This window comes from Aotus nancymaae, unplaced genomic scaffold (assembly GCF_030222135.1).
Source record: "Aotus nancymaae isolate 86718 unplaced genomic scaffold, 86718_ANA_hifiasm-v0.15.2.pri h1tg000064l_1, whole genome shotgun sequence".
Classification (NCBI taxonomy): Eukaryota; Metazoa; Chordata; class Mammalia; order Primates; family Aotidae; genus Aotus; species Aotus nancymaae.
Window position 1 is genome coordinate 9,023,496 of NW_026988479.1, and position 144,179 is coordinate 9,167,674.

The 144,179-nt window shown below is 46.1% G+C and overlaps 2 protein-coding genes and 1 pseudogene across 3 annotated transcripts; 1 reads left to right on the top strand and 2 right to left on the bottom strand.

Moving 5' to 3' along the window:
* The first annotated feature begins 22,846 nt into the window (after positions 1-22,846).
* On the top strand, positions 22,847-22,938 carry LOC135270688 (small nucleolar RNA U3; annotated as a pseudogene).
* Positions 22,939-35,997: 13,059 nt separating this feature from the next.
* CUNH5orf15 (chromosome unknown C5orf15 homolog) lies at positions 35,998-55,460 on the bottom strand. The gene is made up of 3 exons (XM_012441810.3): positions 55,282-55,460; positions 40,425-40,948; positions 35,998-37,474 (listed from the first exon to the last, which is right to left on the bottom strand). The coding sequence occupies exons 1-3, from the start codon at positions 55,418-55,420 to the stop codon at positions 37,343-37,345; spliced, it is 795 nt and encodes a 264-aa protein (XP_012297233.2). The 5' UTR covers positions 55,421-55,460; the 3' UTR covers positions 35,998-37,342.
* Positions 55,461-59,018: 3,558 nt separating this feature from the next.
* VDAC1 (voltage dependent anion channel 1) lies at positions 59,019-90,945 on the bottom strand. 2 transcript variants are annotated; one of them, XM_012441686.2, is made up of 9 exons: positions 90,870-90,945; positions 78,962-79,034; positions 78,326-78,375; positions 77,357-77,509; positions 77,210-77,262; positions 67,433-67,660; positions 62,937-63,087; positions 60,875-60,932; positions 59,019-59,965 (listed from the first exon to the last, which is right to left on the bottom strand). In XM_012441686.2, the coding sequence occupies exons 2-9, from the start codon at positions 79,026-79,028 to the stop codon at positions 59,874-59,876; spliced, it is 852 nt and encodes a 283-aa protein (XP_012297109.1). In that variant the 5' UTR covers positions 79,029-79,034; positions 90,870-90,945; the 3' UTR covers positions 59,019-59,873. The 2 variants fall into 2 exon arrangements, with proteins under 2 accessions (XP_012297109.1, XP_021520648.1); XM_021664973.2 differs by lacking the exon at positions 90,870-90,945 and adding an exon at positions 90,630-90,743.
* Between the last annotated feature and the right edge of the window lie 53,234 nt (positions 90,946-144,179).

Here is a 144,179-nt window from a genome sequence, read left to right on the forward strand (position 1 = left end):
GGTGCCCCTCCCCAGCCTGGCCTTCCTTGGAATTCCCTGACCCTGACCCACTGGTACTGAGCAAGGGGTTTGGAATTTGGAACTGCAGGACCAGACTGTGTGACCTGGAGCTGCTGAACCTCTTCCTCCTGCAAGCTGAAGCCTCCCATTGTCTTGGCCAGCTCGGGCTGCTATAAAAAGAAAAAAAAGACACCACAACCTGTGGGGCTTAAAAAACAGACACGTGTTTCTCCCAGCTGTGGAGGCTGGGACTCCGAGGAGGCCACCAACATGGCCAGGTTCTGAGGAGGCCCTCTTTCTGGTTTGCGGGCTGCTGCCTTCTTGCTGGGTCCTCATGTCGGGGAGAGAGGAAGCTCTGGTGTCTCTTTCTCTTCCTCTTCTTGCAAGGACACTAATCCCGTCGGGGAGCCCACTTACACACCCTCCCCTCAACCCTCATCACATTTCACTCCCAATGCCTTAGCAATGGCGGTTAGCCTCTGACAGATGAATCTGGTGAGGACCCAGGCATTCACTCGGTAACTCCCCTCCTGAAGGAAAACTCCAAAAGGAAGTGAAAGTGCTTTGTAAAAGCTGAGTCCATGCTCACATGGGGTGTATCTGAATGGAAAAAGAGGTGCAATCGTGCCTAACCCCTCTCTTGCTGTGCCACACGTGGCTCCTCTGCGCCTCTGTTACACTCCGTGGCCCAGGCCTCCCCACCGCTGATGCTGGCACAGTAGGGCCCCATCCTCTGGCCAAGCACTCCACAATGCAGCCTGCAGCCTGCAGCCCACAGGCCACGGACCAGCGAGGGCCAGCCCCACTCTGGACATATGCTTAGAGACAGAGCGACGTTGTTGCAATGTTGAAGCAGATGCTCCTGTGGCCCAGGGAGGCTCACCTGGGCCATAAATCCCAGCTCAATGGCATGCTCCACTCTCAGAGGCTGGAGAACTCCTGCCCCAAGAGCCTCGGAGCCACGTGGGTGGGTGCCTGCCGGGCAGATTGTCCCCAAGTGCTTGCTCACAGGCAGCCTGAGCAGATGAGCCCTTCCAAACACGGATTCCATTTCCATACAAATGTCTGTGCTTGTAGCAAATACACGATGGGGAGACAGCAATGTGACATAAAAGCCAAGTCAGTTCTGCAGAAGATGCTTCCTGGTGTTTGGGGGGCTTCAGAGAGCTGTGTTAGCCACCTGTCAGGAACAGTGAGGGAACCAGATGGAGCTCTTTGGAGAGGCATCAAACAAGTTTGAGATGAATCTGCGTGGAAGGGGTAATGTAATCAGGCCCAGGGAGCTGTGGGTCGGGGTAGGCAGCGCTGTTCAGGAGAAGCAAATAATTAACCACAGACTGCTCCACTCGGTTTCAGGAGGGCTGCTGCCAGCTATGGGAGTTGGCTCCTTCCCCCAGAACCCTCATCCTGCTAGCAACAGCCCAGGCCCCGCCCCCTCTAGAGCCCCACCATCCTTCCCAAGAGGACCAGCCAGCACAAGAGCCTAGGAGGGTTTTGTTGCCAGGCCTGAGGCTTTAGCAGTGAGGTTTCAGCCCTAGGCCCTTCTCCCCTCCATGCCACTATCTGAAAATGGTGAATGAGGGCTTTCCTTGTAAGGAAGATACCAAGGAATTGGATGGATCCAAATTCCCCACTGCAGGATGTTTACTACTAGAAAGGAAGGGAGGAGGGAGAAAGGGAGGGAAGGGGCGGGCTCCTAAAGTTCAAAATCAGAGGAAAACACAGGTCTCCATGAAGTTAAATGGGCCCCTTCCTGTAGGACTTAGAGATTCGGATGGATGTGTGTGTGATACATTCCCCTACATCCTCTGTGGGAGGAATGAAAGTTTGCAGATTTTTCACAAAGCATCTTGAGGGCTTAGAGGTCTTAGGATACATTTTGGAAAATGCTGGATCAGGTGGTTTTCTTTTTCAATGCCATGATTCGAGTCTAAATTAATAAATATGACTTTTACAGTCCACACTGGTCCAGGACATGGGGCATGGACTCCAGGCAGGAGAGCGGGGTTCCTGGCCCAGTCCTGGCCCTAACCCTGTGTCACCAGGAGCGAGCTATTTCACTCCACGCAGGCTCAGTTTCCCATCAGTGACACAGTGATCATAATGCCGACTCCAGCATCTTATAGCTGTGAAGGTACTCTGGAGAAATTACAGGCACTGTGAATATGTGGTTTGGATTCTTCTTCGCTTTCAAGGAAAAAAGTGTGTGCCCTCTCCATCTCCTTCCACCTGGATTTGAGAACATAGTCAGCACGTGTCTCCGCAAAGCAATAATCTTTTTCGGATTAATTAACTCGATAAATATTTTCTGAGCAGCCACTATGGACCAAGCACATTTTAGGCACTGAGGATCCAGCAGTGAACAAAGGAACAAAATCCCTGTCCTCCTGGGGCTGAGCAGACATAATAAACAACCATATGCATGAAAAATGGACATTGGGGGCCAGGTGCAGTGGCTCATACCTGTTATCCCAGCACTTTGAGAGACCGAGGTGGATGGATCACCTGAGGTCAGGAGTTCAAGACCAGCCTATCTAAGATGGTAAAACCTCACTCTACTAAAAATACAAAAAATTAGCTGGGCATGGTGGCACACACCTGTAATCCCAGCTACTCAGGAGGCTGAGGTGGGAGAATAGCTTGAACGAGGCAGAGGTTGCAGTGAGCTGAGATTGTGCCACTGCACTCCAGCCTGGGCAACAGAGTGAGATCCCATCTCAAAGAAGGTGGGGAGGGGCATCAATAGCAATAAGTTCTGAACCCTGACGGGGACTGAAGGATTTCTGAATTATGACAAATAAAAGAAGGGGAGGATTAAGGCTTTCATTCTGAGCCGGCTCACTCAGGGTGCTGCCTGGCTTTGGGGAAGGGGAAGTTCAGCTCCCCCGAAATAAGCTTTCACCCTCGCTGAGGCTTTGATGGTGGCGGCTGCAGGTCCAGCCAGGTTTCTTCTCCATCAGTGCAGACGCTGAGGCACTCCTCCCTCAGCCAGCTGCTCCCTATCTCCAAATTCACTTTGAAAGTGAGAGAAAAAGGAAAGAAAGAATGTGAGAATCAGGTACTGTCCCCATTCAACTCTGACTTTCTGATTAACTATTTTTACCTTCCAGTTAAAATAGAGAAATAGGGGGTGGTAGAGAGTGATATGGAGTCCCTTGTGCTGATAAACAGACTTAAAATTCTAGTCAGAAACTTTTTAAGATGATTTAAAGGAAATCACTTTCTGCTTTCTGGTTTGGACATACAAAGTCCAGTCTCAGTATTGATCCCAGAACACACAGAAACTTCTCAGCCAGACCAGTCCTCAGTGCACAGAGGATATGCACTGTCAGGCCCACATAGGTCCCAGAGCCTGACCATTGAGATGGCCAAGAACACAGACTTCGGGGCCGAGCTTCGAATGTTTCCTTCTACTTGGACTTTTGGGTTGAAAATCCTGCCGTAACCCTTCCTCCTTCTCTGGAGGACATCATTCCAGTCTCTAGGAATGGAGTCTAGTGCCTCAGGGTGGGCCAAGCCCTCCAATTCACTCCCTATGTTAGTGTCCATAACCCGGGTGGCTTTAAACAAAAGAAATGTATTCTCTCAGTTCCGGGGGCCAAGTCCAAACTCAGTGTCTGTGGAACCATGTCCTCTCTGAAGGCTCCGGGGGAATCCATTTCATGATCACTGTCTGTGGAACCATGTCCTCTCTGAAGGCTCCAGGGGAATCCAGTCCATGCCTCTCCTTGCTTCTGGATCTCGCCAATCTCTGCCTCCATTGTCACACAGCCTTCTTATAAGGACACCAGCCATTGATTTAGGGCCCACCCTAATCCAGTGTTACCTTATTTTAACAAATCTCATCTATACGACCCTATTTTCTTTTTTTGAGACATAGTCTCGCTCTGTAGCCCAGGCTGGAGTGCAGTGACGCAATCTCAACTCACTGCAACCTCTGCCTCCCAGGTTCAAGTGATTCTCCTGCCTCAGCCTCCCAAGTAGCTGGGACTACAGGCACACGCCACCACGCTCAGCTAATTTTTGTATTTTTATTAGAGACAGGGCTTCACCATCTTGGCCAGGCTGGTCTCAAACTCCTAACCTCGTGATCCGCCCACCTCAGCCTCCCAAAGTGCTGGGATTACAGGCGTGAGCCACCGCACACCGCCAAGACCCTATTTTCAAAAAGTCACCTTCTGAAATACTGGGGCTAGGACGCTGACATGTCTTTTGGGTGGCACAGGTAACCCAAGTCAGCCCCCACACGCACACTCTCCAGCGCCATCCAGTCTTACTCTGCTTTTTCCTCATCAGTACCTCAGACTTTGGCTGGAAGAATATTCTGAAAGACAGGCCCAGGAGCTTTGCAGGCTCCTGGAATTGGGAAGAGTCCAGCGTGTGTGGCAACTGGGCACTTGCATGTGGCACCCACAGTCTGCGCCTCTCTCCTCAGCACATCTGTGGGTCCCTGCTCCCCTGGGAGACCGTGGGGGGCCTTCTGGAAGCACTACATGGTGCCTCCTCTGCGGGTAGCTCTGTCAGGGCCTTGGACTTGTAAAGCTCCACTGGCCGCGATGGCTCTGAGCCCAACAGTGAGTCACAGCAGGGCCCCCCGCCGGCAAGCATGCTGCTCCAGCTCCAATGACATTTTGAAGCTTCCTTCTCAAAGTTTCAGATGTGGTAGATGGAGGTGGACGGGAGCTTTGAGCTAAACGAATGCAGAGGAAGTGTCAGGCTCAACAGTCCTGAATTGGAAGTGTTCAGACACCCACCCGGAAGATGGGTGTGTAAAACCCAAGCAGCAGAGAAAGTGAAAATGAGAACGAGCATGTGGGAGTCAGCTAGTGACGATGTGATCTACGTTTGTGTCAGAGCCACCGTCCTGCACTGCAGTGGGTGGTTTGCTTTAAGTTCCAGCATTGCCACTGACTCTGGGATCTTGGGCAAGTCATCAGCCTCTGTCTGTGCCTCAGTTCCCTTGACTGTCAACCAGGGGCAGAAATACTGTCACCTTAAAGGGCTGTGAGGAAGACTTGGACACTTCAGGCAGGTAAAGAGAGGGTGAGCTCTAACCTGGTGCACACTACACCCTCACTAAATGACAAGAGCTTTGGAAATGGGTGTTTGCAACTGGCTTTGGACCTCTGGGTCAAGACACCTCCTTATACTCAAGCTGGGTCTTTGCGCAGTGACACTTGACAAATCACGTTATCAGAGACATACATAAAGACTAATGTGCAAGGATGTTTTCAGCAGCATTATTAATAATGGCCAAAAAAAAAAAAAACAACTGGAAACAACCCAAATAACCCAAAAAAAGGGGAAATGGCTGTGTGATAGCAGATCCACACGGAAGAATATTGTGCAGCTGTTAAACAAAAGGCAGCAAACAGAGCTCTCTCTGCAGTGGAACTCTCATCTTATAAACTGCATATATTCATCACTAACCAGGCACAAATCATGACTGGACAGAGACCTGAATGGCAACAGTGCTTCCTCCTGGGTGGTGGGGTTCTGGGTGAGTCTGTTCATCTTCACATTCGTCCATATTTTCTAAATTTTCTAAGATGAATTGCTTTTATAGTTAGGGGGGAAATGAGTGTGCAGTGCTTGATGAGCAACTTTCCAAGGCTGATGAGAAAGCCAACATTGGTCAGGTTTTAGTGAGGCCTCTTTCCCGCCCTAGGGTCATGCATTATTCTTGGGGGTCCTGTACACAGCAGAACATTCAGAGAAGAGTCTCACATCACCCCGATGTGGCAGCAAGGGTGGGCCTCTGCCAGATACCCCCCTGAGGTCCTACTAGGTCTTAGCAAGTGCCTAGGCCAGGTGTACCATTCTCTATAGCTTGTGAAACCTGCACACTGAACCACCAACCCCTTCCCAGCTTTAGGAAAAGTTTCCCAGATCTTGCAGTCAGAGCAAAACAGATTCATATCCAAATACACTGTCCCCTCACTGGGGTCAGAAAAGTGTGACAGGGACAATGGACCACTTTTCCACGGGAGGAAGAAACTCCAGCACCTATGGAATCAGAAAGGGCCATGCAAAGGCAGAGGGAACCACGGCATGAGGACCAGAAAAACAAGGGTGGGGTCTATGTAGCCCCTGAGTCTGGCACTGGGCTCAGAGGAGCAGCGAAGCCCAAGTGGGAGAAGGGTACAGAGGCCGCTGGGGTCAAGGGCACACTGGAGGACTCGACCTGTCAGTCTGAAAAGAGGGAGACAACGACTCCAAAGGAAAATGAGATCTGGAATGCGCGGCCCTGGGCCACGTCACCATTTTTTTTTTTTTTTTTTTTTTTTTGAGGCAGAGTCTTACTCTGTCACCCAGGCTGGAGTGCAGTGGTGCAACCTCAGTTCACTGCAACCTCCGCCTCCTGGGTTCAAGTAATTCTCATGCCTCATCCTCCCGAGTAGCTGGGAGTACAGGCACCACCACCATGCCTGGCTAATTTTTGTATTTTAGTAGAGACGGGGTTTCACCATGTTGACCAGGCTGGTCTCAAACTCCTGACCTCAGGTGATCCGCCTGCCTCAGTCCCCCTAAGTGCTGGGATTACAGGCGTGAGCCATCACTCCCGGCCTATCTCCATCTTTCTGATGGCTCCTCAAGGCCATCTTGTGAGTCCATTTCAAGGGGAGAAGGGGGATGGAAGATACTCTGGGGCTTCCCACATCCCAGGACCCTGAGCCTGCACCTGTCAAGGTCAGTTTGCCCTCTTAGTGGCTGGGCCTTGAGACCACTGGCCTGAAGACATTCAATGTATCTTCATTCAATTCAATATATTTCTCCTCCATTGGGTCAGAAACATGGAACGGTCCTCTACCAGGAATAAGTTTGATTTGGTTTAAGCATAGCAGGGGAAAGAATGTGCCAGAGAGATTTGATGTGTCTTCCTGGGTGACCTCCTGGGGCCCTCACAGTCCCCCGCAGCCTCTCCCGAGCCCTCACTGAGCTGTTACCCATGCTGCCCTCTGCTCCGGCCCCAGCCTTCCTCCTCACCCTGCACGTGAAGCAGGAGCTCTAAGCCCATTAGTTCCTTTGTGCTATAAGGCCTGAAATCAAGGCCTACTATGCGGCACCTGGTAAAACCAGGAGGGCCTCAGAGGGTCTAACCACAAGTTCCCCTCCACCTCTGTTCCTGTGGATAAGGTCCCCTGGCCAGACAACCTCCTATCCGGGAGACCAGATGCAGCTCCTGCTTCTCTCTGAGTAGTGGGTTTGGGTTCCCTGCCAACCCTCAGAACTATTCAGCCAAGTCAACCACGTCCTCTCGTGGGAAGCAGGGGCCCCTCGCCCTCTTGGTGCTACAAAGCCTGCTTCCACAGCCCCAAGTGGTTCAAGTTGTTCCTGAGTGTGACCCCCACCCCATGCCTGGTGTGGAGTGCTGAGTCCTCCCCGGGGCTGTGAGCATGTGACTGATAAACTGCTCTCAGTCTATCTGTCCAGTGCTGGGTGTCAAGTGTTCACACATCCCATAACCATAGGGTGAGATCCTCACTCACTAATGCGGTAAAAAAGAAGTGATTAAAACACCTTAAGTTCTCCCAGTGCTGGGGAGGCCTGGTGGCTGGGCAGGGCTGGCAGAGCCAGTGAGGTGAGACATCAGGACTGTGTACAAATGGGAACTGGGGCTCTATCCCCGAGAAAGGCTCTCTCAGTGGGGCTGCCCAAGGCCTGGAGATCTGGACCACATCTACTTTATACGGCCTTTTATAGATTAAAAACCAAAGACATACCAAGATGTGGATATAAATCCTGTGGCAGGTTTTAAATGCTTACATTTAACAAATTACTCCTTCTAACATTAAAACCTCACTTGGAATCATTCCCAACATCTAAATATAAAGAGGCAATTGTGAATGTGAGGCTTAGGCCAAGAGGCTCCCTGCCCCCAACCACCAGGCTGAGCCCCGGATCTCAAGGGGCAGCATGTGGGTGGCACTGCCTGCACCAGGCCTGCCCGACGACCACGCAGCCAGGGCTCCCTCCCTCCCCGCTTCCTTTATTCCTCCTTCTTTCCCTGATCCTCCTTCCTCTTTCTCCATCCCCTTCCCTTCCTCCTCCTCATCCCCACTTTCTCCTCCCATCCATCCTTCTCTCTCCCTGTACCCTCCTTCACTGTCCCTTCCCTCCACCCCTACCCCCACTCACACATCTGAGCCCTGAAAGACTGTGGGGACCTTGTGGCCTCGGGTGGGCCCAACTGCTCGCTGCTGCCTAACCCTGTTCCTCCCACCTGGGACCTACTGGGCTGTGGCTTGTCCCAGGGACGCCAACCCTCCAGATCTGCATGAACATGTCTTCGCTTGAACGCTGCTGGTGTGGTCAGCAAAGCCTGGAATCATCAGGAAAGGCTTCATTATGGGGGAACTATGGCAAGTCCCACCTTCCCTGTGGCCTCGTCTCTGTGTCTCCCGACATTCTGGCACAGCCTGGAAGCTTTGCATCGCCACTGACACTCCCGACACCCTAAGAGACCACACTGCCCAGTTACCCTTGCCCAAAGAAGGCCTCACCCCTCCACTACCTGCCTTGTAGGGTGTAGGGTGGCCTCTCTGTCCCCTGCGGCCCACTCTGGGTGGCTGACACGATGGCATCGTGCGAGTGCAGGCACCACCTCTGCTGCCATCTCACTCCTGCCTGGCTAAAGATCACAGCCCTCGCTGGGTGCAGTGGCTCACATCTGTAATCCCAGCACTTTGGGAGGCTGAGGCGTGTGGATCATGAGGTCAGGAGTCTGAGACTAGCCTGACCAACATGGTGAAACCCCGTCTCTACTAAAAATAAAAATAAAAAATTAGTCGGGCGTGGTGGCGCGCACCTGTAATCCCAGCTACTCAGGAGGCTGAGGCAGGAGAATCGCTTGAACTCAGGAAGCAGAGGTTGTGGTGAGCCAAAATTGCACCACTGCACTCCAGCCTGGGCAAAAGAGCAAAACTCCATCTAAAAAAAATATATATATATATATCTCAGCCCAGTGTTCCCAGTATGCAGTTCATCCTGGTCCAAGGCTGACTGGCCCTTCCACTTCCTACAGCTGGACTGAGTTTTGGAGGTTGCCAGATGTTTCCAGGGAGTTGAAGGGAGGTTTCAGCTGTTGGGGTATGGGCGCTTCTGGTTTTAGAGAGGTATGGACTCTGCTAAAGATTCTGTCCTTCATTCAGTCACACTCCCTGCATACCCACTGTGCACCAGGCCCCATGCTAGGTGCTAGGGATACAGAGAGCAACAGCCAGACTGCCCTATCCTCAGAGCCTGCAATGATGGCAGGCTTTCAGCCAACAATGACAATGATACTTAATAATGAGTATTTAATAATAACTATTAGAATTCGAGGGACACAGGAGTATACCCCAGCGGCCCCGGAATTTCAGCTGGAATTTGAAGGGCAGGTAGAAGAAGCTGGTCAAAAGAGTAAGAAGAGGAGGGTGTTCCTGGCAGGCGAGGGACCCCACAGGGAGCCTGGGTTTCATGCATATGAGGCCATGGAAGAAGGCTCCTGTGGCCACAATGTGGTGAGAGGGGGCTGCCAGCAGGCCGAAGTCGGAGCCCCCAGGCCTGGGATACAATCCACTGCTTGGGGCTGAATTGCTTCAGGTGGAATCCTGCATGCAGAGTCCCAGGCCTGACCCCAGAGGCTGGCTCCTCCCCCGACTGCCCCAGACATATGCTCTGTTCTTTCACTGTCTCCAAGAAGAAGCTGCTCAGGACAGAGGACCCTCAGGAAGGGCTCTCTGATCAGACAGCTCCTATCCCACCCCTGCATGCCAGGCCTGGTCATACTCGGGACATGGAGTGGGGGCAGACGGTCATGCTCTGCCCCTCCCTGCATCTGCCAGCCCCACTAGTCACACCCCAAATGGCCTTTACATACTTAGCTCCCAGGGGTGCTATATTTAAGGTTTTTCAACAGGCTATTTATAAAATGCCTCTCAGGCGTGGATAGGAAGCTCAGAGGGAGTAGGGGATGGGCACAGTGCTCCTCCAGAATTCTAGAGCTGCCAGAGAACCAGCTGCGACTGCAGAGGCAAGAGGAATGTGTGTGGTCATCAAGGTGGCTATGGCCTGAGAACAGGTGCCCACCATCCTGGCTGCAGGGTGGCAGGTGTGTGTGCTAAGTTTGGGCTGCACTCAGGCTGTTCTTTGCACTGGCCACCTCAGGCCCCTTCTCCCTCCCCATCTTCAATTGTTCAGATCCCGTCATTCTTCAACATTCAGCTAGGAGGACTCCTCCTCCTCAAACCCCCTCTGGTTCTGTGGCTCCTTTTCCAGTTCTGTGGCTCCTCCTCTGGTTCTGTGGCTCCTTCTCCAGTTCTGTGGCTATTCCTCTGGTTCTGTGGCTCCTCCTCTGGTTCTGTGGCTCCTCCTCCAGTTCTGTGGCTCCTCCTCTGGTTCTGTGGCTCCTCCAGTTCTGTGGCTATTCCTCTGGTTCTGTGGCTCCTCCTCTGGTTCTGTGGCTCCTCCTCTAGTTCTGTGGCTCCTCCTCTGGTTCTGTAGCTCCTCCCTTAGTTCCGTCTGTGGCTCCTCCCCTGGTTCTGTGGCTCCTCTTCTGGTTCTGTGGCTTGTCCTCCAGTTCTGTGGCTCCTTCTGTGTTCTGTCTGTCTCCTCCTCCGATCCTGTGTTTCCTCCTCTGTTTCTGTCTATGGCTCCTCCTCCAGTTCTGTGGCTCCTCCCCTGGTTCTATGGCTCCTCTTCCAGTTCTGTGGCTCTTCCTCTGGTTCTGTGGCTCCTCCTCCAGTTCTGTGGCTCCTCCTCTGGTTCTGTGCCTCCTCCTCCAGTTCCATGGCTCCTCCCCCGGTTCTGTGGCTCCTCCCCTGGTTCTGTGGCTCTTCTGGTTCTGTGGCTCCTCCTCCAGTTCTGTAGCTACTCCTCCAGTTCTGTGGCTCCTCCTCTAGTTCTATGGCTCCTCATCTGATTCTGTCTGTGGCTCCTTCTCTTGTTCTGTGGCTCCTTCATTTCTGTCCATGGCTACTCCTCTGGTTCTGTGGCTCCTCCCTGGTTCTGTCTGTGGCTTCTCCTCTGGTTCTATAGCTCCTCCTCCAGTTCTGTGGCTCCTCCCCTGGTTCTATGGCTCCTCCCCTGGTTCTGTGGCTCCTCCCTGGTTCTGTCTGTGGCTCCTCCTCTGGTTCTATAGCTCCTCCTCCAGTTCTGTGGCTCCTCCCCTGGCTCTATGGCTCCTCCCCTGGTTCTGTGGCTCCTCCTCTGGTTCTGTGGCTCCTCCTCTGGCTTTTTGGCTCTTCCCCCAGTTTGTGGCTCTACCTCTGGTTCTGTACCTCTTTGTGACCCTGATGTTACATCTCTACAGGTGGCTCCTGCCATGGTTTAGAGAAAGTTCTCAGCTCCACAGGGCAAACAGGCAAGAGCTTTTTGTTTGTTTTTTCCTCTCTCCCTGAAAATCCCATAATTTGGAGTCACTTTTGGCTCTTAGGAATGATGTCATCTTCAGGTATTAAAGAGTCTTTTCTAGTCTAGCTAAAATCAAAACTGTATACAACACTGTGAATATATTATCCTACTAAGCTGTACACTTAAAAAATGGTCAAGAGAGGCCAGGCGCAGTGGCTCACATCTGTAATCCCAGCACTTTGGGAGGCCAAGGCAGGTGGACCACCTGAGGTCGGGAGTTCCAGACCAGCCTGACCAACATGGAGAAACCTTGTTTCTACTAAATATACAACAATTAGTCGAGCATGGTAGTGCATGCCTATAATCCCAGCTACTCAGGAGGCTGAGGGAGGAGAATCACTTGAACTTGGGAGGCAGAGGTTGCAGTGAGCCAAGATTGCACCATTGCACTCCAGCCTGGGCAACAAGAGCAAAACTCCATCTTAAAAAAAAATGATCAAGAGGGTAAATGTTTATCTGTATTTTACCACAACTAAAATTTTTAAAAATCTAAAAACACTTTAATCTCACAAGCTATCTTAGCCTTTTGTCTCTCCCAGCTCAAGTGTGCAGCTCAGTTCAGAGACTGGCAAGGGGCCATTGGGGGTACATTGTTTAACAACATGAGATGAGTGGTTGTACTAGTCAGTTCTCCAGAGAAGCAGAACCCATAGCAGCCATATATACACATAAAGCATTTGTCAACATGGCCACTGAGTGACAGAGGGTGAGAAAGAAATTTATAAGGAATTGGCTCACATGATTATGGGGTCTGGCAAGTCCAAAATCTGCAAAGCCAATGTCCTAGTTTAAGCCCAAAGGCCAGAAGTTGCTGTGGAATCAAGAAAAGCCTATGTTCCACCTGTCCACAGGCCATCAGACAGAAGAATTCTTAATTGGGGGAGGGTCAGCATTTTTGTTCTATTCAGGCCTTCAACTGATTGGATGGGGCCCAACCACATTAGAAAAGAAAACCTGCTTTATTCTGTCTACTGATTTCAATGTTAGTCTCAGCCAGGTGTTGTGGCACATGCCTGTAATCCCAGCATTTTGGGAGGCTGAGGCAGGTGAATCTCTTGAGCCCAGGAGTTCAAGACCAGCCTGGGCAACACAGTGAAACTTATGTCTCTACAAAAAATACAAAAATTAGCCAGGCATGGTGGTGTGCACCTGTAGTCCCAGCTATCAGAGGCTGAGGTGGAAGGATTGCTTGAGCCTGGGAGGCAGAGGCTGCAGTCAGCTTAGATCGCACCACTGCACTCCAGCCTGGAGGCTGGGCAATGAAGTGAGACCCTGTCTCAAAAAAAAAAAGACCAGCCTGGGTAACATAGCAAGACCTCATCTCTACAAAAATAAAAATAGAAACTTAGTTGGATGTGGTGGTGCATATCTGTAGTCCTAGCTACTTGGGAGGCTGAGGCAAGAGGATCACCTGAGCCCAGGAATTCGAGGCTGCAGTGAGCTGTGATCACACCACTGCACTCCAGCCTGTGTGACAAAGCCAGATTCTGACTCTCAAAAAAGAAATAATAATAAAAAATTAAAAAAAGTTATTCTCATCCAAAAACACCCTCACAGAAGCACTCAGAATAATGTCTAACCAAACATCTGCGTGGCATGTGGCCCAGTTAAGTCAACACATAAAATTAACCAACACAGAGGTAGAGAGTAGAGACAGTGGATTCAAATCAGGAAGGCTGAGCCCTGCTCTGTCCAGCAGCCCTCACTACTGGCTGGTGTCCCTGGGCCTCAACTTCCACATCCCCCCCAGTAAGATTAAAGTCTGTGAACCCCTCTGTAAGCTGCAAAGTGCTCTACACATGTGGGCTGTTGGAGTTGCAGTTGTTGTTTGAGTCATTTTATGATTATTTGAGCCACTCTTAGTAAATACCCTGAAAGTTGCTGAGGAACTTGGCAGGGTTCCCACAGGCAGCTGGGGTGGGGGTGGGGTGGGGTTGAAATAATTGCCAAATATCTTTCTGGAATGTTGATTTCCAGAGGGAATTTATGGGCCCTGATAGTCATTATTTCAGGACGACTTTTCAAAAAAACTGCCCACAGCCTCATCATAAGCACTTATTCCACAGGAAAGTTGTTTGCAAAACACAACAAACATCAATAATAATGTTCATAGAGCTGTAAATTTTCTAAGCCTGCCTTCCCTTCCTGTGGACTAAGACACTTGATTTGGTTCTCCAGTAGCTCAGAAGTTTCCAAATAGATAACAGAATCCCAAAGTCCATTAAGCAAGGTAATTTACAATAGTGGCAGGCCAAATTCAGGGAAATACATTACAGCGTTTTCCCATTTGGCTTGTAGAAAAGACATTATTCTAAGCACACACACAATGAATGCTATTAGGTGACAATGAGGAAATCGGTTCACTCTCTTAACAAGTTTATTCATCCCCCTCACCATGCAGCACATTAATTTTGAGTGAAACTTGCACCACCAGATAAGATTCTCAAAGCTCTGACATAAACACCTGAGACCTCATTTCTGACCCAATAAGTAGGCATTACTGGGCATCGTAACAAAGAGAAGGGGGTTGCAAAGGCGACTTCCTTTAGAGCTCTGACTTTTACCTCAAGCTATCCCTTAAGTTGTGAAACAAAGAAGCAATTTCAAATTGCGTACAGCAGAAACTTTCAGAGGCCCTGAGAGTGTTTGGAGAGAGGAATAAAATGTAAACTGATATTAAACATGAAGTGAAATTGCTAAATATTTTTTTCATGTTTTAAAAACCAACCAGAGGACCTGACCAAGAAGGCCGAGAGGAGGCAACACCAGAATACAGCTCCCAGTGAATGAGACACAGAGGGCTAGAGGACTTCATGATTCCAAGCGAGGTGCCGGGTTCATTTCGGTAGGACTGGTAGGACTCTGAAAATAGCCCAGGGAAGGAGCCGAAGCAGGGTGAGAGCCACCTAGGGAGGGTGAACCGAAACAGGGCGGGAGGCGTCCCCACCTGGAATATGCAGCCAGCTCGGATGGTCAGGGACTTCACCCCCTTGGTGCTCAGATTCAGATCCTGTGCTTAGCTCATCCCTCCTGCAACCCACGGTCCACAAGAGCCTTGCCAGACTGAGGAGCACTGTGGGTTGTCGATGCAAATCTGAGTGACAGCTCCCACCTGGTGCTGCAAGTTGTCAGCATGGACCTGAGCGAAAGGTTGGACTAACACCAGTGGAAGGGAACAACCCGTCCCACAGAAAGAGGCAGAGTTGAAAGCAGGGAAAAGGGAAACAGGCCATAAGGCCTGGCAGACCCCACTCCCACAAAACTCAAACTAAAGCCCATGCACCAGAGAGCTTGGCAGCAAATACACCAGTTTGACTCCAACTGGGAAGATCGAGCTCAGGGAAGGAGAGACGCCATTGGGAAGGCGGGGCTAATCTCACCTGCAAACAAACTCCAGGGGAAGACCACCCACCCAGCAGCCTGACTGAATCTGAGGCAGCCCAGCAGCGCCTCTACAGGCCAAAAAAGATATAGCTCCAACTGCAACAGAAAGGACGTCCACTCAGAGATTCCTCCCAAAATCACCAACTTCAAAGATCAAAGGGACATAAATCCATGAAGACGGGAAGAAACCAGTGCAAAAAGGATAAAACCATCAAAGACCAGAACACCTCTTCCCTTCCCAGGGATCCTGACTCCTCACCATCAAGAGAATCAAGAGAACAAAACAAGACAGAAAATGAGTTTGACAAATTGACAGAAGCAGGCTTCAGAAGGTGGGTAATAACAAATTTCTCTGAGTTAAAAGACCATGTTCTAACCCAATGCAAAGAAACTAAGAACCTTGAAAAAGTTTAGACGAAATGCTAACTAGAATAACCAGCATACAGAAGAACATAAATGATTTGATGGAGCTGAAAAACACAGCACAAGAACTTCACAAGGCATACACAAGTTTCAATAGCTGAATCAATCAAGCAGAAGAAAGGATATCAGAGATTGAAGATCAAATCAATGAAATAAAATGAGAACGCAAGAAAAGAGAAAAGAGAGTGAAAAGAAATGGACAAAGCCTCCAAGAACTATGGGATTAGGTGTAAAAACCTAATCTATACTTGATCAGCGTACCTGAATGTGACAGGGAGAATGAATCCAAGCTGGAAAACACTCTTCAGGGTATTATCCAAGAGAATTTCCCCAACCTAACAAGGCAGGACAACATTCAAATCCAGGAAGTACAGAGAACACTGCAAAGATATTCCTCAAGAAGAGCAACCCCAAGGCACATAATTGTGAGATTCACTAGGGTTGAAATGAAGGAAAAGATCCTAAGGGCAACCAGAGAGAAAGGCTGAGTCACCCGCAAAGGAAAGGCTGTCAGACTCACAGTGGATCTCTCAGCAGAAACCCTACAAGCTAGAAGGGAGTGGGGGCCAATATTCAACACCCTTAAAGAAAAGAACTTTCAACCTAGAATTTCATATCCGGCCAAACTAAGCTTCATAAGTGAAGGAGAAATAAAATCCTTTATGGACCAGCAATTGCTAAGAGATTTCACTGCTACAAGACCTGCCTTACAAGTGCTCCTGAAGGAAGTACTAAACATGGAAAGGAACAACCAGTACCAGCCACTGCAAAAATGTACCAAATGGTAAAGAACAACAATGCCATGAAGAAACCACATCAACTAACGGGCAAAACAACCAGCAAATAACAAAATGGCAGGATCAAAATCAAACATAACAATATTAACATCAAATGTAAATGGCCTAAATGCCCCAATCAAAACACACAGAATGGCAAGCTGGATAAAAAGTCAAGACCCATTGCTGTGCTGTATTCAGGAGACCCATCTCACATGCAAAGACACACATAGACTCAAAATAAAGGTATGAAAGAAGATTTAAGCAAATGAAGAGCAAAAAAAAGCAGGGGTATCAATCCTAGTCTCTGATAAAACAGACCTTAAATCAACAAAGATCAAAAGAGACAAAGAAGGGCATTACATAATGGCAAAAGGATCAATACAACAAGAAGAGTCAACTATCCTAAATATATACGCACCCAATACAGGAGCACCCAGATACATAAGGCAAGTTCTTAATGACCTATAAAGAGACTTAAACTGCCACATAATAATAGTAGGAGACTTTAACATTCCACTAACAATATTGGACAGATCAACGAGACAAAAAGTTAACAAGGATATCCAGGACTTGAACACAGATCTGGACCAAGCAGACCTAATAGACATTTATAGAACTCTCCATCCCAAATCCACACAATACACATTCTTCTCAGCACCACATAGCACTTACTCTAAAATTGACCACATGATTGGAAGTAAATCACTCCTCAGCAAATGCAAAATAATGGAAATCATAACAAACAGTCTCTCAAACCACAGTGCCATCAAATTAGAACTCAAGATTAAGAAAAGCACACAAAACTGCATAATCACATGGAAACTGAACAACTTGCTCCTGAATGATGAATGGATAAACAATGAAATGAAGGCAGAAATAAAGATGTTCTTCGAAACCAACGAGAACAAAGACACAATGTACCAGAATCTCTGGGACACATTTAAAGCAGTGTCTAGAGGGAAATGTATAGCAATAAATGCCCACATGAGAAACAAGGAAAGATCTAAAATGAACACCCTATCATCAAAATTGAAAGAGCTAGAGGAACAAGATCAAAAAAACTCAAAAGCAAGCAGAAGACAAGAAATAACTAAGATCAGAGCAGAACTGAAGGAGATAGAGACACAAAAAACCCTTCAAAAAAATCAATAAATCCAGGAGCTGGTTTTTTGGAAAGATCAACAAAATAGACAGACCGCTAGCCAGACTAATAAAAAAGAAAAGAGAGAAGAATCAAATAGATGCAATAAAAAACGATAAAGGGGATATCGCCACCAATTCCATAGAAATACAAATTATCATTAGAGATTGCTACAAACAATTCTATGCACATAAATCAGTAAATCTGGAAGATATGAATAAATTCCTAGACACTTGCACCCTCCCAAGTCTAAACCAGGAAGAAGTTGAAACCCTGAATAGACCAATAACAAGGTCTGAAGTTGAGGCAGCAATCAATAGCCTACCAACCAAAAAAAGTCCAGGTCCAGATGAGTTCACAGTCAAATTCTACCAAAGGTACAAAGAGGAGTTGGTACCACTCCTTCTGAAACTATTCCAAACAATACAAAAAGAGGGAATCCTTCCCAAATCATTTTATGAGACCAACATCATCCTGATACCAAAACCCGGCAGAGACTCAACAAGAAAGAAAACTACAGGCCAATATCCATGATGAACATAGATGCAAAAATCTTCAATAAAATACTGGCAAACCAAATGCAACAGCACATCAAAAAGCTTATCCATCATGATCAAATAGGCTTCATCCCAGGGATGCAAGGCTGGTTCAACATACGCAAGTCTATAAACGTAATCCACCACATAAACAGAACCAAAGACAAAAACCACATGTGTATCTCAATAGATACAGAGAAGGCCTTCGACAAAATTCAACAGCCCTTTACGCTAAAAACCCTCAGTAAACTAGATACTGATGGACCATATCACAAAATAATAAAAGCCATTTATAACAAACCCACAGCCAATATCATACTGAATGGGCAAAAACTGGAAGCATTCCCTCTGAAATCTTGCACCACACAAGGATGCCCTCTCTCACCACTCCTATTCAATATGGTATTGGAAGTTCTAGCCAGAGCAATCAGGTGAGAAAAAGAAATAAAGGGTATTCAATTAGGAAAGGAGGAAGTCAAATTGTCTCCATTTGCAGACAACATGATCATATATTTAGAAGATCCCATCCTCTCAGCCCAAAATCTCCTGAGACTGATAAGCGACTTCAGCAGTCTCAGGATACAAAATTAATGTGCAGAAATCACAAGCATTCCTATACACCAATAACAGACAAACAGAAAACCAAATCAAGAGCAAACTCCCATTCACAATTGCTATAAAGAGAATAAAATACCTAGGAATACAACTAACAAAGGATGTAAAGGACCTCTTCAAGGAGAACTACAAACCACTGCTCAAGGAAATAAGAGAGGACACAAACAGATGGAAAAACATTCCATGCTCATGGTTAGGAAGAATCAATACCATGAAAATGGCCATACTGCCCAAAGTAATTTATAGATTCAACACTATCCCCATCAAGCTACCAATGACCTTCTTCACAGAACTGGAAAAAAAACACTTTAAACTTCATATGGAACCAAAAGAGAGCCCGCATAGCCAAGACAATCCTAAGCAAAAAGAACAAAGCTGGAGGCATCATGCTACCTGACTTCAAACTATACTACAAGGCTACAGTAATCAAAACAGCATGGTACTGGTACCAAGCAGAGATATAGACCAATGGAACACAACAGAGGCCTCAGAAGCAACATTACACATCTACAATCATCTTATCTTTGACAAACCTCATAAAAACAAGCAATGGGGAAAGAATTCCCTGTTTAATAAATGGTGTTGAGAAAACTGGCTAGCCATGTGCAGAAAGCAGAAACTGGACCCCTTCCTGACACCTTACACTAAAATTAATTCCAGATGGATTAAAGATTTAAACATAACACCGAACACCATAAAAACCCTAGAAGAAAACCTAGGCAAAACCATTTGGGAGATAGGCATAGGCAAGGACTTCATGACTAAAACACCAAAAGCATTGGCAACAAAAGCTAAAATAGACAAATGGGATCTAATTAAATTCCAGAGCTTCTGCACAGCAAAAGAAACAATCATTAGAGTGAACCAGCAACCAACAGAATGGAAAAATTTTTTGCAATCTACCCATCTGACAAAGGGCTAATATCCAGACTCTACAAAGAACTAAAACAGATTTACAAGGAAAAAAACAAACAAACCCATTCAAAAGTGGGTGAAGGACATGAACTGACACCTTTCAAAAGAAGACATACATGAGGCCAACAAACATACGAAAAAATGCTCATCATCACTGGTCATTAGAGAAATGCAAATGAAAACCACATTGAGATGCCATCTCATGCCAGTTAGAATGGCGATCATTAAAAAATCTGGAGACAACAGATGCTGGAGAGGATGTGGAGAAATAGGAACACTTTTACAGTGTTGGTAGGAGTGTAAATTAGTTCAACCATTGTGGAAGACAGTGTGGCGATTCCTCAAAGATCTAGAAATAGAAATTCCATTTGACCCAGCAATCCCATTACTGGGTACATATCCAAAGGATTATAAATCATTCTACTATAAAGACACATGCACACATATGTTCATTGCGGCACTGTTTACAATACCAAAGACCTGGAACCAACCCAAATGCCCATCGATGATAGACTGGACAAAGAAAATGTGGCACATATACACCATGGAATACTATGCAGCCAGAAAAAACGATGGGCATGTCCTTTGTAGGGACATGGATGAATCTGGAAACCATCATTCTCAGCAAACTGACACAAGAATAGAAAATCAAACACCGCATGTTCTCACTCATAGGCCGGTACTGAACAATGAGAACACATGGACACAGGGAGGGGAGCATCACACACTGGGGGTCTGTTGGAGGGGCTAGGGAAGGGACAGAATGGGGTGGGGAGGTTGGGGAGGGATAAAATGGGGAGAAATGCCAGATATAGGTGACGGGGAGATGGAGGCAGCAAACCACCTTGCCACGTATGCACCTATGCAACAACCCTGCATGATCTGCACATGTACCCCAGAACCTAAAGTGCAATTTAAAAAAAATAAATAAAATAAAATCTAGTGTCTAGTAGCCCCTAAAAGGACTACATATTTCCTCAGTCCTCAGATCCAGTGTCTGCAAATCCCTATGGTCAAGGCTTAGGAGTAGTCTTGCAGTATATATATGGATGTATTTGTGGCACTTGGCAGATTTCTTCCTCAAAATGGTCAAGAACCCCTTTGATCATGGTTCCATGATGTGAACTGGCTTAGGTCTGGGAAACTGCATGGGGGACCATGACTGCATTGTGGGGACGGAAGTTCACTTCTGACCACCAGATTGTGTTTGTCCTGTGACACTGACTAAGAGACGGTTCAGTGTGTTGTCCATCCACTTCAATCCTAGAGGCCAGAGAAAGCAGCTACCACCAAAGAGCCTGTCCATCAAGCATTCTGATTCCCACACTGCATACGTGTGGAGTGGGGAGAAGGAGAAGGGCAAAAATGGTATGATTCTTACCAGTGTCACCTGGCATTGCCTTTTTTTGCTCACAACTCACATTTAAGAAGGGTTTTCTTTGGCCTGAGGCTTCCCCTCAAGGGTGCTTTGTGGATTCTTTGGGTACCCCAAATGGAACACTTGGCGGCATGTTTCTCTGTGTGGCTGCTTGATTTCCTCCCTCAATCTCCAGGAATTTGGGGGTCCATCTGTCTTCAGGGTCACCTTTCTTTTCTGGGCAGTTTTATGAGGCCAGCCTTTTGCCCATGTGGCCCATATCTGTAAGAAATACTTACTTATGCCTCAGTGGTCTACCTACTGGTAGAGGCATAGTTGGCTCCAAATGTGACTCACACCTCTCTCCCTCTCTCCCTCTCTCTCTCTCTCTTTCAATTTCTCTCTGTCTCTTTCTCTGTACCCCCTCTACCCTGTTTCCTCCCCTCCCCGCCGTTCTCTTCCCTTCCCCCCACACTGGGTCTCATGTTTAGACTCTTCAGGTGAATCTCAGAAAACAGGCCCTGTAACCTTAGCACTTTGGGAGGCTGAAGTGGGCAGATCACTTCAGCTCAGGAGTCCAAGCCCAGCCTGGGCAACATAGCAAAACCTTATCTCTACTAAAACAGGCTAAGGCAGGAGGATCACTTGAGCCCAGGAGCTCAAGGCTACAGTAAGCAATGATCACACCACTGCACTCCAGCCTGGGCAACAGAATGAGACATTATCTCAAAAAAAAGAAAGTAAAGTGACCAGGCATGGTGGCTCACAATAATCCCAGCACTTTGGGAGGTTAAGGTGGGTGGATCACCTGAGGTCAGGAGTTTGAGACCAACCTGGCCAACATGGTTAATCCCTGTCTTTACTAAAATATAAAAATTGGCCAGGCATGGTTGTACATGCCTGTAATCCCAGCTATTTGGGAGGCTGAGGCAGGAGAATCACTCGAATTTGGGAGGCAGAGGTTTCAGTGAGCTGAGATCACACCACTGCACTCCAGCCTGGGTGACAGAATAAGACTCTGTCTCAAAAAAAAAAAGAAAGAAAAGAAAATGAAAGTAAAAAAACAGCCCTCCCCCAACTCCAGAGGCTGCATCAAAGCTATTTAATTGGCCTTCCTAAGCCCCTCTTGCTAGACTAGCAGCTTTTGGGACTCCAGATGAAACTTAGGTAGAAGGTCGCATTTTAACAATGTGTCATATATGCACATATAATGATATATGCATGAATTGTCTCTGCAAGGATACATAAGAAACAAGTAGCAGTGATTTCATCACAGAGAGGAACAGGGGACAGGAGTGAAATGGAGATTTAGCTGTCACCATTTATCATTTTGTACTGCTTGAATTAATTTGTTATGCATATGCTTTTTATTCAAAAAATCAAAATTTATCACATTTTAAATCAGGTATTTCTTAAGAGTCTTCCTTGCTTCTGACCTTACTGGACTGTTTTCTTAGGCAGAAACATTCAGAGTCCCGACTCAAGGGCTATGTGGTCTTGGAGAAAGGGCCAGCGAGCAGTTAACTTCACTACTGACAAATTGTGGCACCTTGAACGAGCCCTATTGTTCATTTTTCTGGCCTCAGTTTTTTTCATCTGCTAACTATCTGCCTTGCCACCCTCCCTGCATTCCAGTGAGTCAATCCTATCCGTCAGACCAAAGCCTGGCAGAACAGCTTTCTCAAACCTGAACGGCAAAGCGACTTCTGTTCCTAAGATTTGCTGGGGCAGGGGAGAGAGACAGTGTGGGGTGCATAGTGTCCTATATCCTCCAAATCAGGTGGGTGCCAGCAGCTGGAGGAGAGGCAGCTGAAATGTGTCTTTGCTCATCACCCAGCCTCCCCTGAGCCCTGGCCCCAGGTTGCTGGCTCTAGGACTCACTCCCTTAGAGACATTTGATTTAACCGCTCCACACCTCAGGTTCCAACTTATAAAATGGGGGTGATAAATGTAGATATTTTAATATGGTATATTATTTGGGCCAGGCATGATGGCTCACACCTGTAATCCCAGCACTTTGGGAGGCCAGGGCGAGTGGATCACCTGAGGTCGGGAGTTTGAGACCAGCCTCACCAATGTGGTGAAACCCCGTCTCTACTAAAAATACAAAATTAGCCAGGCATGTCTGTAATTTCAGCTACTTGGGAGGCTAAGGCAGGAGAACCGCTTGAGCCTAAGAGGTAGAGGTGGGAGTGAGCCAAGATCGCACCATCGTACTCCAATCTGAGCAACAAGAGCAAAACTCCATCTCAAAAAAAAAAAGTTACATTATTTTATTTATATATATATAATATTCTATGTAAAGACTATACTTTCAGGGATCATTTTTATAGTGTGTTACTAGAGAAGTTTCTCTGAATGTGTAGAGCATCAGTCAATTCTAAGCAAAAAGAACAAAGCAGGAGGCATCACACTACTGGACATCAAACTATACTACAAGGCTACAGTAATCAAAACAGCATGGTACTGGTACCAAAACAGAGATATAGACCAATGGAACAGAACAGAGGCCTCAGAGGTAACACAACATATCTACAACCATCTGATCTTTGACAAACCTGACAAAAACAAGCAATGGGGAAAGGATTCCCTGTTTAATAAGTGGTGTTGGGAAAACTGGCTAGCCATATGCAGAAAGCAGAAACTGGACCCCTTCCTGACACCTTACACTAAAATTAACTCCAGATGGATTAAAGACTTAAATATAAGACCTAACACCATAAAAACCATAGAAGAAAATCTAGGCAATACCATTCAGGACATAGGTATAGGCAAGGACTTCATGACCAAAACACCAAAAGCATTGGCAACAAAAGCCAAAATAGACAAATGGGACCTAATCAAACTCCATAGCTTCTGCACGGCAAAAGAAACAGTCATTAGAGTGAATCGGCAACCAAAAGAATGGGAAAAAATTTTTGCAGCTTACCCATCTGACAAAGGACTGATATCCAGAATTTACAAAGAACTAAAACAGATTTACAAGAAAAAAACAAACAAGCCCATTCAAAAGTGGGCGAAGGATATGAACAGATACTTTACAAAAGAAGACATACAGGAGGCCAACAAACATATGAAAAAATGCTCATCATCACTGGTCATTAGAGAAAAGCAAATCAAAACTACATTGAGATACCATCTCACGCCAGTTAGAATGGCGATCATTAAAAAATCTGGAGACAACAGATGCTGGAGAGGATGTGGAGAAATAGGAACACTTTTACACTGTTGGTGGGAGTGTAAATTAGTTCAACCATTGTGGAAGACAGTGTGGCGATTCCTCAAGGACCTAGAAATAGAAATTCCATTTGACCCAGCAATCCCATCACTGGGTATATATCCAAAGGATTATAAATCGTTCTACTATAAGGACACATGCACACGAATGTTCATTGCAGCACTGTTTACAATAGCAAAGACCTGGAACCAACCCAAATGCCCATCGATGATAGACCGGACAGGGAAAATGTGGCACATATACACCATGGAATATTATGCAGCCATCAAAAATGATGAGTTCGTGTCCTTTGTAGGGACATGGATGAACCTGGAAACCATCATTCTCAGCAAACTGACACAAGAACACAAAATCAAAACCACATGTTCTCACTCATAGGCGGGTGTTGAACAATGAGAACATATGGACACAGGGAGGGGAGCACTACACACTGGGGTCTGTTGGGGGGAAATAGGGGAGGGACAGCAGGGGGTGGGGAGTTGGGGAGAGATAGCATGGGGAGAAATGCCACATATACATGATGGGGAGGAAGGCAGCAGATCACACTTCCACGTGTGTACGTATGCAACAATCTTGTGTGTTCTTCACATGTACCCCAAAACCTAAAATGCAATAAAAAATATATATATATTCTATATAGCATCTACATCATGGGGCTCTTGTGAGAATTAAATTGAACAACCCCGGTAAAGAACGTAGTTAAAGTGTTCAAGAAATGCAGGTAGTATTAGCATTCCTGTTAATATTATAAACTAGAGCACACAGTGACCCCAGCTGATCTACCAGGTCAGGAATCAGGGAACATTTCCTCCTCAGCTGCTTCTCAGGCAGTGAAAGGCAAATCTCTCCAAAGGAGAGGCCCACAGATGCACCCACGAGTGCCACCACCATCACGTGCGCGCCAGCACACACACACACACGCAACTTTTTAAGCTTTAGAACTTTAAGAGAGACTAGATTTGGGATGAGGCGGGGCTGGGGAGAAAAGGCCTGGAGTGCAGGCATTGCCCTCCAGCGTGCAGACATTTTTCAGCTGGCAACATTTCCAGCCTAGCAGCGGGAGGGTGGTCGGGGCTGGAGGAGTTGGCAGTCTGAGACAGATTAACACTTTCCTTTCTCAGGGCCTAGATAGTAGTGGAGGAATTTGGAGGCGCTGCAGAGGTAACTCAGGGCTGCTTTGAACATTTGAACCAAGGGCACTTCTGAAGCTGAGGGATTGGGCGGCAGCGTTGATTTTTAAGTTCAACACAGCTACGGCCTCAGATGTGGGCTGTGCTGAGGGACCTGGGATCTGAACTCCTCACGGAGGCTGGTAGAAGAACTCTCCCAGCCTGTCTTTGCTGGGGACCATAGCCAAAACTCTCTCCCCAAGATTAAGAAAAAAAAAATGCAGCCTTCAGAGTCCTGAGCAGGCCCTGGGGCTGTCACAAATTTCTGTGCAGTCCTTTCTGGGAAGTTCTTGTCTGTTCCCCAAGCCATGAAACCACTCCCAGAGCGGGGTCAGCAGAAGTTGTCCAGAGCAGAGAGCCAGCCACCACCTTGCCTTCTCAGGAGGCTCTGCAGAGGGCCAGGGCAGTCGGAGCTTGACACAACCAGGTCCCACCACCAGCATTGCTCCCTTCTCCTTCAGGATTATACCTGGGTACGACTGGCTTCCAGCCTATGGGAAAGATGGAACTTTTTCGCAGGTTTCTGGCTGAGAAGCTGCAGACATCTGAGGGATGTGTCTTCTGAGCCAGCTGCTCCAAATGGCCAAGCAGTCTCTCAACAGCAGTGCCCATCAACTAATGCATATAACATATCTGGGGATGGGTGCACCCCATCTCTACTTCCCACCAAGTGGCTCTCAGGTTGAGATACCATCTGTGTATCTCTAAGGAGGCATGTTGCCAAAGACTCTACAGTGGTACCAGCATTGTCCATTGAGGCCGAAGCCATTTCTCTAAGTTCATGCCTGCCCTTTGCCCTTGGTGGAATCAGTGGAGCCAGGGACTGAACACAGAAGGACTTTAGGCTGGGACTAATGGACCCGCAGGTGCCCCGAGGTTGGGGGAGGGATGATAATTGTACTCTTTTGCCCTCACTGTCTATTGGAGATTTGCACTCACTGTCGAAGCCAGAAGCATCCTTCCAGCATTCAGCAGAAACCCGAAGTTGCTTCTTCCTGAGAACACAGGTAAAGAAGGAGGTCCCCCTTATGGTGTAGTCACACTACCCCCTGCTGGACAGAAGGCAGCATGACGATGAGGACCTGCCATGCCCAGCGTTTGTGGATATTTGCCAAGTGTCATGGGCAAGACATTAGACACACAGCAAGCCCTCAATAACGGTGACTTACTGTTATCGTTCAGTTGCTGTTTTTTTGTTTTTGTTTTTGTTTTTGTTTTTGTTTTTGTTTTTGTTTTATAAGACGGGGTTTCACCATGTTGGTCAGGCTGCTTTTGAACTCCTGACCTCAGGTGATCCACCCACCTTGGCCTCCAAAGTGCTTGGATTACAGGCGTGAGCCACCAAGCCCAGCCCTTCAGTTGCTGTTGCTGTCATAGAGTGAGGACCACCACAGGAGGTCAGAGAACGAAGTCACTGTGGGCTGGGAGGGGTCAGAAATAAGGGGTCTGGAACTGGCCTTAGGAGATAAGTGGGATTTTAAAAGGCAGGGGAGGTCTAGGAACTGGCTGGGAGCCAGGGCACATTGGGAGAGGCAGAGGGACACTATCTTCTTCCTGGCTCTGCCTCAGGCTGTCCATCCCAGGGGAGATGTAAGCAGAGCTCTCGAGGGGAAGAAGCTGCTCACCAGCATCATCTCTACAAGGGCACCTCCCACTTCCACAGATGAGCTCTGACCAGCTGAGCCCCAAATGCCCTTGAACCAGCCTCTGTGTTGCCAAGTTCTTTCTGCCCCTGTTCCCTGAACAGACTCTCTGCAACCTCAACTGGTCCCCGCACTGCAAACATTTGCTCATCTGATTCAGCTCAATTTAAGCTGTAGCAGACCAAAACCTCAAGTGAGCTAACATGACCTTGCTGCTTTCATTTTCATCAAGATAAGAAAATGCCAAGATAAGTAATTGTCAGAGTTAATAATCTAACAATGCAATAGACCTTGTAATTAAAAATACGCTGAAGGAGGCCACGAAGTGATTGTAATAATGTCTCAAGGGCCAGTTACACAAAACCCTGCTCTGGCTGTGCCAGGAGGGCCAGAAGGAAAGAATCAAACTCTTGGGGGCTCAGAGCAGTTTATACATCAGGAAAATCTTTTTCTTGAAAACTGGTCCATCAGAAAGCTTCAGATGCATTTATCCAATACTGGTCACACCTTCATGTATTTTTCCTACTTATTCATTTGTATCTTTCTATCAGAAGTAATTATGGACTCCCTTTCTTCCCGGCCTAACTGGAATCTGTGGACCCTGTGGCATGCTCTGCTTTCTGGTTGGAATGGGATTACTGAGTCAGGAAACTGTACCCTTCTGGTACATTCCCAAAGAATCTAACACATCACTTTAAAGCCTTGGTCCCCTCCCTCTCTGGTGAGCCTTGGCACATTATCAAATGGTTTCCTTATTTCAGTAGAAGGGCAGACGAGGAAAACACCGTGCCCTTCATTGATTGGCATTCATACTTCCTCTACTGAGAGAGCAAAGAGGCCTTATACCATCACCCAGGAAGGTTGCAGCTCCCATTTCTGATGGCCCCTCATGGTGGCAGATCGGGCTTCCCTTTGCCTTCTTAGCTTCCAGGGCAGGATGCCACTTCCCAACTCAGTAATCCCATTCCAACTGGAAAACATAGAATGCCACAGTGTTCACAGATTTCCACTTAGATAACCTCCTCTACAGTGTATTTTCCAGGCCCAGTCACTTTATTTTTAAATTCACAAACTTTCATTGTAACTAATTCTGACCATCATATCATAGACTTTTTGGTAATGGAAGGAACATCATTATCCTGCCAGTGATGGTGGATACAGTGTAGAAAAGGACTCTGCAGTCTGGTGGGAGAGCAGAGAGAGGGGACGGGGGATCCAGGACAAGATATGATCAAGGGTGTGTCCAGGCACACCATCCTGCCTGGACTTGAGTTATTATCCACCAATGTGGCCAAGTGAACCCTAAAAACCAGACCCAGCAAGCAAGGTCGCTCTGCCTGCTTCCCTTGTTCATGACCTGAGGCCCCAAAGCCAGAGGGATCACAAGAACATGACCAAAGGAATGTTCTTTGGAATGACCAAAGGAAGTCAGAGATATATTTATAAAACTAACAAAAGGAAGCCCAGAAATCTTCTTTGGAAACCTAAGAAGTCTCTGGGATCTTAGAACCTGCAGAGACCTCCCCTTCAACAGATACTGAACTTTCAGAGAAAACATCAAGACTTTTATTTGAAGGAGGTAGATTCACTTATCTGAAGAACATACAGAATGCAGTCTCCCTGCTCAGGACACCAAAAAAAGAACTACCACATTTCTACCAATCACAAACCCAACCACAGACTAAGGGTGCCAGAAAAGCAAGAAAGGAGGGTCCAGTCCCTAGAGTAACCCAGCGATGGATCCCCAAGGGCCACACCTGATCCTGCAATGTGAAATTGGTGTCCTCAAGCTCAGACATCTGTTTCTGGGAGAGCAGAGGAAGAGGAGGAGGGAATCAGAAAGAATCCTCAGGCTTCCAAAAAGGATAGAAGCTTGTTCATATCTTCCACTATGGAAATACACCTGGGTCTGGCTTCTTGAGAGCCTGTTGGGTTGGGCAAGGACGGGGTCCCCTCAAGCAGTGCTTCCAAGCTCCAAAATGAAACTGCTGGGTTCCTTTACAAAGTATGAACTTGATTTGTATGTTTTTTCTTCAAATATGGAAAAGATGAGCTCACTGCAATTTTTTTTCTCCATTTTCTTTGGAACCAAGATTTGACCCCATGAGCCAATCCAAGCATCATGTCTTTGGTGAACCTTTCCCTCACCCTGTATCCCCAGAACTCAGCATAGGACCTGGCTCAGTACAGGCAATCACTACATGTCTATTGAATAAATGAGTTGCTTGTGGGCTCCTTGAGCAGAGTGAGATGCCAAGCTTCACATTCCCTTATAGGCGTAGCATGTCTCAGGGTAACTTCCCTGTTCTGGTGTTTGATTTGGCTGTGTGTCCTTCCTAATGGGCTGAAAGACAACCCCTGTGTGTGTCCCTCTGCTGGAACACTGTTTACTACATGGCTCTCTGCCTACAGGCCCAAGGCCAAGAATCTAGCCCATGAGTTAATGACTTTCAGCAGCAAAGAAGCCCAGTAGACCTTTGAAAGGGTCTACGACTCTCAACCAGGCAGCAGAGCAACCTTCACTGTAAAAGGGCAGACTAATATAGGCAGAACTGGATTTGTAATAAGAAATGAACACATTCTGTATGTGTGGAAACAGTAAGGTGAATCATTTCCAGGATCTGAGAAAATCTTACACCAGTGTTTATGTAGTAGAAGCCCCTTCGTTTGGAGTATGCTAAAGCCAGGGGGTTGCAAGCCACTACAACTATGCACTTGCGGAGTCTAACAAGTAGTTGCCATACTGCTCATAGAGACCCGACAAAGACAAAGCGTCAGAGAGAGTGGCTAGCTCTGCCTGGCATCTGTCTCAATGCCTTTGCCAACACATGCTTCACTTCAACAAGAAAGAAAGAGGGAAACTTCTGCCTCCAACTATGATGGAGTAGTTGGTACCAGTCTAGCCCTTCCACCACGTGTTAGTCAGTTTGCATTGCTATAAAGGAATACCTGAGGCTGGGTAATTTATAAAGAAAGGGGTTTATTTGGCTCACAGTTCTGCAGGCTGAACATGAAGCATGGTGCCAACATCTGCTTCTGGTAAGGGCCTCAGGATGCTTATAATCATGGCAGAAAGCAAGTGGAGAGTGGGTGCATCACACGGCAAGAGTGGGGGAAGGGTAGGAGGAGGTTCCAGGCTCCTTTAAACAACCAGCTCTTGCATGAACTAACAGAGCAAGAATGCATTCACTACCATGGGGAGGGCATCAAGCCAGTCATGAGGGATCTGCCTCCAGGACCCAAACATCTCCCACCGGGCCCCATCTCCAACACTGGGGATCACATTTCAACATTAGATTTGGAGATTCAAACTATATCAGGCCAGGCACAGTAGCTCATGCCAGTAATCCCAGCACTTTGGAAGGCCAAGGCAGGCAGACCACTTGAAGTCAGGAGTTCGAGATCAGCCTAGGCAACATGGCGAAATGCCATCTCTACTAAAACTACAAAATTAGCTGGGCGATAGTGGTCTGCACCTGTATTCCCAGCTACTCTGGAGGCTAAGGCAGGAGAATCACTTGAGCCTAGGAGGCGGAGGTTGCAGTCAGCCGAGATCATGCCACTGCACTCCAGTCTGGGTGATGCAGGGAGCCTCCATCTCAAAAAAAAAAAAAAAAGTTATCATTGATGGAACCTAGGTAAAGTGTACATAGAACCCCTGTATTATTTCTTACAACTGCATGTGAATCTACAGTTTATCTCAAAGCAAAAAGGTTAATTATATATACTCATAATATTTTATATGTTAATTATTGAATATTAAAATACATGATTATATATTAAAATGTTTGGGCATATTAAATTCATATATAGCTAGATCAATATCTGGAAATAACACCAACATCTACCAATAGGAGAATGGATAAACAAATTGTGGTTTATTAACTCAATGAGTACTACTCAGTGTTAGTAATGAACCTCACCAATAAAAAGGAATGACTATTGATAATTCAACAATATAGATGAATCGAAAAATAAAAAGCAAAAACATTATATTGACCAAAAGAAGCTAGACACAAAAGAACATATACTTTTTATTCCATCTATCTGAAATTCTAGAACAGGCAGAGCTAATCTATTGTGATAGAAATCAGAAAGTAGTTATCACTGGAAGATCAGTGAAGAATTGCCTAGAAAATGGCACTAGGGAATTTTCTGGAGTGATGAAAATATTTTTATGTTGTTTGAGGTGGCAATTACAAAGATATATACAATTGTCAAAACTGATTAAACATTTAAAATCTATGATGTATGTAAAATATACTTCAATAAAACGGAGCTGCAATTTCCTCAAAAAAAAAAAATCTTCACGAAAAGATACCATTCTGAAAGTGACAAGGCAAGTCACAGCATATGACTATTTATCGCATGTATAACCAATGAAGGGCTTATATCCAGAACAGAGAACGCACACAAATAAGAAAAAGACAGACACCCCGATGGAAAACTTATCAAGGGACTTGAACAAGCACATCACAGAAGAAGATACACAAATGTCCAATCAACATATGACAAATTATCAATACGATTAATCATCAGGGAAAGGAAAAGCACAAGGAGCTACCACTGCGTATCCACCAGAATCGCTGAAATTGAGAGCACTAACAATGCCAAGTGTTAGCAAAGATATAGAAAGTGACAGGAACTTGAACAGGCTGGAAGAAATATAAATTTACTTTATAATAATTTGTTAAGCTGTACATTTGTTTGATGTATTTTTCTACAGTGTGCTATGTCATAACATAATAAAAGAAAGTTGAAAAGGAATAAAAAGGGAGGAGAATACACACAAATGCTGAGGGCCTAAGGGTAGAGAACCTTTGGATAATTTCTTTTTTGCACCTTCTGTAGCTGTTTCATTTTCTATAGTAATGGAGAATTAGTAATCAAGAACAGGGAGTATGGAAACAGACTGTGCCTTACCTCAAATCCCAGCTGTCTCTCATGGGCTGCATGACCTTGGGCAACTTGCTTCAACTTTCTATGCTCCTAGCTTCTTATCTGTAAAATGAGGATAATAATGGTAACTGCCTTATTGGGTTGGTTGCACACACAGAAACAGCAAATACTCAATCCGTAGTAAGCCCTGTGTTAGCTGATATCAGAATGTCTAAATTACCTTTATAAGGGAAAAAAAAAAAGTAAAATGCAGTTGTCAGCCTATAGCATTCATCACACTTCACTATGATTCTTTTTCTTCTCTACTTGACAGTGGGCACAAGGGCAGAGACAGCATCTACCTTGAACCTCTCCGTCATCCCAGCATGCAGCACAGGGCCTGAGTAAAAGGAGTCCAGGTGTTTTGCTTTTAATGCAGTGCCATGGTAATGGTAGAATGTGGACCCCTGAGAGTGACCCTCCACGGCCCAAGCCCTGCCTCCATCCTTTCTCCCGGAGGAGAGGCTCAGGCATACATACCCCCTAGCATAAAAGTAGCCACTTCTCTGGAGGCCTCAGTCACCTTGCCTCTCTCCTCTCTATTCTTGGGAACAGCCCAGGGAATGATGGGAAGGACCCCTCGGCCTCATTACAGGGAAAGGATGAGGATGGAAAACAGGAAATGGGGTTGAGAGGCTCCAAAGGAGCCCCACCTGTTCCCTAACAGGACCACACATGCCTGGATGGTTCAGGAGAAACCCAGCTCTGACCAGTTGTGTGCCTCAAGGTAGTCCCAAGGGGACTAGGGAAGGCAGCTCCAGGACTGTGGGCCACTCCTGAGCAGAAGCTGTGGATTGTCCCTCCTTGGTGGGCTCTTTTTTTTTTTTTTTTTTTTTTTTGGAGACGGAGTTTCGCTCTTGTTACCCAGGCTGGAGTGCAATGGCGCGATCTCGGCTCACTGCAACCTCCGCCTCCTGGGTTCAGGCAATTCTCCTGCCTCAGCCTCCCGAGTAGCTGGGATTACAGGCACGTGCCACCAGGCCCAGCTAATTTTTTGTATTAGTAGAGACGGGGTTTCACCATGTTGACCAAGATGGTCTCGATCTCTTGACCTTGTGATCCACCCACCTTGGCCTCCCAAAGTGCTGGGATTACAGGCCTTGGTGGGCTTTTAAGGCTCAAGCTGGCTCTTATGTGGTCAGTGACACAGTGAAAACTCCTCCCTGTACTCAAAGTCCTTCCACAAACATCAATCCATTTACTCTTCTAACAAACCAGCAAGCTAATCGATCACTCATTTTTCAAGGTAGAAGGCTGCAACAGGCACAGTGAGCTGAGACTAAGGTCATCCAGCACTGACCTCAATCCATACCCCTCCTTTCCCTCCATTTCTCCCTAGGTCTGTCTTCCTGGAAGACCAGGTAGGGGCAACATGGGCCAGGACGACCTTAGTCCCAGCAAGGTGCAGGACATTCGAGTTAGCCCTCAAGACCCCTGACCCTTCCTCAGTTCCAAGGAACAGTCAGGTAAAATGGCCTGTGGGGGGACACTGAGCCTAAGGGTCAGGCCCAGAGGGGGATTCCAACCCAGACTTCTGTGATTTCATGGCCCATCTTAGTTCTTGCAGGGCCCACTGCAAGGCACAGCCTCCTCAGGTGGGAGTGCTATCCAATCCACAAGCCAAGGCAAGAGAAGCACAGAGGGGAAGAAAGGCATCCAGGAAGTCCAGGATCCCCAGAATGTGGTATCTCTGGGTTTCCCAGCAGAGAAATGAGGCAATTTTGAGGTTGTGAGAGAAAGAGGCTAGGGTTTCAGAGCAGACCTATTAGGATGACAGGTGGAGAAAGGCTTCCTAAGGAGTAGGGGTTTTTAATCTAGAGGCTCACTAAATTAAAAAAACCCTCATGGGGTAGGCACTACCTTAAAAGCAAAACACCTGGATTCCTTTTACTCAGGCCCTGTGCTGCCTGCTAGGATGACAGAGCAGTTTAAAGCAGGTGCTGTCTCTGCCCTTGTGGTGCCCACTGGTTCCAGCTGGTACAGACAGGTCTGGGACTCTAGGATGGAGCTAGAAGAGAGGTGGGCTTAGAGCTCATGGGGTAGAAGCTGCTGCTTACTGGTCCAAAATCAGGCTCCCTTGAGCCACTTAAAAGCCTCATCAGCAGGCCATCACCACAGACGGCTACTGAGATGTGACTCAGAAACAGCCCCAGCTCTGAGCTCCAGTGGGGCAATTGGTTAGCGCACGGTACTTACACAGAAATAGCCCCGCTCCATTTCCGGAATCTGTCCCAGCAACTTCCCCTCCTGACGTCAAAATGAAAACAGAATCCAGCGAATTGAAGAGAACCACCCCATATATCCTGGCTCAGGCTGTGCTGGGTCAGGCCAGATTGACAACCTCAGGACAGCCTTCTTTTCTGTTCCCTTGGAAGACAGTTGGTCCTCAAAAGACTTTCAGTCTTTTGAACTTCTGCTGGGAAGGATGAACTGCTTCACGCTGAACTCAGAAGGGAGGCAAGCTGTTGCACCAGCAAACCAGGCTGAAAGAAGGCAGGCAGAAGGGCTAAGCCAGCCCTGCTCACCCCACCCAACGTACATGACGGGGGAGAACTGGAACATAGGCAGCAGTGCCGGCAGTGACCTCCTTCACCTTCAACAGGCAGCACCTGCTCTGATCAGAACCTGGGATTTGGAGGGAGGGGTGATATCTCACACAACTAGCGTGGGCTTTAGCTTCCCATAGAACTGTGGATGTGCAGATAAGGACTGACACGCTACACTTAGCTCTGATCCCGTACATGCAGCTGTGTATCCAGAACATTAGTAGTATTGGATTATATGTCAACTATGTGATCTTCTGCAGAGCCTGAGTTGTCTTGGTTTTCTCCTCATCTAATTTCTCAAATACTTTATAGAATAACAATTCAAAGGGGCCTAGCCGGTGCCAGACAGAGTAATGAGTTTAGGGCAGGAGAGGAATAAGAGCCAGTTCCTGTTCTCAAGCAGCTCACTCGGTGGGGCAATCCACACACATTCCACAAGAGCTTGCACTCACCCTCAGGAGTTCACATTTAAAATAAAGCAAGCAGTCAGGGCATGTGGTATGGTTTAGACCTGTATCAAACCTCACCTCAAACTGTAGTCCCCAGTGTTGGAAGTGGGGTCCGGTGGGAAATGACTGGATCATGGGGGTGGTTTTCTCATGAATGGTTTAACACCAACTGCCTTGGTGCTGTTCTTGTGAGATCTGGTGATTTAAAAGTGTCTGTTAAGTCCATGCACAGTGGCTCACACCTGTAATCCAAACACTCTGGGAGGCCGAGGCAGGTGGATCACTTGAGGTCAGGAGTTCAAGACCAGACTGGCCAACATGTTAAAACCCCATCTCTACTAAAAAAAAAAAAAAAAAAAATTAGCCAGGAATAGTGGCAAGCGCCTGTAGTGCCAGCTACTCGGGAAGTTGAGTCAGGAGAATCACTAGAACTCAGGAGGTGGAGGTTGAAATGAGCCAAGATTACACCACTGCACTCCAGCCTGGGTGACAGAGCAAGACTGTCTAAAAAACAAACAAAAGAAACTGTGTAGTACATTCCCCCTTGCTCTTTCTGTGCCTGCTCCTGTCATGTGAGACACCTGTTCTCCTTCGTCTTTCACAATGATGGTAAGCTTCCTGAAGCCTCCCCAGAAGCTGAGCAGATGCCAGCATCATGCTCCTTGCACAGCCTGCAAAACTGTGAGCCAATTAAACTTTTCCTTATGAATCATCCGGTTCTCAGGGATTTCTATAGAAATCTAAGAACAGACTAATACAACATGCCTACCTGCCTGCCCAAATTCTAAATGTCTGTTTCTGTCTGCCTCACAAGTTCCAACACATTCCTTTTCAGCTAAGACACAGAAACAGGAGCCAAAGGGTAACCCATTATACCATTAATACCAAAATCGGGTGCAGAGCTTCTGGTCTGTCCAGAAAGTGAATCTTGCAGAAGGGGGCAGACAACCCCACACAGGTGTAGCGGCATGAGTGTTGTGAGGCTCAACTGTGGGCCCTGGGTGCCTAGTCCTGCAGTTCAAGTGCCCCTTGAGACTCCAGTGGCATTTGTAATCAATGTATGATCTGATGCTCTAACACTCTGAGGCTACTTAATTGCAGCACTGTGACCTAGGTGGCTGGACCACCAGGAAGTACCCAAGAATCCACAATCCACTAGGGGGAAAAGCCTCCACGCTTGGGGAGTCCATCCCAAATAGGGACCCGAGGATGCTAGAAAGAGCACTGATTTAGCCACTTTGCTTTCTTTACCATCCTACTTTGCTAGTTTTCAATAAACTTCAGTACCTAGCAGTAAGTTAGACCTAGAAAAGAATTTAGAAATGTAAACGGAATTCACAGAGGCAGAGTTGCACTGCTGAGAGAGATACCTGTAAGTGAGTCAAGTTAGATTGCTCCCAGACATAAGCTACTCTACTCCCTGTTACTACCTAAATGTCATCACTGAAATGAAACACACTCGTGAAATCATAGATTTATATCTTTGCCATTTATTTTTTAAAATCTTATTCAAAATATTAAATAATACAGTTCAGATATGAAAAAAATTACTGTAATAAAACAGTTCAGGGGTATTTCCACTGTGCTTCCCTTCCTTATTAGGAAAGTACACTCTCCACCCAAGAGACAGGATGGATGGCCTTCTTCCAGCTCTACACAAAGCGCAAGCCCACTGGCTCACCCAGGCCCTCCTTAACATATACTAGGGTTTAGGTTTTCTAAAAAGTTGTTGTGATACTTGTAAGTCAACCATGGTTCAAATCACATATTTACATATTGATCAATTCTTTATGATAGGAAGACAGACATAAATGAAACACAGCAAATAATTTCCAGTTGTCATAAAAAACAAAAACAAAGAAAAGAAAACAAGTGTGGGGGAAAAAGGTCATTGTACACAAATATCCTTATGTATACAAACAACTTCACTCAGGTATAATTTTAATTTGAAAGACCTAGATACAGTGATAATGGCCCCTAAGATTTATTCAAACTTACTATAAAATAACAAATGAAGTAAATGAATCTGATATAATTTTAAACTCTGCCCATTTCTTGAAACCTGGGAAGAACTTGTGCTATAACCAATTGCTAACTAAAAGCAGTTGTACATGTACTTAATATTTTACCATAGTTTCCACTTATATTTAATATAGTAATTCAAACCAAGAAAATAGTATCTCTGTAACATTTTATCTATGTCCACTGCAAGCTGCAGTCTCTGTTGCCAAGATTTCTCGACACATTTAATGTTTTACCTAAAATTGTGGTCAGATTGAGCAATATCATTATCCTAAATTATGTTTAAATTATCTAAAAATATCCAAAGCAGTTTTCTTGGAAGGAAAAAAATATTACTCAAATGCAAAGCATTATCACACATATCCTTGTACATTACAGTTTGGGACCACAAAAAAATGTGTGGTTAAAAAATAGTATTTGAATGGCAGAGAATGAATGTGAGTCAGTAGTAACAGATATGTTAGAATTTAGTTACAAGTTTGGGATCTTTTAAAAGTAGCATCACTAATACTTCCAGAAGAAGCATAATAAATCTAAAATAATAAAAACTACAGTGTAAATATAAGGTAATGCTTAACTCACATTTTGGACATCTGATCAAACGCAGCTCTAAAAGTACAGATAAAAAATTATATACTCCTTGTTTGTGACATTTAATTTCCAAAGCACCAAGGCAAAAGAGAGATCCACCTCTCATTTAAGTAACAATTGCCTATGGCAAACATCTGCACAATATCATATAAAAAGTCAAGCAAATAAAATTACATAATAAGCAAACTCAAATCACAGTGCTTTAAAAAATATAATCATTGGTGATCTTCAAAGAAGGCATTGCCTCATTAACATTCTGATCTAGGCGATGGTATTCCACTGTTTTCGAACAAAGGCCATCACGCCATTTCCTGCTTTGAACCAGAAGAAAAATCTGGAAAACAAAATTAATTAAATATGCAAAAGAGAAAACAGAGAATATGGTAAACATTTTTATAACAAGTGAAATATCTCTCTTCTAGGTTCCTAAATACAAAACATAAAATATCAACAACAACAAAAACGCTATTGTAGGCTGAGGCAGGCAGATCACTTGAGCCCAGGAATTCGAGACCAGCCTGAGCAACATCGTGAAATCCCATCTCTACAAAAAATACAAAATCAGCCAGGCATGGAGGCGCTTGCCCTAGTCCCAGCTACTCAGGAGGCTAAGATGGGAGGACCACTTGAGCCCGGGAGGCAGAGATCACAGTAAGTCAGGATAGTGCCACTGCACTCCAGCCTGGGTGACAAAGCAAGACCCTGTCTCTCAAAAAAAAAAAAAAAAAGCTATTTTGCTTTCCATCTTGTAGAGAAGGCTAAACAGTACTTCTCAAATTTCAATATATGTAGGAATGTTTGTTAAAGACTCAAGATTCCTAGGCTCTGTCTTCAGAGACTGAGTTAGTATTTAAGGTGGAGCCCAGGAAACTATTTGTTTAACAAGTCCCTTAGACGTCCATAATACAGATGGCCAAACAGTAAACAGAGGGATATAATATCAGCAGCATTCAATGTTCCGTCTACTCATAAACACTTACAAAGCTAGCAATATATCACTAACTACAAATAACCAAAACAGTTGGCTGGTTTGCTTTTTTTTTTTTGAACTATTACTAGATTCACTGATTCTCAAAGCTGGAAGGCATTTTGAAATTATCAGGTCCAGTTTCGCTATTTGTCAGGTAAGGAAATCAAGGTCCCGAAGGGGAAGGTGGCTTTCAGGGTTACAAAGCAAGTTACAATAAAGTCAAGAACTAAGACTTATTGACCAGTAAGTATTAAAAAGGAATTGTGTGTTTCATCTTCCTTTAAGTATTCTGAAAGGCTTAACTACTCAGCTTTGGGCCTATACAATGCCAACATGTGCCATCACACTAAATGATCTATCCTGTCCTATATATGCCTCTTATGCCTCATGTAATCCAGCAAACTGGTAACAGCACAGAAATGTTCATCACAACATATTTCTGAACCAAAAATTATAAACCATGAACCCATTATGTTTCCAGCCAGGCACAGTGGCTCATGCCTGTAATCCCAACTACTTGGTAGGCTGAGGTGAGAGGATTACTTGAGGCCAGGAATTCACCAATGTGGATGATATAGCAAGATCCTGTCTCAAAAAAAAAAAAAATGTTTTTAAAGAATATTAAGGCCGGGCGCGGTGGCTCACGCCTATAATCCCAGCACTTTGGGAGGCCGAGGCGGGTGGATCACGACGTCAAGAGATCGAGACCATCCTGGTCAACATGGTGAAACCCCGTCTCTATTAAAAATACAAAAATTAGCTGGGCATGGTGGTGCGCGCCTGTAGTCCCAGCTACTCGGGAGGCTGAGGCAGGAGAATTGCTTGAACCCAGGAGGCGGAGGTTGCGGTGAGCTGAGATCACGCCATTGCACTCCAGCCCGGGTAACAAGAGTGAAACTCCGTCTCAAAAAAAAAAAAAGAATATTAAGGATATGGAAAATGCTCACGATTTGTCAGGTAAAAAGCAAGACATAAAACTCTATGATATAGGCTGGGCACAGTGGCTCACACCTGTAATCCCAGCACTTTGGGAGGCCAAACTGGGTAGATCACTTGAGGGCAGCAGTTTGAGACCATCCTGGCCAATATAGCAAAACCCGTCTCTACTAAAAATACAAAAATTAGCCGGGCATGGATGCCCCAGTTGCTGAAGAGGCTGAGGCAGGAGAATTGCTTGAACCCAGGAGGCAGAGGTTGCAGTGAGCCAAGATCGCACCACTACACTCCAGCCTGGGAGACAAAGTGAAAATCCCTCTCTAATAATGCTGAATATTTAAATTTTCTTTTCTAAACTCCTGTGTTTTCTAAATTCCCTAAAATAAACGTGTAACAGTTTATAATTAGAAAGAAATTTAAAAGATCATTAAGTTCAATGTTAATAAAAGACAAATGTTAAATTAACACTTTCTCCACAAGTATTCCTACTGATGATGCCAAAATAAGATAGAAACCCTTAAAAAAAATCACGGCCGGACAAAGTGGCTCACAGCTGTAATCCCAGCACTTTGGGATGCCAAAGCGGGCAGATCATGAGATCAGGAGTTTGAAACCAGCCTGACCAACATATGAAACCTCATCTCTACTAAAAATACAAAAATTAGACAGGCATGGTGGTAGGCATCAGTAGTCCCAACTACTCAGGAGGCTGAGGCAGGAGAATCACTTGAACCCAGGAGGTAGATGTTGCAGTGAGCCAGGATCACGCCACTGCACTCTAGCCGGGGCAAAGAGTGAGACTCCATCTCAAAACAACAATAACAACAACAGAAATCACTGGGCTTTGGTATTCCTCATTAAGAAATAGGACTATTTTTGTTAGAAGTACATATATTCAAGCATTCTGTCTGTAGTGTTAAAACATACAACAGATTTATATGCGGATTAGACATCTCAATATTTTACTATGAATTTAAACTTGAATGAAAAAAAGGAAAGAGAGCTGGGCATGGTGGCTCATGCCTGTAATCCCAACACTTTGGGAGGCTGAGGTGGGAGGACTGCTTGCTTGAGCCTGGGAGTTCAAGACCAACCTGGGCAACATAGCGAGACCTCATCTCTACAAATAATGATAATTTTTAAAAATTAGCTGGGTGTGGTAGTGTGCATCTGTAGTACCACCTACTCAAGAGGCTGACGCAGGAGAATCACTTAAGCCTAGGAGGTCAAGGCTCCAGTGAGCTGTGATTGTGCCAATGCACTCCAGCCTGGGTGAACAGTGAGACTCAATCACAAAAAAAAAGAAAAAAAAAGAACCATGAATCATCAAAAGCATTATGACTGAAATAATAAAGGGCTAAAAAAATCCCAAACTTACCTTCCTTTTGTTGTGATACGTAACGTAAACAACAACAATGCAAAAAGCAAAAATAATAAGATGAAAAAAGAAATGGCTATCTTCCTCTTCTATATTTGAGGATGGCATCTTAAAAGATTTCACTGACTGTTCAATTTCCATGTAACCCCTGTTTTCTTCCAAGGTGTCATCAGACTCGTCGTCTTCCCTGGGGCCCGTGGTCCAGTCATAGTCTGGTTCCCCATAATCACCATTGTCCAGAGTGTCTTTGGCTGTGGATGGAGAACTGTTCAGCATGAGAAGATCCTCCTCCTCTATGCTAGGATCTTCATTATCAGCTTCCTCTTGAGACAGAGCAGTAGGAGAGGGATGAGGGGCCAAAGATGCTCCTCCACTTTTCTCGGTACTCGTTGTGGGAGGGAGGGTGGTACTGATTTGGGAAATAGAAGGTTTGGTTTGGTTTTCACGTGTTAAAGCATTCACATTTGGGGTAGAAATATCTGAGTTGTGCACAGTTTGGCTCGGTGAATCAGTCAGTGATACAACTGAAACAAACAAAGAATATTAAACTGAAATCTCCAACTTTATTTCCACCAAGCTAAAAGCATATTTACCTAAATTTTACACTAAGCATTTCTCCCTAAATTCCTATAACATTCTCAAAAACTAGTTATTAAGTCTCAATAGACAGCAATCAGTTATATTTCTTCTTAGTCATTCTTCAGATAATAACTGCTTCGCTAGATACTAACAACTTAAGCAGCATAAAAGACCTACTGCATTATAGAGCCTGCCACCAAAAAAAAAATAAAGAAAGAAAGAAAAAGGTCAGACTTTGGGTCACAATGGCAAAGTCCACATATAGCCCTGACCCATCCCCTATGTTTTCATTTCATAAAGAGTGTGGACTTCAGTTATTTCATCCAGACTCTATCTGATCCCTAGAACAAAATAAGTGGCTGATTCTCACTCAACTGGGTCCCAAAAAAGACAGGGAGTTTGGACCAAAATACTTTCAACACAAGATAACAAATCCAGGGGACGCTATAAGCAAGCTGTAGACAGTAATTCTAAGTCATACTTGAACTAGAGGACTCTCTCTCCTAAATTAAAAACAAACAAACAAAGAAGGATCCTTACAAATTAAAAAGTTCTAAAGGAGAAGCATCAGAAACTGGAACCTGAGAGCTAAGTGACAAGCAGATTATTTTAAAGAGGGAGGAAGGCATCTAGGTATGGGAAATGACACCAAATACACACATTCTTACTTCTCTGTGCTGCTACCTACTCAGCATAGTTTACTAAATGTAAAATTCTTTACATAAGTAACTCTCCCAAGAAGATTCAATAGAGGGGAGATTCAACAGAAAAATCCCTTCTGAAATTTAACCATTTCTAATTTTTAATCTAACATAGTATCTGTTGAAGAACCTCAAGTATCTCTACTACATCTAAAAAAAAAAAAACCTGTCATGTGAGATCTAAACATATTCAGACAATATTTTAAAGTCTATCATATTAAAGTAAAATATTTTATAGGGTTAAGATTAAACCAAGTCATTCTAGGGCTTTCACAAACATGCATTCACACAAGTTAACAATCTAACAGATAACCCTTTCTACATGTGAATATACTCTGGTTTGTGTATCACAGTTGACATCTACTTTGTGTAGAAAAAAAGAAATAGCTGTTCTCAATTGGAATAGAAGAGCTCAGAAAAATAATGTAGTAAGTTAGTAAAAAAAAAAAACAAAAACAGTAAATTAGTAAAATTCTTTTTTTCCCTTTTTTTTTTTTTTTCGACAGGGTCTCACTCTGTTGCTCAGCCTGAAATGTAGTAGCACAATCATAGTTCACTGTAGCCTCGACCTCCTTGGTTCAAGCCTCCCACATAGCTGAGACCACAGGCATATGCCACCCTGCCCAGCTTTATTTTTCTTTTTTTTTCATAGATTTGTCCAATGCCTCATGCAATTTTTTTTTTTTTTTTTTTTTTTTTTTTTTTTGAGACAGCATCTCGCCATGTTGCCCAGGCTGGTCTCAAACTCCAGGGCTCAAGCAATCCTTCCACCTTGACTTCCCAAAGTCCTAGAATTAAAGTAAAACTCTTAAAACATTTTCGATAATTGAGTTCCTTAAAATATTTTACTGGAAGAAAAGAGAAATAAATAGGACCTACAACTGAGTACATTACTCAGAAAACTACTAATAGGAATTTCTGAAAATAATTTTTACATTTATCACATCAATTTAGTTATAATTCAGGAATTTATAAATTATTTTCTGATACATTTAATTTCCTTGCCAAAGTACAGAAAAACATATTTTAAAATAAAATTTAGGGAGGGATCCAAGATGGCCAATTAGGAGCAGCTAAGGATTGCAGCTCCCAGCGAAGGCACGGAGGGTGAGTGGACACCACATTTCGAGACGGATTTTTATTGCCCACAGACCAGGAGATTCCCAGGCGGAGGAGCCCCACAGGACACGAGCGCGGCTGGTCTGGCCCCCACGGCTGTTTTGGCTGGCGCGGCTGTTTGGGCCGGCACCCCGGTGCGGCAGTTCTCCCTACAAAATACACGGGTCCAGGCGCCGTTTTAGCTGGCGATTGGAGCTCCGGGATGGCAGAGTCGCCCATTCATCTGATTAAAAAATCAGAAACAGGGAGCCAGGCCAGGAGATTCCTGAGCAAAAAAGCACCACGAATCTCAGCGCCACTCTTTCAGCCGGTGCAGTGAGTCGCTGCATGGGAAATCACACAGATTCTGGCGCCTCTTCAACAAGCGACTGGAACACCTGGGAGAGAGTCGACCGTTCAACTAAAAAAAGAAAAAAAAAGGGGTCTCTGAGGCAGGGAGCCAGATGATCAGGTTTGGCTGGTCCCACCCCCACAAAAAAACAGCAATCAAAAACGCTCTGGATTGAGAGTTTCACAGCAAGCACAGCTGAAACCGGGAGGGTCCAGCTCTGTGGGGGAGAGGCATCCACCATTACCAAGGCAGTCCACCACTATGGAGGTAGTTTGCCTTTGCTGACGCAGTCCGCCATTACAGAGAGAGTCTGCCATTACAGAGGTGGGCCACCATTGCCAAGGCAGTTCTAACTACACCCGTATAAACAGGACTGCAGGGAAGTTCACAGCAGCTGGGCGGAGCCCACAGCACCTCAGCAAAGCCTCTGCAGGCACACAGTGACTAGGCTGCCTCCTGGCTGGGCAGGACAGCCTGGAAAAAAGCCAGCAGCACAACAAAAACTCATATTTATGAGCCCTAACTTCCTGGGACAGAGCTCCTGGGAAAAAAAAAACAAAAAACAGGGGGTTTATGAGTTCTGCTGCAGCAGACTTAAATATACCTGCCGAGCAGCTCTGAATGAACATCGGAGCTCACAGCTCAGCACGTGAGCTCCTATAAAGGACAGACTGTCTACTCAAGCAGCTCCCTGACCCCCATATATCCAAAGAGTCACCTCATAAAGGAGAGCTCAGACTGACATCTGGCGCATATCCTTCTGGGACAAAGATAGCAGCAGAAGAAACTGGCAGCAACCCTTACTGTTCTGCAGCTGCTGCAGGTGATCCCCAGGCAAGCAGGGCCTGGAGTGGACCTCAGCAGTCCTACAGCAGAGGGGCCAGAGTGTTAGAAGGAAAACTAAGAAACAGAAAGAAATAACTTCATCATCAACAAATGGGACGTCCACTCAGAGACCCAATCTGAAAGTCAACAACTACTAAGATGAAAGGTGGATAAATCCACAAAGACGGGAAGAAACCAGTGCAAAAAGGATGAAAACACCCGAAACCACAACGCTTCTCCTTCTATAAGGGATCACAACTCCTCACCAGCAAGGGAACAAGGCTGGATGGAGAATGAGTGTGATGAATTGACAGAAACAGGCTTCAGAAGGTGGGTAATAAGAAACTTCTGTGAACTAAAAGAACATGTTCTAACCCAATGCAAAGAAACTAAGAACCTCGAAAAAAGATTTGACGAAATGCTAACAAGAATAAACAACTTAGGAATATAAGTGAATTGATGGAGCTGAAAACACAACACGTGAAGCTGAGAACTTCACGAAGCATACACAAGTTTCAGCAGTCAAACTGACCAAGCAGAAGAAAGGATACCAGAGGTCGAAGATCAACTCAATGAAATAAAACAAGAAGGCAAGATTAGAGAAAAAAGGGTAAAAAGGAATGAACAAAGTCTCCAAGAAATATGGGACTATTTGAAAAGACCTAATCTCTGTTTGATAGGTGTACTTGAATGTGACGGACAGAATGAATCCAAGCTGGAAAATATTCTTCAGGATATTATTCAGGAAAACTTCCCCAACCTAGCAAAGCAGGCCAATATTTAAGTGCAGGAAATACAGAGAACACCACAAAGATTTTCCTCAAGAAGAGCAACCCCAAGGCACATAATCATCAGATTCACCGGGGTTGAAATGAAGGAGAAAATACTAAGGGCAGCCAGAGAGAAAGGTCGGGTTACCCACAAATGAAAGCCCATCAGACTCACAGCAGATCTCTCAGCAGAAACCCTACAAGCCAGAAGAGAGTGGGGGCCAATATTCAACATCCTTAAAGAAAAGAACTTTCAACCCGGAATTTCATATCCAGCCAAATTTCATAAATGAAGGAAAAATAAAATCCTTTGCGAACAAGCAAGGACTCAGAGATTTCATTACCACCAGGCCTGCTTTACAAGAGCTCCTGAAAGAGGCACTAAACATAGAAACAACCAGTACCAGCCACTCCAAAAACATACCAAATGGTAAAGAGCATCAACACAGTGAAGAAACTGCATCAACTAACGGGAAAAACAGCCAGCTAGCATCAAAATGGCAGGATCAAATTCACACATAACAATATTAACCCTAAATGTAAATGGGCTAAATGCCCCAATCAAAACACACAGACCGACAAATGGGATAAAAAGCCAAAACCCATCAGTGTGCTGTATCCAGGAAACCCATCTCACATGCAAGGATACACAAAGGCTCAAAACAAAGGGATGGAGGAAGATTTACCAAGCAAATAGACAGCAAAAAAAAGCAGGAGTTGCAATTCTCATCTCTGATAAAATAGACTTTAAACCAACAAAGATCAAAAGAGACAAAGAAGGACATTATGTAATGGTAAAAGGATCAATGCAACAAGAAGAGCTAATGATCCTAAATATATATGCACCCGATACAGGAGCACCCAGATACACAAAGCAAGTTCTTAATGACTTACAAAGAGACTTAGACTCCCACACAATAATAGTGGGAGACTTTAACACCCCATTGTCAATATTAGACAGATAAATGAGACAGAAAATTAACAAGGATATCCAGGACTTAAACTCAGACCTGGATCGAGCAACCCTAATGGACATTTACAGAACTCTCCACCCCAAATCCACAGAATATACATTCTTCTCAGCACCACATCACACCTACTCTAAAATTGACCACATAATTGGAAGTAAATCACTCCTCAGCAAATGCAAAAGAATGGAAATCATAACAAACAGTCTCTCAGACCACAGTGCAATCAAGTTAGAACTCAGAATTCAGAAACTAACTCAGAACCGCACAGCTTCACGGAAACTGAACAACTGGCTCTTGAATGTTGACTGGATAAACAATGAAATGAAGGCAGAAATAAAACGAGAATGAAGACACAACATACCAGAATCTCTGGGACACATTTAAAGCAGTCTCTAGAGGAAAATTTATAGCAATAAATGCCCACATGAGAAGCAAGGACAGATCTAAAATCGACAGTCTATCATCAAAATTGAAAGAGCTAGAGGAGCAAGAACAAAAAAACTCAAAACCTAGCAGAAGACAAGAAATAACTAAGATCAGAGCAGAACTGAAGGAGATAGAGACACAAAAAAACCCTTCAAAAAAATCAATAAATCCAGGAGCTGGTTTTTCGAAAAGATCAACAAAATAGACCACTAGCCAGATTAATAAAAAAGAAAAGAGAGAATAATCAAATAGATGCAATAAAAAATGATAAAGGGAATATCACCACAGATTCCACAGAAATACAAACCATCATCAGAGATTATTACAAACAACTCTATGCACATAAACTAGTAAACCTGGAAGAAATGGATAAATTCCTGGACACTTGCATCCTCCCAAGCCTAAACCAGGAAGAAGTTGAAACCCTGAATAGACCAATAACAAAGTCTGAAGGTGAGGCAGCAATTAAGAGCATACTACCCAAAAAAAGTCCAGGTCCAGATAGGTTCACAGCCAAATTCTATCAGACATACAAAGAGGAGCTGGTACCATTCCTTCTGAAACTATTCCAAACAATACAAAAAGAGAGAATCCTTCCCAAATCATTTTATGAGACCAACATCATCCTGATACCAAAACCCGGCAGAGACTCAACAAGAAAAGAAAACTTCAGACCAATATCCATGATGAACATAGATGCAAAAATCTTCAATAAAATACTGGCAAACCGATTGCAACAGCATATCAAAAAGCTTCTCCACCATGATCAAATAGGATTCATCCCAGGGATGCAAGGCTGGTTCAACATATGCAAGTCTATAAACATAATTCACTACATAAACAGAACCAAAGACAAAAACCACATCATCTCAATTGACGCAGAGAAGGCCTTTGACAAAATTCAACAGCCCTTTATGCTAAAAACCCTCAATAAACTAGGTATTGATGGAACATATCTCAAAATAATAAAAGCTATTTATGACAAACCCACAGCCAATATCATACTGAATGGGCAAAAACTGGAAGCATTCCCTTTGAAATCTGGCACTGGACAAGGATGCCCACTCTCACCACTCCTATTCAATATAGTATTGGAAGTTCTAGCCAGAGCAATCAGGCAAGAAAAAGAAATAAAGTGTATTCAAATAGGAAAGGAGGAAGTCAAATTGTGTCTATTTGCAGACGACATGATTGTATATCTAGAAGACCCCATCATCTCAGCCCAAAATCTCCTGAAACTGTTAAGCAACTTCAGCGAAGACGCAGGATACAAAATCAATGTGCAAAAATCACAAGCATTCCTATACACCAATAACAGACTTAAAGAGAGTCAAATCAAGAACGAACTGCCATTCATAATTGCTACCAAGAGAATAAAATACCTAAGAATAGAACTAACAAGGAACATAAAGGACCTCTTCAAGGAGAACTACAAATCACTGCTCAACGAAATAAGAGAAGACACAAACAGATGGAGAAACATTCCATGTTCATGGTAAGTAAGAATCAATATCGTGAAAATGGCCATACTGCCCAAAGTAATTTACAGATTCAACGCCATCCCCATCAAGCTACCAATGACCTTCTTCACAGAACTGGAAAAAATCACCTTAAACTTCATATGGAACCAAAAGAGAGCCCGCATAGCCAAGTCAATTCTAAGCAAAAAGAACAAAGTGAGAGGTATCACACTACTGGACTTCAAACTATATTACAAGGCTACAGTAATCAAAACAGCATGGTACTGGTACCAAAACAGAGATATAGACCAATGGAATACAACAGAGGCCTCAGAGGCAACACAACACATCTACAATCATCCGATCTTTGACAAACCTGACAAAAACAAGCAATGGGGAAAGGATTCCCTGTTTAATAAATGGTGTTGGGAAAACTGGCTAGCCATGTGCAGAAAGCAGAAACTGGACCCCTTCCTGACACCTTACACTAAAATTAACTCCAGATGGATTAAAGACTTAAACATAAGACCTAAAACCATAAAAACCAAAGAAAATCTAGGCAAAACCATTCAGGACAGAGGCATAGGCAAGGACTTCATGACCAAATCACCAAAAGCTTTGACAACAAAAGCCAAAATAGACAAATGGGACCTAATCAAACTCCACAGCTTCTGCACAGCAAAAGAAATAATCATTAAAGTGAATCAGCAACCAACAGAATGGGAAAAAATTTTTGCAGTCTACCCATCTGACAAAGGGCTGATATCCAGAATCTACAAAGAACTAAAACAGATTTACAAGAAAAAAACAAACAAGCCCATTCAAAAGTGGGCGAAGGATATGAACAGATACTTTACAAAAGAAGACATACAGGAGGCCAACAAACATACGAAAAAATGCTCATCATCACTGGTCATTAGAGAAATGCAAATCAAAACTACATTGAGATACCATCTCATGCCAGTTAGAATGGCGATCATTAAAAAATCTGGAGACAACAGATGCTGGAGAGGATGTGGAGAAATAGGAACACTTTTACACTGTTGGTGGGAGTGTAAATTAGTTCAAGCATTGTGGAAGACAGTGTGGCGACTCCTCAAGGACCTAGAAATAGAAATTCCATTTGACCCAGCAATCCCATTACTGGGTATATATCCAAAGGATTATAAATCATTCTACCATAAGGACACATACACACGAATGTTCATTGCAGCACTGTTTACAATAGCAAAGACCTGGAACCAACCCAAATGCCCATCGATGATAGACCGGACAGGGAAAATGTGGCACATATACACCATGGAATATTATGCAGCCATCAAAAATGATGAGTTCGTGTCCTTTGTAGGGACATGGATGAACCTGGAAAACATCATTCTCAGCAAACTGACACAAGAACAGAAAATCAAACACCACATGTTCTCACTCATAGGAGGGTGTTGAACAATGAGAACACATGGACACAGGGAGGGAAGCATCACACACTGGGGTCTGTCAGGGGGAAATAGGGGAGGGACAGCGGGGGGTAGGGAGCTGGGGAGAGACAGCATGGGGAGAATGCCAGATATAGGTGATGGGGGGAAAGGCAGCAAATCACACTGCCATGTGTGTACCTATGCAACAATCTTGCATGTTCTTCACATGTACCCCAAAACCTAAAATGCAATTTTAAAAAAAGGAAAAAAGAAAATAAAATAGAATTTAAAATTAAAATAACTGGGAGCCAACTAACTAAACTTGACTTTTAAAAGAACAAGGGTGAGTACCTTTAAAGGACATAAGCTGATAGGGTAGGAATGATAATAAAGAAACTTCCACCACGAAGTATAGAATTCAGTCATCAGCAAATCCCTTCTTTCACCCTTCACTTTCTTGTTATTACTGAAACCTGACTCTCCCTTAAGGACATACTTTCCCTTCAGCCCGTTTAAGTAATAGCTGTTTTTTCTCCCACATCCTTGCACCATTGAGTCTCAAGAAGGCACAGCTCTCCTCCTCATTGCTCTTTTCAGACCATTCTCCCATTCTTCTCCCTAAATGCCTCTAGCTTTGATTCTCTTATCTTAAGCTATCATCCACTAACTTAATTTCATCCACCAACTCCAAGCTCATACCCCCTAATTCTTATTGAGCTTCTGACTCTAGAGTTCACTCTAAAACAAGTACTCCTGCCTTAATTTCAAAATCTTTGACCTCCTCTCTTCTCATGAGCTAGCCCTCCTCTTTACCTCAGCCACTCACTCCCATGGTCATTATCTATTATCACAACTCTTCCATAATCTCAATTTCATGCATTCTATTTGCTGACATGACCTCCTATCCTTCCATTTCATTTCCTGGTATTCTCAATCCATCAACAGCTACAAACCTCTAATCCTTTTCATTCCCTGACCACCACCACCAAACCTTGCCCAATACACTCTCTTCTCTCTTTACCCAGATTCAATTCTATGTCAGCTATTATAACTGCTTTATAATCACTCTCTTACATCCATCTTCAATTCCCTTCCCCCTTGTCTACTTTGAACCATTCACATGGTGAGACACTCATCTCTAGTTATTAATAAATCAAGCTCTCTGAGTACTCACATCTGCACCCAGCAGTTGAACATGGCTGGAAAATATACAACCATGCCACTGTTTTCATTTCATTTTAAATTCAGTGCCAAAGATTCAGGTGTATGTTTAAAGCTGTTGGCAATTAAAATTGCTGGCAATTATATTTTCCTAGTCCATTTACCCTTCTACTCTCGTAGACCAATCACATTTTCCTCTGTCCACAAATTTCAAATGCCTTCTCTGTTATCCTCATTTGCAACCGATGACATCACTTCCTAACTTTTCTGAGAAAAATTAAGAAAACTTCCAAGAACTACCAGAATTCTAAACTCATAAATCCAACCACCTACTTGACGTCTCCTCTTGGATGTCTGACATTTACATTAACATGTTCAAAATGAATTCTGGCCATTTCAGGAAGACAAACATAATTTTCCCTATTTCTCCTACTAATAACAACTAAAAGCTCTGGAAATTATGTATAAAAGAATACAAGAACACTCTGAAAGGTGGTTAAATAGAACAGTTAGCGACCTCAGGATCTATGAAACAACACGGTGGTAACTTCCTTGGGTTTTTCTTTTTACCTCATATATCTTAAGCTAAAGACAAAAAATAAAATGGCAGACTTCAGCCCTAACATACCCATAGTGCATTAAATGTAAATGACTGAAATACATTAACTAAAAAACAGAGATTGGCAGACTCAACTACATGATGTCCACAGAAAACTCATTTTATTTTTTTATTTTTTTGAGACAGGGTCTTGCTTTGTCACCCAGGCTGGAGTACAGTGGCACAAACACATTTATAGCAGCTTTATTCATAAAAGCCCAAAACTGCAAACAATCAGGCATCCTTCAACAGATAAACAAAGTACCGTCTATCTATACCATAGAATATTACTCAGCAATGAAAAGAAACAAATGGCCAGGAGTAGTAGCTCACACCTGTAATCCCGGCAATTTGGGAGGCCAAGGCGGGTGGATCGCAAGGTCAGGAGTATGAGACCAGCCTGGCCAACATGGTGAAACCCCAATTCTACTAAAAATACAAAAATTTGCTGGGTATGGTGGTGTGCAGCTTTAATTCCAGCTACTTGGGAGGCTGAGGCAGGAGAATTGCTTGAACTCTGGAGGCAGAGGTTGCAGTGAGCTGAGATTGTGCCACTGCACTCCAGCTTGGGCAACAGAGCAAGACTCCATCTCAAAAAAATTAAAATTAAAATTAAAAAGAAACAAACTATTGACAAATGAAACAACCTAGGTGAATCTTCAGAAAATTATGCTGAGTGAAAAAAGTCAATCCCAAAAGTTACATACTACATGATTCCATTTATGTAAGATTCTCAAAATTACCAAATTATACAAATGGATAATTAGGAGTTCAGGAAGGGTGAGGTAGGAGGGAAGTGGGGTGGCTTTATAAGGGCAACATGAGATATCCTTGTGGTGATGGTAATGCCCCATATTTTGACTATATCAGTGTTAATATCCTGTTCATGATACTGCAGTATTGTTTTGAAAGATGTCAATATTGGGAAAACTGGGTAGAGGGTATGCAGGATCCCTATATTATTTCTTACAACTGCAAGTGAATCTATAATCATCTCAAAATAAAAAGTTTAATTTAAAGAAATAAATTTCTATGCCCCACTCAAAAAACAAACAAAAATGTTGTTCTACCTACTCTCCATCCTCAATTGGAGGGCTTTCCACCCTCCACTGCTCCTGCCTTGTCCAAGTAACCATTATCTCATGTGGATAATTACAATAAACTCCTAATTAATCTGCCTGCTTCCACCCTAACCTCTACTGTCCACACTCAACACAGCAGCCAGAGTCATTCTGTAAAAACTCATATCAAACACTACTCCTCTACTTAAGACCCTCCAGCGCCATCCATTTCTCTCAAAAGTGAGTTTTTATAATAGCCTTCAAGATCCTACATGATCTGGCCTCCACTACCTCACTCTCATTATCTTACTAATATCTCTAACAGCTCTATCCCCATTACCTACTTAATAGATAGCAGGCATTCAATAAATATTTATTGAATATGACTCGACTCAACTCTCACCACAAATCCCACACCACATCCCACACAGCATCTATGCACCTACTGCACTCCCTGAGGTGCCCATCCCGTGGTTCTCAGCAAAATGCCACTCATTCTTCTAAGGATACCTCCAATATCACCCTATTCATTGTTTAACTGTTTAACTCTAATACCTAGCACCAAGAAGGAGCAGAATATGTATTAGTCAAACAGTAAAATCCTTAAAGTAATACACAAATACAGCATAAGAAAAATAAAACTCAGGCCAGACACAGTGGCTCACGCCTGTAATTCCCAGTCCTTTGGGAGGCTAAGGCAGGCAAATCACTTAAGCTCAGGAGTTCAAGACTAGCCTGACCAACATGGTGAAACTCCATCTCTACAAAAATACAAAAATTAGCTGGGCACAGTGGCACACACCTGTGGTCCCAGCTATTCAGGGGGCTGAAGTGGGAGGACTGCTTCAGCCCAGGAGGCAGAGGTTGCAGTGAGACAGGTTTGTGCCACTGCACTCCAGCCTGGGTGATAGAGCAAAACCCTGTCTCAAAAAAAAAAAAAATAAAAATAAAAAACTTTCTAAATTTAATTCCCCTCTTCTACTGGTCCCTTTTTGAAAACTGTCCTAAAATAAAACTATATCAGCATTTCTTTTTTTTTTTTTTTTGGGACTGAGTTTCGCTCTTGTTACCCAGGCTGGAGTGCAATGGTGTGATCTCGGCTCACCACAACCTCCGCCTCCTGGGTTCAGGCAATTCTCCTGCCTCAGCCTCCTGAGTAGCTGGGATTACAGGCACGCACCACCGTGCCCAGCTAATTTTTTGTATTTTTAGTAGAGACGGGGTTTCACCATGTTGACCAGGATGGTCTCGATCTCTTGACCTTGTGATCCACCCGCCTCGGCCTCCCAATCAGCATTTCTTAAGAATGCAGAAGACCCTGAGAACTCATTCACACACTGGTTTGAGAAACAATGACTTTAAAATGAAATGCATTATGCATTAAGTTTAGGTGATCATTTGGGAACAATATATGGCAAATGTAGAGAAGCAGGCATTTTTGAAATGGCACGACCAAGAATTAGTCCCCAGTAATCCAAACTGCTTATGTTAATTTTTTTAGACTTTATCAAAACAAAAACATAAAACAAAAATTCTTGCAGACCGACAAGCACACAACCAAGCATTGGCATTTTTAAAAACCTAATATGGAACAAATTTAAATAAATCTAATGTGGTAACTTTCTACCTTTGTAAACTCACTTGAAATTTGGAACTCAACACATTCTAGACTAATTTTCTTATTACAGGAGTGACTACTTTGAAATTATAAGGTATGCTTACAAAAAATACTTACACCCCAAGCTACACTGTACTGCAATGGAACTGCTCACCTATTCAAAGCATGTATGTCGTTTTAAGTTATTTTCAGGAGAGAATAATCTGAATTTATGACATTTTAAATTGGTATATATAAAGATATATTTAAAAGATAAAGATTCTCTAAAATGTCTCAGTATAGTTGGAACAAGGTTTATAGGGCTCTAACAAATAAAAGCAGAGACTAAAGGACACTTAATACTCCACATTCTGCCTCGATGCTTACCCATGCGATTTTCAACCCTCTCTTAGGAGGAAAAGCTGTTTCTGAAACTACAGTTGCCAGATATATATTCCTTAAGCATTCCAGCAGGAAATATAAATGTTTATGTTTTATTTTTCTTAGATGATTAAATGGCCAAAACAATTAAGCTACTTAAGTACTTTAGGAACAGGAATATCTGCATCAACCAGGGAAATCCTCATTACATTTTACTAATGATGAAAGGGCCTTGGGAAATGGACAGCAGTCCTTCCTCAGAGACTGCAAAGACTTCTGGGAGGGCAGTCCAGTTACAAACACTGAAATGTTGCTGAGGAAACATACGTATGTACCCACAGTACTGTAGCAGAGGAATGTAGGGCTGGACAGGCCCTACTGGCAAGAAAGAAAACACTATACCAGGTCACACTGTTTTGCAGCTAAAAACTCAAATTTAGGGAGAAACGCAGGATCGTCTTGGCCTGAAAGAAAAATGGGACTACTAAACAAAATACTGTTTAATCCTTACAAGCTTTATTGGTGGATTTTCCCCACCAAGTATTAGGCACTGGTTTACAGATTTCCTAATTTCTCAATAAAAACCTTCAATCTCTTGATTTCACCATGCAACATTTGCAAGAAATGAAATCTTTTATCAATCAAATCCCACAGGTCTATTAAAATGAGGCAGAGTTATTCTGGTTAACTCAGAACATAGGGAAGAAGAATCATGATCTCCCTTGTCCCCAAACTCCTCTCCAGCTCCCAAGCTCTCAGAGGCCCAACACCCCGTATTCTGAATCTTTATCAAACACCAGAACCTCCCAGACCTCCAATATGCACCAGTACCAGAAGACAGCTCTTTCCGTTTCACTCTCCCTCTTGGAAACATTCCATTGGCTGGCTGGTCACTGGGTTATTGCCCCTGCCTGCCTCGGACTTTACCACTGACCTCTCCCATTCTGGAAAATCCCCACCTTTCCTTGGTCCTGCTAGATTCCCGAGTCCCCCTCACCTCAAGACCCTTTCCAGACACCACACCCCCTAGCCCCGGCCATCTCCTCCGCCCCTGTCGCTACCCTCTCTTCTAGAACCTCCTAACTTTCTGATCCAAGAAAGTTTGGAGACCCCACCACCGCCATTCCTTGTAGCAGCCCATTCTTCAACAATCTCTAGGTGCCAAAACCACTCCTCCCTCCCCGCCCATCTACACACCCTGCTCCCTGGGTTCCTGCATCTCTCAGGGACCCCACTTCTCAGGCTCCTTGGAGACTCTTCAGACCTTGGACCCCTTCAGACACCATACCCTCCGTCCTCAGGCCCGCGGAGACCCTGCCCCAACCAGACACCGCCGTCTGCTCCCGACACTCGGAAGTGCCCTTTCCCTGGCCCGGCCTGTCTCCTGGCCCGCCCTGTCTCCTGGCCCGCGCCCTAGCCCTCCCAGGTTCCTAAGCCCGCACTGCCGCCGCGCCCCGTTTACCACTGGATAGAGCAGCGGACACAAGCAGGAGCGCCAAGACCAGCGGCCGTGCCAGCCCCGCAAGGGCTTGGATGGCCGACCCTGGCAGCAATTTCGCTTGTGCGGGCCCCCTCATCCTCCTCAGGGTGGCAGTGGCCATAACGGACTCGGCTAGGAGCCTGCGCTGTTGCTAGGCTCTGCGCCATGACGTCAGACGCCGAGGCCTCCGCACTTACGTCCCAGCGTGATGACGTCGAAGCCTGGAGACTTGCTCTGGAAACCAGAATGAGGAAGGAAGGATTGCACAGAGGTGGGTGTTGCAGCTGGGGGGGTGTGGGGAACGCCACACACTTGGCTGCGGGTTAAAAGTAGGGTGTAAGGTGCTGAATAGGGCCAAAGCGAGCCCCTCCCTGCCGCCTGCATGATTGGGTACTATACAACCAAAAAAGGCATTTTTAGCCATTTTTAAAAGGAAGATCCAGCTTTAGAATAGACTGATAACGAAAGCGAAGTAACTGCTTTTCCTCTCTCAAAGGCGAAAGAAACACAAATGTTATTTAGCCCTATTTAATGGGTGATGGATTATAAGTAATTTTTAAAAATCTTTCCCCACAACCATTTGTTTTTTTTCAACGAAGTTTTAGCACCTCTCCCTATTAAAGATACAGCAGAGAACAAAACGAACCTCCCTGCCTTTGTAGTTTATTTTCTTGTGAGGACGACTAAATGATAAAGAGATTATGCACTGGCCGAGTGCAGTGGCTCCCAGCACTTTGGGAGGCCGAGGCGGGCGGAACACCTGAGGTCAGGAGTTCAAGACCAGCCTGGCCAACATGGAGAAACCCCATCCCTACTAAAAATACAAAAATTAGCCGGGCGTGGTGGTTCATGCCTGTAATCCCAGCCACTCGGGAAGCTGAGGTAGGAGAATCGCTGGAACCCAGGAGGTGGAGGATGCAGTGAGCTGAGATCCGGCCACTGCACTGTAGCCTGGGCGACAAAGACCCATCTCAAAAATTAAAAAAAAAAAAAAATTTAAATTATGGAGGAAAAGAAAGGAAGGTGTTTAGGAAGTAGGGGTGAGAGGCTGCCATTGAAAATAACTTCCAGGTTTCCTAAGCTTCTCTTGTTAAATTTTGTTACTTCAAATCCCGGTATATAAAAATGCAAAGTTATATAAACTTCCAAGAAGGTGAAATTCACTTTGGGCCCTGGAGCCATACTTTGCTCTGTGTGTACGTTTTGTGAATGTTTCCTTAATAAACAGATATAGGCTTCAAATCATAAAAGTTCCATTTGATCAATTTTAGGAAAATCAGTGTGATGTTAAGCAAGATATTTATTGTGCCCACAGCTTCACCACTCTGGTCTCTATGATTCCCTTGGAAGGTTGCTGCTATCCCCCAGAGACACAGCTGAGCTGCCTCTCTAAAGGACCTGTGTTCTACTCCTGAATCTGGTTTCCCCTAAGCTTTTATTTCACCCTGGTGACAGCTCAGAAACACACAAACTCTGTGTTAAGAAAACTAAGAAGTCATTCATCTGCACATTTCCCGAAATCCCCCACAAGCCCATATAGACTGAATGGTGCCCTTATTGCAAACCCTCCACGTTAGCCAAGGTGCAAAGTCCTCCCAGTCCCCCAGGACTTCCCTTCTCTGAACTGTACTCAAGTTTTCTGTAAAACCACTCAGTTTAACAAATTAGCTGCTCAATCTTAGTTCTGCTTGTTGACTTTAAAAGTTCATCTATAATAAACATACTGCAGTCCTCTTCCCTGACTTATTGTCCACTTTGTTCATTTGTGTCCTCATACCAGATTGTCTCAATTCTCTTAACTGGTGAGATATTATGAACTCAAGGCATTTTACACAATGATATTCCAACATGCTGCATGCAACAGGCAGACGACAACTAGTGAGGGAAATACTCCCTCATACTCAACAGAACCCTTTATACATTTTTAAATATTTTAGGGCCAGGCATGGTGGCTTATGCCTGTAATCACAACTACTCAGGAAGCTAAGGCAGGAGGATCTCTGGAGCCCAGGAGTTCAAGGCTGCAGTGAGCTATGATGATGCCACTGCACTTCACTCTGGGTGACAAAGTAAGACACTGTCTCTAAAAATAAAACATTTTGGCTGGGCACAGTGGCTCACGCCTGTAATCCCAGCACTTTGGGAGGCCAAGGCAGGTGGATCACGAGGTCAGTTCAAGACCAGCCAAGCCAGCATGGTGAAACCCTGTCTCTAGTAAAAATACAAAAATTAGGCCAGGCACAGTGGCTCACGCCTGTAATTCTAGCACTTTGGGAGGCCAAGATGGATGGATCATGAGGTCAGGAGTTCGAGACCAGCCTGACCAACATGGTGAAACCCCATCTCTATTAAAAATACAAAAATTAGCCGGGCATGGTGGCACACACCTGTAGTCTCAACTACTCAGGAGGCTGAGGTAGGAGAATGGCTTGAACCTGGGAGGTGGAGGTTGCAGTGAGCTGAGATTGCACACTGCACTCCAGCCTGGGCAACAGAGCAAGACTCCATCTCAAAAAAAAAAAAAAAAAAAAAAAAAAAAAAAAAAGCTGAGCATGGTGTCAGACGCCTGTAATCTCAGCTACTCAGGAGGCTGAGGCAGGAGAATCACTTGAATCTGGGAGGCAGAGGTTGTAGTGAGCCAAGACCACAACATCGCACTCCAGCCTGGCAACAGAGTGAGGCTCCATCTCAAAAAAAAATTTTTTAATAAAAAATAAAACATTAATACTGTACCTGACGTCTGACTAGATGTTCCCATCAACCACTATGTGCCATAATCTCTGGACAGGTTCTGTGACTTAGACATAGCTGCAAGTCCTTATTAACCTGAAGACACTATGACAAATACTGAGGCCCACAGTTTTTGGATGATCAGTTGCATAAAATGCTAAAAGTAGATGGTTCCTGTTTTGAATGTCACTTTCAAACAGAAAAAAAGGAATTCTGCCAAAAAATCATGAATAGAAAAAAATGTTCGTATTTGTTGAAGCTGGATCATGCGTGGAGTTCATTGCTATTGTGTTTGAAATCTCCACAATCAAGTTATTAAAAATATATAAATATATGGGAGAATTCAAAAATCACCCCTCCCCATGACCCACATGGAGGGACCTGCAAATATGAAAGTATATCACCAGTGATTAGGTTACTTCACCTGGCAATTAACTTTAAGAAAGGGAGATTACCCTCAGTGGGCCTAACCTGATCAGGCGAATCCTTAAAAGGGCTGGGGCTCTTCCTGTAGGAGACTGAAGTGTGAGAGGGATTTCACATGAGGGAGTTTTTCTGTTTCTGGCTCTGGGGATGGAGGGGACCACGTGGCAAGGAATGCTGTCTTCCTCTAAGCACTGAGAGTGGCTCAGCCAACAAAGAAACAGGGACCTCTATCCTACAACTGAAAATAACTGAATTCCACCACAACCCTGTGGGCCTGGAAGAGGATGCCAAGCCCCTAGATAAAATAAGACAGCCTGGCTGACACCCCAATTTCAGCATTGTGTGAACCTAAGCAGAGCCCAGGCATGCATGCCTGCCTGGCTTTGACCTGCAGAACTGTGCAGTAAATGAGTGTTTTAAGCTGCTAATTTTATGGTAATTTGTTATACAGCGAGTGAAAACAAATAACATATAATACACATACAGGGCATGGAGACAAAAAACAAATATCGACAAATGCCCTGTTTATTTATATTTTATTAATAAAGACAACAGAAGAAGGATGAGGTTTCAATATTTTATTCAAGTTTCTTTTAAGTGATGTTAATTACAGCATTTGAAGGGGAAGATCTAATTCCACACAAAATGGAAGACTCTAAAATGTACCCATTAAACTGCTAAAAAAAAAAAAAAAAATTGAGTGGTGAGAATACAACAGAAGTCCAATTTAGATTCTGAGTGTTGTCACCATGTGATTACAATCACACAGACTCTTCCGAGCTTATAGCTGGAGCTCCTGGAAGCTATTTTATACTCTGGTGCAAGGGCAAAAAAACACAACACAAGAAGGAATAAGTCCTGAATTACTGGCTTCATCACATCCACCCTCTCCACCCCAAAATGGCACAAAAGAAACAGTGACCACACCCTGCAGACCTTTTGGTGCAAAAGAGGTGAACTGGGGTGGGAACAGGTCATGAAGATCTATTTTAAAAAGTCTCATTCAGGAGTTTGTACACACCATCAAGCAGCAAGCCTCTCATCAATTGGGGTTGGGAAACCAAGGTCTGATTCTCAGGAAATAACAATTTCATTCATTTACTCATTATGAATTTACAAAGTGCCTACATATTATCACCTTCCACTTGCAGCCATTTCTAGATAAAAAAGAAACCTGGCATCTCAAAGGGGCCCCCAAGTTCCCCCCAAGTCTACCACTGAAAGGACCTTTTTCGGAAATGGGTTTCTTCTGTACCTCTGAAAGGGTAACATCTTAAAGCTGAATCATCTTTAACCTGGAGATCTAACATATTTAGCAATACTTGCATCCCAGACATACAACATTAAAAGATACACTAAATTCTGAAGGTAGCTATGCTGCAAAATAGTTTAAAATTAAACAATTGTACAGTATTCATTTATGCTTGAAATTCCAGTCCTAGACCAAGCTTGTGGCCACCAGCATTGACGTTCTTGCCATCCAGAAGAGCTGACAGTGTCAGTTTGATACCTGCAGGGAGAAAAATCAGGGAGAGAAAAGGAGGAGGAATGGAGAAAAGACAAGAAAAGTTAACACCAAATTCAGAACCTGTTCCAGGTATTATCAGCAGGGTCCAAACTACATGGCCCTTCAATCCTTGTTACTTAACACTATCTGACTAACAAGTATCCTACAGTGAGCTTATAAAACAACTATAATTATCTCACTGCCCAGAGGGCCTACCCAAATCCACTTCTGGAACCCCACTTTCCTTTTTCCTCTCACTGTTCCCCTGGTATAATTAGTCTCTAGCACTGGTAGCATGCAGTAAGCTTCTTTAGTAATCATCCCTTTAAATGAAACCTCAATCCTGAATCCAACATCTTCATGTTCATAGTGTACACACACGTGTAGTGTGCATGCACATCCACACATGCATACAACAAACTGACCTTCCCTGAAATAACCTGATTCAGGGAGTAGCTGGTAATCTTAGATTTCCATGGTTCAAAGGTGGTATTAAAGCCTAGAACTATAATATATCATGGACTGGCCTAGCTTACTGTGCAGAGGAAACGTGCAAACCACTTTTCCTATTTCTTTGTCTTTTTACAATGGGGCTGATTTATAAGTTAGTTTTGAGAATTTGCTAGAAATAAGTGCCAGGCATTATATACACACTGGAAAAAAGGATGGAAGAAAATAGCAAAGAATATATGTTAGCCTCAGCCTTTTTCTCCTACTTGCTACATCTCATATTCTCCAAATGTTTTATAATGACCCCATACTCCTTTAAACAATTATATAACTTTATATATATACCCATTTATTATATACCCACTGTATTATACAAACATTTTACTATGACATAAATCAGCAAACCAGCACCACAATTTTTTTTAAAACAAAGAACCGATTTCACACACAAGCAACACATACCTGGCTTTAGAGTCTGAGTGTATCCTAAACCTATCAGGCTGGAGTTGTTTACTTTAGCCTAGTCAAGGAAATGACAAAACAGAGAAAACATTACATTTAACACTTCGCGATTCCATCTCCAAAATCAGTAAGAGCTTTTTAGTCAACCAACCTTGGACTTCAGAATCAAATTTTTTTATGACCATCTTGTTCATGAGATTCATTAAATTCAACACAAAATATACCAATTTTAGGTGCATATTTTCCTGTTCAAAAGTGTTCTGAGATCTGACACCCCTCATAAGAACAAAGCAGAGAGAAGGAGGGCCTCTTGGGGGGCAGTGCCCCTTTTCTCGTTTTTAAGTGCCTGCTCTTAAGAGAGCCAATTTGGTTCTAGTTCAGGAGACTTAAAATGGGCTGTCCATAAATTACACAAACCAGTACAGAAACCATTCTACAACATGAGATTTCCTCATTCCACCCTAAAGAGGTACAGCCTCCAGTGCCCTGTGACAACAGAAACGAGCCCAATAGGATTTACTGCAAAGCCCGTGAAGTAGTTTGAGGGCCTGTGAGCAATGGAAGAGAGTCTGCAAGATGCCAACTGACTACTGATTTATTAATAGGCAATGCAGAAGTTGAACAGGAAAATGAAACGTGAGGTGGGAAATTATCAATTCGAACCCTAAATTTCAGAGTGTTTAACAGTCTGCATTATAGAAAAGGAATTGGTATTAATGGAAGAAGCTCAACAGTAAGCCAGTCTGGCTCAAATCCAGTCCCAAGCACCTTCCTGCTGTGCACCTTTGGACAAGTTACTCAACCTCTCTAACCTTCTAGTTCCTCATTTGTAAAAACAGAGATGACTGGCTGGGTGCGATGGCTCACACCTGTAATCCCAGCACTTTGAGAGGCCAAAGCAGGCAGATCACCTGAGGTCAGGAGTTCGAGACCAGCCTGACCAACATGGTCAAACTCCATCTCTACTAAAAATACAAAAATTAGCTGAGTGTGGTGGTGGGTGCCTGTGGTCCCAGCTACATGGGAGGCTGAGGCAGGAGAATCACTTAAACCAGGGAGGTGGAAGTTGCAGTGAGCCGAGATCGTGCCATTGCACTCCAGCCTGGATAACAGAGGGAGACTCCATCTCAAAAAAAAGAAAAAAATAAATAACAGAGATGACTGGCCAGGCATGGTGGTTCATTCCTGTAATCCCAAAACTTTGGGAGGCTGCGGTGGGAGGACAGCTTGAGCCCAGGAGTTTGAGACTAGCCCAGGCAACACAGAGAGATGTTGTCTCTGCTAAAAAAATATTTTTAATTAGCCAGGCATGGTGGTGTGCCTGTAGTCCCAGCCAGTTGGGAGGCTGAGGTGGCAGGATTACTTGAGCACAGGAGGTTGAGGCTGCAGTCAGTTATAATTACACCACTACATCAACCTGGGCAACAAAGCAAGACCTTGTCTCAAAAACAAAAAATTTAAAAACCCAGAGATAATTTGAAGAAAAAAAACAAAGCACCTATTTCAAATGGGATTAAACACAGTAGTCCTCATAAAAGGCTCTGCACAGTGCCTGATACCCATAAGAATTACTAGTAGTATGATCACTATACTCATTTGGAACTCTTTTCAAAGTGACAATGTCTCCCATTTTGTTTTCGTTTTCTGAGATGGAGTCTTTTTTTCTTTTTTTGAAATGGAGTCTTACTCTGTCACCCAGGCTGGAGTGCAGTGGCACGATCTCAGCTCACTGCAACCTCCACCTCCCTGGTTCAAGCAACTCTCCTCCCTCTGCCTCCCAAGTAGCTGGGATTACAGGCGCACACCACCACACACAGCTAATTTTTGTATTTTTAATAAAGACAAGGTTTCACCATGTTGGCCAGGCTGGTCTTGGGCTCCTGACCTCAACTGATTTGCCCGCCTTGGCCTCCCAAAATGCTGGGATTACAGGCATTAGCCACTGCGCCCAGCCGCATCTCTCACTTTGAGTAAGCTGAAGCACAGCACTCTAGCAAACCTGAAGGATTCCAACCTAAGTAACAGATGGGCCTGTGAGATGCGTGATTCCACAGATACCCACCGAGAAGCAGGCATCAGGGTCAATCTGATACTTGGCTGCTATTCCGAAGCGCGTGTTACTGTTTCCTGCTGTCCAGGCGAGGTTGACAGCAGTCTCCAATTTCTTGTTCACCTTCTGGTAAATGGAGCCGCCAAACTCTGTCCCGTCATTCCTGCAAATGAGCACAGCACAGATGCTAAGCTTCCCAGGGAGGAGAGCTGCAGCCCAGACAGATCTACCCAAGTCTCCCAGAAAACAGGATGCCAGAAATGGATTGAACCAATACTGGTTTTAAGGGAAGCCAGAAGTTTACCAAATTTCACAAAACAGATACTCAATTACAGGAAGCCTGGTAAGAATGAAACATGCACCTGGCCAGGCATAGTGGCTCACGCCTGTAATCCCAGCACTCTGGGAGGCCGAGATGGGCAGATCACTTGAGGCCAGGAGTTCGAGACTAGCCTGGCCAACATGGCAAAACGCTGTCTCTACTAAAAATACAAAAATTAGCCAGGCTGGTGGCATACGCCTGTAATCCCAGCTACTCAGGAGGCTGAGGCAGAAGAATCACTTGAACCTGGGAGGTAGAGGTTGCAGTGAGCCTAGACTGCACCACTGCACTCCAGCCTGGGTGACACAGCAAGACCTTGTCTCAAAAAATAAAAAAAATAAACCGGGGGAGAGGAAGTAAGCAGTGACTCACGCCTTTAATCCTAGCATTTTGGGAGGCAGAGGCAGAACTACTGCTTGAGCCTAGGCTGTAGCCTGGGCAACACAGCGAGACTCCGTCTCTATAAGGAAAAAAAAGCAGCAGCAAGTAGAACAGTGAGATTCTGAGTGATTTAGTTTTTACTGCTACTGATATTATTACTTTTATAAATGATTCTACCATAAAACTGGTATGGAAGTCTAGGCATGGTGGCTCACACCTGTAATCCCAGCACTTTGGGAGGCCAAGGTGGGCAGATCATTTGAGGTCAGGACTTTGAGACCAGCCTTACCAACATGGTGAAACCCTGTCTCTACTAAAAACATAAAAATTAGCCAGACGTGGTGGCGGGCACCTGCAATCCCAGCAACCCAAAAGGCTGAGGCAGGAGAATCGTTTGAACCCAGGACACAGAGGTTGCAGTAAGTTGAGATCGCACCACTGCACTCCAGTCTAGGCGACAGAGTGAGACTCTGGCTTTAAAAAAAAATGGTATGGAAAGAGAAGAAAATGAGAACACAGCCAGAAATGGCAAGAAAGGCAGGGCATATGCCTCAGCAGTCAAGTTAGAGCCCTTGGCACAACCTGCTGCAGCCACTGCTGGGGGGATAGAGTTGGCACTGACCCAGCCTCTTGGAGGAGCAGCATTTCAAGAGCTTAACCCACAATTCAACTTGTCCACCTCTGCATACTGCTCATCCATGCTGCAACATCCACAGTTCCGGCAGGACTGAGGGAGCTTTTTTACTACATCGTAAAATGTCTCCCTCTTTCCAAAACATTCAGAATGAAACCCCAGCTGGCCAAGCTCCCTGCTCTCTTCCAAATACACGGAATGACTTCAGTTGCTGGGAATATCCCTTTCCTCTCTCCAGTCATTCAAATCCTCCTCTTCCTCTTTGGGGGCCCTGCTTAAGCTCTCAGAATTTGGAAGTCTGCCCCACCCGGCTGAACAGCCTATACAGACCATGCAGTCACTGTTACCACTAAAAAAGCATATGAAGCGCTCAGAGAGTCTACACTTTGTCCTCTGTCGGGCTGGGGTCTGCAACAGATCATATACTGCCTCTCATTACTGCTTTCAGATTGTTGTTTATACGCACAGTGCATACCGGGCCTGGTCAGAAGCAACCTTTTCTACAGAGGGAACCACAGAAAACAAAAACAGTTCAAGTGGCTGCCACTGAAGAGCTGGGATGAGCAGGCTGAGGCAGGCTGCAATCACTGCTTTTCATAAGCCCATCTGTACTGTCTGATTTTTAAAACCATGGGCTCAGACTCCTTTGATTAAAAAAATTAAGAAAAATTTTATTGCTGCAATTTTTAAAAAAGGAATGGCCGTCTTCTTTGCATCAGATGGTCTTCAAGCCTGCCTAGACCCTCTCAAACATCTTTAACATAAAATCAGTGTCTGAGTTCTGCCTCAGCACTGTGGACATTTCCAGTGGAAATGGCATTGGTAACTGCAAGTCAGAGCCCATGTGCTTTGGAATCCAGCAAAGGGCTTCCAGACCTAAGAACAAAAACTCTAGTCTTCACCAGACACTCTCCCTAAATTAGAGAATACATTCTAAATTTTCTCTCTTTTTTTTTTTTCAGAGATGGGATCTTGCTCTGTTGCCCAGGCTGGAGAGCAGTGGCAAAATCATAGCTCACTGCAACCCCAAACTCTTGGGCTCAAGTGATCACAGGCACGTTGCCACCATGCCCAGCTAATTTTTAAAAATTTTCTTAGAGACAGGGTATTGCTATGTTGCCCAGACTGGTCCCAAATTCCTGGCCTCAAGGGATCTTCCCACATTGGCTTCCCAAATAGCTGGGATTACACGTGTGAGCCACACATTACAAAATTCTCGTTTCCCCATGAAATTTGGCTAGACAGACATTATACTTCCAGAAAGTACAGGGAGACCCAGGCGCTGCCTGATTCACAGGGAATCCTGTCTTCTTTATACAGCCCAAGTATACAACAAAACAGCAGCCTGTCAAAAAAAATAACAGCTTTCTGAAAGACTTTAGTAATATATTCAAATGGGAAAGTTTCTTGGGCTTACATGTTTTTAAAAGGCCAAACTTTTCAGAATATCTTAAAACCAGCAACACAATACTGCCTTCCTGTACAGAGCTTTCAAAACCATAAACAGAGGCCAGGCGCAGTGGCTCTCGCCTGTAATCCCAGCACTTTGGGAGGCTGAGGCAGGCCAATTGCTTGAGTTTCACAAGTTCAAAAACAACCTGGACCACATGGCGAAATCCTGTCTCTACAAAAACTACAAAAATTAGGCAGGTGTGGTGGCGTGCACCTATAGTCCCAGCTACTTGCAAGGCTGAGGTGGGAATATCACTTGATCCCAGGAGGTGGAGGCTGCAGAAACTGTGCCACTGTACCCTAGCCTGGGTGAGAGAGCGAGATCCTATCTTCAAAAAAAACAAAACAAAACAAAACAAAAAACCATAAATAAGGGAACTGTTCAAATTCATCTACATGAAGCACAAAGATTTTCCGTTATGCATCTGGGCCCCTGCAAGCACCAGGGCAACCAGATGAGCTGTGTCAGCTCTTCATGCTGGTTCCAAAAATACACCATACCCACTTGTTGCTTATTAAAAATGTTGAAGCTTAGATATGTGGGAGAAACGGCTGACAGTCATCATTCCTCCTAGAATTGGTGCCAATGCCCAATTTCAAACCAAGGAAAACACTTCCCATGCCAATCAGAATTCTACATTCAAAAACATTTCTATCCATGTGATGTTTCCTATAATTTCTTGTATGTTTCACCTTTTCTTAATTAACATACAATAAAATGGATATTTTCTTGGTAAACATTCCTATTAATTTTAACACAGGTACACAGATTCATGTAACCATGACCAAAGTCAGGACAGTTCCCTCCCCCAAACTCCCTTATCACCCCCTCATAGTCATACCCTCCCTGCCCCCTGGCAACCACTAGATTGCCCATGTCTATGGTCTTCCTGTGATGTTTTAACTGTAACAGATTCCAAATTAATCATAAACATTGCTCAAAAAAATGTATTAATGAAAATAGTTTACACATTAATATCATTTATTTGTGTTAAGAAGTTACTTCTCTAGTGACCTCTAGTGGAAGAAAATAAACTTGGTAACTCCACACCCAGCTTGTGCCACAGGTTAATTCCTCATGAAACTAAATAAACAAGATTTAAGGATGAAACAAGATTCATGAATGAAATCTGTTTCCCTTAACCTAAATCATCACTCTACTTCACTTCTCAAGTTTGATTACAAGGGGCTCTCTCCTAACATGTAATCACTGTTTCCCTTCACCATACTGTCCAATAGTTACTTTTAGAGTTTCACTACAGAGAAGATACTTTGTAACTGAGATAATCAGCTCCTACATTTGTCTACCATGTCTACCTGTCATCAAGCCCAGCTGGCTAAACCTCAAGCATTAGACAGAGAAAGAGAGCTGTTCTGTTAACTAAAACAAAAACTGCAGGGAAAGGACACGCTCTGGACTGACTCCGGGTCCCTGCTGTAGTTAATCAGCCACTCTGTGTACCAGTGGTAGTATTTACTGTTCATAGAGTGGAAAGGATCTAAGACACTTCAGGAAATGGTTAGGTGGGAAACAGAAAGATAGCACCAGGCCATCTGGGTCATCTGATGCCAACAAATTCACTTTACAGTGGTTAAAAATTGGGCTTCCTTTTAAAAAAAAAATTATGAAAAGCAATCCCCTTATCACACACACCAGCCCCCACCCCCAGCTCCCCCCACCACTACCCTCCCCTCTACCACTGCGCCAAGTACACTTACACATTAGTATGAAGCTGGAATTCATCAGTCTTGTAACCAACTGCAAAGTTGCTCTGGGTCACTCGGGACTTTGCAGTCTCAAAATTCATCTGGTAGCCAGCCAGCCAGCCCTCATAACCCAGCACCAGAGCACCCCGGATGGAAGGCCCAGCAATGTCGAAATCCATGTCGCAGCCCAGGTTAATGTGCTCCCGCTTGTACCCTGTCTTGATTTTAGCATTTTTTTTCCTGAAGAAGAAGAGGTTGTATTAAGATCAGAAGCTAACTCACCTTGAAATGCAAGTTGTTTTATTTAAAATCCCAGGTCAAATAAAGGGAGTGGGGTGGGGGTGAAGTCAGGGCTCCAGTTCTCCCTTAAGCCACTGCCACACCACAAAATAAGCAGGACAACCTGTCTTCCACGGGGACCCTGTCTGCAGAAACCCCACAATAATGAAGTGAGAATACATGAAAAGCCTGAAAAATAAGTACAAAATAACTTTCTTCTACAATTCTCTTTGTATGATTAATGTAGCAGCCTACACAGGCATTCATTAGATGGAAAGCTACCATGTAATTATGAAACAGATGCATCTTTGCTATTTTCCAAATCTGTGGAAAAGATTTATCTGTCAGGAAGGCAGCTACCTAAACAGCAGCTTTTAAGAAGATGGTTATCTTCTTACTTTGTGGCTCACACAATTAAGTAAGGAAACAAAGGCTATGTTCCTTCTAAGTTAATACAACAGTAAAATGGATTTTAATTCCATACTCATGAGACACCAATTAAGTATATATTTCAGAGAACCGAGTACTGATGTAGAACCTGGAACTCTGCAATCATGGGGGCCAGGAAATGTTAGTTAGCCAGACAGTACCCCACGTCCAACCTGATGATCCCAGATGTGAGTATATAAAGTTCAGTGTCTCTACTCCCTGTTCCTCAAGACCCGGCATCCCTTAGGAAGAGCAGGTGACTAGTGACACCTGCAGACATATTATTACCATGTATTTTACCAAAAGTAAACACTGGAGAACAAGATTACATTGATCAAATAAAACGTGGACCATTTTTATCTGATTGTTTCTATCATTCAGTTACAAGACAGACATCTCCCACAGCAAGCTGCATTCTCAGCAGAGTCCATAGGAGGAACCAGATCCACTCAGAGCCCCAAGGACTACACAGCACTGTTCACTCCTAGCTTTATTCACATTGAGATTAACACTTCATCCTCAGCACCTAGACCAGTCCCTCCTGAAAGGAACCAGTGCTCCTTGGAGAAATGGCCAACTACAGATCTTAGGCAGGAAATGTACACAGTGACCTAAAGCATCTATCGAAGCTGCTGAAGACTTCTGGGGTTGAGGCAAAAGGACTTATAAGCTAATCTGAAGAGGCTCCCAAGGGCTTTGACAACGCAGCAATGTGAGTCTCAATAAGAAAAACATCAGCAATAGGCTGAAATATGTTAAACAATATGTTTATTCTATGAATAATAATGATACTTAGGGCCAGGCGCAGTGGCTCATGCCTATAATCCTAGCACTTTGGGAGGCTGAGGTGGGTAAATCATGAGGTCAGGAGTTTGAGACCAGCCTGGCCAATATAGTAAAATCATCTCTATTAAAAATACAAAAACTAGCCAGGCATGGTGATGGGCGCCTATAATCCCAGCTATTCAGGAGGCTGAGGCAGAAGAATCACTTGAACCCAGGAGGCGGAGGTTGCGGTGAGCTGAGATCACAGCACTGCACTCCAGCCTGGGCAACAGAGTAAGACTCCGTCTCAGATTGAAAAAAAAGAATTATAATAACACACAAATCACAGAGCCGTCATCTTTCGAGACTAGAGAACCAACTTGTTATCTAAAAACAGCAAACAGGCCAAGTGTGGTGGCTCATGCCTATAATCCCAACACTTTGGGAGGCCAAGGTGGTTGGATCGCCTGAGGTCAGGAGTTCCAAGGCCAGCCTGGCAACACGGCAAAATCTCGTCTATACTAAAAATACCAAAATCAGCTGGGCGTGCTGGCGCGTGCCTGTAGTCCCAGCTACACAGGAGGCTGAGGCAGGAGAATCACTTGAACTCGGGAGGCAGAGGTTGCAGTGAGCTGAGATTTCACCACTGTACTCCAGCCAGGGCCACACTGTGGAGCCAGACTCTGTCCCAACTAAATAAATAAAAACAGCAAATAGGCTGGGTGCGGTGGCTCACGCCTGTAATCCCAACACTTTGGGAGGTCGAGAAAGGTGGATCATCTCAAAGGAGTTTGAGACCAGCCTGGCCAATATGGTGAAAACTTGTCTCTACTAAAAATATAATTGCTTGAATCCCAGAGGCAGAGGTTATGGTGAGCCGAGATCATGCCTCTGCATTCCAGCCTGGGCAACAGAGCAAGACTCCAACTCAAAACAAACAAATAAGGAATCAAACATTTATTCCATCTGTCCTATACTAACTATACCTCAAATAACCAAATAGTTGATGAGAAGTTTCCCTTTATGGAAACATTCCAGTTAATAAGTGAAGAAGAAATTTTAAAAGACAAATTACCACCATTTTCTAATCTAATGAGTTACTGGATCATGAATGGCACTAACATCATACAAAGAGAAAACCACGTGTACATCCCACTGGCAGCATACAGCACCACCTATGTTTTAGGACCTACCCCCGATAACGGGAATTAAATGTGACGTATTCTTTAGACTTAACAATTCACAGAAAATGGGAGACAGGGAACAAGTTAAATGACACCGTTGAAATACAAACAGTAAAATCAGTGTATATGTAACTCTATAGGACAACAATCTAGCTTCAACAAATAAATGGCAGAGGGAAAAAAGACAAGGAGAATTTGAAAATTAAGCGATATAGGAGCCATATTAATCTATTTCCCTAATTTTACATGGACAATTTTTTTTTTTGAGATGGAGTCTTACTCTGTCACCCAGGCTGAAGTGCAGTGGAGTGGTCTTGGCTCACTGCAACCTCCACCTCCCAGGTTCAAGTAATTATCCTGCCTCAGCCTCCCAAGTAGTTAGGACTACAGGTGCCAGCCACCACACCTGGCTAATTTTTGTATTTTTAGTACAGACAGGGTTTCACCACATTGGCCAGACCGGTCTTGAACTCCTGACCTTGTGATCCGCCTGCCTTGGCCTCCCAAAGTGCTGGGATTACTCGTGTAAGCCACCTCACCTGGCCAATTTATTTTTTTTTTGAGACAAGGTCTCACTCTGTCACCAAGGCTGGAGTGCAGCAGCACAATCTCGGCTCACTGCAACCTGTGCTTCCAGGTTCAAGCGATTCTCGTGCCTCAGCCTCCCAAGTAGCTGGGATTACAGGTATGCACCACTACACCCAGCTAATTATTTATCTGTAGTAGAGACGAGTTTTTGCCATGTTGGCCACGCTGGTCTCGAACTCCTGGCCTCAAGTGATCCACCCATCGCCCTGGACAATTTTTGATTCTATTTTTAAAAATCATGAAACAATCATGTAAATCTGAACAGACTAGAGATTTGACAATATTAAGAAATGATCAACTTTTTCCACTATAATAATACCATAGTTATGCTCCTTTAAAAAGGAATCTTGCCATTTAAAGATACATAATAAAATATTTACAGATGAAATTATGTGCTGTTATTAAAATAATATGGGCATGGAGGAGTGTTATATTTATGGCTGTATAAATAAAACATGACTGGTCACAGGTTGGTAACTATCAAAGCTGGGTGACAGGAATAGAATGAGGGTTAAATATATTTTTCTGTATATTTTTGTATGTTTGAGATTTCTCATTTAAAAAAATAAAGATTAAGACATTTCAAATTCTCACTAAGACAAGAATTTTAGAGGTCACAATTGAAAATACTGCAAAAGTAACTGCAGGTTAAAAAAAAGAAAGAAAAGAAAGCCAGCCCTCCCAAGTGATGTAGGAAAAGCCTGTTGCATGGCAAGAGTGATAACATCTTAAAGCAAAACCACCATTGATACAGTTTGGATGTTGTTCCCTCTAAATCTCATGTTAAAATGCAGTCCCCAGTGTTGGACCTGCTGGGAGGTGATTAGATCATGGAGGTGAATCCCTCATGGATTGGTGCTGTCCTCACAATAATGAGTGAGTTATCATGAGGTCTGGGTGTTTGCATGTGGCACCTCCCCACCACTCTCTCTTGCTCCTGCTCTTGCTATGAGATGTGCCTGCTCTTGCTTCATTAACTGCCATGACTAAAAGCTTCCTGAAGCCTTCCCAGAAGCCGAGCAGATGCCTGTGCTATGCGTGTACAGCCTGTAGAACCATGAGCCAATTTAACCTTTTTTCTTTATAAATTACCTATCCTCAGATATTCTTTTTTCTTTTTTTGAGACAAGGTCTCACTCTGTTGTCCAGGCTACAGTGCAGTAGTGTGATCATGGCTCACTACAGTCCCAACCTCCTGAGCTCAGGTAGCTGGAACTGACTATAGGTGTGCATCACTATGCCCAGCTAGTGTGTGTAGGGGTGTGTGTGTGTGTGTTTAGAGATGTGCACACCACCATGCCCAGCCAGAGTGAGAGAGAGAGACAGAGAGAGCGAGAGTGAGTGAGTGAGAGAGAGAAAGAGAGAAAGAGAGAGAGAGAGAGAGAGAGTGTGTGTGTGTGTGTGTGTGTGTGTGTGTGTGTGTGTGTCTGTGTGTGTGTTCAGAGATAGAATTTAACCATGCTGCCTAGGCTGGTCTCCAACTCCTGGGCTCAAGCAATCTGCCTGCCTCACTCTCTCAAAATGCTGTGATTACGGGCAGGAGTCACCACACCTGGCCAGGTATTTCTTTATAGCAATGAAGAAACAGCCTAATACAGCCATGACAACCAAGGAATGCATCATAGACAATCCCATAAAAGAAGCAATGCCAGCCAGGCACAGTGGTTCACGCCTGTAATCCCAATACTTTTGGAGGCCAAGGCAGGTGAGTAACTTGAGGTCAGGAGTTCAACCAGCCTGGCCAACATGGCAAAACTGCATCTCTACTAAAAATACAAAAATTAGCTGGGTGTGGTGGCACGCACCTGAAAGAGGCTGAGACAGGAAAGACGCCTGAACCTGGGAGGCAGAGGTTGCAGTGAGCCAAGATCACACCTTTGCAATCCAGCCTGGGTGACACTGTATGACAGAGTGAGTCTCGTTTTCAAAGAAAAAAAAAAAAAAGGAAAGGTGCTTATTTAACCTCCCTGCGGTCACAAGTTTTGCAAGAGTTTTTTGCAAGATGGTCTAAGACATTCACACATCTTTACTCTAAAAGCTTGCTATGGCTGGGCGTAGCGGCTCACACCTGTAATCCCAGCACTTTGGGAGGCCAAGGCAGGTGGATCACCTGAGGTTGGGACTTAGAGACCAGCCTGACCAACACAGAGAAACCCCATCTCTACTAAAAATACAAAATTAACCAGGCGTATGGCACATGCCTGTGATTTCAGCTACCCTGGAGGCTGAGGCAGGAGAATTGCTTGTACCTAGGAGGCAGCAGTGAAGCTTCATCTCATAAATAAATAAGTAAATAAATAAGCTTGCTATATAAAGAATACTTTCTGAGGGGCTGGGCGCAGTGGCTCACACCTGTAATCCCAACATTTTGGAAGGTTGAGGCAGGCGGATCACCTGAGGTCAGGAGATGGAGACCAGCCTGACCAACATGAAGAAACCCCATCTCTACTAAAAATACAAAATTAGCCAGGCATGATGGAGGTTGAGGTAAGCTGAGATCACACCATTGCACTCCAACTTGGGCAAAAATAATGAAACTCCATCTCAAAAATAAAATAAAAAATAAAAATAAAGAATACTTTCTGGAGGATGAGTACGGGGATCTACTGTCTCTTGGCTGCCTGATACGCTTCCATTTCTAAGTCCCTATTAAATGTTTCTAAGGAACTGGATTTGTCAGTCTCTTTCTTTGGTCGCTCAGCTCCCTCAGCAGTCGGGGGTAGGTGCACAGACCCTGCTCACCAACAGAACAAGTGACAATGAAACTTATGCCTTGGAATCTCAACTTTGTTCAAGTTACTTCTGTACATTTTGGCAAGCTTTGAAGGAAAAGATTAACAACCAAACTAATTATCTTTCAATAAGAAAAATTCAAAACTGGTCAGCCGCAGCGGCTCACACCTGTAATCCCAGCACTTCAAGGAGGGCGGATCGCTTGAGGTCAGGAGTTTGAGACCAGCCTGGCCAACATGGCAAAACCCTGTCGCTACCAAAAATACAAAAATTAGCAAGACATGGTGGCATGTGCCTGCAATCCCAACTATTCAGGAGGCTGAGGCAAGAGAATTGCTTGAACCCGGGAGATGGAGGTTGCAGTGAGCTGAAATCATGTCATTGCACTCCAGCCTAGGCAACAGAGCTCAAGACTCTCAAGAAAAAAGAAAAAGAAACCTGTCTTCATTCGCCTGCTCTTCAGGGAAAGAAGCCTGGGTTTTGGCCAAGTATCTGATTGGCACCAGACTGGCTGGGATGAATGATTAGACAGCTGTTGAGAAGTTGACATTTAGAAAGGGAAGAAGATCAAGAAATATAAAATCAGCATCTTCTAACCACCTCCTTTTTTATTTTTAATAAAAAGTGCTGCTGATCACAACGTATGATGCCTATGGCAGGGCCTCTGACCAGTGGTATGCACCATCTATACCAGTTTACATGGCACCCCCACCCACTGTCTCACTGGATTCTGGCCAGGACACAGGATCCCCCAGAGAAACGGCAGTGCTGGGCTCAGGCTTCTCTCCAGTTCTCTTTCTAACACTGCACACCATGTCTGTGCAGTCTTCCTCTTTCAGACATTCCTGGGATTTTGTTTTGTTTTGTTTTGAGACAGAGTCTCACTCTGTCACGCAGGCTGTAGTGCAGTGGTGCGATCTCAGCTCACTGCAACCTCTGCTGCCTAGGTTCAAGCAATTCTGCCTCAGCCTTCCTAGTAGCTGAGATTACAGGTGCCTGCCATCGCGTCTGGCTAATTTTTGTACTTTTAGTAGAGACTGGGTATCATCATGTTGGCCAGGCTGGTCTTGAACTCCTGACCTCGTGATCCACCTGCCTCAGCCTCCCAAAGTGCTGGGATTATAGGCGGGAGCCACCACACCCAGCCACTGGGATTTATTTTTAAGCTATTTCAACAGTAGTGCTAATTTGACAAGCACCCAAAAGAAGCCTGACTGATTTGTGGTTAACAAGCAGTCTTTATTTGTGGTAGATACTCAGTGGTGAGTGCTGGTTCTTATTGAGGTCTGTGGCCTCATCCAGATGCGGTCTACACTCAGCTTATCCTGGGAGCCAGGTGTTTTCCCAGGCTGCACTCTCAGTTGCTTTGGAAAGCCAGCTTTCATTTCTAATCTCCATCATGAATTATCAGAACTTTCCCCAAATACCCAGTAGCAATATGTACACCTAGCACCCACAATCTTAGTTTCTAAACACCATTCTCCAACATAAAGAACCAAGGCTCTGCCGGGCGCAGTGGCTCACGCCTGTAATCCCAGCACTTTGGGAGGCCAAGGCAGGCGGATCACGAGGTCAGGAGATCGAGACCATCCTGGCCAAAATGGTGACACCCCATTTCTAAAAATGAAAAATTATAGAAAGAAAAAAAAGAAAAGAAAAAGAATAAAAAAAAAAAAAAAAGAACCAAGTCTCCTTGAAGAAATGGCAGACAGCAGGACTGGGGAAAAATAAGTACTAGATGAGTATGGTATGCTTTCTGAAACCAGAAATAAAGACATGCTCTGAAAAACAACAGAGGTTAGTCAAAAAGCACACAGGATGTATTCTCCTAATGGCCATATCTGGGACAATTTGAGGAACAAAATAAATAACAGTATGGATTATAGCCCATAGAGTAAATGTCCATGCATCTATACAAATACAAATAAATAACTGATTGAATAAATACATGGGGAAGAAGGAAGAGCTCATCCTTACAGTAGAATCCCAATTAACAAGTTGAGGAAGGATGGCAATAGAAAATTACCATTTGAAGGTGGGTGTGGTGGCTCACATCTATAATCCCAGCATTTTGGGAACCCAAGGTGGGCAGATCACTTGAGCTCAGGAGTTCAAGACCAGCCTGAGCAACATGGTAAAACACTGTCTCTATCAAAAATATAAAAATCAGCCAGGGGTGGTCGCAGGGACCTGTAGTCCCAGCTCCTGGGGAGGCTGAGGAGGGAGGATCCCTTGAGCCAGGGAGGCAGGATCTCTCTGGAGAACTTCTCCTTGATATCATGGCAGGGTTCCTGGGGGGAAGTGCACAAGCATTGCAAGAAGGCAGTGCTCCTGACAGGAGAAGCTGCAGCAGAGAGGAGGAACAGGAGTAAATCAGCCCCCAGTCAATGGATCATCTACAGTCAGGCTATAAAAAGACATCTCTAGAGGGTAGGAACCTTGTGTGCCCAGTCACCTGTGGGCACCACACACCCAGCACAGGTCTGGACTTGGTAGATCCTCCTTCTAATAAATATTTGTTGAAAAGGAAAAAAAAGAGAAAAAAATTAAATGAAATGGCAAAACTGAAAAATTCATAATGCCATTTAACTATACACTTAAAGATACTAAGTTGTATATGTACATCTTACCACATTTTTTTTTTTTTTTTTGAGACAGAGTCTCTCTCTGTAGCCCAGGCTGGAGTGCAGTGGCACGATCTCAGCTCACTGCAACCTTTGCATCCTAGGTTCAAGTGATTCTTGTGCCTCAGCCTCCCAGGTAGCTGGGACTACAGGCATGCACCGCCATGCCTGGCTAATTTTTGTATTTTTATTAGAGATGGGGTTTCGCCATGTTGCCCAGGCTGGTCTCAAACTCAAGTGATCCACCCATCTCAGGCTCCTAAAGTGCTGGGATTACAGGTGGGAGCTACTCACCTGACCCTTTACTACAACTTTTAAAAATTGAAATTCAGTACATGCCTTTGATCCCATCATCAGTATACAAAACAACCTTCCCCAGGTTTAGAAGACCCACCAATCTGAGTGGAAAAATCCAAAGGTGTATTCTAAAAAGGAATGATTCCTTCTAGGCACTCTGAAAAGCACCCAGGAGTTGAGGCAGACCAACATGCTATCTTCCCAGCTGATAGGTCAAGAACTAACAAGCCTAATACATCTGCGGCCAGAAGGCCTGGAAAGTGCAGCCTCAGGAGCCACCTTGCAGTTAAACTCACAGGGTCTCAGTGTCCCTAAGCAGGAAGCTGGGAGAAGGGCCCCCACGCCTGAAGAAACGAGGCTGGAAACAGTGACCAGTTAGGCCCTGCTTCCAAATGTCACCCATTGCCCTTTGGCCATGGTCACTTACATCACCAGCAGCCTAAATCACATGAAATGGCTATTAGTGAACCAGAAATCCTGCAGCCTCCATGGCTGAAGCCAGGAGAACACTAACATAATGCAGGATCTTATTTCAAAACAGTGCTAAACACTGGTCCAAATCCTGTATTAGAAAGTGAGCTCCTTGAGGGGTAACAGTCATGGCCTGGGCACCCTTAGATCCCCAGATGGGCACAGGGCCAAGCATAGGTGGCACTTCATTGGGTAAATACCAATCCTGAATTAGGAAGTACTCATTATAGCACAGCCTGTTAATGCGTATATGTGGATACATCCCATGGGACCAAATCAAAACCAGAGGACTTAAATTACCAGGTCGTGGAGACCATATTTTAGGTAATATCAACCCCCAAAACGTTTTGTCACAGAGGGCTTCCACCACCTGCAACATCAGAGAACATCCTTGTGGAGAAAACGGATGAGAATCTTACCCAGTGTTAGGTGAGAAGGATGAATCGAAAGTCAGCTTCAGTCCACGTGCAAGCTGAACAGAAAAGAAATTTGCCAGTAGGTTTAGTCACAAGGCAGGCCAGCAGATGTGAATTAATAAGTCCGCATCTTTTCACAGCAGCCATTACCTGATCTTCCAAGGTAATCTCGGTGCCTAGTGTATTGTCAGTGTTCCATTTCTCCGTAAACGTCAGGCCGTACTCAGTCCACCTGTACTTGGTTTCCAGACTGCCCGTCACTTTGGTGGTCTCAGTGTTGGCTGAGCCTGAGCTTGTAAATTCCTTCAAAGGAGAGAGAGAGGCACAGCCTGCACCACAGCACTCACTGGCTTCACTCCACTCCTAACCAACTATACTTGCCTTTCTGCCCTGAATGTGGGGGAGGGGGCGGGGAGCAAGCAAAGGCTAACTCTACAATTCAAATAGATATTTAAAGTACAGATGGGAGTAAAGGAGCCTGCTATGTAAAGAAATCTTATGGGGAATTCATTGTCAGCAGACAGCTTCCTTCCTCCCCGTAACTCTTCAGTCTGGACAGGAAAGCATCCCCCTTGTATCTTGGCTCCAGCCTGGTATAGAGAAAAAGCACTGAGCCAAAGAACCTTCTTCCTTCCAACAATTACTGCATCCACAATCTAAAAGGGACTACTAAGATTACGTTAAAAACACTTAGGTGGTTGAACACAGGTGAATTTGAAAATAAGAAGCATAAGGAAAACTAAAACTGAGACCTGCCCCCATTCTCCTCTGAGTATTACCCGCTGCTGAATTGGGGGCCTACTGGCATGGTTCCGCTGGACCACCCATCATGTAGAGGATGCACTGAATGTGACAACCACAAACTGCCAGAATTTTTTTTTTAATACCTTCTTTTGGCTTTGCCAGCCAGGTCATGACAATTATTTGCTGATCTACAACAAATACCCACATTCCACACAATGGTCACTATTTGGGTAATGGGTACGCTAGATGCCCAAACCTCACCATTACACAATACATCCATGTAACAAACCCGCAAATGTACTCCCTGAATCTAAAATCTTTTTAAAAAACAAAAATAAATAAATGCTCATGTTCCACATGGGTTGGACTACTTACCAATCCATTCTCAGATTTTGTTTTCAAATCAAGCTTTATTAAGCCAAATCCTAAAGAAAGAAAAGGTAACTTTTAATAGGTTAAATAACTAACTAGAGATCAGCATCTCTGCCTCCCTCACGGTTGCTTCAAAATGCTTTTTTAAAAGAAGCACGCTCCTGCCACAAGGGCTGCGAGCACCCAGTCTCTGCTGTTGCTTGTATGAAGAGCTCAGCTGCCAGGAACAGCAGCAGACAGAATGGGCACGGGCCCACCTGGGCCCCACCTGCATTCCCAGTAAGGACTGAGAAGAAGACGCCTGACAGCTGGCAGAGACTCGGTCACAGGGCCTCGTGGGAATGTGCCTAAGCACAGGCTAAATATAGAAGCCGCGCTCCACTGCAGCAGCTTCCACAGGGCTGCTCCACACTTGGAAGAGAAAACAAGAATATCCACTTGACAGCACCAAGGCAGGAGCCCGTCCGACTAGGTGCAGAACCAAAACTGCTTCACTCGCCACAGACGGCTTCTTCTTTCCCTCACATGAAAGTTCTGAACACCTGACCTACCCAGGTCTCCTAAACAGTTTTCAGTCAAGTCTCCAACATGCCAACTTGGTCTGTTAGCTGAAAGGCAGCCCCTCTCTGCAACACTCACCATAGCCCTTGGTGAAGACATCCCTGGCAGATTTGCCAAGATCGGCATATGTGGGTGGCACAGCCATCTTCTGCTACAATAAAAGAATCACCAGAATAAATACATTGGGAATTAGGGAAATGAAGTTTTCCATTAGTAAAAATTATTAGATATAATTAGCAACCAACAGAAATCACCTAGCACTAAGACTCCAGGTAGCTTATCCTCCCAGGTGTGGGCCAAGAAGCCTTCGCTGTCTTGTCCTTCATTTTGTTGCCAGAACTTGAGGCACTCAGTGAGTCTTTGTTGAAGGAGGATCAACACGTTAGACCTCTCCTCCTCAGCATCCTCAGGACTGAGCCCAGGCCCAGAACATAGTAGGAGTCAGGAAATATTTGCTTAATGAATAAACTGTCAAAGACACATTCCCATGAGCCAGTGACTACTGAATTGCAGGACTCTTGCCAATAAAACATATCCTCTTACAAAATATCAGCTACTAGGACATTAAATGCACCAAACAGAAACCAGAGCTTTTCATGGAAACATCATTTTCCATGTGGCTCTTATTTCATTCATTCAACAGATATTTATGGAGTACCTACTATATGCCAGGATGGACCCAATTTCTCCCAAAACTTTTGGACTTTATGGGAACCCACTTCATATTTCTGACAGATAATACAGTAAAACCTAACCAATTTGGCAGCTCTTCACATGGAAAAAACCCAACTACATCCTCCAAATAAATTAAACATTTATTAAGCTCCGGTATGACTTTATTTTAAAAACCAACCATCAAAGGACTACTTGGGATTGCTACATATCACTAAGTCAATCAACAAACATGTATTAAGCACCTCGGTGTTCAAGGAAGGAGAGTAACTCAAATAGTCTTTGCCCTAAGGACCACACTGCATCCCTGGAAGCCTTTGCTTTGGCATGCTGTATATGCTGTGTACACAGGATTAAAATCCTAATCTGGGACTGTACACTGTGTGCTCTGCCCAGGAGGAGAGGGGGTCATGTGTGAGAAAGCCTCATCTCCTGTACCTTCTCCACCCCTAGAATCATTAGTCTCACCTAACCAGGAGGATCCATTCATTTTTAAAATACAGTACACCTGAATTATCAAATGCATCTGCATATACACCATCTGAAGTTACATGTATATCTACTCACACAAATAAACACATGCATGACTTGCTCCTGGCAAGTGGGAGGGAGCCCACTAAAAAGTGGTTCCAATGATCCCAGGGGAACAATATCACAAATGGAAGTTGCATTCTTGAGCAAGGCTTTAACTTCAAAGGCATTGCAGGAGGCCACAGACTCACTGAGTATGTTGTAAAAGAAACAGTATAAACTTTTACAATTTTAAATTGTGAAGCTGTGGTCCAGGGCCTACTTTCCTTTTTCCAGACACTTTGTTAATTTTATCCCAGCTCACTTTTGTGTCAGAGCACAGAAGAGGAGCGAGCTGTTGACTCTGTCCTATTTTTGTCACTGCCGTGTTATTTCTTGCACATGATCAGGCTGGAACCATGGGCAGGTCAGCTCACATTAGGATCAGGGTAGAGAGATGAGGGGGGATGATCCATTTCACACTGCCCGCCACTGGCTCTTTCAAGTCTGGGGGCTTCCTTTTCCCTACTTTTTCCCCCCTTCCAAACTCACCCTGTAGGTACATCCACCCCAGAGATAGACCAGGAAACCACCGACCAGATCCTTAAGAAATACCCTTTGTCTGACCCCTTCCTAGGAAAACAACTCTGGATTGAAATCTGAGGCAAAGTAACCCAGGGCAGATAAAGAACATACCAGTAAAGGGCCCAGAACATTCTCCACCTGAGAGGATTAACAAGCCATCAGTGGACCAAGCACCCAGCTTCAGTGCTACCCCTCCCAGCTGAGCCACAAACTCAGCCAGGATTGGGGGCTGGGGAGGCAGGAGGAGAAGCAGTCCAGTGGTAATATCTGTGGGTCAGTTAAGACTTCCCTGGACCTTAGGAGCCAGAGCCTTCCCCACAATTGTTCCCTGATCCCACAGAAAAGACACCTCCCAGACACAGTAGCCTTCACATCTGGACTGGTCCCCGCTCAGGATAAAGGCAGAACACTCATCCATTTAATGTTCCCCAAATGCCCTCTCTCAGTGCTAATTCCCAAAACCCAACAAGCACAGCCACCAGTCAAAAAACACCCCACCCACAGCAAACATCAGCCTAAAGTACAAGGCCACTAAGGAGATTACCACCCAAGGACAAGGGACTCAGAAAGCAGAGCTCAGAAGAGCAGGCAGAATCCGCCTGGGGCCTCTAGCAGCTCCGACATGGCCAGACGCTTCTGGGGCTGTGGGGTCCCACACACTTTCATACACTTGGTACCAACAGCACACAAGTGAACTTGCTGGTTCACTAAAACATCTCCTTATCCAACGCCTCACTGTGACCATGCTGGAGGCTGGCTTTCTCATCAGTGTGTCATGCTCCCTTCCCCATCCCCTTGAATACAGACGATGAAGCATAATCTCTCCCTTCTGGGTCCCCAGGTAAGCATTCTCCCCAGCACAGCACCTGGCAGGGAGGACACACAGATACCACTGGCTGAATGGAATCAAGTCCACTCCTGGGCCTGAGGGGATACCACCAAGGACAGCAAAAGGCTGACTTACCCCTTCACTAAAGGCCCCCAAGTGCCAGGCAGTGGTAGCTTCCGCTCCTGCTTTGTGTGCACTTCGGCCCATCCCCTGCTACACTGATCTGACAGCACTAAGGAAGGCCTGAGACAGCTCTGCCACTCCCTGCAGTTCAGCTTTCTTACAGCTACAAACAGCACCCCCAAAATGCCCATTTTTACACAGCTCTCAAACCCATTTCAGAGACAATCTTATGGTAGAAACAATAATCTGCATTAGTTTTCAAAAGGCGAGGACTGGAGGAAAGAAAAGTCGGCAATGTGCTTTCACTTAACACCCTGCCAGGGCGCTGACTTGAAGGTTGAACCCTGGCCCTGGCCCCTCCCAGCCGCTCCTTCCACCCGGATCTGCTCCAAATCACAGTCTGTACAGTTGGCTACTGACACACAGCTGTCTCTGCAGCATCCACCCCACAGGGGCCTTCACAAGCCGAGAGGCTGCGCATGAAGCAGGGCCATCTGGCCATCGGCAAAGCAGCCGGCCCTAGACAGACAGAAGTCAAAGGGTGTCCTGGGGAGACAGACCCACAGGCCTCTCTGCCGGAGTGATGGCTTCAGGGCTGAGCATGGGGGCTTCATTTCAACTGGCTGGTGGGAAACAGAGGGATGGGTAGGGCCGGGTTGAGCAGACCTGCCTGCAGTCACTGATGGTTTTGAGAAGGACCAGCAAGTCACACTAGGAGACAGGAGTCCTGGTTCCCCTCCACAGCCTGCCAGTCTACCTACCCAACCTTTCCTTGGCTGACCTTGAACAAATTATGCAATCCCCATTCCAGCTGAGGAATGAAAATCCGGCCCATACTGGAAGCTCAGAGGGGAAGGATAGTGTATCTATCACCCAGCACAGTCTGCATAACACTTACGTAACCTCTGTCTTGGGGGTACACATCCTTCTTGACTCATCAGCTGCATGGCAGTGACAGCTGCTCTGCTCACAGTGCCCCCACCCCACCCAACCCCATACACCTACCCTCAAATCACACCCTTGAACTCAAAGCGCCCCAGAGCCTGTCATGCATAAATTTATCCAAAATGTGGAAAAAAGCTACGTATATAAAGATGCTAAGGCCTGGCACATAATAGGCGTTTAATATAAATGTGTTTGATGAGTGAATGCGCAACGAGCATCAGAATATTGTTTAATAGTGGGGAAAAAAGTAGAAACTTGGAATCTGACAATTGGAATTTAGTAAATTACAATGCAACCAGGAAGTAAGAGTTCCCTCTGCAGGGTCATTGTTGCAGCACCACCAAGAGTGGGGGAGCTGGCGAGACCCTCAACTAGCAATGACCCCCACTCCCTGCCTGCTCCCGCCTCTAAGGAGAGCTGAACTCAGGCTGAGGAGACCAAGTGCCTTCAGAAGGGAGCACTGTTTGCTTCTGACATCAAAACTAAGCATGCACTTTATTCTAAGGGCCACCCAGAGCCACTGTTGAGTGAATGCCACATCTGTTTGGGAAGCTCACTTAACCAGCAGACTGGCAAAAACGCAGATGATAACATCCAGTGCTAGCGAGGGTGTGGAAAACAATCACTCTCATTCACGCCAAGTGGGAGTACTACAGGTACACTCTTTTTGAAGAACAATTAACCCAGCAATAATAAATTAATAATTTTTTTTAACTTAACAGTCGGGGTCTCACTATGCTGCCCAGGCTGGTCTAGTAGCAATTCCACTTCTAGGAACTCACCCCACTGTAGCAACCAAGGAACTCAAAGATGTGTACATGAGAATGCTCACTGTAGCAGTATCTGTAACACAAAACCCAGAAGCAACTTAAAAGTCCAACAAAAGGAAAATGAATGAAAAAAAATTAAGGCACTATACTTGCAAACTAAGAAGTACCACACGGCAATCAAAGAGATTAAGGTGGGTGGCTCATGTCTGTAATCCTGGGAGGCCAAGGCAGGCAGATCACTTGAGGCCAGGATTTCGAGACCAGCCTGGCCAACATGGCAAAACCCTGTCTCTACTAAATATACCAAAAAAAATCAGCCAGGCATGGTGGTGCTCACCTGTAATGCCAGCTACTCGAGAGGCTGAGGCACGAGCTTAAACCAGGAGGCAGAGGTTGCAGTGAACTGAGATTATGCCACTGCACTCCAGCCTGGATGACAGAGCAAGACTGTCTCACTAAATAAATAAATAAATAAATAAATAAATAAATAAGGTGGATGTATGTGGTGGCATAGAAAGCTAGCTGTGATATAGTTATATGAAAAAAAAGTCAGAAAATTCATAACTCCATATAATAGGAGGAAAACCTTTTTACACATCTTTTGGTGTTCATGAATGAATGCGAAAGCATGTGGAAGGATACAAGCCAATCTGCAAATTGGGTCTAAACCAGACGCTTCTGGAGAAGGAGGTTTAGGGAAGGAGTGAACTTCAAATCAAATTTTCTTTTTTTGTTCTGCTTCATTATTTAAGCTGTTTGTTTACATTGTTAATTTGTTTAAGGATAAAGAATTTTAATACAAAAATTAGCCGGGCATGGTGGCGGGTGCCTATAATCCCAGCTACTTGGGAGGCTGAGGCAGGAGAATTGCTTGAACCTCAGAGGTGGAGGTTGTGATGAGCTGAAATCGTGCCACTACACTCCAGCTGGGGTGACACAGCAAGACTCCCTCTCAAAAAAAAAAAAAGAATTTTAAAAGCCAACCACCGTGCCTGAAATTGAGCTGTGTTGTGCCCACAAGTCACATTCCAAGGCTGCTGCAGTAGGGATGCCAGAAGGCTACGTAGAGTGTCCATACAGATTACAAGAACAGATTCAGACTATACTGAGATGGAAGAGTTATCAGGCAAGGTCCATGGGAGCACATTTCACTCCCAGGTGACCACTGGTGGCTTGGCCACCCTGCCAGAAACCATGAGCAAGGCAAAGCTCCCTAACTTCAGTGTGCACAAGAATCACCGGAGGTGCTTGTTCAAGAGCCTGCCAGAGGAGGCAGAACTCCTCCTGCCATGCCTCTCAGCCTGTGCCTAACAGGCAGGGCTGCCCCCAGGTGCCACTGAGAAAAGGAAGCTCAGGGCAGTCCCTGCACTAAGCACCTACCAAGCCCCCACATAATAGAAATATGCTCTTTTCTCTGCAGAGGCTCCCTCAATTCAGGCATGTGCCAGCATGGTGGCTCATGCCTGTAATCCCAGCACTTTGGGAGGCCGAGGCAGTAGGATTGCCTAAATGCAGGAGTTCGAAACTAGCCTGGGCAACATACTGAGACCCCCAACTCTTTTAAATAAAAAATAAAAAGAAATTAATAATAATAATAATAAAAGGATTCAGGCAGACGAGCTTTGTACCCCCAGAGAGCCAACAACTACTGTAATGGTTGATACAGGGAGCAGGGTGCCCATGGGTCTCCAAGACTCAGCTAGGAACAGCTAAAAGGAAAAGTCTCTCAAACACAGATAAACACCCAAATGTGTTGCAACACTGCCTTGAAAGGCAAGGATGTGGCAGGGCTGGGACCTGAAGACCAGAAGCCACCCTGCCACAGCATTTCCCAGCCCATCTAAGTGCCCAGGCAGCAGGCATAGTAACTACAGAGGGCTATCAGCCAGGCAGAAGCTCTAGCCCTAGCTCTAGCTTTTTCTGGCTATGTGATCTTGAGCAAGCCATTTAAACTTAAGGTCTCATTTTGCTCACCTACAAAATGTGGCTAACAAAGCCTACTTTAGAAAGGCCTAAGGAAGTTGTTACAAGGAATAAGTGAAACAGGCAGAACAGCAGGAGTGTCTGGCATGGAATAAGTGTTCAACAAAGGGCAGTGGTAACCATAATCCACTACACTGGATACTCTGTCTGCCCCTCCAGATCTACTCTCCTTCCTTCCACCCTGCTCTGTGCCCCCAGAACTGATCATTATGGACTGCTATCCATGGGCTTATGATTGGGCTTAGTCTATCGATGCAAGGCACCTGCAGAAGATGGGAGTTTAGGGAAGAATGAAGTTGGGGTACTGAACCCGAGTCTCCCTCCCTGCTGGGCCTCAGATGAGCAATGACTACCTTCTTCTACCCAAGGTCACAGCTCCCACCAAGAAGCTCCCTTTCTTGTAGGCCTCAGGGTGTTAACAGACCAGACCGGACACCCTGTCCACAGCTTTGCAAATGATGTCTTCATTAAACTCTCTTGGATTACCAAGTGTAAGTGTGCACCAGATCCCTGCAAGGACCCTAAGTAACAGAGCAATCACAATCATCATCACCCATCATTGCCATCATCTTAGGATTCTGCTGAGGAAGAGAGTACTGTGGAAAAGTCTCTGGCTCCACTGTTTCACCAACACCATTCTAGGTGGTCTGCCAGGGCAGAACTAGACCAGCCTATAGGAGGGGCATCAAACCAGCCAGGGATCACAGCAACAGCACCTCTTCCTAGCCCTGAGGACTAGGAAAAGCAACTTCCCCAGCAGAAGGCAAGCCTAGCTCTAAAAGCCAACATGTGGGGGCGAACACAATCAGCAGCTCGCTCATACACACACACACACACACACACACACACACACACACACGCACACATACACAACAGCACTTTCTCTTTCTTGCCAGGGGAACAGTTCCTGGTTCAAGCTCCAGGATCCTGGCAAAGCCGATGGCCCTGTGCTCTGATAGCAGGTCTGTGTACTTAATGCAGCTGCTCTACCCTCCATCCTTCCACAACAGTCCCAAAGTGGGCAGTAAAGCTTTCCAGCGGTAGCTTCTATTTTGAAACACCCTGAGAGCTGGGCTACCACCAACACGGCTGAGTTGCATGCTGAGCTCCTAGACTCAGGAGAAGGTTGCTGACTCAGGGCAGCCTGCCCACCCATCCATCAAGAGGAGGTGGCCTGGGCAGGCAGCCAGCACACTATGGTCTGGATTCCAGGCACACCTGGGGCTCCTGCCTGATCTCAGGCACCTCAAGTTCCCTGGAGCCTCACTGCCTGGCTTGACCAGGTGGGATTGAGACAGACAGTGCTTGGGCAGGTAACCTCGGGAGTCAGAAAGACCTGAGTTCTAACCCAACCCACCACTTTCTAGTGGGCAAGTCACAATTTCTCCACTCCTTTTTCTTCAGCTCTAATATGGGGAAAGAGCACCTGGATTGGCATCACTGTGAGGACTGAATAGCTCGTTAATTAATATACAACACTTAGTACAGTGGCTGGCACATGGTAAGCAGGGCACACACACAGTATTTTATCAAAAGTTTTCATTTTGAGTATTTACTATAATAATGGTTGCTGAGCATGTTCAAAAGGTCACTCTGAACCACAGGGTCCAGAGCCCTTCATGTCCATAATGAGGCACTGTTTAGCTGACCAGGTCCTGGAAGAATGCCTCCCACCAGATCCCAGGGAAAACTGACCCTTATAATAGACACTCAGCACCACTGTCCTTGCAACAAATAGGGGTGACTCCATTGTCCACTGCTGGCTGGTCTACACTCAGCCATGCACAAGTTCACTCTGATTGGTGTGGAAGAATATTATCTCTCATCAGAACAGCAATTTCGACTTTTCAAAAAGGCATTCACATCTACTAGCTCCTTGCAAGGGTCCCCTGGAGTGCAACTGCAATGCAAGAGCACCACCACTCAGGCCAGGCTTTGAATCCCAGCTCCACTCCTGCCAGGCTGTTAGCTCACAGTGGTTACCTCGCCTCTCTGTGCTCAAGTCTGCCGACCTGTGAAATGGAAACACACTACCTCTCTCCCAGGGTGTGTAGGGTGGTAGACTCAACGTCACAGAACATTCTTCGAGCCTCTAGAAAGGTGCAGGCCGGGCGCGGTGGCTCACACCTATAATCCCAGCACTTTGGGAGGCCAAGGCAGGTGGATCACGAGGTCAAGAGATCGAGACCAACCTGGTCAACATGGTGAAACCCCGTTCTCTACTAAAAATACAAAAATTAGCTGGGCATGGTGGCGCACGCCTGTAGTCCCAGCTACTCGGGAGGCTAAGGCAGGAGAATTGCTTGAACCCAGGAGGCGGAGGTTGCGGTGAGCCAAGATAGCGCCATTGCACTCCAGCCTGGGTAACAAGAGCGAAACACCGTCTCAAAAAAAAAGAAAGGTGCTGAGCAAGCCCTCAATCAGCAATCACTGTGATGACAACCATACTTTTATGGCAAAGAAACTGAAGCACAAGAAAGTGACTTGACCTGTATGGGACAGAGCCTACGGCTCATCAGACCTGTGTTGTGGGCCCAAGCTGCTCTCCAGTGCTCCTTCCAGCACAGTTCTGAGTAAAGAACTTAGAGTCCCACCCATCCCAAACCCCCTGAGTAAGTGGTTAAATGGAGAGATGTGCCCAGACCCAGCGGAGGAGCCCACTGGTCACTTTTTCTCAGTGGCTACCACAGGAGTCCATAAAAAGCCCAAAGCCACAGACTACAGAAACTCAGAGCACCAGGAGGGGCAGCCTCCAGGCTTGGACTGGTCCTCAGACACACATGCGCCTCTCCCAGTCACTACCACCGAAGACACTGCACCAGGGGAAATTCCAGCAAGGGCAAAGTAGACTTCAGTGCTTCCGGAGCATCTTCCTGGTAAAGGTGGAGGGTGGATGCCCTTCACCACCCCAGCATGGAGTTCACTGTCCACATCTACCTAGTGTTCAGCAGGGGCAGAGGTCCATAGGCACCCCATCCCTGTAGGGTCCCCTGCTTTCTGTGCTACAAATAACCCCTGCCTACAGCCCGACTCTAGAATAGCAGAAATAAAACTTATCAACAGTGAGCAGTCTCCACTACCCAGAGGCAGGCACCATACTCAGGACAACTCCAGCACAAGCCATCAATCCACCCACCATGAGGGAAGGAGTAACAGCCCCAACACCTTCTGCAGAACCCCATTCACCCATGTCACCCTCCCTGCAAGCCCAGAAACACCAGTTCAACAACTTTCCCTCGAAGGAAGACAATGTATTTAAAGCACTTATTTCAAGACTGTTACAGTTCTTTAAATATTTGTGACTCTCTGCTAGGTGAGGCTGTTTTCTGCAAGTGAGATGTCTGTGTCCCTCAAAAGGATGTCCAGGGCTGGGCATGGCGGCTCATGCCTGTAGTGCCAGCACTTTGGGAGGCTGAGGCAGGTGGATTGCTTCAGGTCGGGAGTTTGAGACCAGTCTGGCCAACATGGCAAAACCCCATCTCTACTAAAAATACAAAAATTAACCAGGCCTAGTGGTATGAGCCTGGGGTCCCAGATACTCTTGGGAGGCTGAGGTGGGAGGACTGCTTGAGCCCAGGAGGCAGAAGCTGCCATGAGCTGATATGGTGCCACTGTACTCCAGCCTCGGCAACAGAGCAAGACCCTGTCTCCAAAAATAAAAAAAATAAAAGCCAGGATCAAAGGACTATGGTCTGGGCCTGCAGCCCTTATATGCCCCTTCAATAATTCCACATATACCTAGAGCACCCACGATGTTCCCGCTACTGGAATAGTAAAACTCTGTCAACAAGGGTGGGTGGATTCTGAACAAGAGTGCATTTATCCCCGCCCCAGACCCTTCTCAAGCACCTACTGTGTGCCAGGCAGCACCAGCCCAGTCACTGAAGACAAAGTAGGACAGGGTCTCAGTCTGACCCTTAGGAGCTCAGTCGGTCCAGAGCTGGCATGGGCAGAATGAAGGCAGGCCCTGGGTAGTCTGCCCTGGCCTTGCCAACAGTGGAGGAGTTTAGGAAATGGAGGCGCCCTTTAACCTACCTCCCCAGGAGAGCGGGGAGGCTAGTCAAGGGTATAGCAGCCCCAGACGGAACGGGCCTCCAAACCAGGGTCTGCTCCTGCATTCAAGGTCTGCACATGCAAACTTACTGCTTGAGCTTGAAAATGTCCATTTGTAGACTTAAAACGTTTTTCATAAATTATCCTAAAGTTACTCAATACCTGGTATACAAATGCTTGTTAATAATAGTGTAAGAATGCTTAAAAACAGGAGCTACATTTATTGAACCCTTTCCACAATGCACGTGTAGCAAAATGATCTGCGGGGGATGGGCTGGATTCACCGAAAAAGCCCCAAAGGTGTCAGGGTTTCTACGTAGCCCTTCTCCACACCAGCACTGCTCGAAAGGTTTTATGTTAATTCATTTTATTCTTCCCCAAAACTCAACGAAGGAGAGATACAACTGCTCCCATTCTACAGAGGAGAAAACTAAGGTTTGGGGTCCTCCCAGTTGTGTGACCTTGGACAAATCACCAGGACTGCGGGCCTCTATTCCAACCTCAGGCTCGGAATCAGTTTCCCGAATGCCCAGGCGCATTTGCCGAATGAATGAACGACTGAACTAGGAATCACTCCTAAGGCCAAGAAGGCCACATCCTTCCCCGTGAGGCCTCCTTTCTGAGGCCAAACCTCCAGTCCAGGCCCGAGCTCCGGCCTCTACGGCCTAAGTCGACTCTCGGCCGGCGCGTTCCGCCCCAGAAGGCTCTGGCACAGGCGGGCGGTGCCGGGCGCCAGCTTCTGCGGGCGTGGGCCGGCCAAGGCTTCTGGGCCTGGGGGCGCGGGGCCACGGTTATCACGTGAGCTCACTACCGCGGCGGCAGCGTGGCCCGCACCGGCCCCTGGGCCTGGCCTGGCGAGCGTGGGCAGCGGACGGGTCCCCGCCGGATCCGCGCTAGTGGGATCCAGGGCCAGAGGGCGCCGCCGGGGAAGGTCACCTAGACGCGGAGCCCGCCGTGCCTCCACGCGGCCGCCCGTGCCCTTCCGCCTGCAAGCCCAGGCCGCCTCTCGCCGCCAGCCGCAGGCGTCTCTGGACCCTCGGCCGCGCGTTCCCCAGCCCGGGCCCGCTCGGCGCCCGCCTGCGCGGCCTTCTCAGCCCTCCGCTGCCCAGCCAGGCCTGCGCCGGCCGCTCCCGCTCCCTCCCCTGGGCCGGGCTCCCGGGGCCCCTTGCCCTGGCCCTCGCCCGCCCCTCCCTCAGCGCCTCCCTCTCAGCTCCCCAGGTGCCCGGCCCGCCGTCCGGGGTGCAAGGGAGCCGGGGCCCTTTTCCGCTGCGCCTACCTCCGAGGCGGTGGCGGCGGGCTCGGCGGCGGCTACGGCGGGGGCTGCTGCGCGGAGGCAGGGAGCGGAGCGGAGCGGAGAGAGCAGCGGGGCCAAGGGCGGGGCGGCGCGGACGGCGGCGGCGCGGACCCGCCTCCCCTCCCGCGCGCCCAGCCCGGCGCGCTCCGCCCCCAGGCCCCTCCCGGGAAAGCTCCCAGGCCAGGCCCAGGTCCCCATCCAGCTCCCGAGCCGCGCTCTTACCCTTCCGGGCCCCGCGGCCCCCGCAGCGGACACGGGAGCCTGCGGGAGTGTGCGGGCGCGCGGGAGGACCTGCGTGCGCTCGGGCACGGGGAGGCGCAGGCCTGACGTGTGCACCGTGTGTGCGTGCGCGGGGACACGCGAGTCCTTGCTGGAAACCTCGGCCCCAGTGGCAGCGCTCTGGAAGGGGAAGGAGGCCTTCCGATTCGCTGAGCGGTGACCCTGAGGTCCCTGCGCTAATGGAAGACGCACCCGGCTCCTGGGCCTCCTGCTCTGCCTCGGTGCTGCTAGATCCCCCGGGAGTTGATGTAGTGGCCGGCGCTGGACCCGAGCCTCGCCTTGGTGGACGAAGTTGGCCCCGGCCCCCCATCAAAGCCCGCGTGGGCCCCATCCCCCGAGGGCAGTCCCAGACCCCGCGCGGACGCTGGGCTCCGGGGGCGGCGCAGATACAGAGTTGCGGCGGCGATTGTGGCTCCCGGGCTCCGGATACATTGTGTCTGGCGCTTCCGACCCGCCCGCGCGGCACTAGACAATTGCGGAGAAAACCCCTGTACGCCGAGTTTGCACTGCAGATTAGCGATTTTCTCCAGTAGTAAAGCTACTAGCAGCCAATTTCCGTCCATTTGAGAGGTAAAAAAAACAAAACAATAAAACGTGAATTGGGTTTTGCGAGGTCCCTGCTGGGCCTTTCGGGGCGAAGAGATCAGGCCGGTTCTGGACGGCCGAGGGCACCCGGTTGAACCGGCGACCGGGGCCTGGCCTCCTGCGGGACCCAGTTAGTGTGTGTGGAGTGAACCGTCACCTTCTCCCTGCTAGGCCTAAGCGAGCGGTCTTCTTTGCCACTGAGTGTCTCCTGTGTTCCGCGCAAGGCCCATTCGAAGCAGGCTTCAAGAATTAATTTGTTAGATGGATGAAGATTCTGCACGCCCTTCGCCTTTGATCTACAAACGTCCTCGAAGGCTTGAGGCGTCTAGGGCCCTGTGGAGGAGGTGCCGGGTTACAGAATCAGGACACTCCTCACAGCCAGCTGCGACACCAGCTAAAGCAGTAGGCAACTGGGGCTGCGGAGGAGGCAATCAGGACTGGCTGCGGGAAAGAGGCGGCAGATTACATGTGAAAGTGGCGACTCGAGTTAGAAAAGGTGTTCCAGTGGGATGGGGTGCTGAGGAAGAAGGCAGCTGATACAGAGTGGGAGTGGGGTGCGGATAGGGTGCCTAGGCCCTATGTAGGGGCTGGGGGAGAAGTGACTGGGAATGTGAGGAAGAGCCTCTTCAAGATCCTGGTTAGTATAGGATGGATTCTATGACCCTCCCAGGCCCACGAATTGCCTGGGGACTCCAGCCTGGTGGTCCCTACCCTCCACATAGAGACTGATGGGCAGAAGGAGGGCAGGACCTCAGGGAGGCCGGCGGGACCAGGCGGGGCTCCAGGAACCTCAACGGGCTAGGAACAGATGGCAGTGCAGCCCAGTTGTGAGGCTGGGAGCAAATGTGGAAGGGCTCCCTCCCCTCCAACACCACTTCTCAACTTCACTTTCAAGAACCAACCTGGAGGCCAGGCGTGTTGGCTCACGCCTATAATCCCAACACTTTGGGAGGCCAAGGCCAACATGATGAAACCCTGTCTCTACTAAAAATACAAAAATTAGCCAAGCATGGTGGTGTGTGCCTGTAATCCCAGCTACTCAGGAGGCTGAGGCACGAGAATCACTTGAACTTGAGCAGTGAGTCCAGATCAAGCCACTGCACTCCAGCCTGGGTGACAAAGTGAGACTGTCTCAAAAAAAAAAACCTGGAGAGAGTTCTCCATGATCTCTGCTACCCTGGGCCTTTTCGCCAGCTCCCCTAGGTGCTAGTTTTGGATTAACCACCTAGTGTCTGCTAAGCCACTCACTTACTGGCCGCCTGACCCGGAGCAAGAAGTCTGGCCCCTCAGAGCCTCAGCTTCAGTGTGTTGGTGTAAGTTTAAAATGGGACACATGAAGAGTAGGCATTCAGTAACTGGGGCCAGGCTCAGAGGCTCAAGCCGGTAATCCCAATTGTTTGGGAAGCCAAGGAAGGAGGATGGCTTGAAATGAGGAGTTTGAGGCTGCAGTGAGCTAGCATCCCACCACTACACTCCAGCCTGTGCCACAAGAAAGTTCCTGCCTCAAAAAATAGCACTAGTAAGTTTTTTAAAAAGAAAATCAGCTGAGATCTGCAGGTCCCATAATCACTAGAATCCATTGACCCACCTCAACCCTGAGGAAGAGGGGAACCCCCTAAGCCCCACCTCCACTCCATCTGCCACAGCTGATTGGATTTTGGTTTGGCCCCTGACCCAAGCCAGGCCAATCAGATCCTCTCTTGCAAATTTGAACTGAGAAACCCAGAGATAAGAATGGCAGAGGGGAAAATGTGGGAGCTTGCAAGGTCCTTTGGTAGACTTGGGTCTGGCATCCCTGTCGGCATTGGGAAGCTAACAAGGGCATTGCACAGAGCAGAGAATGGAGCAGCCGCTGCAGAGAGTGGCTCTGGGCCCCTGTTCCTTGAGTGCCCCCCTGTTCTTTCCGTGCGTGGGTTTCCCTGTGCCACTTTAGTAACCCCACTTGAGCTTAACCTGGCTAGAGCAAGTCCCTGATGAAGACAGTCGAGTCTCGGTGAGTGGAGAAGGAGGTTTGTGGGGACAGGACAATCCTAACCTCAGTTTTTCTCTGGGGGAATGACGCTGTTTCCCTGTCCTTTCAGTCAGCAAGCTTTCATGGAGCTGACTCCAACCCTGACTCCAACCCTGACTCCAAAGCCTTCCTGGGAGTGGCCACATGGCCCAGCCTGACCAATTAGAACCCTGTATACCTCTCCTGCCCCTCCCCCCAGGGATGGACCAATAAGACCAGATGAGAATTCTGGGGCTGCAGAAATGAAGGCTTTCCCTAAAAATGAAGTCAGCCCGTAAGAGAAAGGCAGAGATGAGGTCCTGAATCTAGCCATGCCTGAGCCAATGGATTCCTGTTTTGCCTAGTCCAGTTTGGATTGTTTTCTTCCAGATGCTAACTCAGTTCCTCTCCTCCCTTCAAGCAAAACAATGTAACACATCCAAGGAAAATGAGATTTTTATTTTATTGTTAATATTGGAATGGGTTACCAATGTGAGCATATTTTATTTTAGGGAATTTGGGTTTTTTTTTCTTATCTCTAACAGTCCTAGGGCTTCTACCGTAGATATTTATCAAAATGGAAAGCAGCCGATTACCTTCTAAGAACGTAGGTTGAAACACTCCCCATTCTCTTTTCAGAGCCAGATGTCCCTGGATTTCTATGTGGTTTCTTAGCATTGTCTATGCCAAGTACCAGAGCTTGAAGACAAAGTCCATGAAGGCAGAAATGGTAGTAACTTATGTGAATTAATTTTTAAAGAGAAAAATATTCTGCTTGTAACCAGCATCAATTAATTGAATTATAAAGCTGCATTGTCATAAAACCTCACCTTACGATCATTTTCCAGTGAACTCCTCAGACTAGAGTCTGGGTAGGAAGAATCAAGATGACACGTTTGTGGCCAAGTATCTCAGGCCACACTCCCCACATTGTCCCCTGACACTCAGCATCCAGGGAAGGACCCAGCCAGGCCTCCAGTTTCTGAGTGACAGCAGTAATCACTTGGGGAAACAGGATAGGAACCATCCAAAGATAAACACAATCAATAATGTTCTCCTGTATATCCCAGAACATGAGGTGTCCTAAGCGCAGTATCTCATGCCTGTAATCCCAGCACTTTGGGAGGCTGAGGCAGGTGAATCACCTGAAGTCGGGAGTTTGAGACCAGCCTGACCACATGGAGAAACCCATCTTTACTAAAAATACAAAATTAGCCGGGTGTGGTTGCACATGCCTGTAATCCCAGCTAATTGGGAGGCTGAGGCAGGAGAATTGCTTGAACCTGGGAGGCGGAGGTTGCGGTGAGCCAAGATCGTGCCATTGCACTCCAGCCTGGACAACAAGAGTGAAACTCAGTTTTAAAAAAAAACTGGAGAGAGATCCAAGATGGCCGATTAGCAACAGCTCAGGATTGCGGCTCCCAGTGAAAGCACAGAGAGTGAGTGGATGCCACACTTCTCGACAAATTTTTGTTGCCCACAGACCAGGAGATTCCCAGCGGAGGAGCCCCACGGGTCACCAGCGCAACTCTTTTGGCTGGCACGGCTGTTTTGCTGGCGCTCCAGCACGGCAGTTCTCAGTGCGGAGTATACGGGACTGGGTGCCCTTTAGTTGGCATTTGGAGCTCCAGGAAGGCAGAGTTGCCCATTCAGCTGATTGAAAAGGGGACTGAAACAGGGAGCCAGACCAGGAGATTCCTGGGCAAAAAAGCGCCACGAATCTCAACGCCGCTGTTTCAGCCGGCACAGTGGGTCGCCACAACAGAAATTACACAGATTCCAGTGCCCTTTCAACAGGCGACTGGAACACCTGGGAGAGAATCAACCATTCAACTAAAAAAAAAAAATGTTCCGATGCTCTGGGACAGGGAGCCAGGTGATCAGGCTCAGCTGGTCCCACCCCCACAAAAAAACAGCAATTGGAAACGCTGAGGATTGAGAGCTTCACAGCAAGCACAGCTGAACCCGGGAAGGTCCAGCTCTGTGGGGGAGGGGCGTCCACCAAAGGAAAACTAAGAAACAGAAAAAACTTCATCACCAACAAGCTGGATGTCCACTCAGAGACCCAATCTGAAAGTCAGCAATTACAAAGACGACAGGTGGATAAATCCACAAAGATGGGAAGAAACCAGCGCAAAAAGGCTGAAAACACCCGAAATCAGAATGCCTCTCCTCCTACAGGGGATCGCAGCACTTCATCAGCAAGGGAACGTGGCCTGATGGAGAATGAGTGTGATGAACCGACTGAATCAGGCTTCAGAAGGTGGATAATAAGAAACTTCTGTGAGCTAAAAGAACATGTTCTAACCCAATGCAAAGAAACTAAGAACCTTGAAAAAAGGTTTGACGAAATGGTAATGAGAATAGACAATTTAGAGAGGAATATAAGTGAATTAATGGAGCTGAAAAACATAATATGAGAACTTCACGAAGTAGCCACAAGTTTTAACAGTCGAATTGATCAAGCAGAAGAAAAGATATCAGAGGTCGAAGACCAACTCAATGAAATAAAACGAGAAGACAAGATTAGATAAAAAAGGGTAAAAAGGAATGAGCAAAGTCTCCAAGAAATATGGTACTATGTGAAAAGACTAATCTACGTTTGATAGGTGTACCTGAATGTGACAAATGTGACGAAGAGAATGAATCCAAGCTGGAAAATATTCTTCAGGATATAATCCAGGAAAACTTTCCCAACCTAGCAAGGCAGGACAATACTCAACTCCAGGTAATACAGAGAACACCACAAAGATATTCCTCAACAAGAGCGACCCCAAGGCACATAATCGTTAGATTCACCAGGGTTGAAATGAAGGAGAAAATACTAAGGGCAGCCAGAGAGAAAGGTCAGGTTACCCACAAAGGGAAGCCTATCAGACTTACAGCAGATCTCTCAGCAGAAACCCTACAAGCCAGAAGAGAGTGGGGGCCAATATTCAACATCCTTAAAGAAAAGAACTTTCAACCCAGAATTTCATATCCAGCCAAACTAAGCTTCATAAGTGAAGGAAAAATAAAATTTTTTGTGAACAAGCAAGTACTCAGAGATTTCATCACCACCAGGCCTGCTTTACAAGAGCTTCTGAAAGAAGCACTATACACAGAAAGGAACAACCAGTATCAGCCGTTTCAAAAAACATACCAAAACATAAAGAGCATTACCATAATGAAGAATCTACATCAACTAATGGGCAAAACAGCCAGCTAGCATTAAATGGCAGTATTAAACTCACATATATCAATATTAATCCTAAATTTAAATGGACTAAATGCCCCAATCAAAAGACACAGACAGGCAAATTGGATAAAAAGCCAAAACCCTTCGGTATGCTGCATCCAGACCCATCTCACATGCAACGATACACAAAGACTCAAAACAAAGGGATGGAGGAAGATTTACCAACCAAATGGACAGCAAAAAAAAGCAGGAGTTGCAATTCTCGTCTCTGATAAAATAGACTTTAAAGCAACAAAGAAGAGCTAACAATCCTAAATATATACGCACCCAATACAGGAGCACCCAGATACATAAGGCAAGTTCTTAATGACTTATAGAGAGACTTAGACTCCCACACAATAATAGTGGGAGATTTTAACCACATTGTCAATATTAGACAGATTAACAAGACAGAAAATTAACAAGGATATCCAGGACTTGAACTCAGACCTGGAACAAGTAAACTTAATAAACATTTACAGAACTCTCCACCCCAAATCCACAAAACAAACATTCTTCTCAGTATCACATCACACCTAGTCTAAAAGTGACCACATAATTGGAAGTAAATCACTCCTCAGCAATTGCATAGCATTTCACAGGTTTAAATGAAATATTGGTTGGCTGCTTGTTAGTTATTTTCCTCTCTTATTCCTTCCTGTCTCTATTGTTAAGCACAATTATTGGCATAAAAGAGGTTTTTGATACACATTTCTAGACTGCATTCTAGCTTGGGCAATAGAACAAGATTCCCGTTCTCTCTCCCTCTTTCTTTCTCTCTTTCATTCTTTTTTCTTTCTTTCTCTCTTTCTCCTTTTCTTTCTTTTTCTTTCTTTCTTTCTAAAAAAAATTAAAATAAATGAAACAGTTCCAAGAAATTCCAACATCATAGCTATGTTTTTTAAGAAGTTTGTACACATATACACAGAGAGACAAATATTGGAAAGAAATGTATTATTAATGAAATATTTATGAGAATTGATTAATTCTTTTTTTTTTTTTTTTTTTTTTTTTTTTTGAGACGGAGACTCACTCTGTAGCCCAGGCTGGAGTGCAGTGGTACAATCTCGGCTCACTGCAGCCTCCGCCTCCCAGGTCCTGGTTCAAGCAATTCTCCTGACTCAGCCTCCAGAGTGTCTGGGATTATAGGGATGCACCACCATGCACAGCTAATTTTTGTATTTTTAGTAGAAACGGGTTTCACCAAGTTGGCCAGGCTGGTCTTGAACTCCTGACCTTGTGATTCACCCATCTCAGCCTCCCAAAGTGCTGGGATTACAGGCATGAGCCACCGCACCTGGCCAGAATTGATCAATTCTTATTGAAACACAATTATTTTTTCTTTTTTTCATAATCAAGTCTCAGCAGAACCACAATTATTAAGTTGTGTTTCTATTTATGAGACTCCGAGTGATTTTTTTTCTTTGGCTCTTTTTACATTTCCCTTATATTCTTTTGTTTGTTTGGTTGGTTTTTTTTCTGTTTGTTTTTCTTTTTGGGTTTTTTTTTTTTTTTCATTTTTTTTTTTGTTGAGACAGAGTCTCCTCTGTCCCCCAGCCTGGAGGGCAGTGGCACCATCTCGGCTCACTGCAACCTCCACATCCTGGGTTCAAGCAATTCTCGTGCCTCAGCCTCCCAAATAGCTGTGACTACAGGTGCATGCCACGACATCTGGCTAATTTTTGCATTTTTAGTAGAGACGTGGTTTTGCCATGTTGGCCAGGCTGGTCTCAAACTCTTAACCTCAAGCGATCAACCTGCCTCGGCCTCCCAAAGTGCTGGGATTACAGGCATGAGCCACCACACCTGGCCTCCAAATATTATTTAATGAAGACGTAACACCTTGATTATAAAAAGAGAGAACTTTTTTCAGTTCTAAGAAAGTCGTGAGGTTCATCAGGAGATATGTAAAGTGATACAATCCTTCTGAAAAGCAATTAGGCTATATTCAGTAAGAATCATAAACTTATTCCACCTCCCTTGACCTGCTGCTGGGAACCCACACATACTTATCCTAAGTATGGGGAATGCACGCTGCAGGAAAATGGACAGCAGCCCAGTATGGAACACAGCCTGGTTTCCAGCTTAGGCATATTGAAATCACTCACAACCTTGAGGAAAGATGGTTACAAAAATTTCCTGTCAGGAAATAGTTCTGTTACAACGTTAATGGAAGGCAATCTATGTTCAGCATTACTGCAACCCCAGCATTAAAGACTATGGAGGCAAACTATGGTAAGTACAATAGTGGCCCCCAAGGATATCCACATCCTATTCACTGGAACCTGTGAATGTAAAAAACAAACAAACAAAAAATACACACACAAAAAAACCCTACTTTTTTGACATATAAAAAGCTGTACATATTTAATATATATATGTCGAGGAGTTTGGAGATAAGTATATTTCCATTAAACCATCACCACCATCAAGCATATAAACACACCCGACCCCATTCCCTTTTTTTGGTAGGAACACTTAAGATCTATCCTCTTGGCAATTGTAAGTATACAGTGCAGTATTGTTAGCTGTAGGCACTGTGATGTATAGTAGATAACGATTAGTGATGATGAACATTTTTTTAACATCTTTGTTGGCCACTTATATGTCTTATTTTGAGAAGCGTCCGTTCATGTCCTCTGCCCACTTTTTCTCTTTGTTTTTAGTAGAGATGAGGTTTTGCCATGTTTGCCCAAGCTGGTCTCGAACTTCTGAGCTCAACCAATCCACCTGCCTCAGCCTCCCAGAGTGCTAGGATTACAAGTTTGAGCCACTGCGCCTGCCCCCTTTGCCCACTTTTTAATGAGGTTATTTGTTTTTTTGCTTGTTGAATTGTTTAAGTTCCTTATTGATTTTGGGTATTAGACCTTATGTCAGATGCACAGATCTCCAGAATTTATCTGGCATAACTAACACTTACACCCTTTGATCATCATCTCTCCATTTTCCTTTTCCTCCAGCCCTGACAATCACCACTGTACTCTCTGCTTCTATGAGTATGATTATTTTAAATTCTACATTTAAGTGAGATCATACGGATGTTAAGGATCTTGACATGGGGAGACTGGCCTATATCATCCAAGTGGGCCCAATGTAATCACAAGAATGTAATCACAAGTCCTTTTTTTAGAGTCTCACTCTGTCACCCAGCCTGGAGTACAGTGGCACAGTCTCAGCTCACTGCAACATCTGCCTCGCAGGTTCAGGTGATTCTCCTGCCTCAGCCTCCCACATAGCTGGGATTACAGGCGCCTGCCACCAGGCCCAGCTAATTTTTGTATTTTTAGGAGAGACAAGGTTTCACCATGTTGTCCAGGCTGGTCTCAAACTCCTGACCTCAGCTGATCCATCCACCTCGGCCTCCTAAAGTGCTGGGATTACAGGCATGAGTCACCATGCTCAGCCTACAAATTATTATAACAGGAAGACAAGAGGGCAGAGTGAGAGAAGGTGATTTAATGACAGAGCAGAGTGAGTCAGAGAGAGAAAGAAAGACACTGGAGATGCTACACTGCTGGCTCTGAAGATGTCAGAAAGGGCCGTGAGCCAAGGAATGCAGGCAGCCCACAGAAGCTAAAAAGTCAAGGAAGCAGATTCTCCTCCCAGAGCCTCCAGAAGGAGGTAGCCCTGATGCCCGCTTAATTTTAGCCCAGAGAGACTGATTTCAGACTTCTGACCTCTAAAACTGTAAAATGATAAATCTGAGTTGTTTAAACCACTAAGTCTGTGGTAGTTTGTTACAACGGGAATAGGAAACTAATATACAACCTCTAAAAGACAATTCTAGAAATGATTTATTAGAATGGGGCTATGGTATGAATGTTTGCCTCTTAAAATTGATAAGTTGAAATCATAAGTCCCAAGATGATGGTATTAGGAGGCAGAGCTTTTGAAATGTGATTATCATCAGGGCAGAGGCCTGAGAGAGCTTGTTCACCCTTCCCACCAGGTAAGGACACAGTTAGAAAGCATCATCTATATGACACAAGCAAATGGAAAAACACTCCATGCTCATGGATTGGAAGAATCCTATTCCTATCAAACTAACATCATTTTTCACAGAATTAGAAAAAGAACTATTCTAAAATTTAAATTGAACAAAAAAAAAAAGAGCCAGAATAACCAAAGCATCCTAAGCAAAAAGAACAAAATTGGAGGCATCACATTACCTGATTTCCAACTATACTAAAAGGCTGCAATAACCCAAACAGCAGAGTACTGGTACAAAACAGACACATAGGCCAATGGAACAGAATGGAGAACACAGAAATAAAGCCACACTCCTACCCAACTAATCTTCAACAAATTGGACAAAAATAAGCAATGGGGGAAGGACTCCCTATTCAATAAATGGTGCTGGAATAACTGGCTATCTATATACAGAAGAAAAAACTGGATCCCTGCCTATCACCATGTATAAAAATTAACTCAAGATGGATTAAAGGCTTAAATGTAAGACTTCAAACTATTAAAATCCTAGAAGAAAACCTAGGAAATACCCTCCTAGACATGAACCATGGCAAACAATTTATAAATGACTAAGTCCTCAAAAGCAGTTACAACAAAAACAAAAATCAGCCTGGGCTACATGGCAAAAACCCATCTGTACAAAGAATACAAAAATTAGCCTGGCATGGTGCCCCACACCTGTAGTCTCAGCTACTCAGGAAACTGAGGTGGGAGGATCGCTTGAGTCCAGGAGTTGAGGCTACAGTGAGCTATGATCGCACCACTGCACTCCAGCCTGGGTGACAGAGTGAGACCCGGTCTCAAAAATAAAAAAAAAAATTGACAAGTGGGACCCAATTAAACTTAAGAGCTTCTGCACAGCAAAAGAAACTATCAACAGAGTAAACAGACAACCTATAGAATGGGAGAAAATATTTACAAACTACACATCTGACAAAGGTCTAATATCCTGAATCTATAAGGAACTTTTTTTTTTTTGATAGAGACAGGGTTTCACCATGTTGGCCAAAATGGTCTCAAACTCCTAACCTCAGGTGATCCACCCACCTCGGCCTCTCAAAGTGCTGGGATTACAGGTGTGAGCCACCGTGCCCAGCCTCTATAAGGAACTTAAGCAGTTCAACAAGCAAAAAGCAAAGAACCCCATTTAAAAGTAGACAGAAGGCCAGGTGAGGTGGGCTCATGCCTGTAATCCCAGAACTTTGGGAGGCTGAGGCAGGCAGATCGACTGAGGTCAGGAGTTCAAGACCAGCGTGGCCAACATGATGAAACCCCGTCTCTACTAAAATACAAAAATTAGCTGGGCATGGTTGCAGGCACCTGTAATGCCAGCTACTCAGGAGACTGAGGCAGGAGAATCGCTTGAACCAGGGAGGTGGAGGTTGCAGGGAGCTGAAATCGTGCCACTGCACTACAGCCTGGGCAACAGAGCAAGACTCCGTCTCAAAAAAGAAAGTAGGCAGAGGACATGAACAGACGCTTCTCAAAAGAAGACATACGGTCAGGTATGGTGGCTCATGCCTATAATCCCAGCACTTTGGGAGGCCGAGGCAGGCGGATCACCTGAGGTCAGGAATTCGAGACCAACCTGGCCAATGTGGTGAAACCCCAGCTCTACTAAAAATACAAAAATTAACCAGGCGTGGTGACGTGTGCCTGTAATCCCAGCTACTCGGAAAGCTGAGGCACAAGAATCACTTGAATCCGGTGGTCAGAGGTTGCAATGAGCCAAAATCGAGTCACTGCACTCCAGCCTGAGTGACAGAATGAGAATCTGTCTCAAAAAAAAAAAGAAAAAAAAGAAAAAAAAATACAAGTGGCCAAAAAACATGAAAAAATGTTCATCATCACTAATCATTAGATAAATGCAAATTGAAATCACAATGAGTACCACCTCACACCAGTCAGAATGGCTATCATTAAAAAGTTAAAAAATAGATATTGGTGAGGCTGCAGAGAAAACGGGGTGCTTATACACTGCTGGTGGGAATGTAAATTGGTTCAGCCACTGTGGAGAGCAGTTTGGAGATTCCTCAAAGAACTAAAAATAGAACTACTATTCCACCCAAAGGAAAATAAATCATTCTACCAAAAAGACACATGCGCTTGTACGTTTGTCACAGAGCAATTCACAATAGCAAAGACATGGAGTCAACCTAGGTGCCCATCAGTGGTGGATGGAATAAAGAAAATGTGGTGTATATATACCATGGAATACTACGCAGCCACAAAAAAAATCAAGAAATGAAATCATGTCCTTTGCAGCAACATGGATGCAGCTATAGGCCATTATCTAAAGTGAATTAACACAGGAACACCAAATCAAATACTGCATGTTCTCACTTACGAGTGGAAGCTAAACATTGGGTACACATGGACATAAAGATGGAAACAACGGACACTGTGGACTACAAGAGGGGGAAGGGGGAGCAAGGGTTGAAAAACTACCTCTTGGGTACTGTGCTCAGTATCTGGGTGACAGGTTCAATCATACCCAAACCTCAGCATCATGCAATATACCCTTGTAACAAATCTGCACATATAACCCCTGAATCTAAAAGAAAAGTCAAAAAAAGAAAAATAAAGTGTCATTTATGAACCAGACAGCAGGCCCACAACAGACACCAAACCTTCTGGTACATTGATCTTGAACTTCCAGCCACCAGAACTGTGAGAAATAACTTTGTTGTTTATAAGCCACTCAGTCTGTGGCATTATAGCAGCCTGGACAAACTAAGGCAAATGGTAAAGTTGTAAGTGGCTTTTTTGCTTTTTCTTCTTCTTCTTCTTTTTAGAGACATAGACTTGTCTCACTCTGTTGCCCAGGCTGGAATGCAATGGTGCAATCCTGGCTCACTACATCCTCTGCCTCCCAGGTTTAAGCAATTCTCCTGCCTCAGCCCCCTGAGTAACCCCTCACTGCAACCTCTGCCTCCTGGGCTCAAGCCATCCTCCCACCTCAGCCTCTCAAGTAGCTGGGACTACAGGTCCCATCATGCCCAGGTAATTTTTGTATTTTTTATAGAAATGGGGGTTTGCCATGTTGCCCAGGCTGGTCTCAAGCTTGTAAGCTTAAGCAATTTGCCTGTCTCGGCTTTCCAAAGTTTTGGGATTACAAGCATGAGCCACCATATCCGACCTCCAACTTTTAAAGGAGGCCGGGTGTGGTATTAAAATCAAACAGCAAGGAAAGAGGCAGGGGTTCTTGCTGCATAAAACAGACTGCAATCTGAGGTTAGTGCGGATCTCATTATTATTGTACAGCAAACCCAGACCTAGTGCTGGTACCTGTGATGCTCTCTGAGAGGTACTATGTGTTTTTGTACACATGGCTGTGATGGGGAGTGGGAAGGAGAATGGGCATGGGGCTGGAATCCTACCAGGAAACTCTGAGCTGAGAAGGCAAGGGCTTCCCCCTTTGCTCAGCACACTCTGGTCCCTGATAAAGGCTAAAGAAAAACAGGAAAAAATTAGGCTGGGATCCCCTTGTATTGCAAGGGACGTGGAACCCCTTCTCCAGACCCCACCAGCAAATGGACCCAAGCAGAGTTTCCTTGAGCCAAAATGGGGCTGTTTCTTCCCCTTGACTTGCATTCATGCCTAAGTGGCTGGGACTTGAAGAATGTCGCAGTTTCTGACACCGTGGCCTCTGCTAACAGGCAACACTTTGTTTTTTATTATTTAAAATGTACACAAATGCAAGGACAGGAAGCATGAAAAACACGAAAATAAAAATAAAATGTGGACAAGGCCAAATGCAATTAAAATGGCCTGCCGTCTGGGTGCCAGCCTGGTAGAGCTGCGCGGGGCACTGGCTTTCAGGCACTTCTGTCCAGACCTGCTGTGTAGGGTTGTGTGGCTTACAGACTGCATCAGCACAGGGGATGTGTAGGGCTGAGACCCTGGCCATGCACAGCTCACAAAGCCTTGGGTCCTGACCAGACTATGTCAGCCACAAGGAAAGGGCTGTGTTTCTGCTTTCACAGTCTGTAGGGGGCATGGCAGCAAGGCCCATGTGCCCCTCTCCTGGGCATGTTCTTCCCAAACAGCTGAAGCCTTCTCATTCTCTGGCCTCTGCTTAAACGGGACCTTCTTGAATCTACCTTCCCTGTTACAAAATCTAACACAGGTTCTTTTCTCCTCTCCATCCTTATTCTGAGCTCAGCCCTCTGATTCCTTCATAGCTTGTAGCACAGTTTATATGTATTTCATCGATGGTTTGCTCTGACTTCCTCGCTAGAGTGAGGACATGAGGGCAGGGACTGGCTCTGCTTTGTCCATGCTTGTGTCCTTTCCAGAGTGCCTGCCATATGTTAGGAATTAGGAAACAGTGAGTAAACATAACTGAAGAGATGATGAATGGCGTGTGGCATAAAGGCAGGTGACTGACACGGAGGGGCTTATCGCCCCTTTGTGCAGGTTGCACACTGTGTTAGTCCTTTTTTGTGTTGCTATAAAGAAATACCTGAGGCTGGGTAATTTATAAAGACGAGACGTTTAATTGGCTCATGGTTCTTCTGCAGGCTGCACAAAAAGCATGATGCAGACTTCTGGTGAGGCCTGTGAGTGTCTCCTGATAAGGAAGCTTCCATTCATGGCAGAAGGCCAAGAAGGAGCAGGCACATCACATGGCAAGAGCTGGAGGAAAAGAGACAAGGAGGAGGCCTCAGATTCCTTCCAACAACCGACTCTAGCATGAACTAAGAGTGAGAACTCACTCATTACTGTGGGGAAGGCACCAAGCCATTGACAAGGGATCCGCCCCTGTGACCTAAACACCTCCCACCAGGCCCCACCTCCAACACTGGGGCTCACATTCCAACATGAGATTTGGAGGAGACACATATCCCAACCATGTCACCCACCTTGGGGACAGCTAGGAATCATGCCCCACGGGTTGTCAATCTGCCAGAAACAACAGACTCACAGGCTTGGCGCGGGCTGGGGACTGTTTCTTCTGCCTGTAGAGTAAAGAATTTATTTTAACCTTGCCCAAGAAGAGGCCTGACCTTTGCCCTCACCTTCCAGAAGGTAATCTCTAAGCCCTTGCAATGTCATGCCAGATAGGAGGATATTTAGGGCGGGGGCTGGCTGTGGGTAACCCCCCATATAGGCACCGAGGAATGAGAGCTAAACAGAACCCTGGCACAGTTAGGGCTTGAGGAATATCTCACTTTATAGTGTTACTACTCAGCTATTTCCTTTTATATAATCCTTTATATAACCATATATTAGTTTATAAAATTAGGGTTTGAAGAATCCCTTTATATAATCCTCTATATATAATCATATAATAGTTGATAGTATGAGTGCCTAAAGAATATTTCCCTACATATATATATATATAATTATATCTTAGTTCATAATCGGAGGAATGCCTAGAGTGGACACAGTACAGAGCATGAATTAAGGAATAAGCAGCTTACAATCAGAGGAATGCCTAGAGCAAACACAGTGCAGAGCACGATTTAAGGGAAAAACAGTTATACCAGGACAAGAATCCATGGCCCAGGCGGCAGCATTCAGTATCGTAAAGATGCCTGCTGTATGGCAGGCTTGGGGCGAGAGCCACTCCTCCTGATAAAGGAATTGTAGGACCTTGCTCCAGTTCTTGTGGAAGGCTGCCCTCAGAACGGCAATCCACCTTGGTGACTGTGAACTTTATCAGCTCTTGCTACTGTGCTGCTTGAAAAGAATCTTCCCATAGAACTCATTGGAAGCTGCCAGAAGGTGGCGGTAACCTTGACAGCTCTGTCACTGTTACATGACTTAAAGCATCCTCCTATAAATCTTCTTAGAAGTAGTTTCCCATATATAGAAGTATTGCACACTGCGCACGGCCCACCTTCAAGCCTTGGTGACCTAATTGGGGTGGATCCCTTACTGCACACAGCCCTTGACTTCATGGGAACAGGCCACTTGCTGCGCACTGTCCACCTCCTGGCCTAGGTGACCTAATGGGGGTGGACCCCATGTTTTATTGCTCACGACCCTATCACTATCCTTAAAGATGATTTCACTCACTGCCCTGCCCCCTAACCTATACACAATAAATACTCATGCCTCTGGACATTTGGGGCCTCGCCTGACTCTGCTTATAGGTGGCGTGGCCCCCCGAGCCCAGCTGCATTTTTCTTGTACTTCTGTGTCCTGTCTCTATTTCTTGGTTCCTGCGCGTCAGCACAGCATAAGGCACACCCCACAACCCTGTGGACACTCAGTCCTACATCGGGCTCCCAACGTGCCCTATACAGCTGGCCACACCAGATAAGCAAACAATGTGATTTAGGGTGGGGTTGGCCACATTGGATAAACTAATATGTGATTCAGGGTGAGGACTTTGCATCCAGTATGCTCAGCTGGATCTCTGGAGAATTGAGATGATGTCAGCCCTGTGTGCATTTGACCAGGGAGCCCCAGTAAAAGCTCTAGGTGCCAAGGCTCGCATGAGTTTTCCTGGTTGGCAAGACTCTAAGTGTACTGCCACAGATGCTTGTCGGGAGGAACACAGACCATCCATATGCCTCCATCAGGAAGGGACAGTGGAAGCTCTGTGTTGGGAACCCTCCTTGACTCTGCCCATGCATCTCCTGCTTGGCTGATTTTAATCTACATCCTTCCCCTGTAATAAAAAGTAACTGTTAGGATAACCAAGATCGCAGTGAGTCCCTCCAGTGACTTATCAAATGTGTGAAAGTGTCGTAATAAAAATGGAGTCATCTGTGTTAACAAAAAAACAAACAAAAAACCCTACAAATAGACACAGGGAAAGTCGTAAAGGGAAGGTTCTCATCCATGTATGCCTGATTACAAGAATGATCACAAAAGACTGCAAAAAACACAACTTTGGCCAGGCACAGTAGCTCCAACCTGTAATATCAGCACTTTGGGAGGTTGAGGCAGGAGGATTGCTTGAGCCCAGGAGTTCAAGACTACCCTGGGCAACATAGTGAGACCCTGTCTCTATGAAAAATTTAAAAATATTATCCAGGTATGGTGGCGAATAACTATAGTCCCAGATACGCAGGAGGCTGAAGTGGGCGGATCACTTAAGCCCAGGAGATTAAGGCTGCAGTGGGCCACGATCACACCACTGCGATCCAGCCTGAGTGACAGAGCGGAAAAAAAAAAAAAGAAAGGAGTATTTATTTCCCCACCTCCTATCCTTCCAGGCAGCAACATAACAGGAGCCACGTTTCTCCACCTAAGGCTGCAACAACTCTAACCTTGCACTATCCCACAGCTGCCTTAAACCCCATCACATGCCCACGTGCACCTGAATGAGGATTGGTTTCTCCTGGCCGATTGAAGGCTGGTGTCAGACCACACACCTGGCCTGGCTGAGACCACACTGCCTACGACCTCTTATTTCTCTGGCTTCCTCCCGAACCTGGGGAGGGCTTGCTTCCTCATTGGCCCCAACACCAACACCTCCTCCTCTCCTGGTTGCCAGGAATGACTTTCTCTCTGACATGGGCAGTGACAGGTAGCTAGACAACAAGGTTGGCCACTGAGTCCACAAGTGTCCCTGCCTCTGTCCCACCCCATCCTTTCATACCCCCCATGACCTACTCTCTGGCCTTTCCGGCTGGAAAAGAGACTGTTGGGGGAGGGGAGGCTGACCCTTAGGATTTTCTCTGGAAATACCATAGCTTTCCTAAAACTCATTAAGTCCCTCCTTTTTCTAATGCTACTGTTTCGCCAAGCCACAGATGCAGCCTTTCCTGCTAGAGTTGGCATGGTCAGAGGCAGCAACAGCCTCAGATACCTCTCAAAGTCCAAAAGTTTCAGGTTCAAATCTGAACTTAGCAGCCTGCCGCCCTGAGGTTACAAAACAGGTTCTTCCATGACTCTCACATAAGATTAGCCCCTTTATCCCTCGCTCACCCCTCCCCAGCTCCTCTCCACCCCTGAGGAAATACTTGCTTTTCCTTAACTGTGCTAAAGGCTCCTCCCCATCACCACAGCCAAGGATCTCACCCCTTGTGTCCCTCAACCCCAAATATAAACTTCCCAATTCCACACACAGCAAATCTGAAGAGGGAGAGAACCCAGCTTTGCTTCCTCCCTTCCTAATGTGGTTCAGTGGCATCCTGCCCAGCCTCAAGGGCCTGGGCCATATGACCTCTCCATGAGCCTCAAAAGGTATATAAACCTGCTGCATTTTTCAGGGATTATGGAACAGGCTTCTTGTTTACAAAGCCTTCTGGGGAGGCCTGGCGTGGTGGCTCACTCCTGTAATCCCAGAACTTTGGGAGGCTGCGGTGGGAGGATTACTTGAGTCCAGGAGTTTGAGACCAGCCTGGGCAACAAAAGGAGACCTTGCCTCTACCAAAAATACAAAAAAAACAGCCAGGCACGGTGGTGTGCACCTTTAGTCCCAGCTACTCCGCTGGCTGAGGTGGAAGGATCACCAGTGAGCTGTGATCACACGACTGCACTCCTGCACTCCAGCTTGGGTGACAGAATGAGACCTTGTCTTCAAAAAAAAAAAGTCTTCTGGAAATAAAGCTACCAAGGTCTTAAGAGACACAGTGTGTTTGTTTGTTTTTTGAGATGGAGTCTCGCTCTGTCACCAGGCTGGAGTGCAGTGGCACAATCTTGGCTCACTGCAACCTCTGCCTCCCAGGTTCAAGCAATTCTCCTGCCTCAGCCTCCCGAGTAGCTGGGACTACAGGCATGCACCACAACGCTCAGCTAATTTTTGTATTTTTAGTAGAGACAGGGTTTCACCATGTTGGCCAGGATGGTCTCGATCTCTTGACCTCATGATCCACCCGCCTCGGCCTCCCAAAGTGCTGGGATTACAGGCGTGAGCCACCGTGCCTAGCTGAGACACAGGATGTCTTAAAGGAAAAACCAGCCCAGGATATTTCCAGCTTAGAGCATAGAAATGGAAAGGCAATTATATCTTACCACAAAATGTGGTGCACATAAGAATCACCTGCATGACTGCTGGGATGTGCAGGTGGGAAGCCTATCCCTTAGCCCCTGCATGTTCTCCATTAATACTTCTGGGGTGGGGCTGGCACCTGTATTTTTCACAAGCACCCAACTAATACTGTAGCAGTAGGCTCAGAGAAAGGCTATGAGGCTGTGATTTTTTTTTTTTTTTTTTTTTTTCTTGAGATGGAGTTTCGCTCTTCTTGCCCAGGCTGGAGTCCGATGGTGCTATCTGGGCTCACTGCAACCTCTGCCTCCCGAGTTCAAGCGATTCTCCTGCCTCAGCCTCCCCTGTAGCTGGGACTACAGGCACACGCCACCATGCCCAGCTAATTTTTGTATTTTTAGCAGAGACAAGGTTTCACCATGTTGACCAGGATGGTCTCGATCTCTTGACCTCGTGATCCACCCGCCTCGGCCTCCCAAAGTGCTAGGATTATAGGCGTGAGCCACCGTGCCCAGCCTGTCCCATCTCTTAATACTGTTTTAAAGTATTAAGAATTTTAAAGTATTAAGTATTTTAAAGCAACCCATCTTCATCAAAGTCTAGTATCTGTGTGTTGTGATGAGGGATGTCTCTCTCTGGGAATGCTCTACTTTTTGGCCTCCATCCTGCCCCTCCTACTCAGCATGCACTCATTCAGCCAAAATCCATTGCTGGTCATTATTTTCTAAACACTGCACTAAGAACTAAGGATATGTTCCAATAGTGAGTAGAAACAGACACTGTCCCTTCCTGTGAAAGTAACAGTCAAGGGAAAAGATGGACTTTGCACAAATCATCATACAAATAAATATGTAATTGTGGACTTTGATAACTGCATTGGTTCTTAGGAACATTCACTCATTCAACAAATATTTATTCAGCTCCTACCATGGGCCAGGCCTTCTGCTGGGTGTTGGAGACTTAGCAATGAACAAAATAAATGTGGTTCCTCCCCTCTTGGCACTTACTGTCAAGGGGGTAAGACTGACAGTCAGCAAAAAGAGTATGATGGCAAATGTTGCTAAGGCAAGGTGGGCATAAGGAGCAGGGCTGAGGGATAATCAGGACAGTCATGGAAGGCCTCTCCAAGGAGGTGACTTATGAGCAGAAATGAATGAAGTGGGCTGGACACAGTGGCTCACACCTGTGATCCCAGTACTTTGGGAGGGTGAGGCAGGCAGATCACCTGAGGTCAGGAATTTGAGACCAGACTGGCCAATATGGTGAAACCCCTTCTCCACTAAAAATACAAAAAATAAAATAAAAAATAGCCGGGCATGGTGGCGCACACCTGTAATCCCAGATACTCAGGAGCCTGAGGCAGGAGAATAGCTTGAACTAGGAGCAGAGGTTGCAGTGAGCCGAGATTGTGCCACTGCACTCCAGCCTGGACGACAGAGCAAGACTCCATCTCCAGAAAAAAAAGGAATGAATGAAGTGAGCAAGTATTTCATGGGGGGCCCTGACCTGACTTGAAGGAGGTGGACATACTGGATTGCCTACAAAAATGGTAGCCAGGCCGGGTGTGGTGGCTCAAGCCTATAATCTCAGCATTTTGGGAGGCCAAAGAGGGCAGTCACTTGAGGTCAGGAGTTTGAGAGCAGCCTGGCCAACATGGTGAAACCTTTTCTGTATCAAAAAATATAAAGATTATCCAGGTGTGGTGGTGGGCACCTGTAGTCCCAGCTACTTGGGAGGCCGAAGCAGGAGAATTGCTTGAATCTGGGAGGCAGAGGTTGCAGTGAGCCGAGCTCACATCGCTGCACTCCAGCCTAGGTGACAGAGTGAGACCTGTCTCAAAAAAAAAAAAAAAAAAAGGTGGCCAATTCCTCCTAACCACTTCTCTATCAAAAGGTAGAATCTAAAAACAAATAAATAAATAAATGAGTAAATAAATAAAATGACTGCAGCCAAAAAAAAAAAATTATTAGATGGAGTTTCACTCTTGTTGCCCAGGCTGGAGTGCAGTGGCGCAATCTTGGCTCACCACGACCTCTGCCTCCTGGGTTCAAGTAGTTCTTCTGCCTCAGCCTCCCGAGTAGCTGGGATCACAGGCATGTGCCACCACACCCAGCTAATTTTGTATTTTTACCTCTCAAATGGAGGTGATGTTTCTAGCTGGGGAACTCAGGGTCTGGCCCAGCCCCTACGGGGTTGGAGAGGGGCAGGTTTAGGGAAAGATGTGAGTTTGGGTTGCCATGGGCTGTGCCAACCTTCTGCCTTTTCCACCGAACCTGGCCTGGGGGAGGGAGTTGCCTAGAATCCCCACCAGTCTGTCCACGGGGAGTCGTTGCCAGGCAAGCAGCTAGACATGATTCCAACCCTCAGACTCCCTGCTCTCATGCAAATCCAAACAACCAAGCCCTGAGTTAGAGAGATTCTAAGGGAGAGGAATCTTTACATCTGTAGGAAAAAGGGAGAGGGAAATAAACAAAGTTGGCCCAACTTGTTTTAAACATGACTAAACATTTGACCAAAACAATGGAAAAATGTCCCATCCCCAGACACCCCTGGCTGCCACACACCCTAGCTGGCCTTATTTGCGGCTTCCCTGACACTGTCTTAGAGACAGGACTTTACCAGCCAACCCAGCTGCATTCCACCTGGCAGGCAAGTTGCTTCCCTGTGGCCCGGAGCAGGTTGCGCTATGGGTGCACTCCCACCTACTCACCAGCAAGTGGCAGCACTCTCCAAGCCCGTCACTCAAAGTCTGCAGGGGATCTGCATAAAGGTAAATTCTCAAGACTGATTTTCCCCTGTGTCAAACAGGCATCAGTCTCCCTATTTACGGATGAGGAAACTGAGGCTGCTGATGAAATGCTTCTAAGCCCGAGCTGCAAAGATTTCATTCCCAATAGAGTGTTAGGCTGGTTTTCTGACCCATTTCCAAGGGTAAACTGACCCTCAATTCCCAGGGGCACCTGACTATATGTGATGTTTTTAACTTCACAACTTTGGGGAAGAGGTGGTGCTACTGGCATCCGCCGCGTAGTGGCCAGGGATGACGCTAAACATCTTACACAGGACAGGCCCTGACCCCGCCCCACAAAGAAACGTCTAGCCCAGAATATCAACAGTGATGAGGCTGAGAAACACTGAGGAAGATTGGAAAAGCCTCTGAAAAAGTGACCGTTGAGCTAAGGTCTGAAGAAGGAGCCATCCACTTTAATTGAAAAGACCACATGACCCACACTAACTTGCATTTGTTGCAATTAACTGTGATCTTCTCCCCGCCCACCAACCATGATTGCAACGGTGTTCTTTTTGGTATAATAAATTCATTTCCAGACCTTGTCCATCTATTTCTTCTATTTATTTATTTATTTATTTATTTATTTATTTATTTATTTATTTATTTATTTATTTATTTTGAGATGGAGTCTCACTCTTGTCACCCAGGCTGGAGTGCGGTGGTGCAATCTCAGCTCACTCAATCTCTGTCTCTCAAGTTCAAGCAATTCTCCTGCCTTATCCTCCCGAGTAGCTGGGATTACAGGTGCCTACCACCACACCTGGCTAATTTTTGTATTTTTAGTAGAGACGGGGTTTCACCATGTTGGCCAGGATGGTCTCGATCTCTTGACCTCATAATCCACCCGCCTCGGCCTCCCAAAGTACTGGGATTACAGGCGTAAGCCACCACGCCTGGCCGTGTATATTTTTTTTAAGTCAGAGTTTTGCTCTCTTGCCCAGGCTGGAGTGCAGTGGCACAATCTCAGCTCACTGCAACAGGTTCAAGCAATTCTCCTGCCTCAGCCTCCTGAGTAGTTGGGATTACAAGCACCAGCCACCATGTCTGGCAATTTTTTGTATTTTTAGTAGAGATAGGGTTTCATCACGTTGACCAGGTTGGTCTCAAACTCCTGATCTCAGGTGATCTGCCTGCCTCGGCCTCTTAAAGTGCTGGGATTACAGGTGTGAGCCACTGTACCTGGCCCTGAGTGTGTATTTTGTATGGTGAGTTTTTTCTTCCATGTTACTATGTAGTTTGATGATGATCATTTATGACAGTGTTCAATGTGTCATTGCACTGAGGATTTTCTAAATGGCTCCCTAGTTATTGTTCATATTTTCTGTGGGAAGGGACATCCAGTTGTCTAACAATGTTCAGCTCACTCATCCTCTGGCCCAGCGTTGTCCTTCAGCCTCCTCCCCTCCCATGAATGCCTCCTGAGGTAGGTGGGATGACCGTCATTTCACAGTGGGAAAGGACCTTGTGGCCAACCAAACTACTGGGGGCAAGCATGACTGCACATCAGGGATCGTTGATCCCTTAGCCAAGTACAGATTCCGAGGCCTTGCATCATCTGCCCAATCAGATGGGACAGGACGGAAGGTTTAAAATACGTCCACATATTCTTTGACAATCCTCCCTTCAGAAGGTGGATGCTAATTCCCCTGTCCTTGAATGTGGACCATGGAATTTAGTAATTTGCTTCTAATGAAAACATACAGCAAAAGTAATGCCATGTGACTTCCAAGACAGTCAGAAAAGACTCTGGAGCTTCTGCCTGGCACTCTCCTGGATCCCTCATCCTAGGAAAAGATGGTGGCCACATCATAAGGACACTCAAGCAGCCTTGGAAGAGGCTCATCTTGGGTGGAACTGAGCCCTCCTGACAGCAGTAGGGTGACCAATCATTCTAGGACAGTTTCAGTTTTCACAATGAAAGTCCCACATCCCGGGGAACTTCCTAGTGCCAGGCAAACAGAAGTGGGTGGCCACCTAACAGCTAGCACCAACTGGCCAGCCATGTGAGTGAGTCACCTTAGAGGAGGCTCCTTCAGCCCCAGCCAAGCCTTCAGATGGCTACTCCTGACCAACCTCTTGACTGCAGCTTCATGAGAGGATTTGTGCCCAACAACACAGCTGAGTCACTCAAGAACTCCTGACCTGCAGAAAATGTGTGGGGTAATAAAGATTGATCATTGTTTTAAGCTACTACATTTTGGGGTAATTTATTATGCCACAATATATAAGTAATACACCCAGGAATCTGTATTTTGTCACACTGTTGGGTAATTTGGCCTATGCATCAGCATTTGTGTACCACAGATCTGGTCTTATTCCCACTTTCCAATAGTGTTTCTGCAATGAGAGAACAGTCGTGTATCTGTGCTGTGCAATTTGATGATCACTAGCCAAACACGGCTACTGAGCATTCAAAATGTGGCTGATATGACTGAGGAACTGAATTTTTAATTTGATTTAATTTTAATAAATTAGACTTGACATTTAAATAGCACATGTGTAGGATTCCACTTAAGTAACATTCTTGAAATGACAAAATTATGGAGCTGGAAAACAGATTAGTGGTTACCAAGGGTTAGGGATGGTGGGAAAAGGGAGGTGGGAGTGACTGTAAAAGGGTAGCCTGTGGGAGACCTTCGTGACGCCGCGAAGGTTCTACATCGTGATTAGGTGGTAGTTACATAAATCTACACATGTGAGAAAATGGCACTGAACTCTACACACACATCGTACCAGCATCAACTTCCTGGTTTTGATATTGTGCTAGAGTCATGTAAAATGTAACCCCCGGGGAAAACTCGATGAAGGGTACATGAGAGCCCTCTAAACTACTTTTTGCAACTTCCTAGAAATCTATAATTATTTCGATAGAAAAAGAAAAAAGGGTGGGCACAGTGGCTCACAACTGTAATCCCAACACTTTGGGAGGTCCAGGTGGGCCGGTCACCTGAGGTTGGAGTTTGAAACCAGCCTGACCAACATGGAGAAACCCCATCTTTACTAAAAATACAAAATTAGCCGAGCGTGGTGGCACATGCCTGTAATCTCAGCTACTCGGGAGGCTGAGGCAGGAGAATCGCTTGAACCCAGGAGGCAGAGGTTGCAATGAGCCAAGATTTTGCCACTGCACTCCAGCGTAGACAGGAAGAACACAACTCTGTCTCAAAAACAAAAGAAAAGCAAAAGAAAAGAATGTTAATATGAAATAAGCATTACATAGCAGATGTGGCTAGTGCCCGCGATGTCAGACAGGGAGGCTCTAATCATGCAGAGTCCCCTGCAAAATTTCCTAGTCATGCCAGGCGCAGTGGCTCATACCTGTAATCCCCACACTTCGGGTGGATCACGAGGTCAGGAGTTCGAGACCATCTTGGCTAACATGGTGAAACCCCATCTCTACTAAAAAATACAAAAAATTAGCCAGGCGTAGTGTTGTGCACCTATAATCCCACTACTCAGGAGGCTGAGGCAAGAGAATCGTTGAACCTGGGAGGCGGAGGTTGAGCAAGCAGAGATCTTGCCGTTGCACTCCAGTCTGGGCTACAAAGTTCTGTTTGACAGCTCTAATAAGAAAGCTCAGACCAGCAGGTTTCAGTCAGTATAGAAAAGTGTTTCCCTCAGCTTTCTTTTTTTTTTTTTGAGACAGAGTCTCACTCTGTCGCCCAGACTGGAGTACAGTGACAGCAATCTCAGTTCACTGCAACCTCCGCCTCCTGGATTCAAATGATTCTCCTGCCTCAGCCTCCTGAGTAGCTGGGATTACAGGGACCTGCCACCATGCCTGGCTAATGTTTGTATTTTTAGTAGAGACAGGGTTTCACCATGTTGGTCAGGCTGGTCTTGAACTCCTGAACTCAAGTGATCTGCTCACCTTGGCCTCCCAAAGTGCTGAGATTACAGGCACAAGTCACTGCCTCTGGCCTCCCCTCAGCTTTCTATTTGTGCTAGAATTATGAATTATGCCTAGATTTGCTGGAACAAGGCCCCTTCCTTAAGGATCCCAAGGGACCCAACAACAGTAATTCTCCAGCTACTGCTTTCATTACCATCACCTGCTACTCATGAGACAGACTACACGAACCTCACACTTTTGCCCTCAGGTGGTCCTGGATGACCATCAGGTGTGGGGATCAAGTTAGCTTTAGAAGCAGTGATTGGCAGGCCATTTCAGCTGATCAAAAAAGAATTAAACCCAGCATAGGATTTTAGACAGTGAGGAATATTGAAGACCTCCTGGTCTTATCCCTGCCTTTTATATATGGGAAAATGAAGAATTTGAGTAAGTCTACAGGACTAAATACTGACCCCCAAAGATATCCAGGTCCTAATCCCAGAATCTGTGAATGCTGCCTTATATGGCTTAAGGGACTTTGCTGACAGTATTAAAATAAGACTTTTGATATAGGGAAATTATCCCAGTGGACCATAAATGCAACCACAAGTCTGTTTATAAGAGGGAGACAGTAGATTTTATATAGAAGAAGGCAACGTGACCAGGAAATTAAGATGCTACTCTGGGCGGGGTGCAGTGGCTCACACCTGTAATCCTAGTACTTTGGAAGGCCGAGACGGGTGGATTGTCTGAGCTCAGGAGTTCAAGACAAGCCTAAAAAACCTGTCTCTACTAAAATACAAAGAATTAGGCCAGGCACAGTGGCTCATGCCTATAATCCCAGCACTTTGGGAGGCCAAGGTAGGTGGATAACTCGAGGTCAGGAGTTCAAGATCAGCCTGGCCAACATGGAGAAACCTGTCTCTACTAAAAATGCAAAAATTAGCTGGGAGTGGTGGCAGGTGCCTATAATCCCAGCTACTTGGGAGGCTAACACAGGAGAATCACCTGAATCCAGCAGGCAGAGGTTGCATTGAACTGAGATCGCGCCACTGCACTCCAGCCTCGGCAACAGAGCGAGATCCCATCTCAAAAAAAAAAAAAAATGAACAAAAAAATTGGCTGGGCGTGGTGGCATGCACCTGTAGTCTGAGCTACTTGAGAGGCTGAGGCACAAGAACTGCTTGAATCCAGGACATGGAGGTTGCAGTGAACCAAGATTGTGCCACTGCACTCCAGCCTGGGCCACAGGGCAAGACTCTGCCTCAGAAAACAAATATGCTTCTGTGCTGGGTTTGAAGAAACAGGAAGAGGCTAAGAGCCAAGGAACGCAAGGAGTGCAGCTCTAGGAACTGGAAAAGGCAAGGAAACAGATTCTCTCCTAGAGCCTCAGAGGAAGCGCAGTCCCGACAAACTTCGGTTCTGGTCAAATGAAACCATTGCAGATTTGTGGCCTCTAGAACAGCAAGATGATGAATGTGTGTTGTCTTAAGCCAATAAATGTATGGTAATTTGTTACAGCAGCAATCGGAAAACAATATATTACCTAATAAAATGACATCTACACTTACCTTTGAGCCACCAACCCAATCCTAGAATTTCACCCTGAAGATCCACCTCCAACAGTACAAGACATGCATGTGTGACGTTATTCTGTGCAGAATTGTTTGTAATTGCCAAATACTGGAAATTATCTAAATGTCCATGCATGGAAGAATGGTTGAATAAGCCGTGGTATGTCCTCTAATGGAGTAGTATGCATCTGTAAATAGAAAGAGGCAACTAATACAAATTGATTTCCAAGAGATATTAACTGAAAAGAGAAAAATACAAAAGAGTATCTATGCTATGCTCCTTTCCATGTAAGAAAGGATATAAATAAATATAGCCCGGCGCTGTGGATCACACCTGTAATATCGATGCTTTGGGTGGCTGAGGTGGGAGGATCACTTGAGGCCAGGAGCTTAAGTCCAGCCTGGACAACAGAGTGAGACTCTGTCTCTACAAAATAAAACAAAATAATGCCAGGTGCAGGGGTGCATGCCTGTAGTTCCAGCTACTCAGGAGGCTGGGACAGGTAGATTGCTTGAGCCCAGAAAGTCAAGGCTATAATTGCACCACTGCACTCCAGCCCAGGGGCAGAGTGAGACCTTCTATCTCAAAAGAAAGGAAAGGAGAGAAAAAGAGACAGAGAGAAAGAAGAAAGAAAGAAAGAGAGAGAGAGAAGAGACAGAGAGAAAGAAAGATAGAAAGAGGGAGGGAGGGAAGGAAGGAAGGAAGGAAAAGGAAGGGAAAGGAAAGGGAAGGAAGAGAAGGAAAGGGAAGGGAGGGAACGAGGTAAGGAGGAAGGAAGGAGGGAAGAGAGAGAGAAAGAGAGAGAGAAAGAGGGAGAGAAAGAAAGAGAGAAGGAAGGAAGGGAGGAAGGAAGGAAAGGAAGGGAAGGGAAAGGAAAGGGAAGGCAAGGGAGAAAGGGAGGGAGGAAGGGAGGGAAGGAGGAAGGAAGGAGGGAAGAGAGAGAGAAAGAGGGAGAGAAAGAGAGAAGGAAGGAAGGGAGGAAGGAAGGAAGGAAAGGAAGGGAAGGGAAAGGAAAGGGAAGGCAAGGGAGAAAGGGAGGGAGGAAGGGAGGGAAGGAGGAAGGAAGGAGGGAAGAGAGAGAGAAAAAAGAAAGAAAGAAAGAAAGAGAAAAAATATACATGTATAGAAATCTAGGAAGGAGAAACTATCACTAAGGTTTGTTGGCCTGGAGGGCAGGCGGTGGGTATAGGACGGCAGGAATGAGGACGTGTGAATGGATAGAAGTCATGATGGGAGCTCCACTTTTGTATTTCTGGGTCTTCAAACCATGGCAATGTGTCACACACCAATAATAATAATAATTAATTAATTAAAATCAACCGGGAAGTGAGTGAGCTCCAAATTGGGGGGGGGGAAGTAAAAAATGAAACTAAATATATTAGAAATAAATAATAGAACCAGCCACATGGAAAAGGTGGGGAAGAAAAGAGCTAATCTTTTCTTGCACACAACTTTGGAAAGCATTACTTGATTATGTATTGTTAAGACTGAAGACAAAAAGATCAAGGCACACGTTCTCAGGATCTCCTGAGGGCTGTGTCACGGGCAAAAAATAAAAATAAAAAGCACTCTACACATACGCGTTAGTGCATTTGTTTTTAGAGGGCTAGCAATCTGAAACCACTTTCCGTGTGGAGTAGATCGTGTCCCCCCAAAGACAAGCCTAAGTCTTCACTCCCAGAGCCTGCGAATGTGACCTTCTTTGGAGACAGGATTTTCGCAGATACTATCAAGTTAAGGATCCTGAGACAAGGGTGGGTCCTAGCTCCAGGGACCAGTGTTCTCCAGAGAGAAAGGAGACGCATGGTACAGGCCCCACCAAGGTGGAGGCAGAGATCGGAGCGAAGCGTCCAGGAGCCCGCGACACCCAGAACGCCGCGCGTCGGAAGCCAGAAAGAGGCCTGGATGGGGTTTTCTCCCAGAGCCCGCAGCAGGAAGCAAACATGCCTTTTCGGGCACTTTGATTTTGTACTGCTAGCCTCGAGGGTTGTGAGAAATAAATTTTGGGTTTGAAGCCATCCAGTGTGTGGTAACTTGTTGCACGGCCTTGAGACACCAACGCAAGGTGCATGCTGGGACCGAGCCGGTGAGAAAACGGTGGACAGTGAGAGCCGGGTTTCCACTCTGGAGGAAGGAAGCTGCCAGTAAGGAAAGGGGCAAGGTTAAAACGAACCTTGTGCTTTGGGAGGCCGAGGCAAGCGGATCATGAGGTCAGGAGTTCGAGACCAGCCTGACTAACATGGTGACACCTCATCTCTACTAAAACTACAAAAATTAGCTAGGCATGGTGGCACATGCCTATAATCCCAGCTACTCAGGAGGCTGAGGCAGGAGAATCGCTCCAACCCTGGAGGTATAAGTTGCAGTGAGCTGATCACGCCATTGCACTCCAGCCTGGGCAACAGAGCAAGACTCCGTCTCAAAAAGAACTTTGTGGTGTTGAATTGGAATCTGAGGTATTGGTATACATTCATGATGTTTTCCTTTGACAAGTGATCATAGCGGGGAAAATTCATGGTGTTTACGGTAGATGGAAAGATGGGGATATGTAGAAATGCATATAGCTGTGCATGTACATGTCTGTCTGAACATACACTTCCTAGCTCTGTCCACCAAGAGGGCCTAGGAGCAATGACACCCCCAACAACAAGGACATCTAGTGCCTAGATCTCGGTTTCCAAGCACTGTGCTGCAATAGCAAGGACCAGGCTCTTGGAGAAATGGCTGGCCCCTGGGCTGAGGCAGGGGAAGTACAAGATGAACCTCGCACATCTTGCAGTCCCGGGAATTAAGGATATGCTAAACAAAGTAATAAGACAAATCTGGGACAACTTTTTTTTTCAACACAGAGTCTTGCTCTGTCACCCAGGCTGGAGTGCGAGGCACAAGCTCGGCTCACTACAGCCTCTGCCTTCCAGGTTCAAGTAATTCTCCTGCCTCAGCCTCCCGAGCAGCTGGGATTACAGGCACTCGCCACCATGCCTGGCTAATTTTGTATTTTTAGTAAAGACAGAGTTTCTTCATGTTGGCCAGGCTGGTCTCGAACTCCTGACCTCAAGTGATCTGCCCACCTCAACCTCCCAAAGTGCTGGGATTACAGGTGTGAGCCACCGCACCCAGCCTCTTTTTTTTTTTTTGAGACAGGGTCTCTCTGTCACCCAGGCTGGAGTACAGCAGTGTGATCACCTCTTACTGCAGCCTTAACCTCACCAGCTCAAGTGATCCTCCCACTTCAGCCTCCCAAATAGCTGGGACTATAGCTGTGCACAACAAAACCCTGATAATTTTTTAAAAAAATATATTTTGTAGAGAAGGGGTCTCACCATATTGCCCAGACTGGTCTTGAACTTTTGAGTTCAAGCAATCTGCCCACCTTGGTGTCCCAAAGGGCTGTGATTACAAGTGTGAGTGACTGCACCAGTGACAATTTGAGCAACAAAATAAATAATGAAGGATGTTTATTATTTATTATTTTAACAAGTAACCAAGTGCAGGAGAACAAAGAAACAACTGAATTAATGTCCACTGAAAAAATGTCCATGAGTCCATACAGATGGAAATAAAAAATCAATTAAATAAATGGAGAAGGGACAGCTCTTCCTTATATTTCAATTCCAATTAATAAATGCAGAAGGAATAATGTAAATAGAAAATCACCATTTGCCAAACAATACAGGAATTGTTACAGGCAAGAATCATCAATGGATGCTGAAATTAGTGAGCCAAAATATGACAAGAAATAGAATATTAGGATTATCTCCATGTATTTCCTCACAAGATATTTAACTGATTACAAAGAGAAAAAAGAGCAGCTTCACAGTGGAGAGACCAGGCAGGTACCACCTTAACCAAGTGATCAAAGTTAATAACACCCGAAAGGAGACACATAAACATCATGTGCTTCCTGATACCGTCCTCTGAGGATAGCACAGCACTGCTGTGATATTTCTGCCAAAATGCATAACTTCAGTCTAATCCTGAAAAACAATCAAACATGAATTCAGGGACATTCACAAAATAACTGGCCAACACTCTTTGTAAGTGTCAAGGTCATGAAAGACTGGGGAACTGTCCCAGATTGGAAGACACTAAAGAGATATGACAACGAAACATAATGTGGGGTCCTTGGACTAGAACCTCATCCAGAAAAAAGGACATTAGTAGGTCAAGTGCACTTCTGTTAAGATCTGTAGGGATCCCTTGAGCCCAGGAGTGTAAGGCTGCAGTGAGCTATAACCACACCACTGCAGTCCAGCCTGGGTGACAGAGCAAGACACTGTCTTTGCAAAAAAAAATTTTTTTTAATTGAAGCAAATACACAAACTGTTAATATGACATTACTAGCAGTTCCTCAGGCTGATGAGGACACAGAAGGTGCCCTTTAACAAGTAACCAAGTGCAGGAAAACAGAGGAACAACCACAGCACAAACAGGCAACCATCCAGAGACCAGGACAGACACTGCAGGACAAGAAGTAAAAGTCAGATGGAAGAAACAAGGCCCAAAAAAGGAATAATTCTAATAGATTTGTTTTTCAGAAACCTGGACGCCCACCAGATGGAAAATGCCTACTGCTGTCATGTGGACCTCAGATAAGGGGGAACTGAAGGCTGAACTCTGATTGCTCTCTGTGTCCTAAATTTCTTCCCAAGGTGCCTGGAGAAAGTGACACCTGCAGGCCATCAATTTGCTAAACTGGTCACTCTGACCCAGTGCATCAGGGCTTGCTCTGGGGACCCGGCGGGCATAGCACCCCTGACGATTAATGGGTCTCCTGATCTTAAGTAGCCTGTGTTAAGGCCAAACCTTAACATTCCTCTCCACTGACTCTAAGTTTTTTAGACAAAGTCTTGCTTCCTCCACCAATTGCAAATCAAAGAATCTCTGAATCTACCTATGACCTGTAAGCCCCGGTTTCAAGATATCCCATCTTTTTGGGCCAAACCAATGTATAGCTTCCATATGTTTGTTTACACATTTTCCTGTAACTTCTCCTTCCCTGAAATGAGCCCAGGAGTGTAAGGCTGGGCTCATTTTAAAGGCAGGGGTCTGCCTTTAAAAACGCTTGCTTGTAAGCCATCAGGGAGGTTGGGTCTTAAGCATGAGCTCCCCATCCTCCTTGCCTGATGTCCTGCAATAAATGCCTCTTTGTCTCACTGCAAAAAAAGCCCCCCAAAACAACAACAAAAACCCTGTATATTAGTGAATTGTATTGTATCAGTGTTAACTCCTTTCTTAGATCATTGTACTATGGTTATATATGATACTGACATTAAGGCAATCAGAGTGAAAATATACCATAACTCTCTGTACTATCATTGCCAACTAAAATTATTTCAAAATACAATAATTTGTAAAAGAATACTTATTAAATTATGTCAATGTGCCAGAGACTGGGAAATTATGGTAAATGCTAGATATGGCCTCTCACCTCAAGGAGTTCCAACCCAGGGGGGTTCCCAAGCAATAGACAAGGAAACAAGCACATAAACAATGCAATTCAAGCAGAGAGAAGCACAATGGGGAATACGAAATAGGGAGAAGAATTAGGCAGGGGTCCTGATTTAATTAGGGTGACTAGGAAAGGCCTCTGGCATTACAGCAGAGTCCTGAAAGAACTCAGAGAACAAACCACATAAATATCTGGGGAAAGAAGAGTACCCCAGGCACAGCAAACAGCAGGCTCAGAGGCCCCTGGGGTGGGAACAAAGGGGCATGTTTGAGAGGCAGCAAAATGACCAGTGTGGCTGGAGGGGAGCCAGTAAGCATGGAGTGTAAGAGCAGGGATTGGAAGGAAGGCAGAGGCAGAGCATACAGGTTTTGACTGCTCTGGCCAGGAGTTGGGACTTTATTTCCTATTTAAATGCCAACAAACCCCTCCCTCAATCCCACCCCTCACAAACATCATTCAATGTAATATGTGTGGGACAGCATGGAGCAGGTACTTGTGAGTTCAGAATAACTACAGCATTGTTTTGTAAACGTGAAAATATTTTGAAAAGATAATTCTCCCAAGTCTTTTGTCTTTACCTGGCTCAAACACATCCCTCACCAATAAGTCCTTTTACCCTTTGCTAATTACCTCGTGGCAATTAAAGTAGTTCTGCTTGCCATCAATAGGATAGTAAATTCCAAAGTTATGCTGGACACCAAAACCAGGAGAGAAACTTAGCCCTACAGGTAAGCCAAGGTGTTTATATGTTGGCTTTTAAATATCATTGAGATAAAGACAGAAAATGAACAAATATCCACAGAGGGCCCGTGGATCCCTAGTGAATCGCCCACAGATGCTAATGTAAAGACGCAGTAATAGACACAGCACCTTATTTACAACATTCTCTATTGTGGCAGTCATTACGCACTGACCCGCGTGCTCTCCAGTGCACCAAGTAGGTCCATGCAAGCACAGTGAAACACATTCTCCAGAGAGCCCTTGTAATTTCTCCTCCCCACCTCAACCGTCCTCCCTTGCTGGTAAACCAAGACCAGGGAACCAACCTATTGCTGTTACAGTGATTCGCAATCCTGGCTTCATGGTGATGTCATCTGGAGAGCGCTAATAAATATTGATGGTGGGCCCCAGTGAAATGAAAGGGATGATTCTTTCATTGATCTGGATTGGCCCTGACATGCGTTTTTTTGTTTGTTTGATTGTGGTTTTGAGATGAAGTCTCGCTCCTGTCGCCAGGAGTGGGGTGGCATGATCTCAGCTCACTGCAACCTCCGCCTCCCCAGTTCAAGCAATTCTCTGCCTCAGCCTCCCTAGTCGCTGGGGCTACAGGCGTGCACCACCACACCCAACTAATTTTTGTATTTTTCGTTGAGACAGGGTGTCACCATCTTGGCCAGGCTGGTCTCAAACTCCTAACCTCGTGATCCATCCACCTCAGCCTCCCAAAGTGCTGGCATTACAGGCCTGAGCCACAGCACCTGGCCTGACATGTGTATTTTTTTATTTTTATTATTATTATTATTTTGAGACAGAGTCTCGCTCTATCGCCAGGCTGGAGTGCAGTGGCGCGATCCCGGCTCACTGCAACTTCCGTTTTCCGGTTTCAAGCAATTCTCCTGCCTCAGCCTCCCGAGTAGCTTGGACTATAGGCACGCACCACCACGCCCGGCTAATTTTTTGTACTTTTAGAAGAGATGGGGTTTCACCATTTTGGCCAGGATGGTCTCGATTTCTCGACCTCGTGATCCGCCCGCCTCGGCCTCCCAAAGTGCTGTGATTACAGGCGTGAGCCACAACATGCGTATTTTTAAAGCTCCCTGCGGTGGTTCCACTGAGAATCCTGGGCCAGAATGAGAACTGGCTGCTTGCTATTAGAGAATTAGTCACGAGGTGGCGCCAGAAGCTGCCCAAAGAAGTGCGCTGGGCCGTCTCCTGGCTCCCAAACCCTGCAGTCTTCAGGAGGCACGGCTCCCTGCTCTCAAATTAGGGGAGCAAACACTAGGTTCTGGCCACTCGAGGTTTCTTTCACCTTAGGAATGTGGCATGTCAGCCCACATCCAAATTTCCAGCAGACACAGCACATTCCCAAGCACCTATGAGCTGTCAACTAAGAAAAACCACAGGGTGCCAGCACCCTTTATCAGATACAGAAACTCCTAGAACTCCAAAATTTGGCCCTCCCAGGGACAGGGACAGAGGCTTCAGTTCCATGGGTTCACACAAAAGGCATCTCTTCTTTTGGCACCCGAGAGAGAGAGAGAGAGACCCCTGAGGGTAGCACTCCTATTCTAAAAGGAGCAATTGGCCTGTGTTGTGGTCAAGAGTTGGAGACCAGCTTGGCCAACATGGCAAAACCCAGTCTCCACTAAAAATATAAAAATTAGGCTGGGCGCAGTGGCTCACACCTGTAATCCCAGCACTTTGGGAAGCTGAGGTGGGAGGATCACTTGAGGTCAAGAGTTCGAGACCAGCCCGGCCAACATGGTGAAACCCGTCTCTACTAAAAAGATACAAAAACTAGCCAGGTGTGGTCGTGGGCACCTGTAATCCAAGCTACTCGGGAGGCTGATGCAGGAGAATCGCTTGAACCCAGGAGGCAGAGGTTGCAGCCGAGATTGCGCCATTGCACTCCAGCCTGGGCAACAAGAGCAAAACTCTATCTCAAAAAAAAAAAAAAATTAGCTGGGCGTAGTGGCATATGCCTGTGGAAGCTGAGGCAAGAGAATCACTTGAATCAAAGAGGTGGAGGTTGCAGTGAGCCAAGATCGCATTGCTGCACTCCAGCCTGGGTGGCAGAGCGAGATTCTGTCCCAAAAAGCGTAAAATAAAGGAGTAATTGATTCTATGTCTCTCCAAAACATCCCTGAAGAAAAACCCAGGCTATTCAACAGTGTCTCCTCCCCAGTTGGGAAAGGGGTCACTCTAGAAAGTCAGTTCTCCCTGAATTACTTTAACTTCCCAAGAATCACATGTGGAGGGCTGCGAACCTCTTTAAATCTGGTGCAAAATTCTGTGTGCATCTTTCCCCCAAGAACAGAGTCTGTAGCTTTTACTATGAGGATTAAGAATACAAAAGATCAAGAACTGTCAAAACAGATGGACTTTAACAAAGACATTTAAAATATTGTCCTTGGGGTCCAGTTGAGTTGTTCTGGAATAAATGCACCCACTTGGCTCATGCCCCTGTGACTGGTCCCACTCAAGAGAAAACATTGCCAGCGCCTTTCCTTGATGGTTCGAAGACTTGGCTCCTTCTAAACACCTCTCATGCCCTGGCGGCTCTGGGCATGGCAGAGCTCACCTTGCTCGGGGGACTTCTTTCTTTGGGGGATGTCAGAAAAGAAGTTGCTGCTGAAAATTCCTTAATCTAATCTTTACTCCTTCAGGTACCTGCATACCCTCTGGGAGAGGCCACAGGCCCAGCAGGGCACATCTGTGGATCACGTAACCAGGTAGCATGGGGGCCTCTGCTGACCAGTGGGAAGGGGAAGGAGCGGGTCTGGGGCTACAGAAGGCCAGCCCTGATGGTCAACATCCCAGTAGGATACAAGGTCCTTATCCAATGGTCCCAGGACCCGCTGCTCAGAGAGCCCTGGACGTCAGCGCTGTGAGTGGCATGCGACTCCATAGTGCCCCTTCCCCACTCCAGCGAGGATGGCAGAGACTGTGGAACAGAGCCTGGTGCGCCTCATTTTACCAGACTCAAACTCAGAGAAAGGCAGGCCTTGCCTAAGGTCACACCGCATGGGGCCTTGGAGCCATGCCTGGGACCTGGGCCTCCTGCCTTCCACACAGGGCACTTTGCACGGCCCATGAGGAGCCCCCAGCTCCAAGCATCTCTGTTGGTGAGTGGCTCCCTGGGAGCAGGGCCCACCCAGGGTGGGCTGGCCAGCCAGTCCTCCAGAGTAAGGCGCCACCCTGGCCACCACCCCATACTCGCTGGCTGGCCTGGCCACCCTCGAAGCTCCTGAGGTGACCCATTTCCCTCACTCTCCTCTGCAGCTTCAAAACAAACCAAAATGCAGACCAACATCCTTTGTTTGTTTTGGGGGATCAGAGAAAGGGGAAAGCAGCTCTGTGGGTTTGCACTTGAAAACAAAACTACTCTGAGCTGCCCAAGCAGAAACCAAACCAAAGGTGAACTCGGAGGCCAGAACCCCTGTGGCAATGCTCTCAGAATGAGTCAAGGGGTGGCTTGGGAAGCTCAGAACAGGGCTGCCTACTGACCAGGTACTGATGGCCTGGGGTCAGTAGCTGCCATGGTGGGCTCAGGGTCATGGCCACCCTCACTCTCCCTGGGCACTGTGGGCTTGGTAGGGACCAGGCCCTGATAGGGACAAGCTTTGCAATCGCTGGTCCAGACCTCTTTCCTCACCATGGAGGGGTGTGGGGACAGGGCATGTCCAGGGACTCTGGACCTCACAGCCCCCACCCATCCTCTGTCTTGGCATGCCTTTCCCACAGGCCCTTGCTGGGTGCCCAGAACTAGGTGACCTGCCCCGTGGAAGCTCCTGGCCATTAGGTGAGACCACAAGGGCCCTTTCAGCCCTGGGTGCTTTTTGTGTTTTGGTTTTTCTTTTTTTTTAGATAGAGTCTTGCTCTGTCTCTCAGACTGGAGTGCAATGGTGTGATCTCAGCTTACTGCAACCTCCGTCTCCCAGGTTCAAGCGATTCTCCTGCCTCAGCCTCCCGAATAGCTGGAGCTACAGGCAAGCACCACCACGCCCAGCTAATTTTTGTATTTTAGTAGAGACGGGGTTTCACCATGTTGGCCAGGCTGGTCTTGAACTCCTGACCTCAAGTGACCCACCCATCTCAGCTTCCCAAAATGCTGGGATTACAGGCGTGAGCCACCATGCCTGGCCTTGGGTGTTTTAATGGGAGATCGGCCAGGCACCGTCTTACTTGCCTGTTGAACTTATGCTTCTTGATGAAACTGGGCTTCCCTAGATCCCCCACCTCCGGAGGGAAGCACACAGTGGGACCAAAACTGGGCTGTTCCAGACATCTGGGGCTCCTTCTTGGCACTGAGTATGTGGGTCCTGGGAGACAGACTGCTGAAAGCTCTGGCTGGGCCTTTTCCTGGGTTAGATGAAGGGATGGGAGCAGTGGGGGCAGATCCGGGAGGTCCAGCTGATGCCACTGCTTCCTGCCAAGAGCCTCCGTGAGCACTGTGATCCCGGGGCGGGGCTGGAAGGAGAAGCATGGCCGAGGCTTCAGGGTGAATGGTGGGCCTGTCCGGCTGGCAAAGTGATACCATCAATTTCGACTGTCCAGGGGTGACCGGAGATGCTCCCCGCTCCGTGAGGATTTCCTACCTCTCCCATAGTTTCACATGCAGTCTCACATGAACTCCACAACTATCCAAGATGGAGAAAAGTAGACTGCTGAGGTTCAGAGAAGCAAAGCGACATACTGCAGGTCACACAGCAAGTTAGCACCAGAGGCAGGGCTAGGACCAGGGCAGCATTGGGCCACACCCCTCCCAGAAATTAGCGCCCCCAGAGCAAAATTCTGGACTGCAGGACTACCTAGGAGGTGGCTGGAAAGGACTCTCACCACTTCCTCTCTGGTTATTCTGCCCTAGGATGGGCTGGGTAGACTTTTTTTTTTTCCAAACAAGTTTCACTCTGTTGCGAGGCTGGAGTGTAGCGGCGCAATCACAGCTCACTGCAGCCTTGACCTCCCAGGCTCAAATGATCCTCCCACTTCAGCCTCCTGAATAGCTGGGACTTACAGGTGTGTACCACCATGCCCAGCTGATCTTTGTATTTTTTGTAGAGATGGGGTCTCATTATGTTGCCCAAGCTCATCTTGTACTCCTGGGCTCAAGCAATCTACATACCTTGACATCCCAAAGTGCTGGGACTGCAGGTGTGAGCCACTGCTCCCGGCCTGGGTAGACTTTTATCCAGTGCCTCCATTTTCTTAAGCTGCCATTTTTTTTTTTTAGTTATTTGGCAATAAATGGAGCACTTGACTTCTATTCTCTCATCTAATCCTCACTCCAGCCCTGACAGGTAGGTGCCCTCATTCTCCCATTTCAGAGATGATGAAGCTGAGGCAAAGAGACATTGATCCACCAGCCCAAGGTAACACAGCTGATGAATGCAGACTGCGACTCGAACCAAGCCCTTCCGACTCCAGAGCAGGGGCTCTTTTCTGCTCAGTACCCTGCCTCCCATCCCTATCCCTTTACCAACGGATTGTTGAGCTTGCACCCCACCCCCCATTTCTGTATAGCTGTCCAAAAGCTGAGCCTCCTCCAAGATCCAAGGTAGGTTAAATTTGCAGCCTGAACGTCAGAGGCCCATCTCCCCTTGCTGGGGGACCAACCCAGACATCTGTGCAGGGCCCCCAGCCCCTCCCGCCCTAGCTGCAGCTCCCATCGTATGCAGGTGTCTGTACAACGGCCGGCCAACAGCAGCCAACACCTGGCTCCCCTCCCCTTCAATGGGAGATCCGCCCCATCCTTCCTGCTGCGGGACCTCCTCAGCTGCTGTGAGGCTCCCCAGGCAGCTGAGGGGTTTTTATGGATTCGTACAAACTTCCAAGACCCTGCTAAGCTAGCTGGCACTTCAACTCCCTCAGTGGACAGAAGTGTTCTCTCTTCTCTCAGAATAGGGCTCCATGGCACATTTGTATGTGTCTGTGTGTACATACCCATTGGTGCATATGTGTGTGCACATAACTGTGTGTGTGCATATTCCTCTGTGTGTGTGTGTGTGTGTCTGCACAGGTATGTAGGTGCTTATCTAGATATGCATCTTAGTATAAAAATGACAGTGTGATGTGCCAAGCTGTGTGTTTGTCTGTGTATGTGTGCTACTGAGTTATTCATTCGTTCAGCAAATATTTCTTGAGCTCCTACCCCAGGTTAAGCACTGCGCCAGAGCTAGAAGTACAGAAGATACTGACTCCCCAGAGCTCAGAGCCTTCAAGGAGCTCATCACCATGTGAGACCCCCTCAACCCTGGCCGTCCTGGGGAAGGGAGGCCTAGGCAGGGGCAGTAATTCGGACTGGGAGCCAGAGGGCAGTTTTGGCCTTTTGGGCAGCTGGTTCCAAGACAAGGCCTAGGGTAGAGGCTCAGAAATTCCCAACAAGGTCTGCCCTGTGAAGTTCCATTCCTTGTCCTTCCCAACCGTGTCACAGGTCAAAACCCTCCAAAGCCACAGTGGACAAAGCTCCTTCCCTGGGGGAGGAAGAACAGCCAGGGAACCAGATTCTCAAAGAAAATTCACAAAATCAGAATAATTTTAGGCCCTGCTGCCTCGACTCACCAACTTCAGTCAAGGAAGCACAGTGCCTGTGGCCCATCTGGCCAGCCACCACACTTATCTACAGAGAGGAGAGGACAGCTGAAGCCCTGTGTATCCGTTTCCTGCTGCTGCTGGAAAAAGTGCCACAAATTTAGCGGCTTAAAACAGCAGGATGTATTCTATTACAGTTCAGGAGGTCAGAAGTCCTAAAACTAAGGTGCCTACAGAGCTTCCTTCATTCTAAAGGCTTTAGGGAAGAATTATTTCCTCACCTTTTCTAGCTTCTGGGAGCTGCCTATGTCCCTTGGCTCAGGACGTCATCCTCGTCTTCAAAGCCAGCAGCATCTCCCAATCTGTCTCTGGTCTCTGTCTCCACAGTCTCTGCTCTTCTAACATGGGCTCTTCTGCCTCCCTCTTTGAAGGGCCCTAGTGGTGACCTTTGGTCTGCCTGAGCAATCCAGGATGATCTCCCCATCCCAAGATTTTTCTTGTTTTTAGTTTTTATTTTAAAAAACTGGAGACACCAGGTGTGGTGGCTCACACCTGTAATCCCAGCACTTCGGGAGACCAAGGTGGGTGGATCACAAAGTCAGGAGATCGAGACCATCCTGGCCAACATGGTGAAACCCCATCTCTAAAAAAAAAATTAAAATAAAAGAAGGAAAAAGAAAAAAAGATAGAGACAGGGGTCTCCTTATGTTGGTCAGGCTGGTCTTGAACTCCTGGGCTCAAGTGATCTGCCTGCCTCAGCCTCCCAAAGTGCTGGGATTACAGGCATGAGCCACCAAGCCTGGCCCTGAGATTCTTAATGCATTTACATCTGCAAAGTCCCTTTTGCCATCTAAGGTAACATATTTACAGGTCTGGGCACACGTAAGGATGGGGACACCTTGGGCCAGGGGGACAGTGTTCCACCCACCACACCAGAAACGGAGGAAAATATCCAAGGTCAGAAGGTCTTGACCAAAGGCCAGAGCTCAGGCGGCAGGCACCACAGTTCTGGGCAGCACCTCACGGGGAAGGAAAAGGATGGCCCCACAACACACAGTTAAGCTTATCTTCTGAAACATGCTATCCATAGAGTGGTCAATAGCACCTGGGTTGAGTTTCATCTCCACTCTACCACCTACCAGTGGGGTGACCGTGGGCATGTGGCTTAATGCCTCTAGGCCTTGGTCTTCTCATCTGTAAAGTGGGGACAATGCTAAGGAGCCACTATGTGGCCTGTTTCAAGAGTGCAAGGAGCCCGGGTTGTGGCTGCGCTGTTAGAGCTTTGGCAATGGTCTTGCCACCCTGCCCAGGGACACACCCCAATTCATGTAGAAATGGGAGAAGTGAGGGCGGGGAGAGGGAAGGAACTATACTCAGACTAGCAGAGCTGGTCACTGAGATAGTACCCTTGACCTTTCTCCTGCCCCTCCCACAGCAGTGGACCAGAGCCAGGGGGTCACTTTCCTGGAAACTCCCCAGTGAATGAAGCCTTTGATACCTAAGTGGGTCGTAGAAAGGCAACAAAGGGATGCTTTTTGCATGAAAAGCCGCCTGCTGGTGAAGGGCAGAAACTCTGGTTAATAAAAGGTTGGGTGTCAAGTGATTGCAGAGGCGCAGGCAGGTGGTACATTGAGGGGAGGGGCACCCACAGAGAGGCCACAGAGAGGGGGCCACTTGAGAGTGCTGCCCATGCATCTCCACACAGGAGGTGGGGATGGTTCCGGAAGGAATGGGAAGGCTTCCCGAGCCCAAGCCATGAGTGGGGCCTCAGTGAAGGACCGTTCTTACAGGAGAGATAAAAGATGCTCTGGTGTCCAATTCCAGGCCCCAGGGACTCCATTCAGCCTGCACAGGAGGAAACTGGCAGCAGAGGCTGTAGGGCCTCCTGGGCCCCTCTCCACGCTGCCTCCTCACTGCCATATGCTAAGCAGGATTTTAGCAGCTCAGGGTGCTGCAGGCACCATCCGTCAGCTGCCGCCAGTTGGGGTGTTTCTTGTTCTGCTTTGTTTCCTTTTTGGTTCAGTGTACCTGTTTGTGCCATGTGGAGATGGGCAAAGCAAATCAGCACATGGCCCAGTGCTGTCACCGCAGGGCAAGTGAGGCTGGCTGCACCGTGAAGGGGACGTTGAGGGGTGGGCCCCAGAGGCACACTTCACCACATTGCCCTGCTTTTCACTACATCCACATGACGGCATGATATTGCGTCATAAGAGGCTCGTCAACAAGCACCATCATTTTTCTCTAACTTTTTTTCTTTTTTTTTTTGAGACAATCTTGCTCTGTCACCCAGGCTGGAGGGTAGCATCACAATCTTGGCTCACTGCAACCTCCACCTCCTGGGTTCAAGCGATCCTCTTGCCTCAGCCTCCTGAGTAGCTGGGACTGCAGGCGAGCATTAGCACTCCTGGCTAATTTTTGTATTTTTAGTAGAGATGGGGTTTCGCCATGTTGCCCAGGCTGGTCTCCAACTCCTGGGCTCAAGTGATCCACCCACCTCAGCCTCCCAAAGTGCTGGGATTACAGAAGCGAGCCACTGCACCTAGCCTGACTTTTTAAATGTATAGAAACTTCATTACTACTCATAAGAGAAATATTCATTAAAGAAAACTGGGCCATAAGGTAACACCACCCAATGGCCTCATTATTCAGAGACAATTCAGATAATACAGTATCTTGATCTATTTCCTTCTAGTCCTTATGCCCCCCAGTCATCTCTTTTTTTAACATGTCTGTGCTCATGCTGCATACATACCTTCCATGTTTTCATTCAGCATTAATTTTTTTACTGCTGTAGCTCCAGTATGTAAAGCAGTACTTGGCACAAATCGTACCTCACTAAATATATACTGAGTGAATGAATGAATGAACCAACATGGATGTTTCCATGTTATACGAAAGTAATAATTGGCCAGGTGCAGTGGCTCACCCCTGTAATCCCAGCACTTTGGGAGGCCAAAGTGGGTGAATCACAAGGTCAGGAGTTCGAGACCAGCCTAGCCAACATGGTGAAACCCCCATCTCTACTAAAAATGTAAAAATTAGCTGGGTGTGGTGGCAGGTGCCTGTAGTCCCAGCTACTCAGGAGGCTGAGTCATGAGAATCACTTGAACCCAGGAGGCAGAGGTTGCAGTGAGCTGAGATGGTGCCACTGTGCTCCAGCCTGGGCAACAGAGCAAGACTCCATCTCAAAAAGAAATCATCATCATCATCATCATCATCATATGTGACAATTGAGGGCTTACTCTATGCTAAGTAGTTTATATACGTTTCTCATGTGATACAGTAATCCTACGAGTAGACACTACTATTATCCTCATCTTACAGATGCATAAACTTCAGCTTAGAGAGAGATTAACTCCCAAAGCACACAGATAGCACTGGGTTTCTAACCCAGGTCTGGCAGTAAAGACTGTTTTCCTAATAGTATGCATCACTGACTCTTTGTGAATATTTTCAGAAATAGCATTTAAAATGATTTCATACTATCCTTTAATTTTTGATGTTTTTAAATAAATAGAGATAAGGTCTCTCTGTGTTGCCCAGGCTGGTCTCCAGCTCCTGGCCTCAAGCCATCCTCCCACCTCTGCTCCCCAAAGTGCTGGAGTGACAGGCATAAGCCACCTTGCCCAGCTCGTGCTAGCCCTTAGCCTCTGCAAATTTACATTATTTTCTTGTTTTATTTTTTATTGTCATAAATAATTCTGCAATAAACAACTTTACGCATAACCCAACTCCATATTCTCCATATTTAAGGGTTACTCACTAGCAAAAATTCCCCAGAAAGTGAATTACTAGTTCAATTGGTACAAACACTTCTATAGCTTTTTTTTTTTTTTTTTTTTTTGAGACAGTCTCACTCTGTTGACCAGGAGGGAGTGCAGTGTGATCTCAGCTCACTGCAACCTCTGTCTCCCAGGTTCTCCTGTCTCAGCCTCCTGAGTAGCTGGGATTACAGGTGCCCACCACCACACCTGGATAATTTTTGGGTTTTTTTGTTTGTTTGTTTTGAGACAGAGTCTCTCTCTGTTGCCCAGGCTGCAGTGTAGTGGCGTGATCTCGGCTCACCACAACCTCCGCCTCCCAGGTTCAAGCGATTCTCCTGCCTTAGCCTCCTGAGTAGCTGGGATTACAGGCACACACCACCACAACCAGCTAATTTTTGTATTTTCAGTAGAGAACGGGTTTCAGCATATTGGTCAGGCTGGTCTGGAACTTCTGACCTCGGAATCCACCTGCCTTAGCCTCCCAAAGTGCTGGTATTACAGGCATGAGCCACCATGCCCAGTCATGTTTTTTTAGTAGAGACAGGGACAGTGGGGGGCGGTTAGCCACGTTGGCCTAGCTGGTCTCGAACTCCTGACCTCAGGCAATCCGCGTCCCCCTTGGCTTCCCACGGTGCCCGGATTACCTCAAAGCTTTTGAGGTGTGTTTTTTCACTCAACTTTGTTTAGTTTAGCTTTTACAAATGGAAATTTAGATGTACTAAACCCACCACCTTCTATTCTTCAATATTATTCACTGTTTCCTGATCTGAAGTACTGTACCCTTCTACAGAAGTTAATAATTCTATTTTCTAGTGGTTGTACAGTTTGCTTTTAAATTATTCAACCCTTTAGTTCTTTAGCACATCCTTTGGGGGATGCACTAAAGAGAAGCCCCATTTACACTTCCAAGCCCCCCCAGCTACTCCCTCCCTGTTTCCTCTGGGCAGGGGGAGAGATGAAAGAGAATGGGAAATAGTGAGAGTGTGAAATAGGGAGGCCGATGTCTTCCTAATTACAGGGGAATGATTGCTGCTTCTTCTCCACATGAATGACTTTCTCTCAAAGTCTTCCACTTCTTCTTAGAAGCTTCTGCCGTGTACTCGCTGACTTGAAGTTACGGCAAAATTGTCCTAATGGGAATTAGCCTAAGGAACTTCTTGAAAAACTCAAAGGATGCAAAAATTCTTAAAATGGAATATTAAAAACACGTCAAGGCCGGGCGCAGTGGCTCACACCTGTAGTCCTGGCACTTTGGGAGGCTGAGGCAGGCAGACCACGAGGTCAGGAGATGGAGACCATCCTGGCTAACACGCTGAAACCCCATCTCTACTAAAAATACAAAACATTAGCCAGGCATGGTGGGACATGCCTGTAGTCCCAGCTACTCAGGAGGCTGAGGCAGGAGAATCTTTTGAATGCAGGAGATGGAGTTTGTAGTGAGTCAAGATCACACCACTGCACTCTAGCCTGGGCAACAGAGCAAGACTCCATCTCAAAAACACAAAACATGTCAAATTGGAGATGAGGGTGTCGCGGGGCATATCTGTGTTTGCTGAGTTGGCTTTGGGCGAGTGTGGTGGCAGAGTCAACATGCGGATGGGAGCTGGGGCTCAGGTGGATAAAGACACCCCACTCCTCCCCAGCAAAAAAGCCATCAGGAGTTTCTGGGGATAAGGGAGGACCTGGCAACTGAAGAGGCCTCTGATGGTTCTTGAGGGCATGTGTGAACTCCTGGCTGGGGGAAGAGTTGGCAGTGTACCAGGCCTTCCACAGCTGTATGTGTTGTGCAGCACCTTCCTCACTTTCTCAAAGGCACCCTGTGGGCCAGCGGCTCCCTGGACTGTACAGACAGTGAGATGGAAAAGGAGTGCTGCCCAAGAGCCAGGGGGGCCAGGCTCCGACTCCAACTCTGCCCCAGCCCTCCAGATTCCAACAGCCCCGCCCAGCTCTGATGCTGAACCCTCTCTCAGCATCCACAGCAGCTCTGGCATCACCCACTGTGGGCTAGGCCTGGGCTACAGTGAAGAAGATGCCCTGGAATGCTTCTGCAGGTTAGAGCAACCGTACTAACCAAACTTCTTCAAACAAATGACTGCTCCAGAGTCACTTGCATTTTGGTTTGGGGCCAGAACTTGTTCCATTGCCTGTCCCTTTCAGGCAGTGCCCTTCTGTGGGCTTGATTCTTTGTAAGAACCTTGTTGAGTGAGTCAGCCAGTTCCCCTTGCTCAATACCTGGATGTTCCATATCTCTCTTCCTACAGAGAGTAAATGATATTAATCATCAATACCAATCAACAGGGTTCAGGATACACTATCCCTGGTGCCTGGACATGTTAATTTTTTTTTTTTTTTTTTTTTTTTTTTTTTTTTTGAGACAGAGTCTCACTCTGTCACTCAGGCTGGAGTGTGGTGGCGTGACCTCCACCTCCCAGGTTCAAGTGATTCTCCCACCTCAGCCTCCCAAGTAGCTGGAATTACAGGCATCCACCATCATGACGGCTAATTTTTGTATTTTTTAGATGGCGTTGTGCCATGTTGGCCAGCCTGGTCTTGAACTTCTGACCTCAGGTGACCTGCCTGCTTTGGCCTCCTAAGGTGCTGGGATTACAGCCATGAGCCACCGCACTAGGCCCATCTTCTTTTTAAATGAGGAAACTGAAGCATGGAGTGCCATGCCCCTTGCCTTGTCACCCAGCAAGTCAGCAAAAAGATGCCTTTCAGTTCCTTCTGAAAAGACCCCCTTTCTACAAACAATCCTCCTCCAACCCACACCCACCATGCCTGGGGATACGCTGCAATTTGTCCGTTTGCTGTGGGTCAATGGCCCATTGCCTAACCCTCCACCACAGTCTAGGACTCTTGCGAGCAGTGCCAGGGCCGGGCGCCGGGGTGGAGAATCCTGCTGGAGGAAGCACTCAGCTCAGCCTGCATGGAGTCAGACCTGGAGGACCTCAACCCAGGGCAGCTGTGCTGGGAGGAAGCCTGAGGGAAACAGAACAGGTTAAGGACACCCCATCCTGCCCCGCTCAGCCACATTCCAGGCCATCCCACATTGCATGAGTGGGACTTTCTTTCCAGCCTCCACTTTGCTGGGCAACTTACTCAGCATCTCTGTGCTACCCTGTCAGGGCAGCCCACCCAGACAGCAGTCAACCGGTGCCCGCCCTCACCTAGGAAGATGCCTTTTTCCCTAAACCACAGTCAACAAGTCAGAGACAGGGCTTCTTTCCATTCTTTATCTTTATGGTGGATTCCTCCCAGAGCTGGCATTGACTCCTATTCATTAAAAATGCAAAGAACCAAGTGCAGCACCAGGGAAGTCTTAGGTTATGACTTCCTGTGGGTTACGGGCCAGAGGAGGGAACAATCAGCTCCTTTGTTGTTCGAGCTGCTGTTTGTCACTGACAATAGCATTCTTAAGGAATTATGATATTAAGGATTTAATAACCATTTGGTATATGCAGTAAAACATTTCAATTATGGCGTTTCTGGAAAGTACTGTCCTCATCTGTTGCAGGAATTTACAAAGTGTCTTTTAATTAAGTCGGTTCTAAATGAGACACCTCCTCAGTGCGGTAATTTTTTGAATGAAGCTGCCCCGAAGTACTAATTAGTTTGTTTTTAATGCTTGATTTCCTCTGCCAGCATGGTGGCTGGGGCGGGGTTGCCCTGCTGGAACTGGATGAGTCTCGCAGGCAGGAACAAGTTACAGTGGCTCAGGGCTCTCCTGGCTGGAGAAATGGAGGTATTTCATTTCACCCTGAAAAGCTTCTAGACTCTCCCTGTTGAGAACAGACCATAGTCTTTCTTCTTCTTCTTTTTTTTTTTTTTTTTCTGGTGGTGGAGTTTCACTCTGTCACCCAGGCTGGAGTACAGAGGCGCCATCTCAGCTCACTGCAACCTCCTTCTCCCGGGTTCAATTGATTCTCCCTCCTCAGCCTCCCGAGTAGCTAGGGTTACAGGTGCTCGCCATCATGCCCGGCTAATTTTTTTGTATTTTCGTGGAGACAAGGTTTCACTATGTTGGCCAGGCTGGTCTTGAACTCCTGACCTCAGCTGATCTGCCCACCTCAGCCTCCCAAATTGCTGGAATTACAGGTGTGAGCCATCTCGCTGGGCCGGACCACAGTCTTTCAACTAAACTGGGAAGTGCCTCAGTCACTGGACCTCCTTCTGATTAACCCGATGAACCACTTACCATAGGAAGCGTGGAACTGAGCTCCTGGGAAGGTAGTGACTGCCCCATTGCTAGAGGTGGCGAGCAGAGGGCATTTGGGCATTGGGTAGGCAAGTGAGCCAGGTGACCTCAGAGGTCCATTCCCACCCAGTGTCATTCTGGTTGTTCCTTTATTATTCAGTCATGTGTCAATTATGAGACATTCACTGAGGCCCCTCTCCATGCACATAAATGGAAAGCAAAGAAGGGCAGGATGGCTACCCCGGTTGTGCCCACAGCTCAACTGCCTGGGGTGGGGGTGTTGGGTGGATAGAGTTGGAAGCAGCCACAAAGGAGACAGGCAGGCAGCTCTGGGAGATTGGGTGGTGGCCCCCAGGAAGCCACAGGGAGGGGTGGAGGGTGGACATGGGCTGTCTGTCACTTAGGAATGGCAGTTGGACTCTGCTATGGTAGCTAGACCCTGCTATGGTAGCTATGGGTGATCTGATCTGAGGAAGGTGAGCATGGGAAGAGTTTTCATTCTTGGGAGAGACTTCCCCATGTCTCAGGCATGCATAAACACATGTATATCCATTCTGGTCCTCATGACACGTGAGGACAAGTGATTATTTTGTTTTTAATTGTCTTTTTCTTTAAAAGTAAATACATGCCCATAAACTATATAGATTAAAAAGTGAAAGTCTCCCATTATCTCAATTATTATCAACCCCTCCCAGAGACAAGCATCCTTCCAGACCTTTCCTTTTCCTATGGGCGTGTACATGCACACACACACATCTCTCACACACAGGCACACACACACACACACACAGAGAACTCGCTTACCTAAATAGATCATATTAAATCCAGGGTTGGCCGAGTGTAGTAGCTCATACCTGCAATCTCAGCACTTTGGGAGGCCGAGGCAGGTGGATCCCCTGAGATCAAGAGTTCAAGAGCAGCCTGGCCAACATGGTGAAACCCCTTCTCTACTAAAAAGATACAAAAAATAGCCAGGCGTGGTGGCGGGCGCCTGTAATCCCAGCCAATGGGGAGTCTGAGAGAGGAGAATCACTTGAACCCAGAAGACGGAGGTTGCAGTGAGCCGAGATTGTTCCACTGCACTCCAGCCTGGGCAACAACAGCAAAACTCTGTCTCAAAAATAAAATAAAATAAAATAAAATCCAGGAGTCTGTGATTTATTTTCACCTTACAATATGTGATTTTTGTATGAGTCAGTACATAAAGATGTGCAATTGTGAGTAGCCTAGGGCGTACATCACTATACTCATGAACATTAAGGCTGTTGCCTTTTTCTTTTTTACAATTGCCAACAACAAAGCTGCAGTGAACTTTTTTTTTTTTTTGAGACAGGGTTTCTCTCTGTTGCCCACATTGAAGTACAGCGGCACCATCATGGCTCACTGCAGCCTCCACCTCCTGGGCTCAAGTGATCCTCCAGCCTCAGCCCCGCAAAGTGCTGGTATTACAAGCATGAGCCACTGCGCCAGCCCCAGTGAACATTCTTGAACGTAACTTTTTGTGTTTTGTGTTATTCTTGGAATTGCAAAACGTTTTTGTATTGTGTAAGTTTTCTTATATGAAATGTTCTCAGAAATTTACTGTTGGGTCTAAAGTATATGTGTTTTTTGGCCGGGTACAGTGGCTCACATCTGTAATTCTAGCACTTTGGGAGGCCGGGGTGGGTAGATCACCTGAGGTCAAGAGTTCGAGACCAGCCTGACAGACATGGTGAAACCCTGTCACTACTAAAATATAAAATTAGCCAAGTGTAGGCCAAGCATGGTGGCTCATGCCTGTAATCCCAGCACTTTGGGAGGCCATGGAGGGTGGATCACTTGAGATCAGGAGTTCAAGACCAGCCTGGCCTACATAGTGAAACCCTGTCTTTACTGAAAATACAAAAATTAGCCGGGTGTGGTGGCGCATGCCTCTAATCTCAGCTACTTGGGAAGCTGAAGCTGGAGAATTGCTTGAACCCAGGAGGTAGAGGTTGCAGTGAGCCAAGGTCACGCCACTGCTCTCCAGCCTGTACAACAGAGCGAGACTCTGTCTCAAAAACAAAAACAAACAAACAAAAATTAGCCAAGTATGGTGGCGCATGCCTGTAATCCCAGTTACTTGGGGGGCTGAGGCACAAGAATTGCTTGAACCCAGAGGCGGAGGTTGCAGTGAGGTGAGACTGCATCATTGCACCCTAGCCTGGGCAACAAGAGAGAAACTCCGCCTCAAAAAAAAATAAAAAATAAAAAAGGATGTGTGTCTTTTGAATTTTAACAGATACTGCCAAATGGCCCTTCAGACACAGGCTTGGCCCCCTTGCCCTGCCATATTACTGTATCCATTTCCCTGCATCCATTTCAACATTGGATATTATTAGTCCTTTAAATCTTTTGCCAATCTGATGGGCAGAAAAAAATAAATAAGTGCTCCTCACTGGTTTTGTTTGTTTGTTTGTTTGTTTGAGTCAAGGTCTTGCTCCGTCGCCCAGGCTGGAGTGCCGTGGCATGATCTTGACTCACTGAAACCTCCACTTCCTGAGCTAAAGCCATCCTCCCACTTCAGCCTCCCAAGTAGCTGGAATTACAGGCCCCCACCACCATGCCTGGCTAATTTTTGTATTTTTAGTAGAGACGGGGCTTCACATGTTGACCAGGCGGGTCTCAGACCTTAATAAGCCCGCCTCAGCTTCTTAAAGTGTTGGGATTACAGGCATGAGCCACCACGCCTGGCTGCTTCTCACTGTTTTTTGACTTCTGTCCTTGTTTTGTAAACTAAGATGAAAAAAGGCTGAGTGAGTGGCCATAGGGCCCAGGTCAGCAGCCAGGTTGTCCCCCTAGTTGGTCAGGAACCCTGACTCTTAAGGCCACCTGAGAGACCTTAGGCAGACCATGCATTGCACCAGCCTTGATCAGGCAAACTGCATTCTTTTTTTTTTTGGAATTGGAGTCTCACTGTGTTGCCCAGGCTGGAATCCAGTGGCATAATCTCAGCTCACTGCAACCTCTGCTTCCCGGGTTCAAGCAATTCTTCTACCTCAGCCTCCCAAGTAGCTGGGATTACAGGCGTCTGTCACCACACCAGCTAATTTTTTGTATTTTAGTAGAGATGGGATTTCACCGTGTTGCTCAGGCTGGTCTCGAACTCCTGACCTCATGATCCGCCCGCCTCAGCCTCTCTAAGTGCTGAGATTACAGGTGTGAGCCACCACGCCTAGCCGCAAACCGCATTCTAATCAGGGATAGATAGGGAACAGAGCAAAGAAGGAGCATGTCATTCCCAGGGACTGAGGGGACCTGAGCCAGCAGGGTCTTCCTAAGGTAGAGGGTGTCTGAACCTGACACAGCAACGTGACTGGCACTCCAATGCCTCTCCACAAGCCTCTCTCCAGGGAGCTGCAGCCCCAGCAGACAGGCCCTGGCCCCTCCTTGCCCTCTCCCCAGAAGCTGAGCCCAGCTCCACCCAGCCATCAAGGGTGGGCTTTACAATACCCGCCTCCTCATGCCCATATGCCAGTGCAGAGGCTGTGCACCCTGCATGCCAGCAGAACAGGCAAGCCAGAGTGATTCAGCACCGCCTGGAGTGTGGCTTGCCAACCCTTGGTCGGCGACGGGCTATGAGTCACAAATTACAGGCCTTCCGTCCGAGCTGGCTTTGCCAGCCTATGGGGCGGCAACGCTGGCAAGGAGCTCCAGAGCTCCACGCTTAGGGCTGTAAGGAAAGAAAGGCCCAGACAGGAGCAGCAGACTAGGCACTCTTACAGCTTCCCTCCCCACCAGCCAACATGAGGCTCCCAGGTTCCCAGGACACAGAGCCAAGGCACAGTTTCAGTGATGTGATCCCAGGAGAGAGGCTTGGACATGCTCTGACCCAGGTCTTCCTTGGCTCCAAACCAAGAGGAAGCCAGCTGGCATCATTCCCTAGTGCAATTTCTTTTTTTTTTTTTTTTTTAGATGGAGTTTCACTCTTGTTGCCCAGGCTGGAGTGCAATGGCACGATCTCAGCTCACTGCAACCTCCATCTCCTGGGTTCAAGGGATTCTCCTGCCTCAGCCTCCCAAGTAGCTGGGATTACAGGTATGTGCCACCATGCCCAGCTAATTTTGTATTTTTAGTAGAGACGGGGTTTCACCACGTTAGTCAGGCTGATCTTGAACTCCTGACCTCAGGTGATCCGCCTGCCTCAGACTCCAAAAGTGCTGGGATTACAGATGTGAGCCTGACTGCCTATTGTAATTTCACTGTGCATCTTTCAAGTGAAACTATGGGAGAGCCTGTCATGTGCTGTAGGCGGTGGCCCCAGGGCAGTGGTCCTTTGCCCTCTCAGACATCCCCACACCCAGAGATGGCCTGGAGCAGCCTTGCTCATAGGGCCAAGAAGTTTAGAAGGCCTTCACACTGCTCATGAGCTCCCACCCAACAGGAGCTGACCCCACAGGCCTCTGATAATCAGCACACCCCCGAGACATTTGGGCATCCTTGGCCATGGTAGCAGGGTTTCTAGAATTTTCAAAGAACTGGGTTATTATTTTGTGGTTATGAAGCCAACCACACCCTATACCCCCCACCTCAATCCTGCCCCCCACAAAATTCCTTTCTGTTCAAGAACTGATTCTCAGCAACAGCAAACTTAAATGCTACCCGAATTTGATGTCTTGTTTGGGTTTCTTTGTTATACATGTTTGATTGTGTGGCTGAAGGTGACGCAGAGAGGCACAAACAGCAAGGAATAAGAGCCAAAGCCAGGCTTGGGCAGAGGCCCAGGGAGACTGTGTGTCTCCTTCAGGAGCAATCACACCCGCCCCCAGGACTCTGAGCATCTCTAAAATTCCACAGGCCTTCTGCACCCTGCACGCCCTCCAGTGCTGCTCCACTGAGAGCCTCTCTCATGCACCAGGGCCCCTGCTAGCGATGACTTGTTGAAACTCCGGGCTGCTGGCATCATCAAGTGCATGGAACAAGCCAGATACAGACTCTAATGAACATGTGTTGGGCACAGTAAAGCCAAGGGTCAGAAACTGATCCTGATTTCAGCAGCTGGAAACTTTGGGCCATTTCTTAGGAACTAATACTGGTCACCATTGAGTGCAACTGTGCTCCAGCTACCACGTTGATGCACTGTACACCCCTCACCCCAGCCAAGGCTCGACCACCCAGTTAATGCAGGTGCCTGTATCCCCAGCAGCAGGCACAGTGGCTAGTACCAAGAAGGTGCTCAGCAAATACGGATGAATGAATAGTAAGGTCAGTACATGTTAGGAAACCGAAAACTTCCTAGTCAAGCTACTTTTTCCAAATATTTCTTTTCCGATAATCGTTTTTCCTCTTAGAGATATATAATACACTTATGAATAGACATGCTTTACATTTTTTAAAATTTGGAAGCATTTCAAACACATGGAAAAGTACAGAAAATAATATGATAGGTCAAACCCTATTTTAAAATACTGAAGAATTTATAACTGCAACATTCAGAATAGAGCTTGCCTGTACACTGGAAGACAAAGGATGGGGAAGGAGGACACAATAATAAAATGGTCTTGGTAAAATTCCAGTTTTTAAGTTAGATGTAAGGGTCATGAGACTCATTTTGAAAGTATGCCTTATAAATCATACGTATGTTGTATATATCATTTTATATGTATTATGTATATTACATAGAAACATTCAACAAGTGAGAACACAGACATACTTGTGCTTTATTTGTTGCAGATATTCTCTTCTTTTTTTTTTTTTTAAAGAAGGGTCTCACTCTGTCAC

What these genes read in the sequence shown, in the direction of transcription:
- CUNH5orf15 (XM_012441810.3), bottom strand. Translation starts at nt 55,420, where the DNA reads ATGGCCACTGCCACCCTGAGGAGGATGAGGGGGCCCGCACAAGCGAAA. An exon ending in GTCCGCTGCTCTATCCAGTG is followed by an intron (nt 40,949 to 55,281) that starts GTAAACGGGGCG and finishes TGTTTGTTTCAG; the next exon opens with TTGTATCACTGACTGATTCA. An exon ending in CGTATCACAACAAAAGGAAG is followed by an intron (nt 37,475 to 40,424) that starts GTAAGTTTGGGA and finishes TTTGTTTTCCAG; the next exon opens with ATTTTTCTTCTGGTTCAAAG.
- VDAC1 (XM_012441686.2), bottom strand. Translation starts at nt 79,028, where the DNA reads ATGGCTGTGCCACCCACATATGCCGATCTTGGCAAATCTGCCAGGGAT. An exon ending in TGTCTTCACCAAGGGCTATG is followed by an intron (nt 78,376 to 78,961) that starts GTGAGTGTTGCA and finishes TTCTTTCTTTAG; the next exon opens with GATTTGGCTTAATAAAGCTT. An exon ending in CACTCAGACTCTAAAGCCAG is followed by an intron (nt 59,966 to 60,874) that starts GTATGTGTTGCT and finishes TTCTCCCTGCAG; the next exon opens with GTATCAAACTGACACTGTCA.